This window comes from Pseudophryne corroboree, chromosome 9 (assembly GCF_028390025.1).
Source record: "Pseudophryne corroboree isolate aPseCor3 chromosome 9, aPseCor3.hap2, whole genome shotgun sequence".
NCBI classification, from domain to species: Eukaryota; Metazoa; Chordata; class Amphibia; order Anura; family Myobatrachidae; genus Pseudophryne; species Pseudophryne corroboree.
The window spans coordinates 99,311,508-99,455,686 of NC_086452.1; the positions used below are offsets into that span (position 1 = coordinate 99,311,508).

General features: G+C 44.9%; 1 protein-coding gene across 2 annotated transcripts; it reads right to left on the bottom strand.

Moving 5' to 3' along the window:
- Positions 1 to 18,895: 18,895 nt before the first annotated feature.
- On the bottom strand, positions 18,896 to 81,566 carry KIAA0040 (KIAA0040 ortholog). Of its 2 annotated transcripts, none has more exons than XM_063938719.1 (2): positions 81,421 to 81,566; positions 18,896 to 20,963 (listed from the first exon to the last, which is right to left on the bottom strand). In XM_063938719.1, exon 2 carries the CDS (start codon positions 20,818 to 20,820, stop codon positions 20,527 to 20,529), a length of 294 nt encoding a protein of 97 aa, XP_063794789.1. In that variant the 5' UTR covers positions 20,821 to 20,963; positions 81,421 to 81,566; the 3' UTR covers positions 18,896 to 20,526. The 2 variants fall into 2 exon arrangements, with proteins under 2 accessions (XP_063794789.1, XP_063794790.1); XM_063938720.1 differs by lacking the exon at positions 81,421 to 81,566 and adding an exon at positions 35,079 to 35,235.
- Positions 81,567 to 144,179: the final 62,613 nt, after the last annotated feature.

The following is a 144,179-nucleotide window of genomic DNA, read 5'->3' on the forward strand; positions in this document are numbered from 1 at the left end:
TGTTAAGTTGTACTGCCAATATCTTTGCCAGGATCTTAACGTCGGTGGGAATTAGTGATATCGGCCTATAGGAGTCTGGAGACCTAGGGTCCTTACCGGGCTTTGGAATCACTATTATAATTGCCTCTGACATAGAAGGGGGAAGTTCATTATTGGCAAATATATCTAAGTATAAGGCATGGAGCCTGGGCCCGAAAAAATCAACATGAGTTTTGTATACTTCTGAGGGAATTCCATCACACCCGGAGCCTTGCCATTAGGGGACACACCAATAGCCGCAGTCACCTCCGCGAGCGTCAAAGGCGCCTCCAGTACCTCACGGGCCTCAGAGGAGAGTGCGGGTAGCGGAATACCCCCCAGATAATAGGAGAGATCTAGAGTAGAGCATGTCAACTGTGAGCTGTAAACCTTGGTGTAATAGGATCGGAATAACTGCGCAATGTCCGGTGTGGTGTCAACAAAGGAGCCATCACTATCGGACATTTGGGTGATCACAGTCCCAGGACGATCATGATGTATCAGTCGGGCCAGGAGGCCACCCGTCCTATCAGCCTGCATATAAATATTAGTAGCCCTAAAGAGGAGGGACCGTGAGATTTTATCAGACAAGTGGGCAAGCCAAGCCGACTGAGCCACCAGCCAGCGTGCTTTCGTCGTGGGGGTACCATCCAGCAAATATTGGGACTCCAACTCTCTGGCGTCACTCTCAAGGGCCTTTTCCCTTTCCCTAGAGGATACTTTATGAGCTGCTATGCGTCCAATATATGAACCCCTCAAAAACGCCTTGAATGAATCCCATACCATCGTTCCCGGGGCAGACCCCGTATTGTCGTTAAAGTAACCCTCCCACTGAGTCTCCAGGTCACTGCAGTCACCCAGCTGAGTCAGCCAAGAAGGGTGCAACTTCCAGTAAGAGTGCCCCCTCTGACTTTCCACAGCAAGAGTCATCAACAAAGGGGAGTGGTCAGATACCCCTCGGGCCTCGTAGCGGACGTCAGTGATCACAGGGACAAGGGCGGGGGACACCAGTATCAGGTCTATTCTAGAAAAGGAGCCATATGTGCTGGAGAAACAGGAGAACTGACGGACCGAGGGTGGCGAAGCCTCCACACATCTACCCACTGCAAACTATTCAAGAAATCAGCAAACTTGGTAGAACCACTACCCACCACCGCAGCAATCGGAGACTGCCATCGGTCTAAAGACACATCTAGTATATTATTAAAGTCGCCCAGACATATCACTGGGGTGGTAGGAGAGGAAGCTATAAAAGATGCAGCTTGCTGCAAAACAGCATATGAAAAAGGAGGGAGGACATACACCGTTAAAATGTAATAGGGCTGGGAGCTCAGTTTGCATTCCAGAAATACAAATCTTCCATACGGGTCAGTTTTGACCGATATTAACTCAAATTGCACCGATTTTTTAATCAGAACAGACACACCCCTGGAGAAGGAGGAATGAGAGGCATGGTAAGCCCATCCCACCCAGGCCCGTCGTAGAGATAACAACCTATTTCCCTCTAAGTGGGTCTCGCTGAGGCATGCAATATCCGGGTCATACTTCCTAATCATATTTAGAACCAAAGAGCGTTTGATTTTGTTATTCAAACCTCGGACATTCCATGCCAGAAATTTCAGGTTAATCATGACCCCAGGTATATGCTATGTGCCACACGGATAGACATCTCACAAAATATATCTGAGAATCAGCACTATTAGCCACAGCAACATATATCTCATACAAGCCCTGCGTTGTAAGCCATAACATCCAGTATATCAAACATCCTAGTTTCAGAAAGAACATAGATATGAAAAATAACAAACTAAAGAAAGAAAACCAAAAACAACAACAAGAGAAGCCGCAACTAGCAGCTTCCCAACCATCCTTCCCCTCCCCGTACACCACCCCGAACACTGGCATACTTATATCCCAAACAACCAACCCCAACTACCAAATTCTAAGAAGGCCTAGATTCTCAGCTTAACCTAAACCTCTTTAACCAGTAGCACTTGAACGTGAAAAGTCTTGAGCCACCAATGCAAAGGGGGGGGGCTCCCCGAACTGTGGTCGTCTCCTCCGGTAGTCAAGATCCCAGCATCTTCAACGCAGGGAATCAGTCCGGAGCCAGCTGACGAGCACCCGGCGCAAATCTATCCAGCCACTGGGCCGCCTCTCTAGGAGAATTAAAGAACTTGGTCTCCCCATCCGCCACTACCCGGAGCCGAGAGGGAAACAGCATGGAGTATGAGAGGTTGAGGTCCCGCAGACGTCGTTTAATAGGCATAAACTGGGCTCGGTCCTTCTGGACGTCTGCGGAACTGTCCGGGAAGGCCGACACCCTGACTCCATTACGGACCAACGGGCCCTTCGTACGACCCAGGCGGAGAACCGAGTCACGATCCTTATAGTGCAGGAATTTGGCGATGAAGGTGCGAGGAGGGGCACCAGGAGGTAGCGGCCGAGATGGTATCCTATGTGCACGCTCCACCGTGAATTGGGCCGTAAAGGACTCAGCGCCATATATCTCTTTAAGCCAGGATTCAAGGAAGTCCTCCGGCTGCGAGCCCTCTTCTCTCTCAGGCAGACCCACAAATCGTACATTGTTTCTGCGCAGCCGACCCTCCATGTCTAGAAGCTTGGTTTGGAGGGATGAGACCTGCTGGGTCACCGCGGACACGGATTGCTTGAGGGGGCCACACACATCCTCCAAGTTGGAGACACGCGTCTCTGCCTCACCCACTCTCTCACGGATACGCTGAACATCTTGTCGGAGTAACGAGAGGTCGCACTGCACCTTTTCCATCTTATCGGAGAGACGCTGCTCACTGCCGGCTATAGCCTCCAACACCTGCTGAATAGACGGCGCCTCCGCTGCCGTTGGGGAGTTGGCAGTAGACGCAGAAGGGGAGCTTGAGTGTGTTGGAGAGGCACCCTGAGGTGGAGCCGATGACCCCCTGGGGTTGGGTTGCCTAACAAATCTCTCTAGTTTGGCCGCGGCCGCACTCTGGCCGTTCCTAACCATATTAACAAGGAGCAGTCACACACACCTCCGGGTAGGGTTGCAGTATAGAAGTGCAATTAGAAGACAGCAGGCTGTATGTTTTTAGAGCCGGGAAGCAACCGTGCCCAATCTTTGGGTCAAAATATCAATGGATAAGAAGCACAGGCTTTGTGTGAAAGTAAAAATATTATAGGTAATATTGAGGAGAGAATGTCCTGCAGCAAATTCCAGGAGGCAAAGGTAGGGTATTGGTGTGTAATACACTGTGAGATATTAGTGTAGCACAACAGTACAGTGAGTTCCAAGCTACATGCAGCTCTTGCAGGGTAGACTGGGAGAGCTGTGCAATGAGGCTGTATATGGAGCTGCACCCAAAATGGCCCCCGGGTTTATAGGCACTACTCCCCTTTCCCTGGAGTACCTTTCTTCGCTGTCCAGCCAGCAGTCCCAGGCCCCATCCAACCAGGTGCAGGAGGGTTATCAATGTCCTCTATGGTGTCACCTGCGGCCAGCCAGCGCCGCCCGCCCGTCAATGATGCCCCGGGAGTCGCGCGGCCGGGAGCGCCAAACTCGAGGTCGGGGATCCGGAGGAGTCACAGGCCGCAATGCCGGAAGTCGTCCGCCGCGGTCAGCCAGCACTCGGAGATCGCGGACGAAGGTGCCCGCCGCTGCCCGGAGGTAAGGGGGGACCAGCACTGGGGGGTAGACACTCCGGAGGGACTCAGGATGGGTTCAGGAGTTGTTGGAACGGGGAGCACCCGGGATCCGCTGCCTACTCCTTCACCGCCGTGGCCACGCCCCCCGAAAGTGTTTAGTGCAGCCGCTCACCTTGTCAGCAATCGGCGTACGAGGTTACTTCCAGAAAATGTGGAGAAGATGATGTTCATTAAAATTAATTATAATCAATTCCTCCGTGGAGACATTCACCAGCAGCAATTGCCTCCAGAAAGTGCACGGGGACCTGAGATGGTGGATTTCAGCAGTGGGGATGAATTAACAATCTGTGAGGAGGGGGATGTACACAGTGAAAGGGGTGATGAATCGGACGATGATGATGAGGTGGACATCTTGCCTCTGTAGAGCCAGTTTGTGCAAGGAGAGATTGATTGCTTCTTTTTTGGTGGGGGCCCAAACCAACCAGTCATTTCAGTCACAGTCGTGTGGCAGACCCTGTCGCTGAAATGATGGGTTTGTTAAAGTGTGCATGTCCTGTTTATACAACATAAGGGTGGGTGGGAGGGCCCAAGGACAATTCCATCTTGCACCTCTTTTTTCTTTCATTTTTCTTTGCGTCATGTGCTGTTTGGGGAGTATTTTTTTGAAGGGCCATCCTGCGTGACAATGCAGTGCCACTCCTAGATGGGCCAGGTGTTTGTGTCGGCCACTTGGGTCGCTGAGCTTAGTCACACAGCTACCTCATTGCGCCTATTTTTTTCTTTGCGTCATGTGCTGTTTGGGGAGTATTTTTTTGAAGGGCCATCCTGCGTGACACTGCAGTGCCACTCCTAGATGGGCCAGGTGTTTGTGTCGGCCACTAGGGTTGCTTAGCTTAGTCACACAGCTACCTCATTGCGCCTCTTTTTTTCTTTGCGTCATGTGCTGTTTGGGGAGTATTTTTTTTAAGGGCCATCCTGCGTGACACTGCAGTGCCACTCCTAGATGGGCCAGGTGTTTGTTTCGGCCACTAGGGTCGCTTAGCTTAGTCACACAGCTACCTCATTGCGCCTCTTTTTTTCTTTGCGTCATGTGCTGTTTGGGGAGTATTTTTTTGAAGGGCCATCCTGCGTGACACTGCAGTGCCACTCCTAGATGGGCCAGGTGTTTGTGTCGGCCACTAGGGTCGCTTAGCTTAGTCACACAGCGACCTTGGTGTGCCTCTTTTTTTCTTTGCATCATGTGCTGTTTGGGGACAATTTTTTGGAAGTGCCATCCTGCCTGACACTGCAGTGCCACTCCTAGATGGGCCAGGTGTTTGTGTCGGCCACTTGTGTCGCTTAGCTTAGCCATCCAGCGACCTCGGTGCAAATTTTAGGACTAAAAATAATATTGTGAGGTGTGAGGTGTTCAGAATAGACTGAAAATGAGTGTAAATTATGGTTATTGAGGTTAATAATACTATGGGATCAAAATGACCCCCAAATTCTACGATTTAAGCTGTTTTTTAGGGTTTTTTGAAAAAAACACCCGAATCCAAAACTAGAGATGAGCGGGTTCGGTTTCTCTGAATCCGAACCCGCCAGAACTTCATGGTTTTTTTCACGGATCCGAGCAGACTCGGATCCTCCCGCCTTGCTCGGTTAACCCGAGCGCGCCCGAACGTCATCATGACGCTGTCGGATTCTCGCGAGACTCGGATTCTATATAAGGAGCCGCGCGTCGCCGCCATTTTCACACGTGCATTGAGATTGATAGGGAGAGGACGTGGCTGGCGTCCTCTCCATTTAGATTAGGGTTGAGAGAGAGAGAGAGAGATTGACCTGAGGCTGTGATACTGTAGAAGACAGAGTGCAGAGTTTAGTGACTGACGACCACAGTGACCACCAGACAGTGCAGTTGTTTGTTTTATTTAATATATCCGTTCTCTGCCTGAAAAAAACGATACACACAGTGACTCAGTCACATACCATATCTGTGTGCACTGCTCAGCCCAGTGTGCTGCATCAATGTATATATATATATGACTGTGCTCAGCTCACACAGCTTATAATTGTGGGGGAGACTGGGGAGCACTGCAGTGCCAGTTATAGGTTATAGCAGGAGCCAGGAGTACATAATATTATATTAAAATTAAACAGTGCACAGTTTTGCTGCAGGAGTGCCACTGCCAGTGTGACTAGTGACCAGTGACCTGACCACCAGTATATATAATATTAGTAGTATACTATCTCTTTATCAACCAGTCTATATTAGCAGCAGACACAGTACAGTGCGGTAGTTCACGGCTGTGGCTACCTCTGTGTCGGCACTCGGCAGCCCGTCCATAATTGTATATACCACCTAACCGTGGTTTTTTTTTCTTTCTTTATAGTCATACTAGTTACGAGTATACTATCTCTTTATCAACCAGTCTATATTAGCAGCAGACACAGTACAGTGCGGTAGTTCACGGCTGTGGCTACCTCTGTGTCGGCACTCGGCAGCCCGTCCATAATTGTATATACCACCTAACCGTGGTTTTTTTTTCTTTCTTTATACATACATACTAGTTACGAGTATACTATCTCTTTATCAACCAGTCTATATTAGCAGCAGACACAGTACAGTGCGGTAGTTCACGGCTGTGGCTACCTCTGTGTCGGCACTCGGCAGCCCGTCCATAATTGTATATACCACCTAACCGTGGTTTTTTTTCCTTTCTTTATACATACATACTAGTTACGAGTATACTATCTCTTTATCAACCAGTCTATATATTAGCAGCAGACACAGTACAGTGCGGTAGTTCACGGCTGTGGCTACCTCTGTGTCGGCACTCGGCAGCCCGTCCATAATTGTATATACCACCTAACCGTGGTTTTTTTTTCTTTCTTTATACATACATACTAGTTACGAGTATACTATCTCTTTATCAACCAGTCTATATATTAGCAGCAGACACAGTACAGTGCGGTAGTTCACGGCTGTGGCTACCTCTGTGTCGGCACTCGGCAGCCCGTCCATAATTGTATATACCACCTAACCGTGGTTTTTTTTTCTTTCTTTATAGTCATACTAGTTACGAGTATACTATCTCTTTATCAACCAGTCTATATTAGCAGCAGACACAGTACAGTGCGGTAGTTCACGGCTGTGGCTACCTCTGTGTCGGCACTCGGCAGCCCGTCCATAATTGTATATACCACCTAACCGTGGTTTTTTTTTCTTTCTTTATACATACATACTAGTTACGAGTATACTATCTCTTTATCAACCAGTCTATATATTAGCAGCAGACACAGTACAGTGCGGTAGTTCACGGCTGTGGCTACCTCTGTGTCGGCACTCGGCAGCCCGTCCATAATTGTATATACCACCTAACCGTGGTTTTTTTTTCTTTCTTTATAGTCATACTAGTTACGAGTATACTATCTCTTTATCAACCAGTCTATATTAGCAGCAGACACAGTACAGTGCGGTAGTTCACGGCTGTGGCTACCTCTGTGTCGGCACTCGGCAGCCCGTCCATAATTGTATATACCACCTAACCGTGGTTTTTTTTTCTTTCTTTATACATACATACTAGTTACGAGTATACTATCTCTTTATCAACCAGTCTATATATTAGCAGCAGACACAGTACAGTGCGGTAGTTCACGGCTGTGGCTACCTCTGTGTCGGCACTCGGCAGCCCGTCCATAATTGTATATACCACCTAACCGTGGTTTTTTTTTCTTTCTTTATACATACATACTAGTTACGAGTATACTATCTCTTTATCAACCAGTCTATATATTAGCAGCAGACACAGTACAGTGCGGTAGTTCACGGCTGTGGCTACCTCTGTGTCGGCACTCGGCAGCCCGTCCATAATTGTATATACCACCTAACCGTGGTTTTTTTTTCTTTCTTTATACATACATACTAGTTACGAGTATACTATCTCTTTATCAACCAGTCTATATATTAGCAGCAGACACAGTACAGTGCGGTAGTTCACGGCTGTGGCTACCTCTGTGTCGGCACTCGGCAGCCCGTCCATAATTGTATATACCACCTAACCGTGTTTTTTTTTTCTTTCTTTATACATACATACTAGTTACGAGTATACTATCTCTTTATCAACCAGTCTATATATTAGCAGCAGACACAGTACAGTGCGGTAGTTCACGGCTGTGGCTACCTCTGTGTCGGCACTCGGCAGCCCGTCCATAATTGTATACTAGTATCCAATCCATCCATCTCCATTGTTTACCTGAGGTGCCTTTTAGTTGTGCCTATTAAAATATGGAGAACAAAAATGTTGAGGTTCCAAAATTAGGGAAAGATCAAGATCCACTTCCACCTCGTGCTGAAGCTGCTGCCACTAGTCATGGCCGAGACGATGAAATGCCAGCAACGTCGTCTGCCAAGGCCGATGCCCAATGTCATAGTACAGAGCATGTCAAATCCAAAACACCAAATATCAGTAAAAAAAGGACTCCAAAACCTAAAATAAAATTGTCGGAGGAGAAGCGTAAACTTGCCAATATGCCATTTACCACACGGAGTGGCAAGGAACGGCTGAGGCCCTGGCCTATGTTCATGGCTAGTGGTTCAGCTTCACATGAGGATGGAAGCACTCAGCCTCTCGCTAGAAAAATGAAAAGACTAAAGCTGGCAAAAGCAGTAGCACCGCAAAGAACTGTGCGTTCTTCGAAATCCCAAATCCACAAGGAGAGTCCGACTCCAATTGTGTCGGTTGCGATGCCTGACCTTCCCAACACTGGACGTGAAGAGCATGCGCCTTCCACCATTTGCACGCCCCCTGCAAGTGATGGAAGGAGCACCCGCAGTCCAGTTCCTGATAGTCAGATTGAAGATGTCAGTGTTGAAGTACACCAGGATGAGGAGGATATGGGTGTTGCTGGCGCTGGGGAGGAAATTGACCAGGAGGATTCTGATGGTGAGGTGGTTTGTTTAAGTCAGGCACCCGGGGAGACACCTGTTGTCCGTGGTAGGAATATGGCCGTTGACATGCCTGGTGAAAATACCAAAAAAATCAGCTCTTCGGTGTGGAAGTATTTCACCAGAAATGCGGACAACAGGTGTCAAGCCGTGTGTTCCCTTTGTCAAGCTGTAATAAGTAGGGGTAAGGACGTTAACCACCTCGGAACATCCTCCCTTATACGTCACCTGCAGCGCATTCATAATAAGTCAGTGACAAGTTCAAAAACTTTGGGTGACAGCGGAAGCAGTCCACTGACCAGTAAATCCCTTCCTCTTGTAACCAAGCTCACGCAAACCACCCCACCAACTCCCTCAGTGTCAATTTCCTCCTTCCCCAGGAATGCCAATAGTCCTGCAGGCAATGTCACTGGCAATTCTGACGAGTCCTCTCCTGCCTGGGATTCCTCCGATGCATCCTTGCGTGTAACGCCTACTGCTGCTGGCGCTGCTGTTGTTGCTGCTGGGAGTCGATGGTCATCCCAGAGGGGAAGTCGTAAGCCCACTTGTACTACTTCCAGTAAGCAATTGACTGTTCAACAGTCCTTTGCGAGGAAGATGAAATATCACAGCAGTCATCCTGCTGCAAAGCGGATAACTGAGGCCTTGACAACTATGTTGGTGTTAGACGTGCGTCCGGTATCCGCCGTTAGTTCACAGGGAACTAGACAATTTATTGAGGCAGTGTGCCCCCGTTACCAAATACCATCTAGGTTCCACTTCTCTAGGCAGGCGATACCGAGAATGTACACAGACGTCAGAAAAAGACTCACCAGTGTCCTAAAAAATGCAGTTGTACCCAATGTCCACTTAACCACGGACATGTGGACAAGTGGAGCAGGGCAGGGTCAGGACTACATGACTGTGACAGCCCACTGGGTAGATGTATGGACTCCCGCCGCAAGAACAGCAGCGGCGGCACCAGTAGCAGCATCTCGCAAACGCCAACTCTTTCCTAGGCAGGCTACGCTTTGTATCACCGCTTTCCAGAATACGCACACAGCTGAAAACCTCTTACGGCAACTGAGGAAGATCATCGCGGAATGGCTTACCCCAATTGGACTCTCCTGTGGATTTGTGGCATCGGACAACGCCAGCAATATTGTGTGTGCATTAAATATGGGCAAATTCCAGCACGTCCCATGTTTTGCACATACCTTGAATTTGGTGGTGCAGAATTTTTTAAAAAACGACAGGGGCGTGCAAGAGATGCTGTCGGTGGCCAGAAGAATTGCGGGACACTTTCGACGTACAGGCACCACGTACAGAAGACTGGAGCACCACCAAAAACTACTGAACCTGCCCTGCCATCATCTGAAGCAAGAAGTGGTAACGAGGTGGAATTCAACCCTCTATATGCTTCAGAGGTTGGAGGAGCAGCAAAAGGCCATTCAAGCCTATACAATTGAGCACGATATAGTAGGTGGAATGCACCTGTCTCAAGCGCAGTGAAGAATGATTTCAACGTTGTGCAAGGTTCTGATGCCCTTTGAACTTGCCACACGTGAAGTCAGTTCAGACACTGCCAGCCTGAGTCAGGTCATTCCCCTCATCAGGCTTTTGCAGAAGAAGCTGGAGACATTGAAGGAGGAGCTAACACGGAGCGATTCCGCTAGGCATGTGGGACTTGTGGATGGAGCCCTTAATTCGCTTAACAAGGATTCACGGGTGGTCAATCTGTTGAAATCAGAGCACTACATTTTGGCCACCGTGCTCGATCCTAGATTTAAAGCCTACCTTGGATCTCTCTTTCCGGCAGACACAAGTCTGCTGGGGTTGAAAGACCTGCTGGTGACAAAATTGTCAAGTCAAGCGGAACGCGACCTGTCAACATCTCCTCCTTCACATTCTCCCGCAACTGGGGGTGCGAGGAAAAGGCTCAGAATTCCGAGCCCACCCGCTGGCGGTGATGCAGGGCAGTCTGGAGCAACTGCTGATGCTGACATCTGGTCCGGACTGAAGGACCTGACAACGATTACGGACATGTCGTCTACTGTCACTGCATATGATTCTCTCAACATTGATAGAATGGTGGAGGATTATATGAGTGACCGCATCCAAGTAGGCACGTCACACAGTCCGTACTTATACTGGCAGGAAAAAGAGGCAATTTGGAGGCCCTTGCACAAACTGGCTTTATTCTACCTAAGTTGCCCTCCCACAAGTGTGTACTCCGAAAGAGTGTTTAGTGCCGCCGCTCACCTTGTCAGCAATCGGCGTACGAGGTTACATCCAGAAAATGTGGAGATGATGTTCATTAAAATGAATTATAATGTGGATTCCAGTGGGGACGAATTGATAATCTGTGAGGAGGGGGATGTACACGGTGATATATCGGAGGGTGATGATGAGGTGGACATCTTGCCTCTGTAGAGCCAGTTTGTGCAAGGAGAGATTAATTGATTCTTTTTTGGGGGGGGTCCAAACCAACCCGTCATATCAGTCACAGTCGTGTGGCAGACCCTGTCACTGAAATGATGGGTTGGTTAAAGTGTGCATGTCCTGTTTTGTTTATACAACATAAGGGTGGGAGGGCCCAAGGACAATTCCATCTTGCACCTCTTTTTTCTTTTCTTTTTCTTTGCGTCATGTGCTGTTTGGGGAGGGTTTTTTGGAAGGGCCATCCTGCGTGACACTGCAGTGCCACTCCTAGATGGGCCCGGTGTTTGTGTCGGCCACTAGGGTCGCTAGTCTTACTCACACAGTCAGCTACCTCATTGCGCCTCTTTTTTTCTTTGCGTCATGTGCTGTTTGGGGAGGGTTTTTTGGAAGGGACATCCTGCGTGACACTGCAGTGCCACTCCTAGATGGGCCCGGTGTTTGTGTCGGCCACTAGGGTCGCTAGTCTTACTCACACAGTCAGCTACCTCATTGCGCCTCTTTTTTTCTTTGCGTCATGTGCTGTTTGGGGAGTATTTTTTTGAAGGGCCATCCTGCGTGACACTGCAGTGCCACTCCTAGATGGGCCAGGTGTTTGTGTCGGCCACTTGGGTCGCTTATCTTAGTCACACAGCGACCTCGGTGCAAATTTTAGGACTAAAAATAATATTGTGAGGTGTGAGGTGTTCAGAATAGACTGAAAATGAGTATAAATTATGGTTATTGAGGTTAATAATACTATGGGATCAAAATGACCGCAAATTCAATGATTTAAGCTGTTTTTTAGTGTTTTTTGAAAAAAACACCCGAATCCAAAACACACCCGAATCCGACAAAAAAAATTCGGTGAGGTTTTGCCAAAACGCGGTCGAACCCAAAACACGGCCGCGGAACCGAACCCAAAACCAAAACACAAAACCCGAAAAATTTCAGGCGCTCATCTCTATCCAAAACACACCCGAATCCGACAAAAAAATTCGGTGAGGTTTTGCCAAAACGCGTTCGAACCCAAAACACGGCCGCGGAACCGAACCCAAAACCAAAACACAAAACCCGAAAAATTTCCGGTGCACATCACTAGTATAAATGGATGACACAGTATATTAGGTAAAATTATTTTAATAAAAGGAAAGAAAAATCTTGTGTAAAAAGATGCCTCCTGCAGGCTTCCGTGATCTGCTGCTGCAGCCAAAGCATTGGATCACCTGACCATCGTCCATCCGAGTAACTCTCAGGTTAATCAGGGTGGTCTGTGGTTTGATGGTCTGACCCATGTGCTTAAGGTGCACTGCGAATGGTGTCGCAGACAGAGGTCTGCACATGTGCAGCACAGATCCTTTGCATGCTCAGATCTGAAAACATTGGAGATGTACACAAACCATAGGGCCTTTCACAGGGCTGCCATCAGAAATCGAGGGGGCCCAGGACAGACACAATAATCAGGAACAATTCACAGAGGACTAGAGCACAGGGAAGGCTTGTTTTTAAGAAGTCCTCACTGAGCATCGTACCACTGTTGTTGCACAGCCTTGTGCAGCTCTCCAGGTATCTGCAGTAGGAGCCAAGGGCAGGCCCCCCAATTTCCCTGTCCGGGCTCCAGTCCCAGCAGTTACCCCCTGATGGTGGCCCTGGCCCTTTTTTTCCCACTTATCAATTGCAATGAAAAAACTAAGATTTGCAACAAACATTACTTCTCTCATAGGATCCTCCTAATACAGTTCTGAATTTTTCAGTTCAGTAAAAACCCAGATGAGATATACTGTATGAATTATCATCTGTGTAATACAGGCTGGATGCAGCAGCGCCGTGAGATTTTATGCTGCACTGCTCAATGATAATACATTCCTGATGGCTTTTTATACAAATGAATAGAGTGCAGAGTGCATGCATGTTATTGATTTTACAAATGTCATTATTATTCAGTTACTACGGGGGACGCGTAAAAGATTAATTTTAAAATGCAATTTAGTATCGTGAGCGCCCAAAGACCTTGTAATAACTTACACCTGATTAAGGCAGTATTTCAAGCCGCTTGTTAAAAAAAATAAAAATCATAATATATAATTTTTTTTCCCTCCAGAGTTAAAATTTATTCTGTTGCTCATTAAATCTAAAAATTCACCTTGAGTAGGTTATATTGCTCTCAGGAGATATGAGGTGTGAAATCAGCATACGCACTACTTGTTAAGAAAATAAATTTGCTCTAACCTTTAAAAATTGGGCATCCTGTTCTCTGCATGTGGCTTTACCTTGAACGTCTCACGCAAGCCAAAATAATCTTAAAATTAGATGCCTTGTAATAAAATATCCCGCCTCATTGAACTTGATTGCTTGGTGTTGATTAAAACCCTGTGTTTATCCGACAGAAAAATATACAGGATTACTATGCATCATAAACAATGCGTTAAAAATCAAGAAAATATGACGGCTGCTTTGGCTGGCTGGTGAGCCATGAGTTAAAATAGTATGGTGTGCTCGTTTAGTGATTGCACACTAATAATTTTTATTTTTTATTTAATTTTAATTTCTTTTTTTTCAAGAGGTGTAAAGCTCAGCAGTGATATTTTCATAGGCAGAGAAGAAGATCCAGTCATTTGCAAATTGAAAATAACTGCAACATGGGGGTGGGGGGATTTAATTGCCCGTGCTAATTCACAGCAAGCTAATTGATCCCCCTGGGCTATCCAATTATCCTTGAGAGTCAGGCAGGCAAAGCAAAACCCCCCAAAACAGCGAAAACAGGGCTATTTCTACCTAAAACACATTTTACTGAACCTGTGCGTTTTCGGGTGAAAAGGATTTTTTCGGTTTTTGCACCCGATGCATTTTCGTGGATAATTCACGAAGGGTTACTGTACGTCTAGATCAGGCATCCCCAACCACGGTCCTCAATGCACACCAACAGTGCAGATTTTAGTGATATCCAGGCTGCAGCACAGATGGTTAAATCAAAATAACTGAGCTATTAATTATGTCACCTGTGCTGAAGCCTGGATATCACTAAAACATGCACTGTTAGTGTGCCTTGAGGACCGTGGTTGGGAATGCCTGGTCCAGATAGTATATAGCCTGCAGTGATATATCTGACCAAAAACTAATTATTTACATCATATATCATAATACAGGTTTAATGCAGGTTAAGACAAAATGATGTTCCCGAAGTCTATGATTTGCTCTTGTTGTGAGATGTGTGCTTTGAAAGGCAATCTTTCAAAGTTCAAATTCGCCACTGCCGGTTCCATATCGATTCCGCTACCGTCTGTCAGGAGCCATCTGAGGAAAATGGCGACAACCGGAGAGCACAAGGCATTCTGTGTTCTTAATTTTCATACAGACAAGTCTGTCATGAGCGTTCAAAAGCATTTTCAGACAAAATTTGGGAGAGACCCACATAGCGCTAAATTAATTCGGAAGTGGAATTCACAATTTCCAGACACAAGCTGCATCTGCAAGAGATAATCGACTGGGTGTCCATCAATATGGGAAGAAGCAGTGGAGCGTGACTGAGCTAGTTTTTGCAAGGAGCCTTCAGAAATGCACCTACAGAGCACGGCGAGAACTCCATATACTGAGGAAACTGTATGGCAGGTTCTGCAAAAACATTTTCAAATAAGAACCTACCATGTGCAGGCACTGCAAGTTCTGAAAAACAGTGTCCGAGACCTGCGAGTATCTTTCTGTGACAATCTGCTTGTACTAATGGAAGAGGACGGTTTCCCTGAAAAGTTAGTGTTGAGTAACAAAACAGCATTCCACATTTTTGGGAAGGTGAACAAATATGATGTGTGAATATGGGGTACTGAAAATCCCCATGCATTCTTCCAACACAAAAGTTATCCCCCCAAAGTCAATGTCTTCTGTGCAATTTCTAATTGAAAGATTTGTGGTCAATTTTTCTAAGGTGAAGCCACTGTGACAGGAGCTACCTACCTTGACATGCTGGAACTATGGCACCTCCCGCTGCTGGAAGACTTCACCTTACAACAGGATGGTGCCCCTCCTCATTACCATAACAATGTTCGGGCCACCTCAATGACCAGTTGCTACAATGATGGGTTGCAGCTGCTATGGATCAAGAACTGTTGTGTTGGCCACCACGTTCCCCAAGATCTCACTCTTTGCAATTTCTTCTCATGGGGTTTCATCAAGGATTGTGTGTTTGTGCCACCACTTGCAATGACGCTGCTTTCATTACAGAAATTGACCTCCACATGCTGCTGTGAAAGGTTTAGGAGGAACTTGATTACCGCCTTGATGTGTGCCGTGCTACATGTGGAGTGCACATTTGTAATTTGAAAGAAACTTGATGAGTTTACTTATTAATCAGTACTTATTGTGTTTTCCTTGGTTACAATGAACTTGAGTAAACAATCATTGAAATTGGTAACATCATTTTGACTTACCCATAACTTCTGTTTGTTTATTGGAGAATAACAATCTGACTACATAAATTAACCCATTGGGTTTCTGCAAGAACATCAATGGGTTTAAAATCAGCCAATCAACGTTAGGGCAAAATAAATATTATTTGCATTCACCATTAGCGAAGTGTAAACTCATTATTGCAAAATAAAAATGAAAATCCATCTATATTGTTTTAAATCCCTTTTTTATACATAAAAAATATCTTTATGCCATTTTCTTTTTGTAAAGTTTATTTTATTAGAAAAAGCTTGCCAAGGCTTCAATAGATTGTTTTTAAAAATAGAAAATCTCTGTGTGTACACGTTCGCACTTTCATGAATGACTCTTACAGAATAATAATACGATAATATACAAAAGTTAGGTATATTTCTGAAATGAAATAAATTGAAAAGTTCAGTTGTAATTTTATATAAATTAATATATCTTGTTGGTCGTTTTCCTCACACTTGTCATAGCTGCAGACTTATGGAAATTCTAGTGCAAATATAAAACGACAAACACTATCTGACCAACCAACTCATGTTGTTATGCCTTATCGTTTTACATTTAGATTTTGTAATATATGTTCTATTTGGTTCGACAAATATCAGCCACAACATAATTCTCTGCTCAAACACCAAAGACATAGTTATGGTAATTAGTACATAACACAATTTTACATTATGTCAAACTTTTTCATACTTTAGTTCCTATGACCAGAATTAAGTAGGTGATAAGTCTTCTGGCTTCAATTTCAGTGCAAATTCAGTGCAATAACTGTGACTATTTACAATCAAATCCAAAATAAATTTAAGTTAAAAAAAGTGCTTCCTAAATTAGCCTCTGAGGGCAGTGTTGGACTGGGGCATGAAGTGCCCACCGGGGGAAATAAGGGCCCAGTCAATATTTATGGCAGCCCTATCTGGCTTCTAGGGGCTGCAGTCGATGCAGTCCCTTGAAGCCCCCAGCTGCCGCTGGACTTAAGCCCTGCCTCCCCGTGACATCAGCCATTAAACACTGGGAGGGAAGGGAGCTGGCAGATCAGCCTGAGACATGAAGCATTTAAGGAACTGCCACTGAAACCAAGCACCCATGTTTATCAGTGGTCCTGTCCACCCCTGTTCAGGGGAACAGCAAGATATCCTACTTGGAGCTGCTTTTGAAGGATTATGCCTAACAATTGTATTGTTGAGTTCCCTGGGAACTAATAGTGACTAATTTACAGCACTGATATTAAAATATAGTATAATAAATGGGTTTTACTGTTGAATAAAAATGCTTATATACACTACTGAAATTCATTCTTACACACATGATCTAATGAAGGGTGAGGACAACACGTGACTCTCCGTCTGTTCTGTAATTTCCTGCACCCCTGGGACTTGTAGTTGCACAACAGTTGGAGAGCCAAAGGTTCCCTCTTCCGCTTTCAGCACCTTGTTCTACCGGTAAAGAGCTCTGCGATCCATTATAGGGGATATTCAGAAATGTATAATACAGTACAGCGCCTGCATCTATGTACGCACCAGCTCTGCTAAAATACAGTATGCTAACGCCGCAGGAGTCGTCTTGTGTACATAGACAACTCCTGCCAGCTTCTGTGACCCGCTGCTATGTCCACAGAGGCAGCATTGGATCCCTCTGAATGATCATCAGATATTTGAGTAACCCTAAGGTAACTCAGGACATCCGGGGAAATAACACTGCTGGAGCCAGTGAAGCTGCCTGTTGAAGTCTGAAAAAGCCAGCAGCATGTCGATCATGGTCTGGCCTTTGGGGTACTGCCAGCGACATTGCATCCCTAGATCTGCATATGTGCAGTGCAGATTCTGAGCATGAGCAGGTCTACAATCATCAGAGGTGTGCTACACATCAGGTTTACTTACAGATCTGAGTCAGGCCCGTAGTGCTAAGCAAAGCACTGCAGTCATGTGATCATTTGTTTATGGGATAAACTACAGACCAGAAAACTAAATTCCTCCCGATAATAAAACTATGTATTTTGACAATGTAATACACATAAAATAAAATAATCTGTTACAGTATAAGTAAGGGGAATAGTTCTATGTAATGCGCTATTTATTTTATCACAAAGTAGAAATACTGTAAGTGTGATTACCAGTGGCGGCTGCAGAGGTGGGGCTGCTGCGAGCCGCCACTGTTGATTACCATGTCAAGAGAAACTTTAGTATCCCCAGTGGTGCAAAGGATTAGTTACATCTATATGGTGTGTTATATACTGTATACATGTTATAGATATATAAGTTGGTCTATAGATAACGTAAATAAAGTTACGCGTAGGCAGTTTCCATGAGTTACTGTTTTGTTTCATCTATATGATTTGAAGCGTTCTGCTGCAGTGACTGGTGTGTAGATACATATGAATGCTCATTACCAGGGTTCAGTGGCAGAATGTGGCAGAGTGTGCAAACAGTTGTGTTACATGGACGTGTCATCTCCGTGTTGGGGGAGTGACGAGGCCAGATCTCCATTGGAATACAGAGATTTCCTGGCCTCTTTGTTGGATCTGCGGCGACCAGCTAACGTGACACCCATGGGTCACGCACCCGGCTGATGGTGTCACAGGTGATTTGATGCTGTGCCCTAGGGCGCAGCTCAGATCAGTAATGCAACAGGAGGGGGTCTACCTATATCAGACGCCTCCTGCCGCATAACCATATTAGTGCTATCACTACTGCTTCCATGTTAGCAGCGGCGATAGCACCTCCAGCCACGTCTCAATCAGGCCTATTATGCGACCACAGCACTGTCCACCTTCAATACATTTATTAATTAAATAACTAAATTATACAATTATTACTAAATTACTAAAATTACTCAAATCTTATATCTCCATGTGTAGCAAATAAGGTGGTGTCACCATGGGGACACCGCTCTACTCCAGGTGCCTGAAGCCAAGAGCTGATTGCAGATTATCTCCTCTGCCGTGCCTCTGCCAGTAGTACTACAGCCTATTAATTGTTTGCATGAGGCACGCTGTGGACAGATAAAATCAGGTTACTTTATTAGAGGTACCAAGAAGAAAAACTTCATAAGATAAGTTTTTGGAACTAAACGCCCTCTCCTAAAGACTGTTTTGTCAGTTAATTTGGGAAATTAAAGGTTTTCACAAAGTTCCTGATTCCTGACCTGAATCATAGACCAGTGATCACAAGAGCACAGAGAGCAAATCTAAGACAAAATAAAGACGAAAGAAGAGTTTCCTTTCAATCATCTGCACACAGGCGTGCGCAGAGACTGACTGGCGGGTGCCGCTCCGGACTTCCCCCCCTCCACGGCATTATAGTGTTCTCTCACCTCCCCTGTCCTGGATATAAACTGCTCATCTGGGCGGCCCAGGTGAGCGGACCAGGTGAGCAGTCTATATCCAGGACAGGGGAGGTGAGAGAACACTATAATGCCGTGGAGGGGGGGAAGTCCAGAGCGGCACCCGTCAGTCAGTCTCTGCGCACGCCTGTGCATCTGCATAATTCAGATTGTCAAGGGCAAGACATTGGGTCTATGTACTAAGCGTTTGAGAGCGATAAAGCAGACAGCGATATAGCACCAACCAACCAGCTCCTAACTGGCATTTTTTCAAACAAAGCCTGTAACACAGCATTTAGGAGCTGATTGATTGGTACTTTATCGCCGTCCACTTGACTTCTCTCCAAGGCTCTTATTACATAGACCCCATAGAGGCTTACATCCACCACACTAAGCAGCTATTAAATGGCTAATGGTTGGCCCAACTAGGAACTTATCTGGAGTTAACTGGAGATATATTACCTGAACCAATCTGCCTTATCACCCCATTCTGTCTTATCACCCTTTGTTTCGTATTGTAGATTGCCTACAACACGAAACAAAGAGTGAGATTGTATAACAAACGATTTGTACAAAATTATGACTCCATTCGGACCCAAACGGTTACAGTAAACATGAAGTCCCCAGTTTATTTTGTTATGTAATGTGCTAATTGCTACCGGTACTTTATTAAAGTTTCAAAGGAAACTCTTCTCCATTGGTTGTGTTCTGTTTACTGATATCATTCTAGGTAGATGTCTCTTGGACTCTTTGAGAAGAACCTGAATTCTATTTTATCAAAAGACTGTTTTCTAACCACAACTTCCTCTAAGTTGTTTTAAGTGGAAATAAAAGTGGTAAAAACTGGAGGAACTTGTTTGAAAAATAATCCATTACCTATAAAGTAGTTGTATTGAACAGCAGATCTTAAGAGTAGTATTCTCAATGCATTAGGTTTTTAACTATTTCAATTGAAAATATCACTAGAGACATAATCCACATTATTTTGGCGGTTTGGCACGTTAGTGCACATCTACAGTATGTGCTGCTTTGGAGAAATCTGTACAGGGGCCGGGATTGTTTGTGGTTTTTAAGCTCCACTGTGATAATTATTCTAATTCTTAATAATTATCACAGTGGAACCGAAAACCCAAACAGGGCTCCAATGAGCATACCCCAGCCTCCTGACATGCGTAGAAGACCATAGCTGGGCCTCCAAATTAGATCCATCGCCAGCCCTGCCTTCTGCAGCTGCATTGGCTGTTACAGGAATAATTACATCTGCGGCCATAAGGAGTTTTCAAATACCTATGACCTATAAGAGGGTAGATTTACTAAAGCTTCCAAAATAGACTGTGGAGGCGTTGCCCATAGCAACCAGATTCTGTCTATCATTTTGTAGAATGCAATCAAGAAATTATAGCTAAGATCTGATTGGTTGCTATCGGCAATGCCTCTACTTTTCATTTTCAGAAGCTTTAGTAAATCTATACCTATGAGTTCTAGGTGAGAAGTCTGGACAGTTTCTATTCCTTTTTGTTCTAAGGTGCAAGGTCCTCTTTAATGGTGGGAAGGCACTGGCTTTAATTAATTTTATGGACTGATGTTTCAGCATTGTTCACTTGGTATATTAAGGTGCCATCTGTATGATCTGCTGTGTGCTAAGCTATAGATGCCGCATAATACCGTTGTATAGTCTCCAGACACATGATGACAGTGACACATCTCCGAACAACTAAGTGCTGTGCGTGCTGAGCTGTAAAAGATAAGGACATTGTGGTCCAAGTGTCTTCATATTCCAAGTCTAACAGCTATACAGAGAAGGAAGGCACCTTCTCCAACATTATGGGCTTGGCTTGTGGGCTGGGTATCCAGAAATCCTCTTCTTCATTTTTCTTCTTTTTCTTGCTAGGCTGGTGTTTGATCGTGCTACTTTTTCTGGTCCGACAACAGCAGCAATGGCAACAAATAATGCTAGCAATGAACAGGACCAGTAATGGCAGTGCCAGAAGTACTCCTAGGCAGACGGTGTTGTAAATGCCCTGCTCATGTTTATTTAGCATCATGGCATAGATGCCTTGGAAGAAAGCAGTTATTTGCTCCATGGCGAGAGCCGGAGGTCCGCTATTCCTGTGTCCCTGTACCAGCTGAGGGGTCCATGCAGTAGTAATGCCACCAAATGCAGTCACGTGAGTGCAGTCATTTCTATAGGCTACATCCAACTACTGCTGAAACTGTTGTCTTCACCCTGAGGGGTTAAAAAATATATATATTATTTTTACTGAGCATGAACAGTGGGTGTTATTAGGAGTCACATAACTATGGGTTGCATTTATAATTGGGTTCAAATCCATCTAAAAGGTGCAAATGTGCACCTGGAAATAACAATCTGTTGTAGTAAGACTGATGTTTTCACAAATGCATATTGTGAACGGACGTGTGATGGCCCCAATGCAGCAAGTATGACACACAATAATGATTGCAGATCTTTTCTTGGAGCTTCTCTAAAAACAACTCCTCAATGACCATATGATACCTTCTTGACTAGGAGCATGTGCAGGATTACCTCCCTAATGACCTGAGTATTTTATACCTTAATGCCCTGAGTAATATTAAAAAATGTTTCTCTAATGCTGAAGTGCAGGTGAAACCTAGGTTGTGTCCCCTTAATCAAACAGGGTCAGCCCTCTCTGGTGGCAGTCACAGTAACGTCACATGAAACATCTCCCGCTGTCCCTAGAAAGTCATCTATGTTGAACAGGAAATGATTCCTGCACATACTATGGAACTTTACCTGACTGCTGGGTAAGCCAGAAGATGCCTGTTGAATGGACTGGTCTTAGCTAAAAATCCCATTGCAACAAGGCTAATCACAACAGGATACAGATTTCTGGTGGGCGGAGTTCAGAAGTTCAAACTGGTCACATGACCTCAGCATGGTCTATAAGGCTCAATTAGACCAATGATCACACACAGTGTAGATTTGCAGTCAACCAGATTTACCTCCAGTCCTCACCTACCTCTGATTGACAAGACATTGATCAGACTTTTCAGTCATTAAAAAACCATGTGTGCATATAATGCATTCCCCTAAGATTAGACATATACATAGCACATGAGCTCTGTATAAATCAGTGTGTACATTTACAGTACATGTACTTTTGACTATAGCGCTCTGTAATGTAGATTGCATTGACTTGTATTGTCTTTGCACTGCAGTTTATTTATGTGATTTTCCTACCTGCTGTTTTCTCTTCTGCATTGTTCAATTATTATTATTATTTATTGTGATTATATATGTGCTATGTGTAATATACATAATATATCTGTACAAGTACATTAAAACATATATAGTGCACACGTAAAAAAACAAACCATGTAAATACAGAGAACAGCATGTTAAGTATTGGACTGTAAACTTGTAGTTAAATACAAGGTCAAATAGGTAACAGTTGCTTATCTCTTGTTTAATACAAAGCCAGCCCTTATACTTTTATTGTATAGAGTGATAAAAACATCAATTTTATCACAATTATGAAAAAAAAAGATTACCAAAGCATTATAAAAGACAAGATTGCATCCACAAACTAAACTTTTATTGCTATTTTTAGAACTGCATTACAAATGTTATTGAATCCAGGGCACACTGTAATAAGCAGCTTCCTGTGTTAGAGTGTGCGCCAGTCTCACCAGGGTCTGAGAACGCTGCACATCCTGTTTGTGTTAGCACTGGCATCTAACCACCGCTTTCAGCCTTTACGCACCAGCTGGGATGTGTCTTTGTTAAAGCCATAACTCTGCCAATTAAAGACTTTTTTTGTTTCTTTAACGGAACCAAGCCCCGTTCCAGAGAACGTTAAAGCTCCATTAAAAACAATACTCTTGATTAGTCGGGAGTACTGGTACTGTACACTGCCCTGGGAAACACTGTTCCTGCATGTGGTTCCCAGGGCTTAGGTGAAGGGAATGAGAAGCCCCTTTATGAGTTATTTGTCCATACAGATGAATGTTCAGGTGTGTAGACACGGTGAGATTTATCCTTGCAATTTTGACTATATCATCAAAATCGCAAGGAAAGTTAGTGCAAATCGCAAGGTGTTAGCCACCTTGCGATACCGATGCAATCCCGATGCGTGGTTCCGCGGGGTCGGTATCGCAAGGTTAGATTGACTGTGCAGGCAATTTTGACTATCTAATACAAAGTTTAGTCAAAATCGCACATAGCCAATACCGAAAGCACAGATAGTCAATATCGCATAGTTCATATCGCATAGTCAAAATCAAAGATAGCCCAAATCTCACCATGTGTATGCACCTTTACGCAGTGTGATTAGGAGTTATTACAGGAAATGTATGAATGCTGTGTTGTAAATGGAGGATGTCTGAGAGAGTCCTATTGCAGTAACAAGGTGTGTGCGACCGGTGCAACCATCCTTGGTTGCCACCTTCCTTGTTACCCTGAAGAGGCTCTCTGTCACCCTTTTCTACGTTATGTGTAGAAAGGTACCCCGTTATATGGATAGCCGCAAAACACCTCCTTATGATCTGCCCTTATGTCATCTTTCTGCTACCAGTACTCTCTCAACGCCTGTTATGTGACATCATAATGTCATATGCGCCATTGGCGAGGAATGCCACCAAGGGCAAGCAGGCGCCCTGTAACAGCACTTAAAAAGGTAAATCTGCGCACATATGCACACAGTGTTTTTAACTTACATAGGACCAAACATATATTCTTATATTAAGACTATATAGATAGTTTCACCCTCTGTTCTAAGAACTTGGTAATTAAATACAGTGTGTCCCCCACATACCTACAGCTCTCTGTGTACTATAGAGCCATACTGAGTGCTATGGACAGATATGCATTGGGTTAGTATTGCCTGAAGAATTGCTGCAGGGAAAATGAACACAATTTGGTTAAGCTGTTTCTTGGCTTCAGGTAAGTGGGGGTTCCCAAAGAACTAATTTTCTCAGTAACACTTACTGGCACTTTAAATTATTAAATAAGGATTCTCCTAGTTGCGTATATTTGAAAATAGAAAGTAGCTTTATTTACAGTGTTCTGTTATTTATCCTACTAAGGACAAAGTGGTGGCTTTTGACAGCTACAATGCTGTTGAATCTTCAGGCTTCTAATATTGAAGAGACGTCTGTATTCAGGCTTCTAAGATTGAGGAGACGTCTGTAGAGATTTGCTGTGAAGACAGAACTGTCAATCACAACTCAAAGGATGGAGGAGACATTTCACAACCTATTCCAGGCTCGTGCATCCATAGGCTAAATATGTAAACAATAATGATTCAAGACAAAACTCTATATTGATAGGGAATTTTTATTTACAAGATTATTTTAAATTTTTATTTTTTTTACTGTATATAGCACCTATATTTATGAAGAACTAGCTGGTGTACCCAACGTTGCCCGGGATTTTAAGAATGTCTGTTTACAAAAATAAATGTAAATATTAAACACACAGTATAAATAACATTGTAGATAGCTGAATACCCGTGCTTTGCTACAGGATGAGGATGGTAAATTAGAAGGATGGTTGTTAGTTAATTCACGTTGGTTGGAGATCTAGTATATAGGCATATCTTGCTTCCCTGATGCACTTTGTGTAGTGGCTGGACCCCTTTTTGGTCCCCCAAGGGACCCTGCTCTTCCAACTATACAACTGTCAGTCTGTGGCTTCCTGCTGCCTCCATTCCCCTCCTCACATCATGTCAGTGCCCCAGTGAAATTATCGATTTATTTACAGTTTCTTATATAGCGTGGCACATTATGTATCTCCTGATATACTCTGTGCTGCTGGGAGACCGTGCTACTTCCACTATATAACTCTCAGTGTGTGGATTTGTGCTACCTGCATTCCCCTCCTCACATTATGTCACTGTCCCTGTCACATGCAGCCCTGTGATCACTGACATATCATGCATGTCCTTATATAGTCTGTGCTGCTGGGCCACCCCTAGGGGTGCTAGGTGTGTTACCCCCACAGTGTTTGTTCCAAGAGTGTAAGTCATTTGTGTAGCAATATTGGTGTAAATTGCTCCAGGCATTATAAAGTTATGCTGTCTGCTGAAATACTCTGTGCTGCTGCCCCACCTCCTAGGGGTGCTAGGGGTGTCTTACCCCCACAGTGATTGTTCCCAGATTCCAAGTCATATGTGTACCAAGTTTGTTGTAAATTGTTCCAGGCATTCGGGAGTTATGATTTCTCCTGAAATACTCTGTGCTGCTGCCCCACCGCAAGGGGTGCTAGGGGTGTCTGACCCCCACAGAGTTTGTTCCCAGATTGTTAGTCAGATGTGTACCAAATTTGTGTAAATTGCTCCAGCCCTTCCACAGTTATGCTGTCTGCTGACCAGTGACGTCTGTGCTGCTATCCCACCCCTGGGGGTGCTAGGGGTGTCTTCCCCCACAGTGTTTGTTCCCAGAGTGTAAGGCATATGTGTACCAAGTTTGTTGGAAATTGCTGCAGGCATTCCAAAGTTATGCTGTCTGCTGAAATACTCAGTGCTGCTGCCTCACCCCTAGGGGTGCTAGTGGTGTCTTCCCCCACAGTGTTTGTTCCCAGATTGTAAGGCATTTGTGTACCAATTCATGAGTACATTGCTCCAACAATTCTGGAGTTATGCTGTCTCCTGATATACTCTGTGCTGCTGTCTCCTCCCTAGGGGTGCTAGGGATTTCTAATTTTTTAGTTGCCTCGGTGGGGTTTTAATAATACAAAGTTTTCTGAAGGATGACACTTACTGACAGAGGCTGGTTGGCAAGGGGGACAGGGTGCCATCTGCCCCCTGGGCCAGTAAAATTTAAGTGATCCAGGGCTGCCTGGCTGCGAGAGGCAAACAGAGGTCCGACTGCTCTGAGTTATAACATTTAATTTAACCCCCCCGCCTGGCTGCTGAACAGCAGAGGCTAGCAAAAAATGGCTACCTCCATAGCAGGCTATAAGAAAATGGCAACTTTGTATCTTAGTTGTCTACCCTCCCTCATTCTGCAGGAGACTCCCTGAAATAGATGCAATCTCCCTGACTCCCTGAATAGTCCAGCAATCTCCTTGATTGCACCTGACACTCATTATGTAGCTATTACATTCTTGGGGGGGAAAATAAATCAGAGACACATACTGTACATTCAAATGGGAGCATCAGTGCCATGTCCCTGCATTGGTTATAAGTAGAGATGAGCGTGTTCCGATTTACTCGGTTCTTAATGCCAGAATTATCGCAAGTTCTTTTTTTCTGGATTTTTCTTATTGGCTAACCAAAACACGTCACGTCCGTGAGCCAATAAGAAGTTCGGGTAAATTCAAGTAATTCCGAGTACAACCGAACCCGCTCATCTCTAGTTATAAGGCACAAGGGGGCAGATGTATTAAGCCTGAGATAGCATAAGGAAGTGATAAAGCGGTGATAAGTGCAAGGTGATAAACGCACCAGCCAGTCAGCTCTTAACTGTCAATTTGCATATTGGAGTTGATTGGCTGGTGCGTTTATCACCTTGCACTTATCACTGGTTTATCACTTCCTTATGCATTCTCCAGGTTAATACATCTGCCCCCTAGATCCCTACTGCCACATGCATTTTAAATAAGGTTTCTCATGGCCACTTACGGTATATGGAACCTCTTGTAAAACACAATACACAAACAAATCTTGCAAAATATCGGTGTCTTTTCTTCAACAAACTTACTAACTTTGGGGCTCATTTACATTTGGATGTAAGTCATATTTATGACACGACTCTCAGATGTAGCATTACACGTCCACGCTGATAGGTGTGACTTTCACACTCTCCCTGAAATGCTTTTTCAAAAGTAGGCAAGTATTCTTTGTATACCATGTCACTGTGCAGCCCTCCTCTGACTCCACCCCATGCACACTGGTACTATGCAGCCCCACCTGTGTCCACTGACACCGTGCAGTCCCACCTGTGCCCCCACCCTGTGTACATTGGTACTATGCAGCCCCACCTGTGTCCACTGACACTGTGCAGTCCCACCTGTGCCCCCACCCTGTGTACACTGGTACTATGCAGCCAGTCAGTGATCTGATGCTGTGTCCTAGGATGCAGGTCAGATCACTACTGCAGTAGGAGGCGTCTACTTGTAATAGACGCCTCCTGCTACATCACCACACACCGCTATCACTGCTGCTTCCAAGGAAGTGACAGCCACTCCATCTTAGGCCCAATGTGTCCTATGTTTTATATCAGTCATTAGAATAGTGTCTGTTTGTCGAACAGGGCTGGTAGGCGATGTATTGTTCTTAGACATAATGATTTGTCAGATATTTCACAACACATTTAAACTGCTTCCCCATTAGATAAACCATGCCTGCAGTTTTTTATCTGCCACATCCATTTTGCCATTCCCATATGCTGGTAGAGAAGCCGGGGCCACTTGATTTCATTGCCCCCCAGGCTAAAAGTTGCCAGCCAGCCCCTGCTCACTGAACATAGTTGAAATACCCTCAATAAGACTGCAGCAAACAGCATTCCCAAACATTTTGTACACTAAAGATTCAACAGCTGTGCCCTCATACCCTAGCGTTTATCTACAATATACCAGAAGAGGCTTGGGTGGTCATTCCGAGTTGATCGCTAGCTGCATTCGTTCGCTGTGCAGCGATGAGGCAAAAAAAGGCACTTCTGCGCATGCGGCGCACGCGCGTCGTACTTTTACAACGGCCGATGTAGTTTCACACAGGGTCTAGCGAAGTTTTTCAGTCGCACTGCTGACCGCAGAGTGATTGACATGAAGAGGGCGTTTCTGGGTGTCAACTGACCGTTTTCAGGGAGTGTTAGAAAAAACGCAGGTGTGCCAGGAAAAACGCAGGCGTGGCTGGGCGAACGCAGGGCGTGTTCATGATGTCAAAACAGGAACTGATTAGTCTGAAGTGATCGCAAGCGCTGAGTAGGTTTTGAGCTACTCTAAAACTGCACAAAAAACTTTGCTGCCGCTCTGTGATCCTTTCGTTCACACTTCTGCTAAGCTACAAATACACTCCCAGTGGGAGGCGGCATAGCGTTTGCACGGCTGCTAAAAACAGCTAGCGAGTGAACAACTCGGAATGACCACCTTGGTACGACTAAAGCTGGGTACACACTAAACAATTTGCACCCAGTGCGATATTGGTGCTGACAGATCCGGCAGGGGTGCCGGCACACCCGCTGATCTGTCGGCAGTGACGTAGCGGCGGCAGGGGGAGGAGTGAGGCCATGCTGCATTCAGCAGCAAGTCATCGCTAGGGACATTGCCAGATTGAGCTGCATGTACAGATGATGGGGAATGTCGCTAGTGACCTGCGGGAGTGCGCATTGCTAACGGTCTAGTGGGTACACACTGGACGATAATACAAATTTGTTGTAATAAATGGTCGTTATCAGCAGATTTGTTTAATAAGTCGTTTAGTGTATAGCAAGCTTTAGACGCCGAGCAACAGATAGCTAGTTTGCTAAGTTTGCATTTTTTTTTCATTTCCATAGCAATTTTTCCACACAGCAGCCGCATACCAACAAACTCGTGGTGTACTGGGAACATAGTAATTGCACTTCTTTCAGAATTGTAACAATGTTAATTTATGCGATAATGCGTGGTGGGACACATGGCACAGCTAATTCATATCAGCATCTTTTATAAGATTAGAGGGGGTCATTCCGAGTTGTTCGCTCGCAAGCTGCTTTTAGCAGCTTTGCACACGCTAAGCCGCCGCCTACTGGGAGTGAATCTTAGCTTATCAAAATTGCGAACAAAAGATTAGCAGAATTGCGAATAGACACTTCTTAGCAGTTTCTGAGTAGCTCAAGACTTACTCGGCATCTGCGATCAGTTCAGTCAGTTTCGTTCCTGGTTTGACGTCACAAACACACCCAGCGTTCGCCCAGACACTCTTCCGTTTCTCCAGCCACTCCCGCGTTTTTCCCAGAAACGGTAGCGTTTTTTCACACACACCCATAAAACGGCCTGTTTCCGCCCAGAAACACCCACTTCCTGTCAATCACATTACGATCACCAGAACGAAGAAAAAACCTTGTAATGCCGTGAGTAAAAAACCTAACTGCATAGCAAATTTACTTGGCGCAGTCGCACTGCGGACATTGCGCATGCGCATTAGCGACTAATCGCTCCGTTGCGAGAAAAAAATACAGAGCGAACAACTCGGAATGACCACCAGAGTCTTTTTCACACAGCTTTAGTGTGCAAATCCACTAGTGGTGTACAGGGTATGCGTACCTTGGGGGTCATTCCGAATTGATCGCTAGCTGCCGATGTTCGCTGCGTACCGATCATTTCAAAAAATGGCAAAACTGCGCATGCGTGTGGGGCGCAATGCGCACACACGGCGTGCGGGTACAAAGAGCATCGTTGTTTTGCACTGCTTCTAGTGACGATTCCATTCGCACAGCCGATCGCAAGGAGATTGACAGGAAGAGGGCGTTTATGGGTGTCAACTGACCGTTTTCTGGGAGTGTTTGGAAAAACGCAGGCGTGTCCATGCGTTTGCAGGACGAGTATCTGACGTCAATTCCATGACTTTAGACGCAGCAATCATCGCACAGAATAAGTAACTACAGGGCTGATCTTGTTTTGTACAAAATGTTTTTGTGCCGCTCGGCTGCACAGGCGTTTACACTCTTGCAAAGCGAAAATACACTCCCCCATGGGCGGCGACTATGCGTTTGCACGGCTGCTAAAAGTAGCTAGCGAGCGATCAACTCGGAATGAGGGCCCTTATGCGTATAACATATTAGCAATGCAAAAAAGAGGCAAATAATGAAAAATACTGAGCAGAAAAGTTACATGGCGCGGTCTAGTTGCATTTTTCATGGAGCACCTAATGGGACAATTAGATGCATTTTAAGGATAGGTACAGTATATGTGGACACATCTGTAGTTCTTATTTTAAAAAGTGTGGTTGTAGAACGTATAGGTATGATGTGACCATTTCAAATGATTATGTAGATAAGTGGCATATCGCTCTACCAAATAGTTAATCTACACCCAGATGGATTGAATAACGCTAGATTTAAACAATTTAATTTCAATATTCTCTTGTTGAATGTCCTATCGTTTGGTTGAAGCCTGTGATAATTGACTTGTTTTATATAGTTTCTTAACTAATGATAATATAATGATAATATAGGTCTCTATCTATATTTTGGAAATTAATTTGGCTGTTTTGCAGTCAGCATTTTTTGGCGCCCACAAATCATTCTGGTGGGTGAGTGATGTTCCTTTCAGGCACAAATCCCTGGTCCTATCCAGAATAGTTAACAGGGGTTCAACCCATGTTGATACACCTTTCACACCAAGGCAAGGACCTGGGAAAAAGCTATGTTGTGTGTCGGTGTGAATGGGTCACATAACTGGGTTTGAGCCAAATACACTGCAGACTGAAAGTGTGTTCCAGAGTTATGTTAAGAGGAGCTCAGAAGACATACTAAGGGGTTTGGGTCCTGGTTGGACCTACTTTTAGTATTCCCCATCCAAAACTTTGACCCGGTGAGCCTGTTCTGGGCCTTCCACTGGATGGGTTTGAATGAAAACATCACAGAGTGATAACATTGGGTTCTAGAAGACATACTAAGTAGTTGGGGTCCTGGTTGGACCTACCATTGGTATATTCCAGACATAACTTTGACACGGAGCCAGTTCTGGGGCTTCCACTGGATGGATTTGGATGAAAACTTTAATGAACTGTAATAACTGACAGAAATAACCATGATTCAAAGACCCGAAATAAATGACTGAAATAACCATAAATGAAAGAATTAAAATAACTGACAGCAATGGAGGTGGAAAGACAAAAATATTGTGTACCCAAAAGCCTTGAAATAGCACCATTGATAACAGGAGGAAAACTTTAAACCCATCTTGAAATGTAAAAGTGATTATAAAACTGAACCGAAAGGAAAGCTGGAGATCAGGGCCACTGACGAGACCCCTCCAAAAAAAACAAAACAAAAAAACGCTAGACAGTCACCTCATGGGTGTGTTGGAAGAACTGCTATGCTGCTCATTATTTTTTTAATTGTGGACAGTTACATCCAACTCATTGATAATTTAATAACCTGAAGTTTTAAACCCGGGCAACACCGGGTACTTCAGCTGTTAAGATATAATAATGTGTAATAGTAAAGTTTGGACTTTAGTAACTGCCTGCTAATATTAAAGTAAAACTGTGTGTTGCTATGACCGCAGATATGTACACATATAGACATATATTTATATTGACTATATAACAATACCAAGTAGCACTGTCTCCTTTTTCTTGTTATCCTTGTTTAATTAGTAAGGTAGCAGTAGAGAGTTGCTTTAGTTATAGGGTTAATTTTTTTTCTATTTATTTCTAGAATATGCCCAAAGATTTGCTAGGTACAGGTTGAGTATCCCTTATCCAAATATTCCGAAATACGGAATATTCCGAAATACGGACTTTTTTGAGTGAGAGTGAGATAGTGAAACCTTTGTTTTTTGATGGCTCAATGTACACAAACTTTGTTTAATACACAAAGTTATTAAAAATATTGTATTAAATGAGCTTCAGGCTGTGTGTATAAGGTGTATATGAAACATAAATGAATTGTGTGAATGTAGACACACTGTTTAATGCACAAAGTTATAAAAAATATTGGCTATAATGACCTTCAGGCTGTGTGTATAAGGTGTATATGTAACATAAATGCATTCTGTGCTTAGATTTAGGTCCCATCACCATGATATCTCATTATGGTATGCAATTATTCCAAAATACGGAAAAATCCCAAATCCAAAATACCTCTGGTCCCAAGCATTTCGGATAAGGGAGACTCAACCTGTAATAAGGTTCAAACGTTTTTGATCAATTTCCATGAAGACGGATACTGAGTGTTGGCAAGGCTGACTATAACCCAGTCAGTAATAATTGCTAATGCTATGGCTTTGTATTTTAATTGCTGTTCATTTGAAATAATCATTTAGTTGGATTAATGTAAAACAAGACAAAGTAGAGGTCCATTTATTAGAATTTATAGATCATCAGTTAAAGACAGACTGCAATTAGTGGCAGGAAAAACACACAGCACAAAACACATAATACAAACAGCATGTTTAGAAGTGGAGGTAAGGCCAGCTGTGCCATGTAAAAAATGCAACTTGCATAATAAATGCAAATCAAAGAAGACCCTTAGAGATACCCGGCCCCCTGACCTTCACACCATAACTTTTCCAGTTTTTATTCAAGTATAAGCAATTCAAGTTCAGTGTATAACCTGAAATGGCACAGCGCTAAGCAGTCAGCTGTATAGGTTTAAATAAAGGCTTAGGTTAGAAAAAACTGACAATGTAAATTGCATAGTTTTCATAAAGAAGGACAGTCTGCAGTCAACAAGTAAGGGGTTAATATCTTACAGGTTTTCTGCAGCAAAGGAAAAAAGGCTTGCATGGGCCATGATGTACCATGAGTGGACTACTGAAGACCGGACGAAGGTCTTCTAGACTGATGAATCAAAATAAATAAAAACGTTAAATCTCTGGTTCATCACATAAGGTTCTAGTTGTGTCGGGAAGGTCAAAGGAAGGCTCTTCATTGTGTGAGGTATATTTACTAAGCCACTGTTTAAGCCCAGAATGTAAAAAGCATTGCCCCTTTTACATTTCATGACTGATACACACACATATACACACACATATACAGTATATATATATATATATATATATATATATACATACATACACAGGTTGAAGTATTCTGAAAACCAAAATGAGCGCGACTAAGTCATAGGCGGGGTAAGTCATAGGCGCCAATATGGGGGGGAAAGTGTTTTCCAAAATTGCATCATCGTGGCCCCGCCCCGCTATACAATGCAATGCAAATTTTACTGGAATTGCACAGCGGGGGATGTGGCTCCGATGATGCTATCCAGAGTGAATGGCGTCGTCAGACTGCAGGCTGGCAGGAACTGGCTGGCTCCTGGAGACTTGCTAACTCTTCTGGGTGGCCGGGAGTGCCACTCAATTTTCGGGAGCCTCCCGTTACAGATGTAGCCATGCTCATCATAGCTACATCTGCGGCAAACGGGCACTCTCGGCATGGCTAGGCGCGCCCGCACCTAGCCGTGCCGAGCTGCGTATTTAGCCATTCCTATTCATGCGAATAGGGCAAATGCGCGTTTAAGGTGTGCCACCGCCATAGACGTGCTCGCGGTCGTGCCTAACAAGGGGGGTAATTCTGAGTTGATCGCAGCAGCAAGTTTGTTAGCAATTGGGCAAAACCATGTGCACTGTAGGGGGGGCAGATATAACGTTTGCAGAGAGAATTAGATTTGGGTGGGTTATATTGTTTCTGTGCAGGGTAAATACTGGCTGCTTTATTTTTACACTGCAATTTAGATTTCAGTTTGAACACACCACACCCAAATCTAACTCTCTCTGCACATGTTATATCTGTCCCCCCTGCAGTGCACATGGTTTTGCCCAACTGCTAAAATATTTGCTGCTGCGATCAACTCAGAATTAGGCCCAAGGTGCGATCCCGCTGAGATGTAGCCGCGATGAGCAAGGCTACATCTGTATGTGGAATAAAAGGAGTGCAATCTATAAAAACGGCGATTGGCATGGTAATGATACAGTGACAGGCGTATGGTTAGTATCTTTGTGTGGCGAGCACACTGTAAATGTCTGACTAATTTTACTTAGATCTCAAACTTATAAAAAAAATGTATATGCACTTCCTTATCTCTCTAGATATTAGCGCTGTCCACATTTTTCACAGGAAGGGGCATAAATATGCTATAACATGCTAGCTGTCAGGATTGTATTTCAGATATGCTGTAATGGACGGATGTACAGCTGTCCAGTGTGCCGCCTCGGGCTGTGCTCACCGGAATGTACAGTAAAAGAAGGTGAAAAAATTCCACAGTACAAAAACGGCACTGTCAGCAATCACAGCACTGACACAAATGTCCGGTCACCCCTGGGCACAGCTTGCTGTCTGAGATGGTCAACGTTGCTTTCTCTTCCCAACGTCTCCCAGGCTCTCATCAATTCCGCAACATAATGTCATCTCCTTCTTCATAAGCGTAACTGTAGCTAGCAGCATTGGCCTCCTGTGGAATTGCCACCAGGGAATATGACCACAGCAGTGGAGGCCTGGCAACACAGGTAGGAGAAGGGCCCCCTTCCCTCTTTGTCTGTCTGTTATTACCCGCTTTAGCTTATTACTGTTTTGTTCCCAATTGTAAAGTGCAATGAAATATCCTAGCAGTATATAAATAGCTGTTATTAATAAATAATGTCATGTCCTCTTGGAGTATGCCTATAACTTCAGAAGAACTGCGTAGGCAGCACACAGAACCTGTTTCTGCTAACAAGTAGAAATTGCGATGCGTTCTCAATTTCTGCTTGCTGAAGGGGGAGGGGGGGGGGTGCGTGGTAGTCAGCATGCTGGGCGGCCTTGCCCTGCGATGGGCGTCCCCCAGCATGCTGGCAAAGGGATTGCTAATTATTTGTACATTTTAATAAAGTTAAGCATTGAAAGTAAATTTTAAATTTTAAATGCATTTTTAAGTTTGTTTTTTCTGAAAGAGGGTTTAGGGGTCCTCTTAATTTGGGTTTCTCCGAGCCTCTATGAACCTCTGAAAGGGCTGCTTATACCCTCCTGGAACAAGTATGGCTACATAACACCCTTGCACCTCTTCCTACTGTACATTGGCAACAGCAGGTAATGTAAAGGAAAAGGGGACAAAATGGTAAAAAAAAATAAAAAAAATCTTGTTTCGGGGTGTGGCCAAGTCATGAAACCCCACCACCATTCACCCCCACCTCTCTACCTTCCAGACTTCTGCATTAAAAACCAGAGCCCAGGGGAAACGTACTGAAAAAGTCCTGAAAGTGATGAATACAAGAATGAATATAGTAACGCAAAAGATATTTTGCAAGTTTGTGTATGCCCATAATAATGTTAAAGTAGAAGTAATGAACCTTGCAGGCTACGGAGGTGGAATAAGGATTTCCCAACTAGTGACGACAGTCCTGTACGGAGCAGGGAAGTGAGGATTAAGGGGAAAGACTTCAGCAAACAAGACTGAAAGATGAAACTATGTCACAGCTACCACCTCAGGGAGAACATTGTGTAAGTTAGCAGCACATTCAGCTGGCTTGACAACCTCAGCCCTGCCCTGGAATGTAGCTTTTATATCTGCATTCTTTAGCCGGAGACAGCAACAATATTATCTATTACTGTCTGAGTTCAAAGGAAAGACAACAGTATAATTGTATAGTTTTACAGCTCACACATTTCCTCTGCTAGTGCATTGTCTATGGCCCTGTGTCTCCAGTGCTGGAGTATATATTAATATGGATCATACGTCATACCTCCCAACTTTTGAATGTGTCGAAGAGGGACCTGCCGTGCCGTCCTCGCAAAGGGTTGGGGCCTCAGAAAGAAGGGGTGTGGCCTCTGGAAGAGGGGGTGGGGCCTCACGGCATGACACTGGTTTTTTGTCATTTTGGGGACGTGCCCAGCACTCCCCGAGCAGCTGGGCAGCCCCCTACTTGCCTTCCCGCTGTTTTTAGATTCCGTGCGCATGTGCACGGCATCTATTCAGTGATCACCGGCTGCTTTGCAAAGCAGAGCAGCGGTGATCACTGGCTCTTCCAACCTGCCCCCCCGCCCGCGGGACACTGCGACCAGCGCGTGGGAGAGCGAGACAGTGTCCGAATAACGGGACTGTCCCGCTGGAATCGGGACAGTTGGGAGGTATACTTGACTATCCTCCCGGAACCTAAGGGAGACAGACAATAATAATAACACAGGGTATTCTGCTGTCCATTTGGAGGTGGCGGGGCCTAGTGATGCACGTTTATGATACGCGCATCATTTAGGCCCTGCCCCCTATTCAAACATGTGCGATTCTATGCATTTCACTGTGAATGAGCAGGGCCTAAATATGCGATTGTTCTGGTCCCGCCCCCATCACCGCCCACCTGCACCTCCTCTCCGGGCTTCTCCCAGAAAGGATACTAAAATACTAAAAATTTTTGCAAGTATAATGTATTGAAAAATGTCTAATTGCTACAGAGTTAAAGAGAGATGATGCCTAAGGCATACAAATTGCTTACATATAGTTGAGATGGGTGTGGTATATTTTGTCTACATTCATTATATCAACATGACAGTGTAGTAATGGTTGTAATATTGACATTGAGCATATTGACATTCATCATGTCGACACCAATGTAACTTCAACATTGTTGACATGTCAGCACTGTGCATTTAGCCTAATTCTATCTCCAAACCTAACGCTAACCCTAATACTAACCCTTACTCCAATGGTAACCCTAATGCTAATCCTTACTCTACTGGTAACCCTAATACTAGCCCTAACTCTAATGGTAACCCTAATACTAACCCTAACTGTATTGGAATCCCTAATGCTAACCCTAACTCTAATGGTAACCCTAATGCTAACCCTTCCTCCAATGGTAACCCTAATGCTAACCCTTACTATACTGGTAACTCTAATACTAACCCTAACTCTATTGGTAAAACCCTAATGCTAATCCTAGCTCTAATGTTAACCCTAATGCTAACCCTTACTCTGATGATAACCCTAATGCTAACCCTTACTCTGATGGTAACCATAATGCTAGCCCTAACTCTAATGGTAACCTTTAATGCTAACCCTTATTCCAATAGTAACTCTAATGCATTGCTAACCCTTACTCTGATGGTAACCCTAATGCTAACTCTTACTCTGATGGTAATTCTATTGCTATCTCTTACTCTCATGGTAACCCTAATGCTCTGATGGTAACCTTAATGCTAATCCTTACTTTGATGGTAACCCTAATGCTAACCCCAAATCTATTGTTGACCCTAATGCTAACACTTACTCTAATGGTAACCCTAATGCTAACCCTAACTCTACTGGTAACCCTAATGCTAACCCTTACTCTAATAGTAACCCTAATGCTATTCCTTACTCTAATGGTAACCCTAATGCTAACCCTTACTCTAATAGTAACTGTAATGTTAATCCGTACTCTAATGGTAACCCTTACTCTAATGGTAACCGTAAAGCTAATCCTTACTCTAAGAGTAACCCTAATGCTAATACTTACTCTAATAGTAACCCTAACGCTAATCCTAACACTAAGGGTTACCCTAATGGTAACCCTACTGGAAATGTCAACTTTATGAGTATAACATCATCAGTGACCATAGCATTCTGACTGCATACCGCTGGGAGGAGTTCACCTTCGATGAGCATATGTATTAACATGTTACAATGTACAGACATTCAGCAACACATAGCAGCCAACTAGACGGTAACTTTTAGTTTATAATTCTGCTGGAAAAATGTCAGTTGTACTTTGGTTGGTTACAGCTGAAGGTTACAGGCTGGCTTATCTATAATGGTGCAGGGGGAGGGGGGCCCACACCGCACACCCTGCACCCATTTATTTTTTACCTACCCCTCCGAATTCCCACGTCAGCACCAGCAGCGCTGCACGCGCAATAGCAATATTACTGGGAAAATGGCAGCTCGCTATTTCGTCAGAACCTGTGCACAAGAGCATAAGACTCTAGAACAGCACTAGGTTCTATTAGGGCCTCCCCCTCAGGGACCATTATAAAGCGTATCCCTATATTACTTCACACTAAGAAAATGTATTATGTCGTGGTAGTGAAATTGGTCACAGTAATCACTGCATGCTGCATGATTGACCTTAATGAGTAGGTACGGGTATAAGTAATGGCACAGTATGAGTATACGGCAAGAGGCTAACTCATTTTGGTAATAGCTCATTGTTCAGAAAAACCTTACAATGTATAAAGAGAAAGCCTGTAGTTACTGGTAATGCAGGTGTGGGCAGGTGGCAATCTCATTGTATCCTGAGATTTGCTATGCTTGCAATCAGCGCGCACTTACAAAAACTTGTTTAATGCATATGTTAAATTATGTGCATGTGTTTTATTGTCCATGTAAAAGGGAAACAACTGATACTTATCTTGTCTATTTAGACTGGAAGTAATTGCAGTGCTACTCACCCAGTTCTTAGCTATACCATGGAGCACTCACTTTTACAGCAGCCTTGTATGTGAACTCAACAAGATGGATATAGCAGCTTCATTTGTGTAATCAGAAATACAGACCAGAAAGAAAGAATTTTAATCGCATAGTCTAGATATACAGTTTACACATAGGACATGCCAGCTGTGATTGCTGTTCTACTTATACAACTGGGCCGGACTAATCTTAGGATTCCTAAAGCTCTACAGCAAGTGAGTTACTTTCCGAGGTACAGATGTAGCCATTCTTAACATGGCTACATCTCGGCGTAATTGCGCCACCGTGTGCACGTCTAAAGCGCGTGCACATCTTAGACGCACATGCGTCCCATTCGCAGTGAATGGGACGGCTAAATACGCAGTTCGCCATGACTAGGTGCGGGAGCACCTAGCCGCGCCATGAGTGCCTATCCGCGGCAGATGTAGCCACGATGAGCATGGCTACATCTGTATTACCAGTGGGCTGCAGCACACACCACGCTTTGCAGGGGGGAGACGGTTAGCCAGGCCCGGCCCGCCCATTAGGCAAAGTGCGCATTAAAGTATGGCGCCATGCCTGCAAGGTCGCCATCTCTTGCCGCCGGCCAGATCACAAATGGCGCTGCTGCCTCCCGGTACCCAGTGACCTGCATGAAGGTGCCGCTCCAGGGACACCCGCAGGCAAGAGGTACTCTTCGTCCGGGGACGGGGGGTGGTGGATGTGTGCGCCCCTGCCCTGGTCTCCGCCTCGCCGCTGAATATACAGATGAGGCTGGGAAGGGACCCTGCGCCGGGATCTCTGCGCTCCTCACTCTAGTCTCTTTATGGTGCGGCTGCACTGCTGGATAACAACTGCTGAGCTGTGGGGCCAATGCAGTAGTACGAGAGCCATCTCCTGCCACCAGCCGATTCACATGTGGTTCGCTGGCCCGTTTAAAGGTGGGCAGAGATAAGGGGGTGGGGATGGTGGGGTGCCCCTGTACATTGTGTGTGTGTATGTCAGTGCCCCTGGTCCCTGTGTGTGTGGGTCAGTGTGCCCCTTGTCCCTGTACATTGTGTGTTTATGTGTGTGTGTGGGTCAGCGTGCCCCTTGTCCATGTACACTATGTATGTGTGTGTGTGCCCCTGGTCCCTGTACACTGTGTGTGTGTCAGTGTGCCCCTACAGTGTGTGTGTGTGCGTGTCAGTGTGCCCCTTGTCACTGTACACTGTGTGTGTGTGTCAGTGTGCCACTTGTCCATGTACAGTGTGTGTGTGTGTGTGTGTGTGTGTGTGTGTGTGTGTGTGTGGGTCAGTGTGCCCCTTGTACATGTATACTATGTGTGTGTGTGTGTGTGTGTGTGTGTGTGTGTGTGTGTGTGTGTGTGTGTGTGTGTGCCCCTGGACCCTGTAATGGACACTAGTGTGCAGTGTAATGTGAGTAACGGACACTACTGTGCGGTGTAATGTGAGTAACGGACACTACTGTGCGGTGTAATGTGAGTAACGGACACTACTGTGCGGTGTAATGTGAGTAACGGACACTACTGTGCGCTGTAATGGGAATTGGCACTATATTCTGTGGCCACACCCCTATATATTCCACTAAGGGGCGCCAAAATGTATATTCGCTTACCAGAAAAATTTGGCTTGGGCCGGCCCTGCGGTTAGCACATATAGACCCAGATTTATCAAGCCTTGGAGAGTGACAAATTGCAAGGTGATTAATTACCAACCAATCAGCTCCTGTCATTTTTCAAACACAACCTGTAACATGCCAGTTAGGAGTTGGCTGGTTGGCACTTTATCACAGTACAATTTATCACTCTCCAAGGCTTTATAAATCTGGGCCATAATCTAAACATACATGCAGAGATGTATGTAACATATGTGCTGGATGCAAGTCCCCAGAGATCGGCAGAGTTGTGAATATCACAGCAGCCACTGCACCCAGGATGCAGCTATTGGCTTCAATCTTCTTCAAAGCCCGTCCCCAGACTCCTGTGAAACCTAGCCAATGGGAGTGTGCGGGTGGGCTTAAAAGGAATGTGATACCTAATGCTGACTTCTGGGTGCTACATGACACCTGTGATAAACACAGCGCTGCCGATCCTGGGGACTTGCAGCCAGCACGTATCATACATACATCTCTGCATGTATGCTAAGCCCCACCCCCCTGCACTATGTAGTCGGCACCATACTTGCCTACCTGACCCTCTCCGTGAGGGAGAAAATGCTCTGTTCCTGGACTTTCCTGGTAATGTATGATTGCCATCACCTGTGGGAGCTAGTTAATTGATAAGAAAGGTGTTTCACCACAGGTGATGGCAATCATACATTACCAGGAAAGTCCAGCAACAGAGCATTTTCTTCCTCATGGAGAGGGTCAGGTAGGCAAGTATGGTCGGCATGGGTATTACCTACAGATATCTGGGTACACTCGACCCCACCTATACAAAGCTATCCCATATGGGGGCAAATTTATCAATATTATTTTCACTAATTTAATGTGAAAACAGGTGTTTTCACAGCCTTTTCACATTATTTTAGTATCACCTGAATGTACTAATGAGCAATTGGAGAAGAATTCGCAAAAGTGAGCAGAGGAGACGATAGCAATCATTGCCATGGTAGTAGCTGTAAATGCTAGGTGAACCCTACACAGGAGTCTGTGGATTTTATCCTTTCAGTATCTGAAGTCAATACCACGAGTACTGACATTATTATACTCCAAGTGATGTATTTATTACTATTTGGAGGGCTAGCAAGGCTGCGCTCATTCCCTGTGATTGGTGCCCTAAGATGCAGCTACCTCTTGGTGAGCCGAGAGAAGGTCAATGTACCACAGGCACATGTGAGCAGACACACTGCTGTCTAACATCGGGGGGTAATTCAGACCTGATCACTGTTGTGTGTTTTTGCACATCGGGCAAATCAGATCCAAACTGCGCATGCGTATGCACCGCAGAAATCAGTTGCAGAAATCTCTGCACTTTTTAGATCCCACAGGTTATTAAATTTGGCTCCTTACCCCTAACTTACATATTATTTATTTATTTATTAACAGTTTCTTATATAGCGCAGCAAATTCCGTTGCGCTTTACAATTTGAAATAACAATAACAAACTGGGTGATAACAGTCATAGAGGTAGGAAGGCCCTGCTCGCAAGCTTACAATCTATAGGGAAATAGGCATATGTACACAAGGAAAGGTGCTATCTTTTGCATAGAATGAGAAGACATGTGAGGATATGTGTTGACTGTACAGAGTGGATGTAATTTGATAGGAAGGTTTATGAAAGTTATGTGGGTGGTTCAGCAATTTGATACGCTTGCCTAAAGAGGTGAGTTTTGAGGGAACGCTTGAAGGTTTGGAGACTAGAGGAGAGTCTTATTGTGCGTGGTAGGGCATTCCACAGAGTGGGTGCAGCCCGATGAAAGTCCTGCAGTCGTGAGTGGGAGTGAGTAATGAGTGTGGATGAGAGACGCAGGTCTTGTGAAGAGCGAAGAGGTCGGGTTGGGAGATATTTTGTGATAAGCGAAGTGATGTACGTTGGTGTAGTTTGGTTAATGACCTTGTGTGTGAGTAAAAGTATTTTATATTGAATGCGGTAGAGTACAGGTAACCAATGGAGGGACTGACAGAGTGGATCTGCAGACGATGAACATCTAGCGAGGAAGATAAGCCTCACCGCTGCATTCAGAATGGATTGTAGTGGTGAGAGTCTCGTTTTGGGAAGACCAGTTAGGAGACTATTGCAATAATCAATGCGGGAGATAATGAGAGCGTGGATTAGAGTTTTAGCAGTGTCTTGTGTAAGGTATGGTCGTATTTTGGATATGTTTTTTAGATGCATGTAACATGATCTTGAGACAGATTGAATGTGGGGAACAAAGGACAGATCAGAGTCAAGGATGACACCTTAGCAGCGAGCTTGTGGGGTAGGGTAGATAGTCGAGTTTTCAACAGTGATAGAGATATCAGGTTGGTACCTACTATTGGCCGGTGGAAATATAATTAACTCTGTCTTTGAAATATTAAGTTTGAGGTGGCGAGATGTCATCCAGGATGAGATGGCAGAAAGGCATTCAGTGACACGGTCCAGTACAGATAGGGACAAGTCAGGGGAGGATAGGTAGATTTGAGTATCATCTGCGTACAGATGATACTGAAAACCAAAAGAGCTGATTAGTTTACCAAGAGATGAGGTATAGATAGAGAAAAGCAGAGGACCCAAGACTGAGCCTTGCGGTACTCCAACTGAAAGAGGTAGCGAAGAGGAGGTAGATTCAGAGAAGCGAACACTGAAGGAGCGATTAGATAGGTACGATAGGAACCAAGAAAGGGCTGTGTCTTTAAGACCTAGGGATTGTAGTGTCTGTATGAGAAGAGAGTGTCAAATGCAGCAGATAGATCTAGAAGAATAAGTAGTGAGTAGTGGCCTTTAGACTTCGTAGTGACCAAATCATTAACCACTTTAGTCAGTGCTGTCTCTGTGGAATGTTGGGAACGGAAGCCTGACTGAAGTGGGTCCAACAAAGTGTATGAGTTAAGAAAGTGTGTGAGTCGAGTGTAGGCAAGTCTCTCAAGTAGCTTAGAGAGACAAGGGAGCTGAGAGATAGGGCGGTAGTTTGAGAGAGCATTAGGGTCAGAATTTTGTTTTTTTTAAATGGGAGTAATCACTGCATGCTTGAAGAGTGAAGGAAAAATACCAGTAGAGAGAGAGAGATTACAGATGTTAGTTAAGGTAGGGATGAGCACCAGAGACAGAGCTTTACTTATTTGTGAGGGTAAAGGATCAAGAGGAGAGGTAGTAGAGAAGCAGGATGAGAAGAGTGATGATACTTCATCTTCATTTGTGGGATCAAATGAAGAAAGAGTGCCAGAGGGTTCAGGTAAAGAACGGAGCAGGTCACTGGCTGCCGAAGAGCATACCATTTCATCTCGGATCTTATCAATCTTCTCCTTGAAGTAGGAAGCAAGATCCTGTGCCTTGAGAGTGGCTGGTGGGGTAGGTGCGGGAGGATTCAGAAGTGATTTAAATGTATTAAAGAGTCGTTTGGGGTTAGAGGCTTGAGCAGAGATAAGAGTTTGGAAATATGTTTATTTGGCAGTGTCCAGGGCATTTTTATAAGAATGGTAGACAGTCTTATATGTGAGGAAGTCACTTGAAATACGAGATTTACGCCACTGACGTTCAAGTTTTCGTGTGAGTTTTTGTAGTTGTCTTGTTAATTTGGAGTGCCATGGTTGACATCTAGGCCTACGTGGGGTGTGATGGGTAGCTGGAGCCACTTCATCAAGGGCTAGTTCTAGAGTCTCATTAAGGTGTGATACAGCCATCTCAGGAGAGGTGAATGCAGAAATAGGTGAAAGCAGTTGTTGGAGTGAAGTGGAAAGTTCTTGAAGATTGATTGTGTTAATATTTCTGCGGGTTTGAGGAAGATTGGAGGACTTCCGCAACACAGGGTTTGAATTAACAGAGTATAAGAGAGATCAATTTAAAGTGGTGATACGCAGTAATATAAAATGGTGGTTGCTCATTTAATTTAATGGTCCTTCACAGATGCATAAAAAAAGACTAGACAATCAAAAATGAAAAAATATTCCCTTAACACACTGGAAAAGATCAGTAATGATATTTGAATACTACAGGATAACAGAAATACAGAGATCTCTTGTTTGCATATATTTGTAAAGGTATGAGTAATTCACCAGTCTGTGGACAGTGGTGGTCATTCCGAGTTGTTCGCTCGCTGCCAATTTTCACAGTGCAGCGTTTAAGTAAAAAAAACTGCAAAAATGCGCATGCGCATGGTACGCAGCGCGCATGCGCTAAGTACTTTCACACAAAACTTTGTAGATTTATACAAGCTCGAGCGACGTTTTTTCATCACTCGAGTGATCGTAGCGTGATTGACAGGAAGTGGGTGTTTCTGGGCGGAAACTGGCCGTTTTCAGGGAGTGTGCTAAAAAAACGCAGGAGTGCCAGGTAAAAACGCAGGAGTGGCTGGAGAAATGGGGGAGTGGCTGGCCGAACACAGGGCGTGTTTGTGACGTCAAACCAGTAACTGAACGGACTGAGGTGATCGCAGTCTAGGAGTAGGTCTGGAGCTACTCAGAAACTGCAGCAAATTATTTAGTAGCAGTTCTGCTAACCTTTTGTTTGCTATTCTGCTAAACTAAGATACACTCCCAGAGGGCGGCGGCCTAGCGTTTGCAATGCTGCTAAAAGCAGCTAGCGAGCGAACAACTCGGAATGAGGGCCAGTGATAGGTAACCAGTTTGATTTGAGAGGCTGCATGGAGAACCGTCTAACATTTAAAGAGCTACAGATTACCTATAATCTCATAAATTACAGCAATACATTTAACTAAAGACAGATGGGGTCATTCACGTACAGATGCGAAGCAGCTATTGTATGCATATCATTCGATGTTTTTATACTGCGCATGCATCTGAGCCATGGGGGCTCATATGCAGTGAGTGATTCGCAGCAAGACTTTAGTTGCAAAGTGAGTGACAGGAAGTCAACATTTAGGGTGTTAATGGGGAGAGATCAGGCGAACGCAGGCATGTCATGGCTGTTTGAACAGCGTTTTCTGGGCATGAATACAATAGCAGCTGTGATCACACTTGCTACTGGAAAGGCCTGTGCGTCCTGGGAGTTCACCTCAGCCTGCACATCTACAAAGGTACTCAGGCTGTGTGTGGTAACCCGATGTGCGACGATGTAGTGCCGTATGCAAATGATGCGATGGCAGTGGGCGTTCTTTTGTACGGGTTAGCTTCTGCCCACATTAGCATATAATTGCAATTGCATGCAGCAAATCACTGCAACAGGAGTTGGAAAAACAACCACACCTGAATGACCCCCAAGAGACCTATTTCTTTATCAGCAGGTATTTTAAATAGGATTGGGATATTTTCTTGGCATTCATAATGAGAATGTTAACATGGACGATATACCAACATAAACATGCAAACATGCTTACAATTACAAAATTCGACAATGATGAAATGTTGACATGGTAGAATATCGACACTGTCTTTTTGATATGAGTGTATACCTAACCTAATGGTAACATGGACCCTTAACCCAGCGATAATCCTATCGCTAACCGCAACAGTAACACTAATCTTAAAAGTAACCCTACCAGTAACCGTAATCTTAACCCTAACGGTATCTCTAAATCTAACCCTAAAGGTAACCCTACCAATAAAGCTGGGAATACACAAAACAATTATCTGGGAGACCATCTGTCCAATCTGGCTGGTTGGAATGAAAATTTGGTAATGTATGGAAGCAAATGACAATCGACATATTTCAAGTGAAGATATCACTTGAAATGTGTCACCTCAGTCACACTACCCATTTGCTGTCACCAGTGAGGTATGAAGTGGGTGCAAGGTTTGTGGTGTGGCGACCTCTGGGTCTCATCTGCACCGCTCACCCTGCACCCTATATTGCATACCTTCCAACAATCCTGATTTGGGCGGGACAGTCCTGCTTTTCTCAGGCTTTATACTAGAGATGAGCGCCTGAAATTTTTCGGGTTTTGTGTTTTGGTTTTGGGTTCGGTTCCGCGGCCGTGTTTTGGGTTCGACCGCGTTTTGGCAAAACCTCACCGAATTTTTTTTGTCGGATTCGGGTGTGTTTTGGATTCGGGTGTTTTTTTCAAAAAACCCTAAAAAACAGCTTAAATCATAGAATTTGGGGGTCATTTTGATCCCATATTATTATTAACCTCAAAAACCATAATTTCCACTCATTTTCAGTCTATTCTGAATACCTCACACCTCACAATATTATTTTTAGTCCTAAAATTTGCACCGAGGTCGCTGGATGACTAAGCTAAGCGACCCTAGTGGCCGACACAAACACCTGGCCCATCTAGGAGTGGCACTGCAGTGTCACGCAGGATGTCCCTTCCAAAAAACCCTCCCCAAACAGCACATGACGCAAAGAAAAAAAGAGGCGCAATGAGGTAGCTGACTGTGTGAGTAAGATAAGCGACCCTAGTGGCCGACACAAACACCGGGCCCATTTAGGAGTGGCACTGCAGTGTCACGCAGGATGTCCCTTCCAAAAAACCCTCCCCAATCAGCACATGACGCAAAGAAAAAAAGAGGCGCAATGAGGTAGCTGTGTGAGTAAGATTAGCGACCCTAGTGGCCGACACAAACACCGGGCCCATTTAGGAGTGGCACTGCAGTGTCACGCAGGATGTCCCTTCCAAAAAACCCTCCCCAATCAGCACATGACGCAAAGAAAAAAAGAGGCGCAATGAGGTAGCTGTGTGAGTAAGATTAGCGACCCTAGTGGCCGACACAAACACCGGGCCCATTTAGGAGTGGCACTGCAGTGTCACGCAGGATGTCCCTTCCAAAAAACCCTCCCCAATCAGCACATATAGACATATAGCTAATATAGACTGGTTGATAAAGAGATGTCGTAGTATGTATGTATAAAGAAGAAAGAAAAAAAAACCACGGTTAGGTGGTATACAATTATGGACGGACTGCCGAGTGCCGACACAGAGGTAGCCACAGCCGTGAACTACCGTACTGTACTGTGTCTGCTGCTAATATAGACTGGTTGATAAAGAGATGTCGTAGTATGTACGTATAAAGAAGAAAGAAAAAAAAACCACGGTTAGGTGGTATACAATTATGGACGGACTGCCGAGTGCCGACACAGAGGTAGCCACAGCCGTGAACTACCGTACTGTACTGTGTCTGCTGCTAATATAGACTGGTTGATAAAGAGATGTCGTAGTATGTATGTATAAAGAAGAAAGAAAAAAAAACCACGGTTAGGTGGTATACAATTATGGACGGACTGCCGAGTGCCGACACAGAGGTAGCCACAGCCGTGAACTACCGTACTGTACTGTGTCTGCTGCTAATATAGACTGGTTGATAAAGAGATGTCGTAGTATGTACGTATAAAGAAGAAAGAAAAAAAAACCACGGTTAGGTGGTATACAATTATGGACGGACTGCCGAGTGCCGACACAGAGGTAGCCACAGCCGTGAACTACCGTACTGTACTGTGTCTGCTGCTAATATAGACTGGTTGATAAAGAGATGTCGTAGTATGTACGTATAAAGAAGAAAGAAAAAAAAACCACGGTTAGGTGGTATACAATTATGGACGGACTGCCGAGTGCCGACACAGAGGTAGCCACAGCCGTGAACTACCGTACTGTACTGTGTCTGCTGCTAATATAGACTGGTTGATAAAGAGATGTCGTAGTATGTATGTATAAAGAAGAAAGAAAAAAAAACAACGGTTAGGTGGCATACAATTATGGACGGACTGCCGAGTGCCGACACAGAGGTAGCTACAGCCGTGAACTACCGTACTGTGTCTGCTGCGACTGGATGATAAATAATGATATAAAAAATATATATATATCACTACTGCAGCCGGACAGGTATATATATTATATAATGACGGACCTGCTGGACACTGTCTGTCAGCAGAATGAGTTTTTTATAGAATAAAAAAAAAAACACCACACAAGTGAAGTCACACGACGAGTGTTTAACTTTTTCAGGCAATCACAATATAGTATACTACTAACTATACTGGTGGTCAGTGTGGTCAGGTCACTGGTCAGTCACACTGGCAGTGGCACTCCTGCAGCAAAAGTGTGCACTGTTTAATTAATTTTAATATAATATGTACTCCTGGCTCCTGCTATAACCTATAACTGGCACTGCAGTGCTCCCCAGTCTCCCCCACAATTATAAGCTGTGTGAGCTGAGCACAGTCAGATATATAATATATACATAGATGATGCAGCACACTGGGCTGAGCAGTGCACACAGATATGGTATGTGACTGTCTTGTACTCCTGGCTCCTGCTATAACCTATAACTGGCACTGCAGTGCTCCCCAGTCTCCCCCACAATTATAAGCTGTGTGAGCTGAGCACAGTCAGATATATAATATATACATAGATGATGCAGCACACTGGGCTGAGCAGTGCACACAGATATGGTATGTGACTGAGTCACTGTGTGTATCGTTTTTTTCAGGCAGAGAACGGATATATTAAATAAAACTGCACTGTCTGGTGGTCACTGTGGTCAGTCACTAGTAAACTCTGCACTCTCTTCTACAGTACTCCTAAGCTCCAGTAAATCAGGTCAATCTCTCTCTCTCTCTCTCTCTCCTAATCTAAATCACTGTACTCCCTAACAGCTGCTCCCCGTCCCCAATCCTCCCCACAATTATAACTAAGTCACTCAGTCTTTACTCTTTTCTACTATAACGGAGAGGACGCCAGCCACGTCCTCTCCCTATCAATCTCAATGCACGTGTGAAAATGGCGGCGACGCGCGGCTCCTTATATAGAATCCGAGTCTCGCGAGAATCCGACAGCGTCATGATGACGTTCGGGCGCGCTCGGGTTAACCGAGCAAGGCGGGAAGATCCGAGTCGCTCGGACCCGTGAAAAAAAACATGAAGTTCGTGCGGGTTCGGATTCAGAGAAACCGAACCCGCTCATCTCTACTTTATACCATCATCCTACCCACGGGCTGCAGAGTTCCACGGTGGTGGGGAGGTTGGGAGGTCCCCTTGCAACCGCTGCTCTTCTTAGCAGTGCAACCAATGAATATGCATGCACATGGCATTTACTTATTCAGTGGAGAGGAACTGGGGGCATGTCCATCAGCTCCTGGTATCTGGGCGTGCCCTCAGCAAAACATAAATAGGGGGCATGGCTCACAGGCACAGCATTTCCCACAAGGCCACGTCCCTTGTTGTGAGGCAAATCTCCATTTCTTAGCGTACAGTATGAGCTGGGCACCACAGCTGAAGGCTTGGCCTGGCCTGTGCGCGGTGCCCTATGGCTCTCTGCTAATCATTACTGTTTTAAATGCTTCACCATTTCTCTCCCCACAGTTCATACTAATATCAGCTATAGACTATAGTAATAGTGCAATAGAGCAGAGGTGGAGAAAGCTAGGGAGATCATCTCCTCATATCTGCAATAGGGAGTCTGAGAGATTCTGAAGGTCTCTGTACAGTTGCAAGGTCACAGTGAGTCTGTGTCTGCAGCACATTATGTCTAGGAGGGCCCGACTCCAACTAACATTATATGATGCGCTGCGTCCTAGTGGATAGTCTTGTGACCTGAGATTTGTGTTATGGAAATTTATTTGAAAAGAATATTTTCTTGTTGACTAAATCGAGATATCACTGAGGAAACAATTCAAGCAGTGTGTTGTGTGTGGGAGTGTATTTGTGCAGAGTTCTTGTGATATGATAACGATATCAGGAAGGACACTTTAACTGAATTCAACCACAGAAACAGCACACTGTGTGTGGGTGTCACATTATATTATTACCCTACTTCTGTATTCGCTACTAGCTCCTTCTGCATGTATTGCAATTCATGCTTCTATTGCACGTGATATGGTTGAATATAGTGTAACAATGTATTATATGTATGAATAATTATACATATGGGAGCTGTAGTTGAGTATATGACTGTTTGCGGAGCGCATTTTGCATATTTTTGGAATTTGCGTAAGTGGAGTATGGGCGATGCAGGCATATTATAGTAAGGCGAAAAGAGAAAGTATACCAGCCAAAGGCGCTTCAAGAGATAAGGGGGCCCTTGTGCAGGCTCCGACTGGGCCCACTCTTCTCCGATGGTGCAGTAGATTCTGGCATTGCGCCAGAGTTTACTGCGCGTGTGCAGTTCTCCGGAAACATGGCGGCTGCACCACGTTCCTAGGGACATCTCTATTGCACATGCGCGAATCACAGGATAATGGCCACGGTGGCCATTTTCCCTCTGCAGACAGTGCCCGGCCGATGGAGCGGTAAGTATAATTAATGCCTGCAAGGGTGTGACCAAGGACCCGTGTGCACCGCACATCTTGCACCCATTATAGATACACTAGTGATGCCAGAACTTTCTGTATGAGCTAAAAGATAGACGGTTTGACAAAATTATACCAATGATTTTTTTAAAAACATTTAACCACTTGTCTGGCATGGTCGCATCAGATGCGTCCACATTAGGCTGGGCTCTCCCTGACATGGTCAGATCTGATGTCCCCCGTCAGAAATGCCCACTGAAGATAATCTTCCAGCAGCTGCCAATCTCAAAGGCGCCTCCCAGTGGGATGCATTTAATTTGCCGGCTGTCTAGATCCTGGCAGTCAGGATACCAACACCGGAATCCCGCTAGCCGCCAATGCCGCAAGCCAGAATCCCTGTGCACCATGGCTATTCCCACTCGTGAGTGTGCATGACACCTATAGAGTGGGAATAGATCTGAGCCCGCAGCGTGGCGAGCATAGTGAGCCTGCAAGGGGACTCTTAGCACTTGCCCCGCTGCCAGCATTCTGGTGGGCGGGATGCTGCTGTCGGGATATTGACAGTTGGCATCACATCCGCGGGTAAAATATACTGAATCTCTCCCAGCCCCTATGCATCCATGTACCCTACCCCAGTGCCTGCCATGCAACTGATCAGACCAGGGGCTGATTGGGATGGAAAACCAGCCCAGGAAATTTATGGAGGCAGCCCTAATGGGGGTGGGGTCTGTTAAGTGGGGTGGGAGCCCTCCTCATGAAGCCTGATTGTATGCAATTTTGGCCTCCCTAGCATCATCTGCTGCAGTTGTGTCTGAGACCAGGGGTGGATTGGGAACTGAAAGTGGCCCTGTAAATTTTTTTAGAAGTGGCCCGACATGGGCAGCACAAGAGGTATAACATACTGTGTAGCCATGGCAGCATCACTGGACTGCAGAGATGGAATAACAGAATGAACGGGGGCAATGCAATGTACTGAGTGCGGTGGGCTTCCTGTCATATGGAGGGTGGGGCCACGAGACAACACACAAAACAGACCCCAAAAACACATCAGCCTACCAGGAATCTTCCTGGTGAGCCCGATGGCCAATCCGCCCCTGGATCAGACAATCCACTGGCACCCTCCAATCGGCGGCTGCAGAGAAGATAGCGGATCAGAGTGGATTTAAAAAATAATATTAGCCAGTTACTGTAAATGGTTAAAGAAATTTAAAATGTCATCACAACACTAGAATAGCACAGATGCAATCAATAGTGAAAACATACATGTAGAGTAATAGTGCCAGTGAGTTGGGCCCTGTATTATTAAAATATGCTGGATTAGGACCCTCTCCTATTAGTCCAGTGAAAGTCCACAATTAGCAGTCCCAGGGGAGGGGGGCTAAGTTTATGCACCACCAGGGAGGGTTAGGGTTAGACTGCAGGGGTGTTTAGGTTTAGGCTGTTAGAAGGGAGGGTTAGGGGGACAGTGGGGGAAGTTAAGTATACTTACCTTCCCCTGTTGGTATTCTGATCATCAGGATGCTGCAGCAGGTATTCTGACTGCTAGCATTTCAATCCCAACCCAGATAAATAACTGTGATAAAAAAGGGTACAACTCTGCATCAGTTATTCACAGCGTGCTCTCCCAAGAGGCTGCAAACAGCCCCAACTGTCAAGGAGCAGTCATGTTCTTGGCACATCCAGAGAGGCAGTGCCACCCAGGTGAGTAGGCTATGTCCCGGAGGAGGAGGGGTGGGGGTAGTCTATGGACGTTTGCTGACTCCTGTGCACACTTTGTGGTACCTTATAAATAAAAGGTATTAATAATAATGAAATAGAAAAACAAGTCTCAGGCAAGCTTTCTTTGCAATGAGCAGGCTACACTCAGAAATTGTGATTAGGTAATAACTTTGTCCCGATGATTAATAAACCTGCAGGATGTGGGCTTTTCATACCAACATTAGAATACAGAAATCACTGACAGTGCTCCAAATGAGCCCTGTGGATGAACTCTTCAACCAGATGATGATTCATTATATTACTCAGAATACTTGAGTATACAGTATTTCATTATGATATTTATTTAATTAATCTACCAACATGTTGTCTCTCCTATTAGCCATGCTGAGTAAAGCTGGGGAGTAACTACTAGTGTTTAGTTGAGTCATATACTGTATGTTAGTTGAGTCATATACTGTATGTTAAAATAATGCAGCGTAAAAATGAAGAGCACAAAGCAAATACATCTGTCTTAAAAAGGCGTCTAAGCTACAGCAACACAAAGAATTGTATGCACCTCCTTAGAGGTTAGAGGTGAAGTTATGCAAATTAGAAAACTAATTAACTGTAGCAACATCTTGATAGTGGGACATTGTTAGTAGTAGTTATTATTCAGTAGGTTTGGTTTCCCATTAACATTCAGCATTGAGTAACCTCAGCACCGTGGCTTTGCATTAATCCGTTGTATTGAAATGTGTCGTTCTACATTCCTGGGAAATCGTATTAAGTTGTGTCACTTGTGGTCCAGCATTCGCATAATGATAAAACCACATGACATCTTATGGCCTAATTACACATGATCACCGAGAAAACAGTGACCGATCTTTCTTGCCCATTTATCAGAGTCAAGTAACACAGAAGAATCTATTTGTCCAGACAAAGCAAGAAAATGCCCAGAAAAGTTAATTTCCAAGATTCACCGTAAATAACACAGTTTTATGTAGGTTTGTGTATTTTTCCTGTTATAGATGTAATATGGGATATATTTAGACAGATGGGCCTACACGAAGTAATGGAATCCATTTTTGGGGGGTATGCTAATATTTATTAGAAAACAGCTTATTCGCTAGTAATCAGGTGACATTGTTGAATTAGTATATTACAGGTTGAGTATCCCTTATCCAAAATGCTTGGGACCAGAGGTATTTTGGATATCAGATTTTTCCGTATTTTGGAATAATTAGATACCATAATGAGCTATCATGGTGATGGGACCTAAATCTAAGCACAGAATGCATTTATGTTACATATACACCTTATACACACAGCCTAAAGGTAGTTTTAGCCCATATTTTTTATAACTTTGTGCATTAAACAAAGTGTGTCTACATTCACACAATTCATTTATGTTTCATATGCACCTTACATACACAGCCTGAAGGTCATTTAATACAATATTATTAATAACTTTGTATATTAAACAAAGTTTGTGTACATTGAGCCATCAAAAAACAAAGATTTCACTATCTCATTCTCACTCAAAAAAGTCCGTATTTCGGAATATTCCGTATTTCGGAATATTTGGATACGGGATCCTCAACCTGTATAAGGGTTGGGGCTGGGTGACCGGCAGTGGGAATCCCGGAGGTCAGCATACCAACCCCGGGCTCCCAGCCACAGAATGCCGTCAGGAGGGGGGCGAGCGGAACAAAGCCCCTTGCGGCCTCGGTGGTTTGCTGCGCTCGTCACAGGTTTTATTCCCACTCTATGGGTGTCGTGGACACCCACGAGTGGGAATAATCCCTGTTAGCCAGCATGCCGACTGTAGGGCTTTTCATCGCTCAGGATACCGGCGTAGGCATGGTGACTGCCGGGATCCCGAGCACTGGTCACATGACCTGATCCCCAATATTAATGTGATTAGGTGACAGGTGCATAAATACATAAGCCCCAACTGTCCGATGGTTGGAGGGGTGGAGCTTAACAGTTAAGGGGAAGGGGTTCACTATTTACAGTAGGTGCGTGGTTTGGACAGGTTGAGAGAATGTCCGAAAATATAATTTCAAATGAGTAATTTTGGATGGCATTCAAAATATATTTCTGCTAGCCTGACCATCCAGGACATGTGTACAGCTATCACTGCCACCAATGATGGACAGGCAAAATAACCCCAGATCCAGTACAATATTGGTCAGCTTGGCCAGCACTCCTACACGTTGCCTTCTTAGAGGTATATTCAATAACTGTTGGAAGCTGCCGTCTTGTCGGGAAGACGGCAGCTTCCGACAGTTTTAGGTCGGAAGGAGTTCCGACCTATTCATTACGGCCCAATTTATTCCGACAAGTCGGGAAATCCGACTTGTCGGAATGCTGTCGGAATGCACGCTGATCGGCGGATTCAGCCGCCAATCAGCGTGCATTGTCGGAAGCGGGGCCAAACCCGACAGGTTTTAGCATCGTTTCCGACAATCTCAATCCGACTTTAAAAAAGTCGGATTGAGATAAGTGATCTGAGAGAAGGAGACGGGGGAGCAGCGGGGTGAGCAGGGACCCAGCGGCAGCGTCCACCCGGCTCCAGCAAGCGACATCCCGCTTGCTGGAGCCGGGTGGACGCTGCCGTGAGCCTCCGCTTCTGCAGCCGCTGCTCCCCCCGTCTCCTCCTCTCCTTCCCCGTCCGCTCCTTCTCCTCCGCTCCTCTCCCCCCCCCGGCTCCTCAGACATCACCTCACCTCCAGCGCCGCATCCCGCTTCCCCCTCAGCTCCGGCGCCGGAGCCCGCTCACCCCCGGCGCCGCTGACCGCTCCCCCCTCACCCTCGGCGACGTTGACAGCTCCCTCTGCCGCTGCTGTCAGCGCACCCGCAGCGCTGACAGCAGCAGCAGGTCAGGAAACAGGGAACGGCCAAATCCGACAGTCGGGTCGGATTTGGCCGCTCTTTTGAATAGGGGTTGTCGGGTCCATTCCGACAACTGCATGTCGGAATGGACCTGACTCTTATTGAATATACCCCTTAAACTTACATACATAATAGTCGATGAGTTCACCATCATGCACTATTTGGCCATTCAACGAGACCTGCAGAAGTGCGTGATTGCAGCACTTGTGCACCTACGTAATGATGCATATCTCACAGGCCCAGCACCATTAGGAATGTCACTGATTCAAATTAAAAAAAGAAAAGTAACAGTTTGGTCATAATGACGAAGCTGGAAAAGAAAGGGGATCGGTATGATTTACCGCCTGCCGGGATGCCGAATGTCAGTATCCCAACATCGGCATACTGAGCGGTAGAATGCCGGCAGGGGGGGGCGAGCGCAATAAAGCCCCTTGCGGGCTCGCTGCGCTCCCCACACTGCAGGCTCGGTGGCATGCTAAGCTCGCCACAGGTTCTATTCTCCCTCTGTGGTTGTGGTGGACACCTATAGAGGGGGAATCACCTACTTCGCCGGTATACCGGCGATGGTATGGTGCCCCTGTCAGGATCTCGGTGTCAGTATTTTGACAGCCGGGGTCCCGACAAGCAGTATGCTAACTGCATACCAAAGAAAGACACACAGAGCACACAGTGCTTGTCTACTTTTGAAAAAGCCTGTCAGGGAGATGTGAAAGTAACACCTAGAAGTGCGGCCATGTACTGCTACATCTGAGAGGTGTCATAAACATGACTTACATCCAAATGTAAATGAGCCCCAAAGCAGTTAGTAAGATCTACTTGTTGATGGAAAGACACTGATATATTACAAGGCTTGCTCATATATTGTATTTTACAAGTGGTTCCATACAAGTGGCCACAATACCACAATTACCCCTTTCACACTGCCAATGCCGGATCCTACCCGGGAATTGGAAACAGTCCTTCCTGGGAGGGATCCGGCATTGGCAACTGCTGCAGGCTTCCCCGAACCGGTAAAATGCCGGGCGGGTTGCCATAGCAGCGAGGGACGGCACGGGCGGAGTTGGAGGCGGCTCTGGGAGATGAGATCATCTCCACGCTGCCTCTCCCTGCTGTAGTAAACAGGTCCCGGGACACATCGACCCGGGAGCCCGTTTACGCAGCCACTGACCCGGTATTCAACCCGGGTATAACACTGCTTTATTCCCGGGTTGAAGTGTCGGGTCAGGTGACCCGCGATTTCGGCTAAGCCCCTTTCACAGCACACGCCGACCCGTGTCTTGCCGGGTCGATACCGGGTTATTTGTGCGGTGTGAAAGGGGTATAAATCTTATTTCAAAAACATGTAGCTATAGGGGTCACTTATCACCAATGCATGGAAATGGCACTGATGATCCCATTTGGATGTATTTATCTCTTGATTTCTTTATTTCTCAAGACAATAACAGCTACAGAATGGGGGTAAGGTGCAATCAGGGAGATTTCTAGTGTCTTAAGGGAGTCAGGGAGATTGCTATTGTTTCAGTGAGCCTCCCTGACAATCAGTAGAGTAGTCAGGTATGACACAGAACAAATCACAGAGACAGATATTACAGGAGAAGACAGTTTAACTTCCAGAAAGAAAGAGTAACACTAAATAAGGCAAATAGTAAAAAAAATAAAAAATAAACAATCAACGCAGGGGAGACATAAGGGACATTTTGAACAATGACTTATCTTGTTCCTGCTGGCGTAAATGCGGCAATGCAGGTTCTCTATTGCATATCTTCTGGTCATGCCCTACTGTCTCTGATTTATGGACTTCAGTGTTCTCCCTTATTTCTACAGTGCTGGGCTTTGAAGTGTTACCCCACTCTAAACTGGCCATGTTACATATTTATGCAGGGTTCTTAACGAACAATGACAGATACATCATGAATCATATTCTCTTAACAACTAAAATTCTCATAGCGTACCATTGGCGTACCCCCATACTCCCCACACTAGAGATTATTGAAAATGCAGTTCACTCACATTTCAAGTTTGAAACCGCTGGAGCGGCCTACTCTTCTCCTGTCTCCTGTCCACCTGACAGATGGTCCCTTGGGAGCGATTATAGAAGACACAAAGTCTCAGAAACTCACCTGTGCCAACTACAAAGCTGAACCCTCAGCCACAACCTAGTCCCCTTACCAGTGGCGGAACTAGCAAGCGGTGGGCCCAGGTGCAACAAAATGCTTTGGGCCCCCCATCCCATCCAAGTCCACCCCCTCACCCCTGGAGAGGACCTGGTGAGGGGGACCTGCTCAGGGCCAGAGAAATGGATACCTAGCAACAGTGCCGTAACTAGACATTTTAGCACTGTGTGCAAGAAACGGCATCGGAGCCCCACCCCTGCATGCAAAACAGGGGCAGTGCGCGCCGTTGGCGAGCGCAAAAATACATAGTGGCGTGGCTTCGTGGGGAAGGGGTGTGGCCACAAAATAATACCAATTCATAAAACGGTGCACAGTAGTCTCCATTATTCAAATTATGCCGCACAGTAGCACCGCTACACCAGGTAGAGACCCTTTTACAGCTTACGGCAGACAGATTCCTCTTTTTACACATTACAACAGACAGTGTCCCCTTTTTACACATTACGGCAGACAGCGTCCCCCTTTTTACACATAACGGCAGACAACGTGCCCTTTTTACACATAGCGGCAGACAGCATGCACTTTTTACACATAACGGCAGACAGCGTCCCCTTTTTACACATAACGGCAGACAGCGTGCCCTTGTTACACATAGCGGCAGACAGCGTGCCCTTGTTACACATAGCGGCAGACAGCATACACTTTTTACACATAACGGCAGACAGCGTCCCCTTTTTACACATTACGGCAGACAGTGTGCCCTTGTTACACATCATGGCAGACAGATTCCCCCTTTTTACACATTGCGGCAGGCAGATTCCACCTTTTTACACATTGCGGCAAGCAGATTCCCCCTTTTTACACATTGCGGCAGGCAGATTCCCCCTTTTTACACATTGCGGCAGGCAGATTCCCCCTTTTTACACATTGCGGCAGGCAGTCCCCCATTTTTACACATTGCGGCAGGCAGTCCCCCTTTTTGTACATGGAAAGAAAGAAAGAAAGAAAGAAAGAAAGAAAGAAAGAAAGAAAGAAAGAAAGAAGAATTATACTTACCCTCTCCGCTGGCTCAGGCTCCTCAGTGCAGCTTGACGATTCCCGGGCAGTAGAGAAGGAGGAGGAGGGAGGTGGAGGAGGGAGCCGCAGCAGCCCTGTGTTATTGGTGGAGGCGCTGCTGCTGCTGCCCCTCTGCTTCACTATAGGCTGTTCTCGGAAGACAGCCTATAGTGAAGCAGAGGGACAGCAGCAGCAGCAGCGCCTCAACCAGTAGTAAAGCGCTGCTGCGGCTCCCTCCTCCACCTCCCTCCTCCTCCTTCTCCCCCGTACCGCTGCGCTCCTCTCCTCTCTGTCCGGGCGGCTGTGTGCTGCGGGCAGCGGTTGCCCGCAGCACACAGCGGCATGTAATGAGTCAGTTTGACTCATCATTACATGCTTTGGGCCCCTGGACAGTGGCGGGCCCCAGTGCAACGCACTGGTTGCACTGGCGGTAGTTCCGCCTCTACCCCTTACCATAACTGTTCTTTTGTCCTTCTCTATTGACACCGCTCTGTTTTTCCTTATATTTTTTTGTTGAATGTTGGTGATGCTGTTTCCTGGCTTTCATTATGTGACTATGTATTACTACGGAACCTATCTGTCAATACATCGATATTACAGAACACTGTACAGTATGTACCACACTGCTGTATTTCCTTTACCCCTACCCCCTCCCATTTTTTATTATGTACCCCCATTTTTTCCTTCTCTGCCTACTATGACTGTTAAAATAAATAAAAATATATATATATTTTTTTTTTAAAGAGCACACCCTAAACCGATTAAAGAGCATGTAAAGGAAAGGCAAAGCTGTTTTCAGCAACATGCCCGCGGTGGATTCGCCACACCGGAACGCCCACTAAAATGAACAGTCCCTGCGTTGGAATATGTGCTGAGTACCTGTGCGCAGACAATCAGGAAGCATGCATGGTGTGACCCAGAAGCACGTGCAGCACTATAAGCATAGCCCACTACGCACTGCGTCCAACTCTCTATCAGGCCCTTAGTCTGCATACAAGTTACAGCACAAAGAAATGATGAGCCAGCTACTTGTAATAGCTAGATGCTGTAGCATCAGTACTCTTCTCTGAAATCCTTATTGAAAATATAATTTACTGGAATCAAACAGCAACATATCATGAAACATACTGTAGAAGAATATGGGTAACCATTGAAGCTTATGAGTGATCTGTGTTAAAACAAAAGGGATACACTTTGGATGCAATATGCACATATGTTACAGAACTGCATTAGATGGAAACTTGTAAGTGACTATCACTTAACCTGGAAGGTTTACAATGTACAAGACAGAATACAATGGGGCTGCTTTCTTGTGATCCTTATAAGCCGTTCACTTGAAAAGAGTCTTTATAATAGACACAGTCTCATGAATAATGCTTAGTATTTGCAGTAATACACATGGTTACATTAAAAAAAAAAACAATTCTTAATTTTACTAGGAATAATGTCAGGATTAATTAGCACTGTGAAGATAATAGCAAATTTGGAATATTAGGAAATTATTGAGGAGAAAAAGGACAATTACTTATTGATGCCGCTATGGATGACCCATGCTAATTATAGCAATAAGCAACAATAGGTAGTGCTAATAACTCTCTGGTCATTATAGTGTCTATATCAGTTTGGTTTCTGAGAAGCGGAGTGACAACTGGAGAAAAAGTCAGACTAATTACTAAACTGAGATTACAAACCGTTTGCCTTTAACAAATGGAAATGGAGTACACATGAAGTTGTACGTTTATATGGCAATCTTGGAATAATTCTAATACCCTGTCAGAATAATTATCATACACACACACACACACATCATTGGTGGATTGATAAATTAGGTTATCTGTAGTAGCACCCGCTGAGGTTGGAATAGACATGAAAGTAAGACTAAATTATGTATTAGGGGAGGATAAACCTGATCAATACTGACAAATAAATAATTCTAGTGCAGACAGTACATCCTTTTTCTTCGTTACAAAAAAAAGAAAATGCCCGCAAGGCTTACTTCCACAGCTTCAATGTAATTAACAGCAATAGCGGGCAAAGGAATTGGGCAATGAAATCTCCCTCTCTTCTTAATTGCTGTCTGTCAACCTACATAGTGTGGGGTGAAGTAATATTTCCTTGAAAATAGCTAATAAATCACAAGGAACTAGTTAACAAAGTCACTGCACTATTACCTCAAGTCCCGTTACTTTCTACCAACCATGTGCAGCCACTGCCCACCATCCTGCGCGCATGCCGTCATAAGTCCGAGCCCATTACGGTAGGTGGATGGGCCCGACAGCTCCAGTTCACTTCTGCACTGCTCTGAGTGTCCTAAGGACACTCAGAACAGCTGTACAGCCTACAGAGTGCATGGCCAGAATGTCTAAAGGACACGCCGGTCACCACTGCCACAGTGCAACTACCCTCCTAGCCAGGTACAGGGTCAGCAAGGGTGCTGCCCCTAGGGCACTCCGCCCTTTGCAATGTCTCTGTTTTTTGTCAGTCAACAAAATGGCTGCTTTCACTCTATGTAGACAACAGGAGCTTAAACACATAATCACCGACTATCTCATATAAGTATTTCTCCACTTTATCCTGCTCCATGCTTTGATAAACTCCTTCTTGAACAGTTCCAAGGCTGAAAAAGGAAAACTTAGCATTAGAGGTAGAGCTTTAATATTTCATGATGTTTGCAGAACGGAGACGTTGCCTAAAAATATCATGATTTCTAAATCAGTAATATCAGAAGGTGTTATAAATAAGAGGGCAAATAATCAGAATATATGGATATCTGTGCTAACAAGTTTGTCTAACCTGGAATCCCTGAGGCTGAATAGATTCTTCTTCACAGATGCATGGTTCTAGATCTTTGAGAAATGGTGACATAGTTGACATTTGTTTAATATTTTAACATGCAAAACTTAATATAGTTTTTGTCCTTGATAAAACTTATTAGTGATACATGTGCTGGCAAAATTGCCAGCGGGGGGGGGGGGGATCTTGAATTATTAGTAATGATGGGAATAAGTAAAAGCCAACAATTTACTGTAGCTGAATTTAGTACATTGAGACAACCGCGTTTAGATACTGTACAACATTGTACAGTACAGCACTGCGAGATAATCTGACCATTACAATACAGTAGCTATGGTGAGGTCATCACTGCAGACCGGCCAGAGAAATAAGCTTTTTCTGCTCTTCTGCCTTATTTGACTATCTTCCCATTTTTGTTCATTCCAGTGAAAAACGTGGCGCATTTGTGAACCTAATCTGCACTTAGCAATTTAGGTCCTGATCTGACAAACATCTCTCGCATTGCAAACCACTGGTAGATGTTACCATCTTTACCTTCTTGGCAAAGCCAACCTCCTCTGCCAAATGAGAGTGTATTTACACAAAATCAAGGTGCGTGAATGCATTTATTATGCTTTTTATAATTTTGTGAATGACCCTTATGGGCCAATACATGATCACTTATGGGACTGTTACACATGCAGAAACACTATTTTCCATTGGTTTTAAAAAATGGGCCCATTCATTATTAGATGCCCGCTGTGATCGCTCAGTATATCAACAATTTCTGATGGCTTTGGTTGCTTGAGCAATGGCAAGATCAAATCTGTCTGCCTCCTCTGGCTCTGCAATCCCAGCATCCAAGAACATAGGGGTAATTCAGAGTTGAAAAACTATGTGCACAGCAGGGGGGGGGGGGGGGGGGGGGCAGATATAACATGTTCAGAGAGAGTTAGATTTGGGTGGGGTGTGTTCACCCTGAAATCTAAGTTGCAGTGTAAAAATAAAGCAGCCAGTATTTACCCTGCACAGAAACAAAATAACCCACCCAAATCTAACTCTCTGCAAATGTTATATCTACCCCACCTGCAGTGCACATGGTTTTGCCCAACTGCTAACAAATTTGCTGCTGCGATCAACTCTGAATTGCCCCCTTAGTTCCCTTCATTTCATGGGACAAGCTATGTTATGGGACAACTTATGTTTCCCACGGTTTATGCAAGTGCTCTAACACATCTAATTTTTCTGACACAACTCATGACAAGTTGTATACTTAATTATTGGTGGCTTCCAATAATGATAAGCCCTGGGTCTTAATGGGTTTGTCTGCACACAGCAGACACCCATGAGTGGACTTCAGTTGTCTCTTCTGCTCCTTCCCTCTTATTCTCAGCCTCCACTCCTGTAAACCGACCTACTTGCACTGTGCACTGAAACAGATTGGGCATTTGCATCAGTGCTCTCAAAGCCAACACACCTCCTCTATACTCATATTATGGTATATTTTATCATCATGCCAGAACTGCTGTATGCACCCAGCCTGACTATCCAATATGACAGGGTGCCATGTCAATAGTTCATAATATATATATATATATATATATATATATATATATATATATATATATGTACTTTCCAGTAACAGAGCAACTTGCCCAAAAGTTGAGTAAAAAAAAAAAAACCGTAGACGGTGGCACAGAGAGAGCTCTATGCACAAGTTTATATAAGAATAATACATTGTGCTTACAGGGCTGGCTGGAGTTATTCCTGGCAGGGATGTGTGTGTGGGAGGTTTTGGAGGGAGAAGTCAGACTGCAGGGCAGAGGAATAGTACGTTGGCACTTTTCTGTGTAGCTCATGCAAAAATAGTCATTGTTACTGAAGGAATTAGGAATTGGCAGAGAGGACACCGCTCAGCTCAGCAGGAGTGAAATGTATGTGCTTGAGGAAGTTTATGAGCCAATGATATGTAACACTGAGCAAGGGAATGAGTGGAAGGAGTCACAAAATTGGGCAATTAGTGATTACATTAATCCGGAGAGAAAACACAAGTCTCTGTTTCCACAGTTACCACCTCTGCCTTTAGGCCAGGCCTGTAATGGCATGCTAGAGGTATGGTGCGTGCATACATTTACTTTCATTTCTATTGTTCTTACATAGTGAAATACAGTATATTAAACTTATACTAAAATCACCTGTTCTAAAATGCAGCAATCTGTGAGTCTTCATCTGTTGGAAAACTACAAGTCCAGAATACTTTACCAGACTGGAGCTGGGACTTGTAGTTCCACAACAGAGAACAGTTGCTGTCCCTGTTACATAACATTCAGAAGTTAGAGCTGTGATAATAGGTTTTGCTTGTTAATGGAGGATAATTTTTTCATGATCATGAATAATGAAACAAGGTATTTGAAGGTTTGGAGAAATGCCATGACTCCCTCTGTAACCTCACACTGCACTAGTGTGCTTCTCTTGGTATGTTCACACTGGAGTTCACTATGCAGTACTCTTCAAAGCACATTGCCATGGCCCCGCCCCTCTAAGATATTCTGCAATTCACAGCACTGCATCATCGATATGTGGGCCGTAGCTATGCAATTCTACTGCCCCCCCCCCCCCCCCACACACACACATATTGACCACCTGCATCTTACCTCCAGAAACTCCCGTACCATAGAAGAAAAAAGAAGATGGTTTCTATATTTGTTTCCTCTCCAGGTGGGTGGTGATCGGGGTAGGGTTGGGCTAGTAGTGTCTTCAGGCCTCAACCCTTCACAGGGAAACTGACATGATTGATGCATATTTGCACATGGGCGGAGCCAAAATAATGTGTTATTATCATAGAAACACTCCAGAAGGCCCCTGCGGAATTGCCTTTACTAATCTCTCCAGAGCCGGCCTTAGGCATAGGCAAACTAGGCAATTGCCTAGGGCATTTGGTATTCTTAGGGGCACCAGCAGCTTCTGCTAATTAAAATGATATGCGGCATGCCTATATTCTGTGTGTGACTGCGGCTGTATCTGCATACGAAATGCTACGTTGCAGTGTAGTCCTGGAAATCACTGTAATGTAGCATTTCATATGCAGATATAGCCGCAGTCACACACAGAATATAGGCATGCTGCATATCATTTTAATCAGCAGGAGCTGCATGTGCATCCTAGCCACAAAGTAATGCAGATAAGATGCATTTTTTCATAAACAAAAGGCGCCTGACATTAGCAGAGCTGCCAGCTGACTCACGCCAGGCATCTCCTGCATAACTAGCGGCGGTGCTAGGGGGCACCAGACAAAATCTTGCCTAGGGCATCATATTGGTTAGGGCTGGCTCTGAATCTCTCCATTCTGCCCACTTTACTAGTAATTGGGAGGGATGCGGAGGGGTGGCCAAAAAATCATGTGTCTCCTAGTGATGAGCGGGTTCGGTTTCTCGGAAACCGAACCCCCTTCGAACTTCACGCTTTTTACACGGGTCCGAGGCAGACTCGGATCTTCCCGCCTTGCTCGGCTAACCCGAGCGCGCCCGAACGTCATCATCCCGCTGTCGGATTCTCGCGAGGCTCGTATTCTATCGTGAGACTCGGATTCTATATAAGGAGCCGCGCGTCGCCGCCATTTTCACACGTGCATTGAGATTGATAGGGAGAGGACGTGGCTGGCGTCCTCTCCGTTTAGATAGAGAGTGAGACACTTGATTTACTGGAGCATTAGGAGTACTCAGAGAGTGCAGAGTTTTGCTGATATTTATACTAGTGACCACCAGTTTTATTTATTATTTAATATAATCCGTTCTCTGCCTGAAAAAAAACGATACACAGTCACATACCATATCTGTGCTCAGCCTCAGTGTGCTGCATGATAATATCATCTATGTATATTTGACTGTGCTGAGTAGTGCTCACTGCTCACACAGCTTAATTGTGGGGGAGACTGGGGAGCAGTTATAGCAGGAGTACATATTTAACAGTGCACACTTTTGCTGCCAGAGTGCCAGTGTGACTGACCAGCAGTGACCACCAGTATATTGTCTGCCTGAAAAAGTTAAACACTCGTGTGGTGTTTTTTTTTTTTATTCTATAAACGCATTCTGCTGACAGTGTCCAGCAGGTCCGTCATTCATTATATTTCTATCTTCTTCATACTAGTAGTTTAGGAGTCTGCAGTGCTGACAGTGTCAAGCAGGTCCGTCATTATACAATATATACCTGTCCTGCAGTAGTGATATATATATATTTTTTATATCATTATCATCCAGTCTATACTAGCAGACGCAGTACGGTAGTCCACGGCTGTAGCTACCTCTGTGTCGGCAGTCGCTCGTCATCCATAAGTATACTAGTATCCATCCATCTCCATTGTTTACCTGAGGTGCCTTTTAGTTGTGCCTATTAAAATATGGAGAACAAAAATGTTGAGGTTCCAAAAATAGGGAAAGATCAAGATCGACTTCCACCTCGTGCTGAAGCTGCTGCCACTAGTCATGGCCGAGACGATGAAATGCCATCAACGTCGTCTGCCAAGGCCGATGCCCAATGTCATAGTACAGAGCATGTAAAATCCAAAACACCAAATATCAGTAAAAAAGGGACTCAAAAATCTAAAATAAAATCGTCGTCGGAGAAGCGTAAACTTGCCAATATGCCATTTACCACACGGAGTGGCAAGGAACGGCTGAGGCCCTGGCCTATGTTCATGGCTAGTGGTTCAGCTTCACATGAGGATGGAAGCACTCAGCCTCTCGCTAGAAAAATGAAAAGACTTAAGCTGGCAAAAGCACAGCAAAGAACTGTGCGTTCTTCGAAATCACAAATCCACAAGGAGAGTCCAATTGTGTCGGTTGCGATGCCTGACCTTCCCAACACTGGACGTGAAGAGCATGCGCCTTCCACCATTTGCACGCCCCCTGCAAGTGCTGGAAGGAGCACCCGCAGTCCAGTTCCTGATAGTCAGATTGAAGATGTCAGTGTTGAAGTACACCAGGATGAGGAGGATATGGGTGTTGCTGGCGCTGGGGAGGAAATTGACCAGGAGGATTCTGATGGTGAGGTGGTTTGTTTAAGTCAGGCACCCGGGGAGACACCTGTTGTCCGTGGGAGGAATATGGCCATTGACATGCCTGGTGAAAATACCAAAAAAATCAGCTCTTCAGTGTGGAAGTATTTCAACAGAAATGCGGACAACATTTGTCAAGCCGTGTGTTGCCTTTGTCAAGCTGTAATAAGTAGGGGTAAGGACGTTAACCACCTCGGAACATCCTCCCTTATACGTCACCTGCAGCGCATTCATCATAAGTCAGTGACAAGTTCAAAAACTTTGGGCGACAGCGGAAGCAGTCCACTGACCAGTAAATCCCTTCCTCTTGTAACCAAGCTCACGCAAACCACCCCACCAACTCCCTCAGTGTCAATTTCCTCCTTCCCCAGGAATGCCAATAGTCCTGCAGGCCATGTCACTGGCAATTCTGACGAGTCCTCTCCTGCCTGGGATTCCTCCGATGCATCCTTGCATGTAACGCCTACTGCTGCTGGCGCTGCTGTTGTTGCTGCTGGGAGTCGATGGTCATCCCAGAGGGGAAGTCGTAAGACCACTTTTACTACTTCCACCAAGCAACTGACTGTCCAACAGTCCTTTGCGAGGAAGATGAAATATCACAGCAGTCATCCTGCTGCAAAGCGGATAACTGAGGCCTTGGCATCCTGGGCGGTGAGAAACGTGGTTCCGGTATCCATCATTACTGCAGAGCCAACTAGAAACTTGTTGGAGGTACTGTGTCCCCGGTACCAAATACCATCTAGGTTCCATTTCTCTAGGCAGGCGATACCGAAAATGTACACAGACCTCAGAAAAAGACTCACCAGTGTCCTAAAAAATGCAGTTGTACCCAATGTCCACTTAACCACGGACATGTGGACAAGTGGAGCAGGGCAGACTCAGGACTATATGACTGTGACAGCCCACTGGGTAGATGTATTGACTCCCGCCGCAAGAACAGCAGCAGCGGCACCAGTAGCAGCATCTCGCAAACGCCAACTCTTTCCTAGGCAGGCTACGCTTTGTATCACCGCTTTCCAGAATACGCACACAGCTGAAAACCTCTTACGGCAACTGAGGAAGATCATCGCAGAATGGCTTACCCCAATTGGACTCTCCTGTGGATTTGTGGCATCGGACAACGGCAGCAATATTGTGTGTGCATTAAATCTGGGCAAATTCCAGCACGTCCCATGTTTTGCACATACCTTGAATTTGGTGGTGCAGAATTATTTAAAAAACGAGAGGGGCGTGCAAGAGATGCTGTCGGTGGCCAGAAGAATTGCGGCACACTTTCGGCGTACAGGCACCACGTACAGAAGACTGGAGCACCACCAAAAACGCCTGAACCTGCCCTGCCATCATCTGAAGCAAGAAGTGGTAACGAGGTGGAATTCAACCCTCTATATGCTTCAGAGGTTGGAGGAGCAGCAAAAGGCCATTCAAGCCTATACAACTGAGCACGATATAGGAGGTGGAATGCACCTGTCTCAAGCGCAGTGGAGAATGATTTCAACGTTGTGCAAGGTTCTGCAACCTTTTGAACTTGCCACACGTGAAGTCAGTTCAGACACTGCCAGCCTGAGTCAGGTCATTCCCCTCATCAGGCTTTTGCAGAAGAAGCTGGAGACATTGAAGGAAGAGCTAACACAGAGCGATTCCGCTAGGCATGTGGGACTTGTGGATGGAGCCCTTAATTCGCTTAACAAGGATTCACGGGTGGTCAATCTGTTGAAATCAGAGCACTACATTTTGGCCACCGTGCTCGATCCTAGATTTAAAACCTACCTTGGATCTCTCTTTCCGGCAGACACAAGTCTGCTGGGGTTCAAAGAACTGCTGGTGAGAAAATTGTCAAGTCAAGCGGAACGCGACCTGTCAACATCTCCTCCTTCACATTCTCCCGCAACTGGGGGTACGAGGAAAAGGCTCAGAATTCCGAGCCCACCCGCTGGCGGTGATGCAGGGCAGTCTGGAGCGACTGCTGATGCTGACATCTGGTCCGGACTGAAGGACCTGACAACGATTACGGACATGTCGTCTACTGTCACTGCATATGATTCTCTCCCCATTGAAAGAATGGTGGAGGATTATATGAGTGACCGCATCCAAGTAGGCACGTCAGACAGTCCGTACTTATACTGGCAGGAAAAAGAGGCAATTTGGAGGCCCTTGCACAAACTGGCTTTATTCTACCTAAGTTGCCCTCCCACAAGTGTGTACTCCGAAAGAGTGTTTAGTGCCGCCGCTCACCTTGTCAGCAATCGGCGTACGAGGTTACATCCAGAAAATGTGGAGAAGATGATGTTCATTAAAATTAATTATAATCAATTCCTCCGTGGAGACATTCACCAGCAGCAATTGCCTCCACAAAGTACACAGGGAGCTGAGATGGTGGATTCCAGTGGGGACGAATTGATAATCTGTGAGGAGGGGGATGTACACGGTGATATATCGGAGGATGATGATGAGGTGGACATCTTGCCTCTGTAGAGCCAGTTTGTGCAAGGAGAGATTAATTGCTTCTTTTTTGGTGGGGGTCCAAACCAACCCGTCATTTCAGTCACAGTCGTGTGGCAGACCCTGTCACTGAAATGATGGGTTGGTTAAAGTGTGCATGTCCTGTTTATACAACATAAGGGTGGGTGGGAGGGCCCAAGGACATTTCCATCTTGCACCTCTTTTTTCTTTCATTTTTCTTTGCGTCATGTGCTGTTTGGGGAGTAGTTTTTGGAAGGGCCATCCTGCGTGACACTGCAGTGCCACTCCTAGATGGGCCAGGTGTTTGTGTCGGCCACTTGGGTCGCTTATCTTAGTCACACAGCTACCTCATTGCGCCTCTTTTTTTCTTTGCGTCATGTGCTGTTTGGGGGGTGTTTTTTGGAAGGGCCATCCTGCGTGACACTGCAGTGCCACTCCTAGATGGGCCAGGTGTTTGTGTCGGCCACTAGGGTCGCTTAGCTTACTCACACAGCTACCTCATTGCGCCTCTTTTTTTTCTTCTTTGCGTCATGTGCTGTTTGGGGGGTGTTTTTTGGAAGGGCCATCCTGCGTGACACTGCAGTGCCACTCCTAGATGGGCCAGGTGTTTGTGTCGGCCACTTGGGTCGCTGAGCTTAGTCATCCAGCGACCTCGGTGCAAATTTTAGGACTAAAAATAATATTGTGAGGTGTGAGGTGTTCAGAATAGACTGAAAATGAGTGGAAATTATGGTTATTGAGGTTAATAATACTTTGGGATCAAAATGACCCCCAAATTCTATGATTTAAGCTGTTTTTTAGGGTTTTTTGAAAAAAACACCCGAATCCAAAACACACCCGAATCCGACAAAAAAAATTCGGTGAGGTTTTGCCAAAACGCGTTCGAACCCAAAACACGGCCGCGGAACCGAACCCAAAAGCAAAACACAAAACCCGAAAAATTTCTGGTGCTCATCACTAGACTGTCTCCTGCAGGTTCTAGGAGAATAGGCAAGTATGAGGTATGAAGTAAGTATGGTGTATAGTGTATACACAGTGGAGGCAGTCATTTTGTCGGAGATGTATTAAAACACGGAGAGATGAAGTGAAGTTGCCCATAGTAACCAATAAGCATCTAACTAACATTTTCTAGACTGAGCTAGATAAATGATAGCTACAGTAGAAGCTGATTGGTCTCTAAAGACAACTTATCCATTATATCTCTCTGGAAGGTTTGATGCATGAAAATATGAGCATAGCACAAATTTAGAGGATGATCCAGTGAAGCTGTTCTACATACCTGAAGCCCCAATCCAGTCTGGCACATGCAAAGTAAAGTCCTGTTTGGGGGCCAATACATGAATTTAGAACATTTATATGACCGCTCTTAGATCCGTAAGTACAGCACAGAGAAACAATCTGACCATTACAATACAGTAGCTAAGGTGAGCTCAGCACTGTGGACCAGCAGAGAAACCAGCTTTTCTACTTCTCCTCTACCTCATTTGGCCTAATTTGTGAAACTAACACAACTCATGTTTCTGCCACAACTCGCAGCAAGTTGTATACTTACTTATTGTAGACTCCCAATAATGAATAAGCCCCTTAATGGGTTTGTGTGCACACAGCACGCACCCATGAGTGGTCATCATTGTCTCTTCTTCTCCTTTACCCTCATCCTCCTTTCCTTACCAACCTTCACTCACTCACTCACTCACTCACTCACTCACTCACTCACGGCACTGAAACAGATTGGACTTTTGCACCTGTGCTATTACAACCAACTCACCACTTCTGTTCTACTATAATATACGTTATACCACTAGCCCAGCCATGCTGCATGTACTCTCTGTACGGCAAATAATGGCTCCCAAAATGTATCCTCTCATTTTCTGTATCTTCTCAATAAACAGAAAAGGAAAGGGAAATTGTTAAAAGCTATTCAAAAATTGGTAACATAATATTAGTCCTCCTTCTCTAGACTGTACGCTTTCACCAGTAGTGCCGAGGGGGGAGTTTCGTGCCCCAATCCACCCCCCCCCCCCCCCCCGCCCCGCCGGCTGCGGCAGCCTCTCTCCCCAGCCCAGCACACACTGCTATGCGCTGGGTACCCTGAGGCTGCTTCAGCTGACAGGTAAGGGAGGACGCGGACTTGGGTAATTAGTACCTGCCACACCCCCTTGGCTCCACTAGTGTAAGCTTACAGTCTAGAGCAGTGGTTTCCAAACTCAGTCCTCAAGGACCCCCATCAGTTCAGGTTTTCCATGTCTCCAAACAAAATCACAAGTGACATAATTAGCTCCACCTGTGAATCTTTTAAAATTTGTCAATGAGTAATGAGTACACCTGTGCGGGTGTGGTATGGAAGGTAGATAGTAACTAGGTCGACAGTGTCTAGGTTGACCACTATTGGTCGACAGTAACTAGGTCGACAGGGTGTCTAGGTCGACAGGGTCTTTAAGTCGACATGGTCTGGGTCGATAGGTCAAAAAGTCGACATGAGGTTTAAAAAAAAATATTTGGTGTTGTTTTCTTCGTAGAGTGACCGGGAACCCCAATTAGTGCACTGTGTCCTCTCGCATGGCTTGCTTCGCTCGCCATGCTTTGGGCTTCAGATTATCGTTCCAATCGTAGTCCACGTGGATCGTTAAGTATGAAAAGGTTCAAAAAAAAGTGAAAAACTCATGTCGACCTTTTGACCTGTCGACCTAGAACATGTCGAACTAGAAACCTCGTCGACCTAGTTACTGTCGACCAATAGTGGTCGACCTAGATAGTGTCGACCTAGTTACTGTCGACCTAGAGATCGGATCCCACCTGTGCACCTGCTAAGTTACCTGGAAAACATGAACTGTCGGGGATCCTTGAGGACCAGGTTTGGGAACTATTGGTCTAAAGGAAAGGAGGTCCATTGTTATGTTACCAACTTCTGAATTGCTTTTAATAATCTCCCTTTCCTTTTCTGTTTATTGAGATACTGTAATAAAATAAATGAGAGGATACATTTTGGGAGCCATTTCTTGTGGTACAGAGAGTACTTGTGTGCCCTCATTTCCGGACATGCGCACTGCAAAAACACTCAATAGGTTTACCTTCAAATTAGCATTGCGCCCCTTATGTTTCATTTGTGCTCATGGAATTTATACTTATATATTTAGCAACTGCAATTCTACCTTTATGATTTACACGTGTAGTTGTACTTGTATGATTTACACGTATAGTTGTACTTGTATGATTTACACTTGTAGTTGTACTTGTATGATTTACACGTGTAGTTGTACTTGTTTGATTTACACTTGTAATTGTACTTGTATGATTTACACTTGTAATTGTACTTGTATCATGATTTCTTATTATGCTGCCTTTGTTTTTGGGTGATTTGTATGCTGATTGTCCTGCGTTGAGGAATTTGAAGTGCATTAAAAACAAACAAAGATGATGGTAAATCAAGCTTTTTGTTACATTTCAGCATTCTTACATAAGAGGCTATTGTCCCTGATATAAACATTTCAGAGATGCCTGAAGCTTTGATGTGAGTGCAGGGACAGGCAAGTAACGAGGACCCTTTATGTCGGGTTGTGAGCTTATATGGTTTGATCAAAATATGAATCAGTACTACATATTCCTATTCTGCTAAATACATGCTGGGCTACCAAAGTGTGGATAAGGTCTGACAACAACTGTCATTTTTTTTTTTTAGCATTCAAATAGGTGATTTATTTAGTAATACAGCCTTGGAAACGACAGTTATAACTGAGATTAATGCCATACTTCATCTCCATATAACATGACATGAGCGGAGCTCACCAGCAGAGTCATCATGCTTGGAAAATGTTTGCTACAACTTTCTATTTTGTCCTCCAATCGTTGCTTATTCACATGGCTGAGTGACAGTTGGACTGCAAAGATCATACTCAACACCATGAAGAATGAGGAAATCTATTACTCAGTGTGATAATATTACTTTAGGCAGTATTTCCAAATGCATGCAAGTACCATCCCTAAACATCAAATGTTCATGATTTACAGTAAGTATCCCTTCACGTCTCCTGTACGTTGAACAAGTTGTGACCTAAATAGTTTGTTGTACACCCAGAAAACATAACGTTTATCTACCTTATCCAGTGTACAAATATGACATTGACCCTCTCCCCACCGGCTGACTAGAAATGTGGCTATGCAAAATATGAAATGTGAATAGCTATATGAGCAATAAAACGTCATCATTAATAAAATCCTACTTTGTTCCTGTAATATGCCTGTCTTTGCAGTGTTACTGTGACCAAAAGATCAAAGCGCACACTTTAATCCCACAATGAGCTCAGCCTGTAGCCTCAGCACTTTGGCATTTACTCAATAGCCCTGATCCAAAGTAAGCCAATTAGTCAGCAAAGAGGTGCTGCAGCAGCTACACACAAGAAGTGTAACAAACTTCAAGTGCCAGTAAAAGAGCCTGGCAGGGGCAGCAATATTCTCTAACAACTGACACCATGTTGGTGCACGTTTGACAAAGTTTATGTGTGGGTTGTTTGACCAAAGGCTACTACAGGTAGCAGTCAGTGATGATTTCATCCTCATAATACAGAAAAAGCCCATAAAGACTGGTGGTTTGAAATGAAAGCGCAAACCCATTCCATCACTACAGTATAGAGCAAAGCAGATCTGTGTTATATTCAAAGGCTGCTGATTTTCTCTTCTGTTTCCTATGAACACTCTTATCTGCACAATTTCCTGTTTCCTGTTTATTATAAATGTTGTGTCACCTCCAGTTGTGTTGCATTTACAGTTAGCACATGAAAAGCAATATAACAGCGCTTAGAGGTCAAAAAAACAACAACCCAAAACAGAAATACACTAATGGGTGCTATAGGATATAATCAGTAAAAAAAACCATTGTACACGATAGAAGACCATCTAATGCAGGGATCGACAAATCCCAGGGGCCAGGTCAGCTTGGCCCCTAGATTTTGCTACCTGGCTACCAGATTATGCAGGGAAAGAGGAAGCAGATCTTCTTTAGCCTCAGTGGAGATTCGTGGGAAGTGTATATTGCAGCGGCCCTTTCAAGCGTTGGAGTGTATGTGTCGACTGTCCGTGCAAGCCTGTGCAGACTGTTGTGCCTGTCCTTCCCAGCCTCCGCTGTCTCCAAATTCCAGCTGCAAAGAGCTCTCCGATAAGAGGGTCCATATGTGACGGGGAATTGAGTCTTCAGAGGGGATAGTGATGTGGCCACAGGGCTGGGGGGATTGTTTGCCTGGGGGTGGCTTGCCTGGGGTTACCCACTTAGTTGTGTTGGCGTAGTTGACGGAGTTAGCCCATTAATGTGGCCATGGGAGGAAGGGGTTGTTGTTTTCCCGGGGGGTAGCTGCACAGCTGCAGATGGTTGGTTGGTTTGCTTGGGTGGTGGTGGGAAGTTGCCCAGCAACGGGGTGGTGGTGGGGGGGTGTTGGGTCACGGGATGGTCGTCTGGCTCCTACACTTTCATCACGGCTCCTACGTTTTAGAAAACATTGCCAAGCCCTGATCTAATGCCAGCATGAACTGTACATAAAAATATAGTAGTTATCGTTAAGGGTCTGATGCAATTTGTCATCAGGATATGCAGGAGAGAGCTGGTAAGAAATAGTGTAAAACAGAGATAGGGAACCTCCCAACTGCCCCCGCACACCACGGAACACTGTGTCCTACGGGTGGAACAGCCCCAAAAAACGGGACTGTCCCGCAAAAATGGGGACAGTTCGGAGGTATGCATAAAAGGGAGGGGCAGACAGACAGGGATGACACAGATGGGGTAGACATACTCAAACATCGGAGGCAAAACATATCAATAATCTGAGTCCGAGTCTATTGTGGCTAATGCAGAGTGTGTATAATATGGATGGTGGATATCACTTAGTAAACTTATTAGTGCCTCAATTCCTGTGTCGCAGAACACCTTCCTTAGTTGTAAAGTTTCCTGATCTTTTGGAGAAGCTTTCTATCTAAATTTCTAAAAAATACTGGATATTGCATTTTCAGCACTAAAGAAGAACAACACTATGCAAGCTTTACAGCTGAGCTAACCATTGTACTTTTGAACCCAGGACTTTGGTTGCAAATGACTTTGCTAACCCCCATCCGTATTATCCACAGTGTGCATTAGTTGCAGTAGACATCGGTTATTGATATAATTACATACTTTTGGCCTGAGTTGGGAGCAAAACAAAAAAAAGTAATTTTGCACCTGGACAAACCATGTTGTAGTGCAAGAAGTGTAAATACATTTATTTGCATGCAGGGTAAATACTGGCTGCTTTTGCAAATAGCCCACAAATGCTGGACAACTTTAATTTTAACCTGCAATTGAGATTTGAATTTGGACACACCCTTCCCAAATCTAAATCTCTCTGCCCATTTTATATCCAGTGCCAGAGCAGTTTTCTGTGACGCTCCGCCCCTGACCACTTGATATGACAATGCCCCGCTGAGAGGATAGGGCCGCTGGCACCAGGAAGTAGAGTTCTGCCCTGAGTGCCCTTAGATCGCTCTCGTTGGCTCTACAGGTTACATGGTGCATGACCCTGGTCAGCTGATGCACACTGAAAGCCAAAGGCAGTACAACGGGGCAGTGATGGTGTCTCCCCCAAAGCTCTGCACCCTGGGCAATGGCACCGCACGCACACCACTAGTTACGGCCCTGGTTATGTCTGCCCCACCTACAGTGCAACTCTTTTTTTTTACCAAGGTGCAAAGTTACAGTACCTGCTTTCCTGTGCTATGCTACCAAATCAGCCCCTTTGCTTCCAATGAACATAAAACTTTTATCTGCACACTTATGATTACCAGTTATCTCCTGCATATTCTGACAACAAATCAGTCTCTTAAAGTTAATTACTATATTTTTATGTATATTACATGCTGGCTTTAGATGGTCCTTTATCATGTACAAAACAATTTTTAACTATTCTAAAGATAGCATCCATAATTTATTTAATTGTTTTGTTGACCTCCCAGCGCTGCTATATTGATTGTTAATGCTTTTTATTTTAAGGGACTTTGCAGACTCCCATAACAGCAACTGGGGCTCATCAATCAATTATAGTCAGCGCCTGAGGTTCTCTTCTTCATTACAGTCAGTACATACTTTTATAATCATCATGCATCAACATACATATATTAACTAGAGATGAGCGGGTTCGGATTTACTCGGTTCTTTACGCCAGAATTATCGCCATTTCTTATTTTCTGGATTTTTCTTATTGGCTAACCAAACCCGTGACATCCGATAGCCAATAAGGACATTCGGGTAAATCCGATTAAATCCAAGTAAAACCGAACCCGCTCATCTCTAATATTAACATAACCTGCTGCACTGTACAGCAACAGATTTGGGAGTTTACAATCTAATTTGCCAACAGTATCAAATGCACAAACATAAACCAGGTCAAATTCTACCCAGACACCAATTAACTTTAGACTGTGGAAAACAGAGAACCTGGAGGAAAGTGGGAACCCATGTGAATGTTGTGGAATATACAAGATCTGGCCCTAATTCAAACTTGATCGCAAAATCTCTAATGGGCAAAACCATGTGCACTGCAAGGGGGCAGACAGGGCTGCTATCAGAAATTATGGGGCACGAGACTGGCAAAATAGTCAGGCCCCCGAAGCACGCCCCCCCCCCTTCCCCAAACACACATAAAAATAATAATAATAATAATAATAATAAAAAATTTATTATTTTTATATATATATATATATATATATATATATATATACACTGCTCAAAAAAATAAATGGAACACTAAAATAACACATCCTAGATTTGAATGAATGAAATATTCTTATTAAATACTTTGTTCTTTACATAGTTGAATGTGCTGACAACAAAATCACACAAAAATTATCAATGGAAATCAAATTTATTAACCCATGGAGGTCTGGATTTGGAGTCACACTCAAAATGAAAGTGGGAAAACACACTACTGGCTGATCCAACTTTGATGTAATGTCCTTAAAACAAGTCAAAATGAGGCTCAGTAGTGTGTGTGGCCTCCACGTGCCTGTATGACCTCCCTACAACGCCTGGGCATGCTCCTGATGAGGTGGCGGATGGTCTCCTGAGGGATCTCCTCCCAGACCTGGACTAAAGCATCCGCCAACTCCTGGACAGTCTGTGGTGCAACGTGGTGTTGGTGGATGGAGCGAGACATGATGTCCCAGATGTGCTCAATTGGATTCAGGTCTGGGGAATGGGCGGGCCAGTCCATAGCATCAATGCCTTCGTCTTGCAGGAACTGCTGACACACTCCAGCCACATGAGGTCTAGCATTGTCTTGCATTAGGAGGAACCCAGGGCCAACCGCACCAGCATATGGTCTCACAAGGGGTCTGAGGATCTCATCTCGGTACCTAATGGAAGTCAGGCTACCTCTGGCGAGCACATGGAGGGCTGTGCGGTCCCCCCAAAGAAATGCCACCCCACACCATTACTGACCCACTGCCAAACCGGTCATGCTGGAGGATGTTGCAGACTGCAGAACGTTCTCCTTGGCGTCTCCAGACTCTGTCACGTCTGTCACATGTGCTCAGTGAGAACCTGCTTTCATCTGTGAAGAGCACAGGGCACCAGTGGCGAATTTGCCAATCTTGGTGTTCTCTGGCAAATGCCAAACATCCTGCACGGTGTTGGGCTGTAAGCACAACCTCCACCTGTGGACGTCAGGCCTTCATGCCACCCTCATGGAGTCTGTTTCTGATTGTTTGAGTAGACACATGCACATTTGTGGCTTGCTGGAGGTCATTTTGTAGGGCTCTGGCAGTGTTCCTCCTGTTCCTCCTTGCACAAAGGCGGAGGTAGCGGTCCTGTTGCTGGGTTGTTGCCCTCCTACGGCCTCCTCCACGTCTCCTGATGTACTGGCCTGTCTCCTGGTAGCGCCTCCATGCTCTAGACACTATGCTGACAGACACAGCAAACCTTCTTGCCACAGCTCGCATTGATGTGCCATCCTGGATGAGCTGCACTACCTGAGCCACTTGTGTGGGTTGTAGACTCCGTCTTATGCTACCACTAGAGTGAAAGCACCACCAGCTTTCAAAAGTGACCAAAACATCAGCCAGAAAGCATAGGAGCTGAGAAGTGGTCTGTGGTCACCACCTGCAGAACAACTCCTTTATTGGGGGTGTCTTGCTAATTGCCTATAATTTCCACCTGTTGTCTGTTCCATTTGCACAACAGCATGTGAAATTGCTTCCTAAGTGGACAGTTTGATTTCACAGAAGTGTGATTGACTTGGAGTTACATTGTGTTGTATAAGTGTTCCCTTTATTTTTTTTGAGCAGTATATATATATATATATATATATATATACATAAAATTTCTTCTTCTTTTTTTAGGAAAAAAAACAAACAAGTCTCCAGACTTTTGCCCCAGCACCATATTATGCCCAACACAGTAATTCCCCACACAGTACTGCCCCAGTACCTGCACACTGGGGAGCTGCTTGTTGTCAGGGGTTCTGCTTGTCCTCCCTCCCTCCCCCTTCCCTGGAGCCACAGCAGACTGTTCAGCAGCCTGCTTTAAGTAAATCTATTGAAAATGGCCCTTCCAAAATGGCCACCACCTCGAAGGAAATAGTTTTTAAAGATACTAGAGCCTCCTCTAGTATTTTTAATAACTGTCTCCTCAGAAGCGGCGGCCATCTTGAGAGGGAAATTTTCAATAGCCTGCAGGAGTCGGGCATACAACGGGCGACACTGGCAGCAGCAGGAGGACAGACGGCGGACAGAGGACGGATGGCGGCGTGCGGGCAGCGGCATGAGCAGCTCGGGCCCTCCCCTCACTGTTAGAGAGGCCGGCCCAGGACAGCTGTGCCCGCAGCACCCCCCTGATGGCGGGCCTGGGGGCAGATATAACATGTGCAGAGAGAGTTAGATTTGGGTGTGGTGTGTTCAAACTGAAATCTAAATTGCAGTGTAAAAATAAAGCGGCCAGTATTTACCCTGCACAGAAACAATATAACCCACCCAAATCTAATCTCTTTGCACATGTTATATTTGCACCACCTGCAGTGCACATGATTTTGCCCATTAGAGAACGATTTTGCTTTTGCGATCAACCCTGAATTAGGCCCTATATGCAAAGTAGCATTGCTCACTATTGTGCTACCGTGACATCACTTATGCACTGCCTATTCTGTAAGATGCTGCTTTTTGCAATTTGCACAACTGAGGTGCTCAGGGATTCTTGTATACTTGCAGATTCATCAATGCGCCCATACCGGCTAGGATAGCCTATTATTAACCTACACTATTTTGTAATTTAATATAAATCAAAATTAATACAAATAGCAACAAAACATGTCAAGACAATTGAAATCATTTTGAATGAATGCTATATAAGGTAGACATGTTAGTACTCAAATTCCAAGCACTGAGAATACTCCTGGATGAATGTGAGTAGGTGTGCGCGCTCTTTGTTTAAGCGCAAATCTGGTACTATATCACTACTGGGCATTTACTACATAATGTTGCCGATACGGAATTGGCAGCAAATTGGGCGTACAGTGCTCCTAACAAGCGGACACAGAAGGAATGCATATAACCGCCACATTTGCATATGTAGCCTACGTGGCCGGATTTATATGGGGCCTGTTCGGTACTTTACGCATGTGCATAGTCGATAGCTGCTCACCTGCAGACTGTCAGTGATTGACAGTCTGCTGCCAGGTGGGTGCGGAGAGGGGATGTGATGACCTCCATTCCCCTCTGCCGTTTGGGGGAGCGCCGAGGCCAGGATATTTTTCAGAAGAAGTAAACTTCCTGGCCTCTTTGTACCAACTTCAGCGGTCAGCTTGCGCAACACCATGAGTCACAAAGCCGGACGATGGTGTCGCAGGTGATCCAATGCTGCGTCGCAGCACTGATCACTAATACATAACCATACTAGTGCATCGCTGCTGCTTCCAAGAAAGCAGCAGCTATGCCTCCTCCAACTACATCTGAATCAGGCCCATAATTTGGTCGGTTACCTACAAGTCATCATTAGCAGCATGCATTTTCTCCTGTCCTATACTAAGGGGTCTATTCATGAAGTAGTGAAAAGAATGGAGAAGTGAGCCAGTGGAGAAGTTGCTCATGGCAACCAATCAGCATTGAAGTAACATTTATAATTTGCATACTATACAACTGTACGAAGCAGCTGATTGGTTGCCAAGGGCAACTTCTCCACAGGCTCACTTCTCCACTCTTCACTGCTTCATGAATAGACCCTTCTTCACAGGCTCACTTCTCCACTCTTTTCACTGCTTCATGAATAGACCCCTATGTGCTAACATTAGCATCAAAAGGAGTATTTTCACTTACGCCACGGTCTGCAAGAGACCTATATGTGTGAATACGCCCTCACTGAACATTGCATACATGAGAACACCCCATCCCACCTCAATTCTGTCTGTTTGATCGCAAATATAGATGCAGTTGCCTATAACTCTGCCTGGCCTGTATTTGTGCGTGCAGGGGCGTAGCCAGAACTTTGTGGGCCCCATAGCAACATTTTGAAGGGGCCCACTGCCCAATGCTCCTAGAGAGACACTTCTCTGCAGCAGTTGTTAATTTTAAGCCCTATAATACTAACCTAGTACATTTTCTGAACCATAGTAGAGCCTTATTTAATGTTATGCCCCATAGTTGTGCCCTAGTTTCTTTTATATATCGCAGTAGTGCTTATGTTCACCCTATATCACATTTCAGAGCTGCCAGTACACATTATGCCACACAGTATCCCCAATTCACATTATGATATATAGTGCTCCCCGTTCATATTGTGCCTCAAAAGAGTGTCCCGGTTCATATTATATAACATTAAAATGCCCTAAAGTTCACTTTATACCGCACTATTATGAGCAGGTCCGGGGCATACCTAGATATATTGCAGGCCCCAAGGAAAAAGTTTGAAAGGAGCCTTACGTACCACCCAAAGGCGAAAAATTTATATAACACATGTAACTTTGACAGGGAAGTTGGGCCCCTCTTAGCTCTGGGCCCCATAGCAGCTGCACTGCCTGCACCTATGGTAGCTATGCCCTTGTGTGCGTGGCCATATTCCTGGCAGGTGCAGTGTAAATTCACACAGGTTATGTCTGTTACGCGCACCTTCTGTTCTGTATATCTGTGCAATGAAGGGTACGGTTTTTAGTGAGTTCTATATACACAGGGAGCCTTGTACTATAGCAGACAATAATTATTCACTGTCTAAGCAGGACACGCTGGTCTTTACATTAATCTTTAGTTTTCTACTCCTCCCAACGCTCAGAAGGCCACTTAAGAGTTAACTTAACACTAGGCACAAGCAACTAGTTTTATTTTCGGCTCACGCGCTCAGATTGTCCATATTTGGGACTAATGGAATTTTGAAGTTTAATGAGTGGGGGCGTTAAAGTTTTTCCTCTAAATTGTTATCACAGGGCCGTGCAAAAACCCAAGGGACAGCAAGTTCAATGCCTCCAGTGTCTGTTGTACAAGAGAGGGGAAACAGGAGTTGTTTATCATGCAAGATGTTAGTGAAACAAGCTCAGACGCCTGCTTTTCCTTCACATACCCAGGCATTGTATACAAGGAGGCGTACGGATTAGACCATACTGAGAGCGAACCTATCACGGATGCCAGGAAAAAAACATCTCAACAAGAGGGATCCTCCGCCTCCTCCGTCTTATCCATGGGAATTTCTGCTCTCATGTATACACAGCACAATGTCACCGTGTAATATGTAAATATTAACCCTGCAGCTTGATTTGCTACAGTGGCTGCTGCACATTAATGTCACTGGAATAGTGGACAATGCTACAAAAGGTGATGCAATATTAAAGACCGGCTTTAGTCTATCACAAATAAAACCATTATAGTTAGTTATTTTTCCCTGTAGTTCTGAAGAACATAATTATTATTATTTTAGGAAACTTGGGGAGTTCCCGTTACTGTTTACTGCATCAGAACCACATTAGGGGAAATGACTGATGCAGAAGTTGTTTTATTGTTATTACGTTTTAGGCACCGATTAGCCGAAGTGAAACAGGTTCACCGACAACCACCTCTAACTAATATGTAGTCTGTATTGCGATGTACCAATGACTGCAGCAAACTCAGATAAATTGTGACCCAGCAAGTCTTGTTTTTATTTGGCAGGGCATGCTGGGGCTTATAGTTCCACAGCAGATGCGGCACCACTGGTGGCTGTAGGCGAAAGACACAGTTGTGCATAACATTATAAATAACGCTCTATCACTAGTATTAGCAAATAAAAAAAAAGTATACACGTCCACACACTATGATAGTGCCCAATTAACAAAAATGTTTAATAAAGAAAATAAACCTTAAGCCTTTCCGCAATGTTATCCCACTTTTTTTACCATTAACAGGCTGACCACCTGTCTTTTGCATACACAGAGCAGTAACCACCATACTGTACACATGGATCGGTAGATTGATAGAAGACAGGTTGGGAATGATGAGAATTGCTGCTCAGGGACAGCGAGAGTTATGACATAGTAGTGGGGCAGATGTATTAACCTGGAGAAGGGGTAAAGAAGTGATAAAGCAGTGATACGTGGAAGGTTATAACGCACCAGCCAATCATTACGGATTTTAAAAATGACAGGAGTTGATTGGCTTTTGCGTTATCACCTTCCATTTATCACTGCTTTATCACTTTTTTATCCCTTCTCCAGGCTTAATACATCTGCCCCAATGATTACTGCACGAGACCTACAACAGATGTTAGTGCTGTTGTACCTCTCCCCTGTATTTAGTTCTGTAGAATAAGAGCTCGCGCTTACCTTGCCGGTGAAGATTAGATCCACACACTGCAGCTTTTGCAAAGTTAACTTTTCTTTCCCTGTAGCTCCAACCTTATAGATAAGTCAAGGAAATAGTAAGAGACTGTTTTTTTTTTCTCTGAGGCTGTCAGTTTTCTCATAGGTCTGCTCGCCTCCCCTCCCTTGCCTCTCCCCTGTACATTTCCTCCCTATATCCCCTCCCCTTGCTCACTGGTACCTGGAGGTTTATGTGAGTCACACTGCCCCGTCTGTAACTTCATTCAGCTGCCTGAGTTGTGTATTCCGCAAGCTTGTGCATGCCATTACATATCTGGTGATGGCTGCCAGCCAGGGTGTTTAAACTGATGTAACTAGGCTGAATTTACAGGGTTGGCTGGCGGAAGCCACATGGGATGTATCTACTGAGGTTTTCTAGTGGCATAGCAGCCATGCTTTGGGCTACAGAGATGATGGATGGGTAAAATTAGATTTACAGTATAGTGAAGCAAGATTTTGTTCTGAGCAACTTCACCACAATACACAGAATGTTTCCGTTATCAGGTCCCTACTTACAAGTGACAGTATTTACAATGTCCTGTACAGGCCTTAAAATCTTAGAAATGCTGGGTGGCTTTGTTTTTACACTGGAATTAAGAATTAAGCTAGGTAGGAGTGGGAGACCCCATTCGCAATTCTAAGTGCAAAGTGCAGCATGGCTTTACCAGGGTAATAATGTTTCTCCTTTTTGTTGAAAGTGGAGTGCGCTACTGCACAGAATCCATGTTGCTGCGCCTCCAGGGAAGCTTCGATCCCTGTACCAAGATGGCCACTGAAGCTACTACTGAGCATGTGCGGAGCCATCTTGGGACTGTCTTAGAGTGCCACAGTGGGAGACAGCAGTCTTCCGTTTAGCTCCACTGAGACCTGTGAATGATACCCTCGCACCAACTCTGGCATCTTTCTCCCATGCATCTGGAGAGGAAGTCATGGCCCTCATTCGTTCCTGTCCCCTCACCACCTCCCCACTTGACCCTATCCCCTCCCGCCTTCTCCGCTACCTCTCTCCTTCTGCTTGTTCCCATATTTCCCACCTTCTCAATCTCTCCCTCTCATCCGGCACTGTCCCGTCTGCCTTCAAGCATGCACTCATCTCTCCTATTCTTAAAAAGCCTACCCTTGATCCAAACACTCTCTCCAACTACCGACCCATCTCTCTCCTCCCTTTTGCCTCCAAACTCCTTGAGCGTATTGTCTACAACCGCCTTACTTCCTTTCTTTCCTCACACTCACTGCTTGACCCATTCCAGTCTGGCTTCCGTCCTCTCCACTCCACTGAAACTACCCTTACAAAAGTATGCAATGACCTCCATGCTGCTAAATCTAAGGGACACTACTCTCTACTTATTCTGCTTGATCTCTCTGCTGCATTTGACACTGTGGACCATCCTCTCCTACTGCAAATCCTTCACTCCATTGGTCTTCGTGACACTGCCCTCTCTTGGTTATCTTCCTACCTTTCTGACCGTTCATTCTGTCTCCTCTCATGACTCCACCTCCCCCTCACTTCCACTAACTGTAAGGTAAGCTCATTAGTTCTTTTGGCTTCCAATATCATCTCTATGCTGATGACACCCAAATCTATCTTTTCTCTCCAGACCTCTCCCCTGCTCTCCTCACTCGTATCTCCAACTGTCTCTCTGCTACCTCTTCCTGGATGTCACAGCGCTTTCTTAAACTTAACATGTCTAAGACCGAGCTGATCATCTTCCCTCCCTCCCACATAACCTCAGCTCCTACAATCTCATTATCTGTTGATGGCACTACTATCTCCTCTAGACCCCACGTGCGCTGTCTTGGAGTAATCCTTGACTCCTCCCTCTCCTTCAAACCACACATTCAGCACCTCTCACAAACCTGCCGTTTTCACCTAAAAAATATTTCCAGGATCAGACCCTTTCTGACCCAGGATGCTACTAAGACTCTTATCCACTCACTGGTCATCTCCAGACTGGACTACTGTAATCTCCTCCTGACTGGCATTCCTGAGAAATACATCTCTCCACTCCAATCTATCCTCAGTGCTGCTGCCCGGCTCATTTTCCTCACCAAACACACTATGTCCACCTCTCCTCTCTTACTAGACCTTCATTGGCTCCCCTTCCCTTTCAGAATCCATTTTAAGCTTCTCACACTCGCTTACAAAGCCCTCACCCACTCCTCTCCCATCTACATCTCTGACCTTATCTCCCTTTACACTCCCACCCGTCCTCTTCGCTCTGCTAATGCACGGCGACTCTCCTGACTACGGATTACTCCTCCCACTACTACCTCCAAGATTTTTCACGTGCTGCACCACTTCTCTGGAATTTCCTACCTCTCCCCCTCAGACTCTCCACCTCTCTACAAAACTTCAAATGGGCTCTCAAGATCCACTTCTTTACCAAACCCAGCCAAATCTCATCCTAACCCTCTGTTCCATGCTCTCTATGTACCCCATCTGTGTCACCCCTGTCTGTCTACCCCTTCCCTTTAGAATGTAAGCTCTCACGAGCAGGGCCCTCTTCCCTCATGTTAAGCACATTTTTCTTACTTTAATAATCTTCAACTGTACCACATCCAGCAGTCTTCTGCCACCTGATACTAATTCCAGTTTCATCTGCTGATGTAACTATGTTTATTTACCCTGTACTTGTCCTATACTGTCATCAACTGTAAGTTGCTGTTTTCCTGTTTGATTATATGTTTATGTACTCTGTAATTGGGCGCTGAGGAACCCTTGTGGTGCCATATAAATAAAGGATAATAATAATAATAATAATAATAATAACCTTCTGTTTTAGACGATGTTCCAGAATCCTAAAGCACTACCAGGTACCCAGATACACTCACTGGCTGGTGAGCTGTATGACACTCTGCTCAAGCTTTGCTCCATCTACCAGTGCGTATAACAGTGAGTACAACTGTACCTCTTCAATGAAACTACTCCACCGGCTAAGAACCTGGGTTGTTCGTAGTTGTAAGGCATTTGCTGGCTTATACAGAAACTTTGATACATCCTCAAGCCTGTACACACATATTCCCAAAACTTTGTTGCTCCTTTTATTGCTTTGCGCATATGATGCCTCTAATGCAAAACATATCATACTTTAGATTACATTCTAGAATAGTAAACATATAACATGTATTTGCATGCATGCTAATATTGCATTCTTTTATCTCTAGTATTGGCTAAAAAGAATGATCAGAATCCATTTAGATGATGCTTTCTCTTGTCCCGTCCACTGGGGAAAGATTAGGGTCCCAGGAAGCACTGATTAACACTGATCCCAATTATATGCATCTGCCCAGTGAACACTGCATACTACACTAGAGCAGTTTTGCTCCATCATTGTGAGTAGAGGCCAGGCTGCCCATTATGCAGTCTAGGCTTGCCCTAGTGCCCTGTGGGTCCTAATTTGATTTATGTGAAATATAAATAAGCCTATACCAAACATTAGAGCGTTAATTAATGAGGAGGTCCTAATGTGTTTGTAGGATGCACCTGAAAGTGACAGTTTGGAGAAGTATCTTACCTGCAGATGTGAAACGCTGACACACCCTGAGCAAGCTGATAGCACCACAACCCCGGAACGGAAAAGCAGGATTGAAAAATACAGAAGGAGAAGGGATAGTGACTAAGGCAGTGGTAGCCAACCCTGGTCCTCGAGAGCTACCTACCAACAGTTCACGTTTTCCAGCTCACCCAGCAGGTGCACTACTAACTGACACATTTTAAAAGATCCACAGTTAGGGTGTGTACACACGGTGAGATATTTTCTTTCGATATTGACTATATAGTCAAAATCGCAAGAAAAGTTAGTGCAGATCGCAAGGTGAAAGTCACCTTGCAAACCCTGATTCGATCCCGATGCGCGGTCCCGCCAGGTCGGCATCGCAAGAAAAGATAGACTGTGCAGGCAAGTCAATCCTTGCTAGATCGGTGTACTATCTAGTTCATCTCACATGTCAATGACATCTCACATAAGCCAAAATCTCACATAAGCCAAAATCGTAAGCACACATAGGCCGTATCTCAAGAAAAGTTAGTCAAAATCTGTGCTATCTGGGCTCCAGGGAGTTCAAGGGAAATCGCAAGTGAAAATCGGGCATAGCAAGGATCTCACCGTGTGTACACACCCTTAGAGCTAATTACTTCACTTGTGATTCTGTGAGGAGATCTGGAAAACATAAACTGTTGGTAGCTCTCGAGGACCAGGGTTCGCTACCCCTGGACTAAGGGGTCTATTTACTAAGACTTAGACGGCGATAAAGTGGATGGAGATAGAGTACCAGCCAATCAGCTCCTAGCTGACATTTTTCAAACCCAGCCTGGGACATGTCAGTTAGGAGCCGATCGACTGGGACTTTATCTCCGTTGACTTTATCTCCATACAAGGCTTAGTAAATAGACCCTTTTGGTCCTTAGCTGGGATAGAGAATCTGTCATCTTCAGTATGCCCTAGACAGAGAGTGCCCCCGAACAATCTCTCTATTCACCAGAGGAGAGGATGCAACTAAGAATGAATGCAACAAGTACTCACCAGAAACTGAATGGTTGCCTCTTGATTTTTGTCTGATATAACAGCAGTATCTTTACACGCAGGAATAATCAAACTCCTCTAGTAGTATGTATCACCCACTCTAGTACTAAGAACAATAATAATAACAACCAGTGTAAGGACACCACAAGGATACTTTGATGGGGCCTGAGTGACATGAGGGTACTTATGCAAATAGATTAAGGAGAAATGTCATGAAACAAATTGGCATGAAAATCCATAAAATGACTTGAGCAGCTCCATGGTGCAAAGGGGTGGTGGGACTGGATGGTCACTACCTGGTGACTGCTGGAAAGGAACACAGAGTCTGAGCACTCACACTCCCCGCTGGGCAAAGGGCCAGGAAAAAGAGCAGGGAAATCCCTCTTACCTTTGGTGCTTTGAACAGGCCTAGCCCCTATATACACTAAAGAAAGCACAGAAATGCCTCAGTACAACAGGGCACAAGCATAAATCTTGAAGGCTATGAAGAGCAAAAGACTTAGCCAGGAACCATGGGGGTCATTCCGAGTTGATTGCTCGCTAGCAGTTTTTAGCAGCCGTGCAAACGCATTGTCGCCGCCCACTGGGGAGTGTATTTTCGCTTTGCAGAAGTGCGAACGCCTATGCAGCAGAGCGCCTGCAAAAACATTTTGTGCAAAACAAGACCAGCCCTGGACTTACTCTTCGTGTGCGTTGATTCTAACGTTGGAGGGTTGGCTTTTGACGTCACACACCCGCCCAGCGTTCGCCCAGCCATGTCTGCATTTTCCCTGGCACGCCTGCGTTTTTCTAAGCACTCCCTGAAAACGGTCAGTTGACACCTAGAAACGCCCCTTTCCTGTCAATCTTCTTGCGGCCGCCAGTGCGAAAGAAAACGCTGCTAGAACCTGTGCAAAACCACAAAAGCCTTTGTACCCGTACGTTGCGCGTGCGCATTGCAGTGCATACGCATGCGCAGGAATGCAGATTTTTTACCTGATCGCTGCGCTGCGAACAACGGCAGCTAGCAATCAACTCGGAATGACCCCCTATAGTGGGCCCAATGTGGGTACAAACTTAGATGCAAATTCAAATGTAGGTGCAAAATGGTTCCCATGGACTAAAATAGCCGAGCCAAACCTATTGGGGCAAACCTTAAAAGACAGGTCTCCATTGCTGAATGGGCTTGTCTGGTGTCTGAACATGCGACAAGGGCCTAGTACCCAACAAACAGGAAAAGCCTTATCTGTTCCAGATGCTGGAACTCAGTTTGAGTGGGGAAAAGTATTAGCATGTTTGCAAGCTCTTGTGGAGCCCTGTCTGCCCTTCTTCTGGCCAGTCCTTAACTTGGCTGTGATATCTCCTACATCTTGACTCTCAGGACTTTTGGACTTGATCTGCCAGCTGCCACCGTCCTCAGTATTCTTCCGCAGTTTTCCCTTTTCCCTGGGACTTGCTTTCTACTGGCTTTGCAATCTTGGAGCAGCCAAATATATGGCCATCGCGAATAGGTGGGACATTGTTGTGGTGAGCCCCAGCAGGCTGTGATTAGCCTGCCTACAATGAGTCCTGATTGGCACCCATCAGCGTCAAACGTCCACCTCTAATAACCACAGGCATAAAAACAATAACAAACAATTTAATTGGTAAATAGTATAGTAGTAGTAACTGACACCACAAAGCCATAAAATTCAAAAGCTTATATATTGAATAAGCAGTGCAATTTAAGATGGACACACAGTGAGATTTGTGTGGCATTTGCTGTGGGCGGATGTCGCAGCCGGCTGTGGTGTGATTGCGACTGCCCTGCACATGATGCTGCTGCTGCGTTGCCTTTACTTGGGGGAGGTGGTGTGGGGGAGGGGGGTTTACCCAGTACCTCTACAGCTGGCTCCTGTGCCTCCCGGTGGCCCTGTATCTAGAGTGCCAGTCTGGGGGCCATAAACGTGCTGATACCAACATCAGGATTGTCTTCCCTCCCCATTGGGATGCCCTTCATACCTTCCCTGGGACTGTGTTTATGGGGCTCAGGAGCCTGCATCAAAGAACCTTCTTCTCTCAGACCCCCACCAGCTCCCATTGTTACAATCTGGACTCTATTATATTGGTGGACTCATTTCTTAAGGGCCCCATACACTAGAGCGATAATGCCCGATTTCATCCGATTTCGGGCATTCAGGACGATATATTGGGTGAAGTCGGGCATTTTGGAGGTGTTTCCGATCCGATCCGATGCGCGTTCCCGTGAGCATTGGATTGGATCCCCTAGATTGTGCTGCACTAACGATCATGTCCGATCCTGCAGGCATGGCTGGGATCGCATAAGATACATCGTATGCAAAAGGTGCATACGATGTATCTTATGCGATCCTGCTGCCCGGGAGGCTACTGGGGGTCGGACATGTCGCGTTAGTGTATGGGGCCCTTTACACTATTCCCACCATTGGGTTCTATCACTGCCTTTTATGCCACTATGTACTGCGAGAAAAGCGCTATACAAACAAATTTATTATTATTTTTACAAAATTGGCTGTCCATTACACTACATTTGGCACCATCCAGATGACTGTATCAGATTTGATCTGTCAGCTGGATGGATAAGACTGTAACCTTGAAAGGTACAGATTGCAATCATTTGCAGACTTTGATCTTGAAGGCAGTGCTGATTGGCCTAAAGCAGTCTGATTTGGTTGTCATATTGCAGTAATAGAATGGATGTTGATGGCGTGAGTCTTTTATCAATAACACTTTTAATTGATGTCATCCAGGTATAATGACAGCCTAGCAGGGAGGGACTGAGGCTGCTTTTCGGCCCTGACATTTATGTGCATGCAGGTCACGGGGGCGCACCGCATGGATAAGGTGGCGCGGACACTGCTCATGGGGGTGTGCCGCGAGTCAGGGGGCATGGACTCAAGGCACACTTCCAACTTTTTACAGACAAGCACGTCAGGTGAGGAGGCGGGCAAAATAGAGAGCCGGAAGTTGCGAAACGTGTGGCCATCCTGGCTCTCTGCGTGGCCGTACCTGCCCAACTAACCATCTGCCCTTCCAGCATTTGCCAGAAGTGCAAGATGGCCAGTCCGGCCCGGCAGCCGAGGATTCAAGCTCTATGGACAAATACTTATACATCCACTTAGTTTCCTTCTTTTCAAACTAACTTTATTACTGTGTCATCAATGAAGAAACTATGGGCCTAATTCAGACCTGATTGTAGATGTGCGAAAAACCGCACATCTACCATCAAAATCTTTGGCATGCTGGGGGACACCCAACACAGGGCAAGTCCGCCCCGCGTGCCGGGTCCTGTCCCCCACCCCCCCTTCCCCGCAGACATGTGAAAGCATTGCACAGCGGTGATGCTTTTGCACCTCACAAGTAGCTCTATGCGAATGCGGGCAGCTACCCGACTTGTTTAGGGTCGTAGCTGCTGCATGGTCTGCCACCGCAAATGGTCCGGACAGCACCCCCCAAGCGCCACTGCAACGCTGCCGACTTGCCCCGCATCTCACTCTGCACGCACACTTTACTGGGCTTCAGCCTGCGTACGCTGCCGCTGCAGTGACCAGGTCTGAATTAGGCCCGATGTACACAGTAGAAAAAGTATATATTATAACTTGGTTCTGCTAAAAAAAACTAATACCCCTTTTCCACCTACAAGCACGGGTCGCAGCCGGGAGCCTGACACGGGAGCTGCCCCCTGCTGCGACCCGTGCTCGGCCCCTTTCCCATCAGCAGTCACAACCCGGCATATGCCGGGTTGGTGACGCTTCTAGTGACGCGGCAGGGGCGGCGCAGGCAGATCACATGATCTCCCAGCGCCGCCCTTCCATACAGTGTAAACGGGAGCCGTGTCGCATCGACACGGCTCCCATTTACACTACATCCCAACCCGGATCATTCCCGTGTCCTACCCAAGTAGATAGCCGGGTAGGATTCGCGGGTCACTTGATCCGGGTTTACCCTTTTCCACTTGCAAAAAACACGGGTAAATGCGCGCCCCCGTGCATTTACCCATGTTTTTTGAGCTAGTGGAAAAGGGGTATAACAGAAAAGTAATTTTTCATGTAACTAGCTATATGCTTTCTGAGTTTTACCCACTCATTTTGTCCATTAATGTCATTTCCGTTAGACATGTCTGAAAGCAGAACCTTCTCACCTGTGCCTGGAGAATGAGGAACATAGAATAAGAACAGTGTAGTGTGAGGTGGGCGGATGAGGGCTGGCAATATAGGTATATTACAATACTAACTGTACAGCTAGTGGTGCAGCCACAGTTTCTTTAATATTATGGGGGTCATTCTGACCCTTCGCTCGCTGCTGTTTGCCGCAGCCGAGCGAACGGGTCTCTACTGCGCATGCCATTTTCACTCGTGCATTGGAAATGTTAGGGAGAGGACGTGGCTGGCGTCCTCTCCGTTTATTAATGTTGCTGCAAATATTTGTGCTTATTGCTTAATTGTGGGGACTGGGGAGCAGCTGTATTATATAGGAGGAGTACAGTGCAGAGTTTTGCTGTTCAGTGACCACCAGTTTTATCCGTTCTCTGCCTGAAAAACGCTCCATATCTGTGCTCAGTATGCTGCATATATCTGTGCTCACACTGCTTTATTGTGGGGACTGGGGACCAGCAGTATTATATAGGAGGAGTACAGTGCAGAGTTTTGCTGACCAGTGACCACCAGTATTATACGTTGTCTGCCTGAAAAACGCTCCATATCTGTGCTCAGTGTGCTGCATATATCTGTGCTCACACTGCTTTATTGTGGGGACTGGGGACCAGCAGTATTATATAGGAGGAGTACAGTGCAGAGTTTTGCTGACAGTGACCACCAGTATATATAGCAGTACGGTACGGAAGGCCACTGCTCTACCTACCTCTGTGTCGTCAAGTATACTATCCATCTAGATTCTATACCTGTGGTGCATTTTAGTTTTGCAGTTTGCTGACAGTGACCACCAGTATATATAGCAGTACGGTACGGAAGTCCACTGCTCTACCTACCCCTGTGTCGTCAAGTATACTATCCATCTAGATTCTATACCTGTGGTGCATTTTAGTTTTGCAGTTTGCTGACAGTGACCACCGGTATATATAGCAGTACGGTACGGAAGGCCACTGCTCTACCTACCTCTGTGTCGTCAAGTATACTATCCATCTAGATTCTATACCTGTGGTGCATTTAAGTTTTGCAGTTTGCTGACAGTGACTACCAGTATATATAGCAGTACGGTACGGAAGGCCACTGCTCTACCTACCTCTGTGTCGTCAAGTATACTATCCATCTAGATTCTATACCTGTGGTGCATTTTAGTTTTGCAGTTTGCTGACAGTGACCACCAGTATATATAGCAGTACGGTACGGAAGGCCACTGCTCTACCTACCTCTGTGTCGTCAAGTATACTATCCATCTAGATTCTATACCTGTGGTGCATTTTAGTTTTGCAGTTTGCTGACAGTGACCACCAGTATATATAGCAGTACGGTACAGAAGGCCACTGCTCTACCTACCTCTGTGTCGTCAAGTATACTATCCATCTAGATTCTATACCTGTGGCGCATTTTAGTTTTGCAGTTTGCTGACAGTGACCACCAGTATATATAGCAGTACGGTACGGAAGGCCACTGCTCTACCTACCTCTGTGTCGTCAAGTATACTATCCATCTAGATTCTATACATGTGGTGCATTTTAGTTTTGCAGTTTGCTGACAGTGACCACCAGTATATATAGCAGTACGGTACGGAAGGCCACTGCTCTACCTACCTCTGTGTCGTCAAGTATACTATCCATCTAGATTCTATACCTGTGGTGCATTTTAGTTTTGCAGTTTGCTGACAGTGACCACCAGTATATATAGCAGTACGGTACGGAAGGCCACTGCTCTACCTACCTCTGTGTCGTCAAGTATACTATCCATCTAGATTCTATACCTGTGGTGCATTTTAGTTTTGCAGTTTGCTGACAGTGACCACCAGTATATATAGCAGTACGGTACGGAAGGCCACTGCTCTACCTACCTCTGTGTCGTCAAGTATACTATCCATCTAGATTCTATACCTGTGGTGCATTTTAGTTTTGCAGTTTGCTGACAGTGACCACCAGTATATATAGCAGTACGGTACGGAAGGCCACTGCTCTAGCTACCTCTGTGTCGTCAAGTATACTATCCATGTAGATCCTATACCTGTGGTGCATTTTAGTTTTGCAGTTTGCTGACAGTGACCACCAGTATATATAGCAGTACGGTACGGAAGGCCACTGCTCTACCTACCTCTGTGTCATCAAGTATACTATCCATCTAGATTCTATACCTGTGGTGCATTTTAGTTTTGCAGTTTGCTGACAGTGACCACCAGTATATATAGCAGTACGGTACGGAAGGCTACTGCTCTACCTACCTCTGTGTCGTCAAGTATACTATCCATCCATACCTGTGGTGCATTTCAGTTGTGCGCAGTATATATAGTAGTAGGCTATTGCTATTGATACTGGCATATAATTCCACACATTAAAAAATGGAGAACAAAAATGTGGAGGTTAAAATAGAGAAAGATCAAGATCCACTTCCACCTTGTGTGTTATGAACCACAGGCAGTGGTTCATTCCTGTTTTCCGTATTTTATGTTTATAGTTGTCTTGCAGGCCAGGATTTCTCGTTGCTCTGGTTTAAGAAGACTCTTGTTTGCTGCCGGTGGTGAGTCTGTGTAATTGCAGCTTGTTCCCATGTGTTCAGCCTCACCTGTCTGTTAATTGCACCTCTCAGTTGTGCAGCAGGGCAGCTGCACGACATAATTAATTATGACTCTCTGTTATATTCTGGCTCAGTGCAATTCACAGACGCTGGTGATAGTCCCAGAGTTCTTGAGTTCTGAGCTAGTCCCTGCCAGTTCCTGAGCTCCTGTCTAGCAGTGTCTGTCTAGCTGCTTCCAGTGTCGGTTCCAGTGTCGGTTCCAGTGTCGGTTCCAGTGTCGGTTCCAGTGTCTGATCCCGTGTCCTGCCGTGAAGCGTCCCTGTCCAGAAGTCCTGTGGCTTTGTCTGTGCCTGGTCGAGTGTCTGGCTTCTTGGTGTCCACCGGTCTGTCGTTTGGGATTCTGCCTGTCCTCCGGTTCTGAGAGTCTGTGTCGGCTGCATTGGGGGTTCCTGTCCATTTGCCAGTATTTGTACCGGTTCCGTGAGTAGCGGCTTTGCCGCGTCCGTCGGCCTAGGCCGCAGTATTCTTTGGTTATATTTTGTTACTGGTGTTTTGCAGAGGGTTCTGCTTATGCTGTCACCGCCGGTACACAACAGTATTGTGTCGGCGTGTGGACAGCATTTCCTTTGTTGTTTTTCTTTGGCGGCGTGCCGCACATATATTTAGTTTTAGGGTTGTTAGTAGCCCCTAGCCTTCTGTTTGCTTTAGTTAGAGGTCCCCTTGTTATTATCCTGTCTCGGTTCACGCCTTGTCTCACTCTAAGACCTGGGGGCATCGGAGTTGGGCAGACCTAATCTGCCCTTCAAACGCGGCTGCCGTGGGCCCAAGAAACCATAGTCACTCAGGCGTGAACTGACCACACAGGTGAAAAAATGGAGGTAGGGTGCTAGGGACTATTTCCACACCACACCTTATTTCAGCGTCACGTTCTGGTGCTCTGGACTCACTACGCAACATCTCCCTTGTTCTGAGCACCAGGAACCTAACATCGTGCTGAAGCTGCTGCCACTAGTCATGGCCGAGACGATGAAATGCCATCAACGTCGTCTGCCAAGGCCGATGCCCAATGTCATAGTAGAGAGCATGTAAAATCCCAAAAACAAAAGTTCAGTTAAATGACCCAAAAATCAAAATTAAAAGCATCTGATGAGAAGCGTAAACTTGCCAATATGCCATTTACGACACGGAGAGGCAAGGAACGGCTGAGGCCTTGGCCTATGTTCATGGCTAGTGGTTCAGATTCACATGAGGATGGAAGCACTCATCCTCTCGCTAGAAAACTGCAGTGCCACTCCTAGATGGGCCAGGTGTTTGTGTCGGCCACTAGGGTCGCTTAGCTTAGTCACACAGCTACCTCATTGCACCTCTATTTTTCTTTGCATCATGTGCTGTTTGGGGACTATTTTTTAAATCTGCCATCCTGTCTGACACTGCAGTGCCACTCCTAGATGGGCCAGGTGTTTGTGTCGGCCACTTGTGTCGCTTAGCTTAGTCACACAGCGACCTTGGTGCGTCTCTTTTTTTCTTTGCATCATGTGCTGTTTGGGGACTATTTTTTTGAAGTGCCATCCTGTCTGACACTGCAGTGCCACTCCTAGATGGGCCAGGTGTTTGTGTCGGCCACTTGTGTCGCTTAGCTTAGTCACACAGCGACCTTGGTGCGCCTCTTTTTTTCTTTGCATCATGTGCTGTTTGGGGACAATTTTTTTGAAGTGCCATCCTGTCTGACACTGCAGTGCCACTCCTAGATGGGCCAGGTGTTTGTGTCGGCCACTTGTGTCGCTTAGCTTAGTCACACAGCGACCTTGGTGCGCCTCTTTTTTTCTTTGAATCATGTGCTGTTTGGGGACTATTTTTTTGAAGTGCCATCCTGCCTGACACTGCAGTGCCACTCCTAGATGGGCCAGGTGTTTGTGTCGGCAACTTGTGTCGCTTAGCTTAGCCATCCAGCGACCTCGGTGCAAATTTTAGGACTAAAAATAATATTGTGAGGTGTGAGGTGTTCAGAATAGACTGAAAATGAGTGTAAATTATGGTTATTGAGGTTACTAATACTATGGGATAAAAATGACCCCCAAATTCTATGATTTAAGCTGTTTTTGAGGGTTTTTTGTAAAAAAACACCCGAATCCAAAACACACCCGAATCCGACAAAAAAAATTCAGGGAGGTTTTGGCAAAACGCGTCCGAATCCAAAACACGGCAGCGGAACCGAATCCAAAACCAAAACACAAAACCCGAAAAATTTCCGGTGCACATCTCTAGATATAACATGTGCAGAGAGAGTTAGATTTGGGTGTGGTGTGTTCAATCTGCAATCTAATTTGCAGTGTAAAAATAAAGCAGCCAGTATTTACCCTGCACAGAAACAAAGTAACCCACCCAAATCTAACTCTTTCTGCACATGTTATATCTGCCTCCCCTGCAGTGCACATGGTTTTGCCCAATTGCTATCAAAAATCCTGCTGCGATCAACTTGGAATTACGCATTCCACACTCCCAATTGCAATATATAGGATATTATTATTATTATCCTTTATTTATATTGCGCCACAAGGGATCCGCAGCGCCCAGGTACACAGTACATAAATAAAAATCAAAACAGGACAATAGTGACTTACATAGTGACAATATAGGACAAGTAGAGGGTAAATAAACATAGCTGCATCAGCAGATGACACTGACATACTGTAAGTATTACGGTGGCAGAAACCGTGGGATTGGGTGCATTCGAGGATGTTTAAGTAAGAGAAGAATAAGCAAAGGAGGGTCCTGCTCGTGAGAGCTTACATTCTAAAGGGGAGGAGCAGACAGACAGGGGTGGCACAGATGGGGTAGATAGTGAGCGTGGAACAGAGGGGTAGCATGAGATTAGGCTGGGTTTTGTGAATGAGTGGGTCTTGAGAGCCCGTTTGAAGTTTTGTAGAGAGGTGGAGAGTCTGAGGGGTAGAGGTAGGGAATTCCAGAGAAAGGGAGCAGCACGTGAGAAATCTTGAAGGTAGGAGTGGGAGGAAGTAATCAGTCGGCAGGAGAGGTGGTGTGCATTAGCAGAGCGAAGAGGACGAGTGGGAGTGTAAAGGGAGATAAGGTCAGAGATGTAAATGGGAGAGGAGTGGGTGAGGGCTTTGTAAGTGAGTGTGAGAAGTTTGAATTGGATTCTGAAGGGGAAGGGAAGCCAGTGAAGGGCTTGTTGGAGAGGAGAGGTGGACGTAGTGCATCTGGTGAGGAAGATGAGCTTGGCTGCAGCGTTGAGGAAAGATTGGAGTGGAGAGAGGTATTTGTCAGGTATGCCAGATAGGAAGAGATTACAGTAGTCCAGTCTGGAAATGACCAGTGAGTGGATAACGGTCTTGGTGGCATCCTGGATGAAAAAGGGTCTAATCCTGGAAATGTTTTTGAGATGAAAGTGGCAGGTTTGTGAAAGGGGCTTAATGTGTGGGTTGAAGGAGAGGGAGGAGTCAAGGACAATGCACTTGGGGGCTAAAGGATATAGTAGTGTCGTCAATAGATAATGAGAAATTGGAAGGTGAGGTTATACGGGAGGGTGGAAAGATGATAAGCTCAGTCATAGACATGTTGAGTTTAAGAAAGCACTGGGCTCATCCAAGAAGAGATAGCAGAGATACAGTTGGATACACGAGTAAGGAGAGCAGGGGAGAGATCAGGGGAGGAAAGGTAGATTTGAGTGTCATCAGCATATAAATGATATTGGAAGGTAAAAAAGAGCTAATGAGTTCATCTAAAGAGGACGTTTAGAGGGAGAAAAGGAGAAGACCAAGAACAGAACCTTGGGTGACACCTACAGTTAATGGAAGTAGGGGGGTGGTGGCATCATGAGAGGAGACAGAGAAGGAAAGACCAGAAAGGTAGGAGGATAGCCAGGAGAGGACAGTATCACATAGACCAAGGAAGTGAAGGATTTGCAGAAGGAGAGGGTGGTCCACAGTGTCAAAAGTGGCAGGGAGGTCAAGGAGAATAAGCAGAAAGTAGTGGCCCTTAGATTTTGCTGCATGAAGGTCATTGCAGACTTTTGTGAGGGCAGTTTCAGTGGAGTGGAAAGAATGGAAAACAGATTGGAATGGGTCAAGCAGTGAGTTGGAGGAAAGAAAGGCAGTAAGACGGTTGTAGACAATACGCTCAAGGAGTTTGGAGGCAAAAGGGAGGAGAGAATGGGTTGGTAGTTGGAGAGGGTGTTTGGATCAAGGGTACGTTTTTTAAGAATAGGGGAGACAAGAGCATGCTTGAAGACAGAGGGGACAGTGTCTGATGAGAGGGAGAGATTGAGAAGGTGGGCAAGATTGGAACAGGCAGAAGGAAAGAGGTAATGGAGGAGGTAGGAGGGGATAGGTTCAAGTGGGGAGGTGGTGGTGGTGGTGGGGAACGGATGAGGGCCATGACTTCCTCCCCAGATACATGGGAGAAAGAAGTCAGAGTTTGTGGGAGGGTAAGGAAGGAAAGGGTGGTAAGGGTGGGAGGTGGCTGGTTGCTGACAGACTGGTGGGATGTGATGTCCTGACATATGGAGTCAGTCTTGGATGTGAAATAAGTGGCAAAGTCAAGAGCAGACAGAGAGGAGGGGAGAGGAGGTGTGAGTGGGCAGAGGAGGGAGTTGACAGTGGCAAAGAGGCACCGCAGGTTGGAAGACTGGGAGGAGATGAGAATTATGTAATACTGTAATAATTAAGTATGATTGTTTAGTGAGGGAAAGGGCAGCACTGAAGGACGAGAGCATAAGTCTGCCTTAGAGTGTGATTTCCTCCACTGTCGCTCGGCAGTATGTAAGCATCTTTGAAGATATCTGGTGCATTTGGACCAGGTTGGTTTTGCCTTGTAAACGTTTGCTGCTTTTAAAAAAACGTACAAGTTCGGCCGGAGTCTCAGAGCTCCGGCTGTCTTGCATTCCAATACATCCGGCCCATACTGTGAATGTAAATACTGGCTGCCAGCAACATTGATGCACGACTACTGAGTATTCAGGATTAGCAGGTAAGAGTACCGGGTTGAATAAATTCTATTATTTGTTAAACACAAATTAATTCATGTGCCTTATAAAATATCTCAATTGCTAAAAGCATTTTAAATAAACTAATACATGTCTATGTAAACACTTCATTTAAGCTGCAATTGATTTTTCCGTAGAGCAAGACAGAAGTCCCGCAGATAAACACGATGTGCCGTTGCAGTTTGCTTTTCTAGCTCTGACGCGCTGCAATGTACTCTCAGATTTCTACTACAATTATTTTGCTGGATGGTTGCCAAAACAGAACCAAGAATTGCTCAAGAAGGTGAATTATGCCTATGAATAGTAAAATGCTATATGGAAATATTTGTTATTCATTTATGAAGAACAACAGAAAGCAAAATACTACACAAGCTTTCATTTTTGTTTTTCTGCACTTATATATGGCCATAAGATCAAAAGTCAATGCCATTCATTATCTTCAAGCATAATGGTGGCAAACACTGCACGGTTCCTTGCTTATGGTTGCAGTACTTTAGCTTTTGGCCATGCTGTTGAAAGCCAGAAGGCCTTTTTTTGAAACAGAGGTAATCTAGTCCATTTTTCTGCCAGTGAGTTGTAAGGGGCATCCAGAATACCCTCGGGGGTAACAATGTAAAAAAGGATTAACTCTTGGGCACAAGTTGGCTAGATAAATCTATATTGAATTCCAATGTTCCTGATATTTGTCTCTCTATGTTAGGACCAATAATCAAGCTCGGTCAGTTTTATCATAAGCATGTTTCCATAGCTGAAGAAACAGCCAGCAACCCATGAAACGCGTCATTCTTTTATAACTGAAATAGAAATAAGCCTATCAGATGTTACCTGCTCATAATACCTCTATATTGGACTAAATAAATATTTTTGGAAGAATATATACTTTTGATGGACCATTCACTCTCTCTTTACCCCTATTGGACTATTGGTCCTAACATCAAGAGATACAGTAGATATTATGGACATTTCAATATAGATTCATCTATCCAACCTGCACCCAAGAGTTAATTCCTTTTTGACATCGAAAGCTAGGCCGCTATAGTCCGATATTCTGACCTACATTCATATAAAATGATCCCATTGTTTAGTCTCCTACTTATCTTAAGGAACCTTGAGCATTGATATTGGACGTTAGGGCATTAAACAATCTGCTGTTAAATAAAACTATAAATGTTTTACCAAACCTACTGCCCAGAAGTGCACACACAGCCACTCCGCACAAGGCTTCAATGGGAGCTCACGGATAACTGAATATAGCTCTAGAACTAATTATTTGTATAGTAACTTGCTATAACGCAGGCAGCGAGAAGGAAATGACAACATTACATTTTTTTATTTAACAAACAAATTGAAAAAAAATTCAATATGATAGTTTTCCTTTAACCTTATCAGTAAAATAAAAAAGCATAGAGATTTTAAACATGTGTTTATTAGTCATAACATTATACAGTACTAAATATTTGCTTTTTCTTCCAGTCTAGAACTCTCGGTCACCTGGGTAAGAGACCACCTGTGAAGTCTGTGGGTGTGATTGACAGCTGAAGCCCCCGCTGTGTTTGGCGTCTTCAGAAAGGGAGATTGAATCTAAACGTTCATAAAATAAGATAGGTAACTGTCACTTGGGACAACAATAAAGCATAATAAAATAATAACAAACAACAATAAATGAAAGCGATATCAGATTTGTCAGAAAACATAGCAGATCTATTTATGTAGATACTATTGTATTTGTATTGCTGTAATGATGTGCTTATCCACTGGGAGAAATGTCGCTGATAAACATCCGCGGTAAAATATGCACGGGATGTATGTAAAATGAATGGAAATACTGTGATTAGTGTCATGTTTTGACAATCATGGCTTCTCCTGCCCTGTTCAGCTCACACTTGGCTGCTCTGAGGCTTGAGGCTCCATTCATATCAAACTAAATGATTTTAAAGGTCTAACTAGATAACTATCAAACTAAAAAGGGTCTGTGTATAAATATCTTTGTACCAGAAATACAGTATGTAACCTTTATTTTTTGACACAAATTAAGTCTGAGAGAGCTTCAGGGCCCATCAGTCATTTATAATGAATTATATATTTTCTATTAGATGCTTCAGTGTTAACTACTAGTATTATTTTGATTAAAATATAGTTATATTAGGTGCTGGTCCAAGCTCAGTGGTTCCTTATCCTGAATCTCAGGTCACTGCAAGATGCTCCTGGTGTACAAGCTGAATCTGATTGATAGGTTAACTCATGTTTATATTGGGGGTCATGCCGACCCGTTTGCACGCAGTGGTTTGTGGCTGCGGTGCGAACGGGTCCGGAATGTGCATGTGCGGCGGCCGCACTGCGCGTGCGCGACATTGCCCGGCGACGGGGGTCGCAGAGTTACGTCCAGGAGTACGAAGAAAGCGGTTGCACAGCGACCGCAAGAAGATTGACAGAAAGAAGGCGTACCTGGGTGTCACCGGACCATTGGAGACCATTTTCGGGGAGTGCAGAAGGAAATGCAGGCGTGTCCAGCAGAACGGAGGGCGGATGTCTGACGTCAAAGCCGGCTCCAGCATCGCAGAGATCGTCGCACAGGGTAAGTATGTCCAGGGCTAGTCTTCTTTTACTTGTAATTTTTTTTAGCTTAGCAGGGCTGCACAAGCGATCTCAGCCCTGGTAAGCTAAAATACACTCCCCCATAGGCGTGTACTAGTTGATCGCAGCAGCAGCAAAAAGTTGCTGGCTGCGATCAACTCGGAATGACCACCATTGTACGCAGTATAGGTTTAACAGTGATAAATGACGGATTTATGGCCAGAGCCGGTCCTAACCAATATGATGCCCTAGGCAAGATTTTGGCTGGTGCCCCCTAGCACCACCGCTGGTTCCGCCTCTGACCTTGTACCTCTTTCCCAGCACCACCACCCCTCATCCATAGCAGTCCTTATTTTGGTGTTTGTACCCCCTATATTTTAAATAGGAACAGTTCGCACGTTTGGCGCACAGCCCAAAAAGGGGTGTGTTTTTGCTGGCAAGGGGCATGGCCACACAATAGTAACCCCAATTCCAATTACGCCACACAGTACTGCAACTTTATTCACATTTGATCATGCGATAGTGTCCATAATTCATATTATTTCCTACAGTAGTATCACTTTACCTTATAAACGTTACTCCTCACAGTCGAGCCCCTTATTCACATTACATCACTCTGAATTGCTCCTTATTCACATTACACCACACCCTATTGCTCTTTATTCACATTAGACGACACAGTAGTGCTCTTTCTATACGCAATGCCACATAGTAGAGCACCTTATACACATAATGCCACACAGTAATGCCCCTTACACACATGAGACACATTATTAATGTCCTTATAAACATAATGCGCCTTACACATTATGACAACCTTTATTAATGCCCTTTTACACATAATGTCCCTTACACATATGCTGCACATTATTAACGCCCTTATACAAATAATGACACACATAGTGCCCCCTACACATTTGCTGCACTTTATTAGTGCCCCTATACACATAATGACACACATACAGTAGTACCCTGTTGCACATATGCCGCACATTATTAATGCCCTTATACACATAATGACACACATAGTGCCCCTTACACATATGTTGCACTTTATTAAGGCATTTTTACATGACACACATAATGCTCCTTACACATATTCCGAACACTACTGCACAACCAACCCACTCACATGCACACAGCACTCACACTGCCACTACCACTGTGACCTCTGCCTCTGCTTGGATACAGATGTGTCCTCATAAATCTTGCCTCAATGCTAACGTCGGGCACATTTTTTTTAATGAAAATACATCTTATTTGCATTGCTATGTGGCTAGGATGCACAAGCAGCTTCTGCTGATTAAAATGATATGCAGCATGCCTATATACTTTGTGAGACTGTGGCTGTATCTGCATATGAAATGCTACACACAGAATATAGGCATGCCGCATATCATTTTAATCAGCAGAAGCTGCTGATGCCCCTAGGCATATCAAATGCCCTAGGCAATTGCCTAGTTTGCCTATGCCCGGCTCTGTTTATGGCCTCAACTGACACCAAAGGCTATAGTGTTCAGCACTGCAAGCCTCATAATTTTTACATATACTCAGACTGTATATGAATCAATGGATTCTACAGTCAAATATCTTGTTCCACTGTATACAGACTTCAGTGTTCTCTCCCCACATCATCGACCATAAGGTATGCCTTTTAGCTGCAGAACTTATCACACCATCTCCAAATCCAACCGCTTTACTAGCAGTCTCTTATATTGGTATAGGGCAACAGGGACCAGAGGGATACATGTGACCCTCTGAGTCTTCAGCAGTGCTTTATTAGCAGTTTTAGGTGTCTCTTCCCATGTGGAAATGTATTGTTTCAACTTATTAATGGTAATTTGCAGCTCTTTAGAAGATTAGAGGGCCACTTGTGCAGTTCCTGAAGTGTTTGAGGTTGCCCATCACTGTCCATCAGTGGCAGATTTTACCTAGGGCCTGCAACTTTCCAGTTAAAATCCGGCACTCCCAATGAAGTTAACCAGTGTCAGGGCGGCCATCGGGGGGGATTGCCGGTACTGGAGTTCCGGGCCCAGACAGAGAGGTGACCCACTCTGGCTCCCATAAGTAATATAGTGAAATAGAATTGCCTCCTGACTCACCAGACTCCGGAAGTACAAATTAAGGGTAGCAATTGATTTACCGACGGTCATAATCCCGACATGTTCAAAATGCCAACATAGTCCGAATAGCGACATTTAAATGCCGACATGTCACAATACCGACATGCATTTTTAAGGAATTTTTGCCCAAAAACAGACTTGTTTATAGTACTTTACCATCCCAGTAGACTTGGAGGGGGAATATAATAGTGCCCGAAGCATGGCGAGCGCAGAGAGCCATGCAAGGGGACACGGAACACTTAGGCGGTGTCCAGGTCGACTTATGCCAGTATTCGGACTACATCGGTATTTTTTCATGTCGGCATAACGACTGTCAGTATTTTGACTGTGTCTGTATTGTGACTGTAGGTCAATGACTGTCGGGATTATGACCGTCGGTATTGTGCCTGTCGGTAAATCATACTAAACCCACAAATTAAAACAGTGCATCTCTGATCATCTGGCAAGCAAACAGTACAGTCGGGACCACCCTCTCTGCCCCACCAATGTGAGTATGGTTCTACTGTATTCTTGTCAGGGAGCTCTCGCTCTCTTCCTTCTTTCTCTCTCCACCTTTCTCACATTCCTCCTCTCCCATCTCAGCCTATTTCTTCTCCCTCTGTCTCTCTCTCTCTCACACACACACACACACACACACACACACACACACACACACACACACACACACACACACTCTCTCTCTCTCTCTCTCTCTCTCTCTCTCTCACACTCTCTCTCATATCATCCTATTTGTCCTCTGTTTCTAAACACTCTCTCTCTCTCTTCTATGTCTCCTCTCTCATCTCCTCCTATTTCTCCTCTGTTTCTCAACACTCTCTCTCTCTTCTATGTCTCCCTCTCATCTCCTCCTCCTAGTCCTTCCTCTCTCATCTCATCCTATTCCTCCTCTCTCCCATCTCCTCTTATTTATCCTCTCCTATTCCCCCCTCTCATCTGTCCCTATTTCTTCTCTCTCTCCCTCGCCCTCATCTCCTATTAATCCTCTCTCTCTCATCTGTTGCTATTCCTCTCCCTCTTTCTCTCTACTATTTCCCTACATTCCTTCTCTCTCTCACCATACTTGCTTCTCATCTCATCCTAATTCTCTCTCTCTCCTTCTATTAATCCTCTCTCATCTCCTGCTATTCCTCTCCCTCTCTCTCTCTCCCCCATTTCCCCAGTATTCATTCTCTATCTCTCTCTTTCTCACCATTCCTCCTTTCTTATCTCAACCTATTCCTCCTCTCTCTCTCGCTCTCTCTTTCTCTCATCTCCTATTCTCCCCTTTCTCATCTCATCTTATTTCTCCTCTGTTTCTCTCTCTCGCATCTCCTCCTATTCCTACTCTTTCTCCTCCATTTCCCCCTATACATCCTCTATCTCCTGTCTCTCCTATCTCCCATCTCCCCATATTCATCCTCTCTCTCCCATTCCCCCATACACCTCCTATATCCCCCCCCCCCATCCCCGTTCCTCCTCTCTGTCCTTTGCATCCCCCATTCCTCCTCTCTCTCTCCCATTTCCCAAAATTCCTCCTCTATCTCCCATCTTCCTTATTCATTCTCTAGATTTCATTCTCCCCTTTCATACTCCCATCTCCTCATATTCATCCTCTTTCTCCCATTTTCCAGTATTCCTCTTCTCTCTTTCGCCCATCTCCCCAAATTTCATGGCTTTGTCAGTTCCGAGCCTCACAATTTCAGATGACAGTCCTGATCACTGATACTAGATACCTTCCCTGGCAGTGGCTTCCCATTGGAAGTGCTACCTGCTAGTCAAACACTAGACAGGCAGTCCCAGGGAGAGGTGTTTTCACCACCTTGGACTGCCAATCCAGACTGCTATCAGCAGAGAGAGTGCTTCCAATAGGAAGCCCCTGCCTTTCGGCTGCAGCTGATGCAGGCCCTAAAAGCCAGTGTTTGTGCACATGTACCGACCACTGCAACTGCCAGATGCTGGACCTTGCTCCAACAGGCAGTCCCCCTCACAAAATAAGGCATGAGCTGCCACTGATTCCCATCCCAATTGCCTACACTCAGCCATACTGTAGTTTGGCAAATTGGCATTTGTTAATGGTGATCTACTTTTTATATCAATAGAGGTTGTCTGAAATAATCAAGGCTGTTTTTGTATAACTAAAGACTAATGTGCAGGCTGTTATGGGCACCCTGCATGCTACACAGAGTACAGGTTCCACGGGGCAGTGACGGTTCCGTGCTTAGGCCCTTCACCCTAGCTACAGCCCTGGCTTCATACAAAAATCCATGACATGCTGCTGAGTTACCCCAATATGAGCGCATTAATAAAACATCGTCTGCAGAACATTTTCACTTCAATCTCATTAAAATTAAAATGTTGATTATTCTTTACTATATAGTTATTTTTTTTAACCAACTTTTTGTGCAGTATCATTATGCTTTGTATACCTGAAACAAGAAAACATATACCTACCGTTATACACAAAGATTTGCACAACAGCACATTGCGCCAGGCTGTAACATCAGCTGGCAGAGAACTGAATGTGTCCCCATGAGTGATATATTAGCATAGACATAGAAATGCTATAATGCAGGAAGGGAGAAAGAAATAGCAACATTCCATTATTTTTTTATTGGACAAATTAAAAAAAATGATTCCAGCGTTATAGATTTCCTTTAACTTTTTTTATAAAATAATTATGTAAAGAGCTTTCAAGTATGTATTTTTAAGAGATTTGTTCATAACATTACACTGTATATACATAATTTATAAGCTTCAGTGTTCCTAACAATCTAGAACTCTTGGTCACCTGGCTCTGATACAAAAAATGTGTTCTTTTCAAAATACAGTATAATCATCAGAACATTGAGTACTTCAACAAAATAGTGCTCAAACATAAGTAATAACTAGTGTATAGTTCGAAAATTTGCAAAATTTTTCTTTTGTTTGCATTATATTTATTTAAAATATGTCTCTTTCACAAATTCTACATTTATTTTTTTCTGTCCAATTATCGTCCTTTCTCTTCTATCATTATTTAATCATATGAACCTTCTCTGACTCTCATTGTATTGCACAGTAAAGGCAACATCCCAGCGTGCTTCCGTTCTTTGTGGTTGTGTTAAGCCAGCTGCATTTCACATTAATTCATACCCCCAACAGATTTGTTTTTGGTTAAGATCAAACTAGGAGTGGCCTATCACATTAGTACACAGTTTATGGTAAACTAATATTTGTAACCTATCATTTAACAGGTTGCATGTGTCTCTCTCTCTCCCACTTTAACTGACTACGAACTGTGAGCTGCCGCGGCAGGTTGGTGTGCCACCTAATGTGCACCAAGCACCCAGCCAGTAGCCAGGTGTTGAATGGGGCCTGGTGAGTGTGATAAAGATAAAGGCCCCCATTTATAAACAAGTTTTAAACTCGTTTTCAGTGATAATTAAGTTCTTCTTGTATTTATTATGCCTGATAGCTGCTTTCAAGCAGCGCTATCAGAGCTTCCTCCCCTCATTACAGATGCATTGACAGTGTATCAACGAGCGATATTTGTAAATTTGTCTCCTTCCTCTTGCTGTTAAAAAAGCGCAGCAGTGGTGTTTGCAGAGTGCTGACCCCCGGCTCCTGGAAGAAAGCCCCTCCCAGGCCCCTGGAGCTCGGAAACTTGGTAAGGGCCCCCACCAATTAATTTAAGAGTCCACTCTACAGGATGAACCCATCCCCAAAATGTTGGGGTTCCAGGGTCCCCTGATATTTGCTCTTTTGACAGTGGTTTTGTAGACAGGGTACTTGTGGTGCTAGGAACCCTGTTTCAACTCAGGGGTGTAGGAAACCCATTGAACTTTATGTGCCCCATTGAGGGTTTTGGGATATGGGGGCACGGGACTACCCTAAAATCAGTGTGCCCGGAAAAGTTTGATGCACAACCTCAGGACCCCCCAAGATCCACTGGACCCCAATGGCTCCCAGAAACTAGAGTATCTCTCCTACACAATGCAAGTATCTGGTGGGTTCTGCACCCCAAGTGTGGTGAGCAGTGATCATTTGATCAGATTTTTAGATTATTTGAACCAAGATTTCTCGGCTTCCTGACACCCTAAATATTTTACCCCTAGAAGCTAAGAGTCCCCTCTATCTTGGAAACCTGAAGAGCTTCAATGTGGGTTCCCCAGAACCGGCAATACAACACTCCCAGCAGACCGGACTTCTTCCATTGACTTTAGCAGGACGCTCTCACGCAGCAATTTTTGATCTTTTAACCCTAATGTCTCTTGACCCCCTGAACGCGATCTGAATTTTAATATCTATTTTGAAAGCTGTTCACTTGTTTTTTAGACCCTTCAGAACTCGAGATATCCCACTTCCAGCCAGCGGTGTCTGGTCCAGGCTCACACTCCCTGGGTAGTAGTTAGTTGACTTTGCTTGTGAATATCTCCGGTTCCTTAAGTGCTAAAATTTTGGGACCCGGATCCCCTGAAAGAGGTTCTGAGGGTTCAGGGAAGTCCATCGTCTTAAATTTAGACCACTTGGTTACGGAGATATAGGGCTTTAAAGTCATGGAACCGATCTAATAATGCAGATAGAGTCAACATCTAAATTTGCCACTTGTTGTATTATAGCAATCAATTGGGGGTGGCTCGACCCCCCCAAATTTTGGAGGGGACAACCGAGGTATCACCTGAAAGCTGAGACTGAGATAATGTAGTTTAAGTAAGTTACCCCCTCCCTCCACCAGCTCGACTGTAGGGCCCCTGGAGCCCGAAACCCAGGTACAGGGACCCACCCTGACTAGGAAAAATTAAGCTTCTTTAGAAGATGAGATGGTGCAGGAAGGGGGTCACCCTAGATATCTCCGGTTCCTGGAGTGAAAAGCTCTGACAGAACAAATAATGTTACTGCTTGCCCTGGTATTAGATCATCTTAAATAGATGAGCATGGAAAAAAAATACCACAGTGAGTGTATACGTTATTTAGCACTGCACAGCAACTTGTTTGATAAATGGGGGCCTATGTTTGGGTCATATTTCCTAGGTCTGACGTGCATGGTGCGCAGGTGCGATGACATCATTTTTTTTATCAAGCTTTAGTCTGGCATCATGGCTGTGACTTGTGCAATGTTGGCCCAGTTAGATGTTTTTCTCTTAATATGTTGGAAAGTATGCTAATATTTGCTTGTAGGCCTGTCAACCTGAAATCAGTGTAACTAACCGAACCACAAGGAAGGTGTTGATTTATTGATTATCGGAAAAGAAAACCTGCTAAGAAAAGTTTAGAAAGTTGCATAATTAAGCCATAATGCTGCAGGTTCATTGGGGATGGGTAAAGTGGTTATATACGAGCATAATGTGAGTGCAGTTCTGCTTGCAATAGATTTCTGAAGTTCCTTCATATATGGCTGTTGCCATGGAGATACACATATACAGTAGTACAGGTTCTCAATGAACAGGGTGTGGAAGTGCTACGATCTTGTCCAGGGTTTGCAGTGAGACACAAAACCCTCTGTTTCTCTAGCTGTGGGCAGGGATTACACAGCTGCAGGAGCTGGCAGCACTGACACACAGTCTGAGTCATGGAAAGTCTGCCTTGTTCAGACAGTGTTTTACATTCCCCACTTCCAGCAGCCAGGAGATTCTCAAATTTTTTTTTTTTAGTTCTGTCTTCAAGTAAATACTAAAAATAGCACTTGTCTCCCTCCCTCCTTTTCTTCTAAAGGATAACATTGAAGTGGATGAGGGAGAGACTGAAATGAATCAGAAGTAGGTCTTCAGGGCAAGATTAAGATGCAGTGGCACAGCTGTGAGACGGAGGGTTCATTATAGAAATATTACGGAAATATTAAAGGGTTCTGCAGGGAACGAGTGAGGTCTGAGGGGTGGTGTAGTAGAGGAAAATGAAAGTATTTTCCAGCATAGGGATCTGTGCGCACTGTATAATATATCATTAACTTTGGTGACCTAAACATGTACACTCGTCATCTGAGTGTATCATCTGTATGGCAACTAGTAAGACTGGTTTTTCTCTCTGTATATTAAGTTCTTTTTACTTTCACTGCATCTTTTTTTTCAGGAAATAATGGATGGAGCACTTATTTTGTTCTAGGAAGGCTGAGTGCATATGAAAATCACATAATCTGCCATTAAGCGCAATGTACATTAAAATGGGAATTATCATAACAAATGTTGCATGGTAATTATTATGTATAAGAGCACAGCCTTGGGATGTTAACTTGTTATTGTTATATTCCATTTACTTAGGCATTTTCAATCATTCCCTCAATTAGATTCACTCTCAAACACGTCTGCACATCTTCCTCTCACAGTGCCAGATTAAGGTCCTCCTGGGCCTGGAGCTGAAATTTCTGAAAGGCCTACTGCATGTGGTGTGACCAGCACCACGGGGGTATGTCTACCGATATGGGGGTGTGACCACTGCTGTATATGTATTTTTATTTATATAGAGGAGTATATGGTGCTCCTCTATTAAACTATCTGTGAGGGCACCTGGACAAGTAAGGATTTGTTGAGTGGAGTGGCTATATACTGTACATATCGCCAAAGTATATAAAACAGAAAAACAGGAGAGCAGTCGTAGTCACAGCATCTGTTGGGAGTTGTGCATCTGTGACTTTAAGCAAATGCTGCTACAAAGCCCTTCCCGTGTGTACAAATGTACATCCAGATGTGCAAGGACTGAGATGCCGACTTTTGAGCATCTATAGACACCACCATCAGTCACACCATCATAGCTTGCATCAAACCTACGGCAGATTTTCCATCTGCGTTTGGCCTCCAATGGGAATGATGACGTGTCTGAGAATGCAATCATTTTAGCCACATGCCTGCAACACTCCCATAATACACCTATGAGACAGCCCAAAGAATACACCGAAGAATCTTTGATTCTTCAGAACATTTGTGAATAGGGAAGCATCACAGCTCAAGTACAGCAGATCAGGCAGAGATTACAGCACTGTCTCGCATGCCTTTCTATTTATACCACCAGAACCTTGTGCAAAAAAAGGTGCCACATTAAATGTGGTCTAATTTGGTTTCACTTCCTATAGCTTACCTCCCAACATTGAGGGAGGTTATAGCGGGACTCTGGCACGGCAAAGCAGCTCCAGCGTCCAAAAAGGGTAAATGGTCTCTGGAAAAGGGGTGGGATGATGCATCCGCAAGCCACGCCTACCAAATTCAGCACTCTGACGGCATGGCCAGCGCTCTGTGAGCTGCTGGCATGCCCCCAGCCCCTCTGTCTCCTGTGAATAGCCGCTGCGCGCATGTGCACAGCGTCTACGGTCTATTCACCGCTGTGGGACAGTCCCCAAAAAATGGGACTGTCCCACGAAAATCGGCACAGTTGGGAGGTATGCTATAGCAACAGTATTAAGTTAACACAAGGTCCCAAAGGTTGACGTGCAACAACAAAATGTAATCGGTCAAGCAGAGATGTACAACTCTGCCGGTAGCCTCTGGGTATCACACAGACAAATTGTGTGCCCAAACTGTGGGTCTCATGCTGGAATCCAAAGCCGGATATTTGCAGCTAGCTTCTCCAGTGGAATGCAAACAAGTTCTAATGCAGCTACCAGTTAACAAGCAGCATTAGTGTACATGCATGGACCAATAGGGACGATATCGCAGCACTGATCCGAAGTTTTGAAGGACCAGCTAAATAACAGGTATAATTCATTCAATTCTGATTACCCAAACAGGAGTTAAAGGTGTGTCTCATATCAGCGTAGCTTCAACAGCAGCACATACCTAGGCATACAATGATAGCAAAATCAATGTAAGGCGTGCTTGGTAAGTATTCTAACCCTAGCCCCCTAAACCTCCCACCCGCAGCCTAACCATAACCCTCCCCACTTAGTGCCTATCCCTCCCGGCGTCTATTCCAACCCCCCAACCCCCCCTTCCTTCCCCCACGCTCAGGATGCTGACAGTCAGGATTCCTGTACCGGCATTGTGATAGATGTTGGTATTCTGGCATCGGTCTTCTGACCATTGTCGGGATTCCAGCATTGGGATTCTGACCACCGGTATCCCGAACGCTGCTATATATATATATATATATATAGGCACAAAATTAAACAGCACTCACACTCAGACTCACACTCAGACTTTAACTAGACGACTTCAAGTCGGTATCATAGTCTGATGTTTAAGTTCATTGTTAGACCTTTCTTTGAGAAGTGGAGTGCAGGCTTTGGTTCGACGTATGTATGTACATATAAATATAAATATATATATATATATATATATATATATATAAACATATATATATATATTCATCACTATATACTGTATATATATATATATATAGATATAGATAGATAGATAGATAGAGAGAGAGAGAAGGACAGCACACCTGTGTTGAAGCAAGATATATTACTGCCTTATATCTGTGGTTATTTACCGAGTGCCGCGGAGACTCCTTCTGCTATATAAATAAATATATATATATGTATATTCATACACACACACTACACTTTCTACATAAATATATAGCTATACTGTACAGGTGTGTCCTTATACAGCTTGTATGCATCGCGGGCTATAAGACGCGGAATAGTGTACTGCTGCTGGCGCCGCCACTTCACAAAGTGAAAGTAAGCACACAGGCGCTGCGGGTAGTGGGAAGTTAAGCTCCCGCTACCCACACCTAGAAGAGCAAGCAGCACTACATTAATGTGGGTGCTCCCGCTTCCTGGAGATCTCATTGCTACTGGCTATTGTAATGCGGGCGCTATGCTTCGGTATGCAGCACAAAGCTATATATGGATTGAGATTGAAATGCCAGTGGTCAGCATACCATCCGCAGCGTCCCGATGATCAGAATCCCAACAGGGGAAGCTAAGTATAGTTATCTTCCCCCAATGCCCTGTAACCCTCCCTTCTAGCAACGTAAACCTTACCCCCCTTACCGCAACACAAACCTAACCCTTCCCCGCTGCAGCCTGACCTTCCGCAGACTAACCCTCCCCCGTAGCCTAACCCTGACCCTCCATCCCCTCTGCAGACTAACCCTAACCCTCCCCGGTGGCACCTAAACCTAAGCCCCCTCCCCGCAGCCTAAACCTACCCCCCCCCCCAGCTAAACCCGGCCCCTCCGCAGCCTAAGCCGCCCCGGACGTGCCTAAACCTAACCACCCTCCCCACAGCCTAAACATAACCCCCCATTGCCGCAGCCTAAACCTAACCCCCTCCCCCACAGCCTAAACCTAACCCTCCCAACCTAACAGCCTAACCCTCCCAGGTGGTGCCTAAACCTAACCCCCCTCTTCCTGCAGCCTAAACCTAAACCCCCCAGCATGGCTTATCGTCCCAGCAGATGCTCGTTTGCCAGGATCCCGACCGGATCCCATACCCACACACACACACATTTTATATATATATATATATATATAAAAGAAGGTTGTCCATATATATATGTATATGTAAGAAGGTTGTCCATATATATATGTATATATATATATATATATTGTCAAAGTCGAAAAATATCGTTATTCTCATCGCCATGTACTAACCCCAATGCACATGCCCGCTGCTCGTGCACCCACTCCCCCGTGCGTACGCATCCACTCAGGTTGCGTAAGGGACACTCCCACGTCGCCTGCGCTTGGGGATGTGCATTTACGGTAGAGTTTGTGTGCGACTAGCGAGCGACTCGATCGCTACATATTTAACCAATATAATGTGTTTTGTAGATATTAATCCCCTTAATAATGTCTGCAAGTATGTTTAGTGTAAATGGTTCAGGGACCTGGGAATTCCTCTTTTCACGATACAAAGGGTCTGACAAAGGTTGAACAGTGGTGTCTGGTACCTAACTGAAGAGTATTTTATTAGAAACAATCCGGTGCTGGTTAGGTAGAGATTAATCGCTCCTGCGTATAGTTATGTCTATGAGTAGGTTATGGACATTTACTGTATTTGCGGTTCATTATCCATGCGGCGGGAATCTTGAGGATACCTCCCATCTGAGCAGTTTGAAATAGTCACAGCCCACCTGTTCAAATCCACCTATGACCTTTTGTCATAGTGCAGAGAGACATTCCTGTGTCCAATGAACAATGAGATTGTAGGGCCCATTGTATTGTACAGTATGTTGTGTATATAAAGACCCCCATAGCCAGACCAGCCTCACTTCTCTCCACAAGGTTTTCCCCGTGATGACTGAGAGCTGGTTTCCAGATAGCGCATGCGATTCATTCCCACGTGTGTAAGTTTTTCTCTGTGGCCATTTCGTTACTCTGTATGTATGCAATTGTTCTTTTGTAGCTAACCTATAAGTGTTTACCATTTATCCTCTTTCTGTTTATTTGTATTTGCAATCGTTTGCTAGTGTTTGTATTTCTGCTTAGTTATTGTGTTTAGGTATTTATGTCAGGTCTGTAGTGTATGAACTGTATCTGTTTTCCCCTTTTTACGTACTAAATATCGTCAGTAAAGGTGTTGGAACCTTAGCAAGGAGTGTGTGTTTCACTAGTTAGTATAAAGGTTTTTTTTTTTTAGCGTCTCAATCGCTCAAACAGCTTTCATATCATAAAGGTTAATCAGCGTTACATTGTGATAATATTACAGTACTAAGGTTTACAGTATAAGCATACCCTTATAGTGTGTTGTTACAAGGTTGTCTGTGTGTAAATCAGTGAGCGTCAGCGCCGCTCGTATCCCGCTCTCGCGGTACAGCGTCTGCTACGCTATTAGTGTAGCATTACGGTACTCGGGCCGCCTATAGCGTGCTCGATACCAAGCGTAAGCCGTGAGCAAACGTGCCGCTCGTGCGTCTCGACCACGGCCTAGCGTCTGCTACGCTAAGTGCGTACCATTACGGCACCTCGTGCGCCTATTGCGTATGTTGTCTTTAATAAGTATATTGCTTAGGTTCAAGATAAATAATTAGCTTTATCAATTGGGGGCTAGTCCGGTCCACCTCATATCCGCAGTCAGGCGAAAACACGCAGACTTTATCGATCAGCAAAGGGCGAATAGGTAGTATTTCGTAGTGCTGATCAGATGAGCGTCTGCGTCTGATTCTCTTGGTTTGTAGGGATGCTGGTGGAATCCGGAACCGGAAGGTAAGAAGGGTAAGCTATTGTATTTTAAATCTGGTTTAAATTTCTGTACTGATACAAATTGCATACTTTTCATTTGTATATTGTTCACATATCTCACTTTCCTGTTTGCCATTTATCATTGATAACGTGCTTAGAAAGATTTGTTGCTATTGGTAGTTAAAAATAAAATTAAATACTTAAAGGGAGTAATTGTAAGGCACACACATAGCCTGGCCTAATTAAAGGTTGATACAGTGGAATACTGTGTGATGTGCAGTAAGCGATTATAGTTAAATATTGTTTACATTTATAGAAGTGTGTTACTTGTGTTACTGCGGACGTATCTAGGCTGTGTACACGTGTCTCTCACCGAGTGCGAGTCAAGCGTACGCGACGCAAAGACCTACGCAAGTAGCGTGTATTACGCAACAAGCGTACGGATACACCCGCTAAACACAAATCACAAGATAACATTGTTTTAGTAAGGCGATACGGGAGCAACGCGATAATAGCACAAATTGATTTCAGTCTTCTAAAACTAGTTTAAAAAAGATCCTTCTCTTGTTGCAACTCCTCTGGTATTAGCCTGTGTTACCTGAGTGAAAGAAAAATTTTCTGTACAGAAAAGTCAGAGTATATGAGGTGAAAGATCGTGTGTATGCCAAAGTTTTTTTCTCTTTGGTGAACCTTAGAAATCGAGTCTCGTAGGTGTGTACATCCGTGGAGTGATATCACGTGGTGGCGTGGGAGGCATCTTGCGTTAAAATAAATATTCCGCGCCCAAGAAAGGGTTAGCGACGCAAAAGAGAGCAAATAGTGTTATAGCCGACCAGGAGGTCCGCTAAGGTAAAAGGTAAGAGCCATATAGGCCCGTGTTAATAAAGCTCCGGCTGAAGGTTTCGCAGCCCAAACAACCGATTCCGTTGGTCGTAAGGAGTATAAATAATAGTTATTTATACACAGTGCGACTGTACCACACGTAAGTGTGTGCATTAGTTTGTTACCTTGATACCCACTAAGATTTACTGTGGGATCATAAACGCTACTTGTACATTCTAACGTGATTTGTGTAGGTTTTTTTTATTTTAAGGGAGGTTCGCTGATCACTCAGGAATTCTCCAGCAACTGATATTTACTGGGAAGGGTAAGTGCTCTGCGGATCACACCCACACGTCCCAGTAGATAGAGGTTCAGGTTGCAGGGGCCCTGGGTTGAGTACGCCAGCGCTAAGGCAGCGTGTGGGCATATTGGTCGACGTGGGCGAGAGTGTGTGAAGGTACTCGGTAAACTTTCACCGTCGCCTTACCTCTGGGAACTTGGTTTTTATGGGGGCCAGTTGCTCAAGTAAGGGGCGATCAGCCAAGGTTCAGGTTGATAATATTCCGCGCCCAGCCGGGTCAGCGAGGTACATAATGTGTGAGAAATCACACGCAGAGGTATTATGCAATGAGTGGGAACGAATGACTGTGCATAATGGGGAAAAGTTCCCACGAGTAGGCAGTTTTAGTCCTGAGGTGTTACAAAATTTAAAGAAAAGGATATGTCTAATAACATCTGCAAAACAGAGGATTAGGCATTATGATTGTTTACAGTTATGGCAACGGGAAGGTGAGATACAAGGAGGATTAGCTTACACAGCTGACTCTCACTTTGGTAAGAAAAACATGGCAAATAGAGAACAAATGGCTGCAGAGAATGACACACTGGTATATGATAATTGTGCACTTAGCAACTGTATTATTAATGATAAGAATAATTGTAACAAATGTAACAATGATAGAAGGAAAACTGATAAATGTACAAATTCTAACCCGTGCAAGTTGCACTCCATGTTAAACTTCCCTCAGGATTACAAGCAAGAAAGTGAGCCCAGCACGATGTCGGCACCTTTTCCAGCAGCCATCATACAAGACATCCAGGTGGACGCGACCCAATCGGTAAAGGCAGTAGTCAAACCCCCTAACAGAGGGTCAGGTGAGGTCGTGTCCACAGGTAAGTACGGTGTTATATATCATGCACAGACAAATGTACCTCATATTGTAGAGCCAACACAAGATGATGTGGTTGAATTTAATCCTGTCAGGGTGATCACAGTCCTAAATGGACAGACTGACGCTCTGGGAATCACTCCCGCCAGGAACAGTGCAATGCACCGTCCCTGGTCCCGGACAGAATTAAAGACAATTATGTCTGAATTCCCTGATCCTATGAAAGATCTAGTTGCATGTCAGAGGTTTATTAAAGAACTAGGAAACTCCACAGAACCCATCAACAAAGGTTGGCGGACAGTGCTGAGGGCATGTTTGCCCTCCTATGTTGACCTTGCGAAATTTATTACTGATTGTAAGTTAAACGCAGAAGTAGCTCATACGGAGGAATACAATCAGGAAAATATTAAGCAAATTAACCTACAGTTTGGAGTATATTTCCCAGCCGTTGTCGAGTGGAACAAAATCTTCTCCATAAGACAAAGAGAAGGGGAAAGTACTTCTGATTATTTCAATCGAGCACTGCAAGAAATGGCTAGATACACTGGGATCACGGACATTGAGGAAAATGCACAGCATAGAGAGATAGTGGTTAAGGTATTAATGGATGGTTTAAAGGTAGTATTGAGAACAAGGGTACAGACCACCTATCCAAACTGGAGAAATATCTCGGTGGCTGCATTAAGAAAGTCCGCTGTTGGGCATGATCAAAACAACAGCAAGCACAGGGAGGCACAGGGAGGTAAGAAGCCTCAGATCCCTGTGGGTAAGTCAAAGGTGATAAGATGTTATAATTGCCAGAGGGAAGGTCATTTTGCACGAAATTGTAGGTTTTGAAGATACACACAAGGTAGATAAACCCCCTAGACAAAAACACGAGCAAAGTCATGACACACGAAATTGTAATCAGGAATCACCTAGGAAGAAGTTTGGGCCGCACCTGTAATGTGCAGTCAGTAAAGTTGATCATTAGTCGTGACAGTAAGCCTGAGTTAATGAAATTGGGAGGTCAGTTCCTTGTAGACACAGGAACGGCCGGGTAAACTTTGTAATTTATCTTTGAATGTTTTCTTCTCATCTGTAACTTTCATCGGCAGAACTCAAACATCACATGGCTACTTGGTCTTTTCAGAAGTCTACCTAACCCCAGTATGTCTTACCAGCATCGTTGTGTTTGGCCAGACGCAAAGGGTGGAGAGGGGAAATACTGGTGGGGGGGGAGACTATGCAGAGATACTGGTGGACATGTTGATGTGACAGCCTGTTGATGAAAATCTGATAATGTTTTTTTTCCCTTTCCAAATTGTTCTCTCTCTTTTTGTTCTTTCATGTTTTACGGATGGTATGTCACACAAAAGTTAGACAAATGGTAATGCAAGATTTATTCTCCTTACAGAAAGATCGCTGAGTTGGAAAGAATATTGCATCACCGGAATGTTCGTTTGGAAGACTGAGAGACAGCACCTTTGAGATGACATCTGAGCAAGAAGAACAACAAGACCAGAGGACAAATCATCATAACAAGTTTTTTTTTCCCCTTCAATTATTTTTCTGTACCCCCATTACAACTTTCTCTTTCTCCTCCTGTAAGATGGACTTGCCCCAAGAGACTGTGTTCCGGATTTTCCTGTTGACCCTGTTGTTGACCAGAGCAGTCTGTTTCGGTGAGAGTACCAGTGAGGTCGAGAAAGGATCTGGAATGGGATCTGATGATCAGGATGGATTCGTAGAATTCCATGAGCAACACAATCACCGAGAAAAGGCGAGTGTCAGAAAACGATCTATTAGCCATGTTATTGATAGACATTGTGAAGGATTATTAGCTGAAGAGAACTGCATCTGTCGGCATTGTGACAGTGTAGTCGAGGATGGGTGCATCAAGAAATGTCAGTCCAGTTTTAATATCCACATAGACCGGCATCCATTGAGTGACTATCACTCCTTAGTGGGTAAAGTGTTAAACCAGACAGACTGCTGGGTGTGCTCTCAAGTACCTCAAGGTCATAGCAAATCAGGACTAGTACCATTCCCTTTAACGACAGGAGAGGTACTTGAGTTAAGTGGTGGGAGGCCGGTGGACAAGAGGTTTAATATCTCTAGTCCTCCTAGTTTGAAGCTCCACCAATATCATGTAGATAGGTCCTTAGTATGCTTTAACATTTCCAATCCCCGAAAGCCGGGAAATTGGGAAGTGTCATGGAGTAATCAAACCATGACATTTTTGCATAGAGCCGATAGAATGCCCATAGATTCAGAGCTTATACGCCAGATAGCCAACAGTGGAAAATATTTCCGGTATAGGTACACTCTAGGAAGTAGGACCATGCGAGTTGGAGAAGTATCACCAGGATACTGTGCACATATCGTACAACCGGATACGCGCACTAGACAGATGGGAGAATTAGGGTTAGGAGATTTCACATGGAAAGTTTGTAACATGGTTATGTCATACTCCGTCCCATATGTTCTCCCCGATGATGCATATTTCATATGCGGGAGGAAGGCGTATAAGTGGCTCGCCCCAAACTCAGAGGGATTGTGTTACATTGGAAAGGTACTGCCTGAAGTAATGACTGTATCCCATAACAAAATGAAAGACATTCACCGCGGTGCCCAAGCTCCTTATACTCACACTCATTACGAGCACGTTGTTAAAAGGCACCTGATAGAGAGGACAGAGCATCCGGCCTCTGATCTGATCCATGAATCCACCAGGATTCAATTCCTACTCGCGTTAGATATCACTCGTACCGCCAGAGGAGTGATAAACTTTAGGTATATAAACGCACTTGCGAACCTGATAGACAATATCACCGAAATGTATGACGACACGTTCAGGTATACTGGGAGAGAGCTACAAGCCTACAAAACAGAGCTGGTTCAGCATAGGATGATTCTCAATTACCTCACAGCAATGACAGGCGGGTATTGTGTTACCCTAGCAACTCAGTATGGTGTAAAGTGCTGCACGTATATTACAAACAGCACTGAGGACCCGGCCGAGGTCATAGACCAAAAGATGGATGACATTTTGCAATTAAAGTGGGAGTTTCGAAGGAGGCATAATCTTACTCTCGCTGCTGTGGGTAATGAACTGACCAGCTGGGTGTCATGGTTGAACCCACGAAATTGGTTCTCTGGTTTAGGAGAATGGGCCCAAGGCATTATCATGGATGTAGGGAAATTTCTTTTGTGTATTCTGGGAGTCGTCATATTGATTTGTCTGATATTTAGATGCGTTCGGACTTTAATGAAGTGTAAACGTAGTACCAGAGTGATGAGTCTGAGGAGCGAGGACACTGTAATACCAATTGGTTTAATTTACGACCCAACGATAGATACAATGTTGTGATGAAAATGTGATTCCACGGTCCGTTTCTTTCACCCGTTTCTCCTTTGTTTTCCTCCAAGGTACAAGGACATCCACTTGGAAGAAGAATATGACAACCTATTTTATACAGACCATTGATGAACTATGTCACAGACACCCAATACTTTTAGTGACTTTAACTATCTACTGGAAACCCAATACTTTAGAGACTGTAATTTTATGGACACTGGAAAAGCTTTTGTTCACCACTTACAGCAAAAGCACCGCGAGACATCAGACAACACGTACATCAGACAAGACATCAACAAGACCTCAATCGGCGAATGTATACTAAAACTCACATAGTTATATGACTGCATTTATAACGCTTGTTTCTTATCTTCATCTCTACAACCTCCAGGTAGTATCCCACATAGTCGACAGGTGATTCTCACATATTAGCATCCACATACTCTCCCCCCCCCCTCATGTGTCATCAACTAATGTGCACCCCATTTGTTGCAACCAAAAGCCGAAAAGAGCTCAGTAGAGTTTGACAGCCCATCCACAGACCCTTAATTTGGGATAAGAAGGATTCAAATGTATACTTCGCAATACCTCGAAGCTTGCTTTAAAACACGTACGGCACGATGATACATGACCCCTCAGACATGGATTCATACACACATGCTTTACTATCTCACTAGGTCATATCTTTCCCACCTTCTCCTCTCCTCCCTTTACCCAATCATAAAAAGGTATTTACATGATGACATATATTTTTCTGTTTGAATTGTTTAGGAAGTGGCAGTTATTGGTGACTGCCAAAGGGTGGACTGTCAAAGTCGAAAAATATCGTTATTCTCATCGCCATGTACTAACACCAATGCACATGCCCGCTGCTCGTGCACCCACTCCCCCGTGCGTACGCATCCCCTCAGGTTGCGTAAGGGACGCTCCCACGTCGCCTGCGCGTGGGGATGTGCATTTACGGTAGAGTTTGTGTGCGACTAGCGAGCGACTCGATCGCTACATATTTAACCAATATAATGTGTTTTGTAGATATTAATCCCCTTAATAATGTCTGCAAGTATGTTTAGTGTAAATGGTTCAGGGACCTGGGAATTCCTCTTTTCACGATACAAAGGGTCTGACAAAGGTTGAACAGTGGTGTCTGGTACCTAACTGAAGAGTATTTTATTAGAAACAATCCGGTGCTGGTTAGGTAGAGATTAATCGCTCCTGCGTATAGTTATGTCTATGAGTAGGTTATGGACATTTACTGTATTTGCGGTTCATTATCCATGCGGCGGGAATCTTGAGGATACCTCCCATCTGAGCAGTTTGAAATAGTCACAGCCCACCTGTTCAAATCCACCTATGACCTTTTGTCATAGTGCAGAGAGACATTCCTGTGTCCAATGAACAATGAGATTGTAGGGCCCATTGTATTGTACAGTATGTTGTGTATATAAAGACCCCCATAGCCAGACCAGCCTCACTTCTCTCCACAAGGTTTTCCCCGTGATGACTGAGAGCTGGTTTCCAGATAGCGCATGCGATTCATTCCCACGTGTGTAAGTTTTTCTCTGTGGCCATTTCGTTACTCTGTATGTATGCAATTGTTCTTTTGTAGCTAACCTATAAGTGTTTACCATTTATCCTCTTTCTGTTTATTTGTATTTGCAATCGTTTGCTAGTGTTTGTATTTCTGCTTAGTTATTGTGTTTAGGTATTTATGTCAGGTCTGTAGTGTATGAACTGTATCTGTTTTCCCCTTTTTACGTACTAAATATCGTCAGTAAAGGTGTTGGAACCTTAGCAAGGAGTGTGTGTTTCAGTAGTTAGTATAAAGGGTTTTTTTTTTGAGCGTCTCAGTCGCTCAAACAGCTTTCATATCATAAAGGTTAATCAGCGTTACATTGTGATAATATTACAGTACTAAGGTTTACAGTATAAGCATACCCTTTGTTACGCACACCAGTGCTAACAGGAGGCGCACAACATGCTGCATAAATAACTCAGACAGGCGTCTGGCCGATGGCAACCCAACCAGTGGAACGAAATGCGCCATCTTCGAAAACCTGTCAACGACAACCCAAATGGCTGTCATCCCCGAGGATTTGGGCAAGTCCACCACAAAATCCATGGAAATGTGGGTCCATGGCTTAGACGGAATAGAGAGTGGATGTAATGGGCCGACAGGAACCCCTCTAGGAGTTTTATTTCGGGCACAAACGTCACATGCCCGAACCCACTGATCCACATCCCTAGCCACCGAGGGCCACCACACCGCCCTAGACAGCAACTCCCGAGTTCTGGCAATGCCCTGCCGACCTCTTGGCATGGAATTCCAGGAACACTCGCTGTCTTAACCTAGGAGGCACAAACAAGAGATCTACCGGAAGGTCTGGAGGAGCCTGCTCCTGTGCTCTAAGGACTAATGACAAGAGGTCCTGGGTAATGCCCACTTTAATACATGATGGGGACACAATGGGCAATGGCTCCTCGGTGGTCTCTTGTACTGGAGCAAAACTCTGCGAGAGCGCATCAGCCTTGATGTTTTTTGACCCAGGGCGATATGTTATCAAAAAATTAAAGCGAGCAAAAAACAAAGCCCATCGTGCCTGCCTGGCATTGAGCCGCTTCGCTGACTCTAAATATGCCAGATTCTTATGGTCGGTGAGAATTGAGACCACAAACTTAGCCCCCTCAAGCCAGTGTCTCCACTCCCCGAGTGCATCCTTTATAGCCAACAATTCCCGGTTACCCACATCATAATTCATCTCGGCAGACGAAAATTTACGGGAAAAGTAAGCACAGGGATGAAGGCGATTATCAGACACCCCCATCTGAGAGAGCACTGCCCCAATACCTATCTCAGAGGCATCCACTTCTACCACAAAAGGACGCTCTGGATCTGGGTGTCGCAGCACCTTGGCCGAGACAAATGCCCTTTTGAGACGGGCAAAGGCCGCTTTGGCCTCACAAGACCAGTGAGCAACATCCGCCCCTTTCTTAGTGAGTGCCACCAAGGGGGCCACTATAGACGAAAATCCAGCGATAAACCGTCTATAAAAATTCGCAAAGCCCAGAAAACGCTGAAGCGCCTTCAAACTAGTGGGCTGCACCCAATCCAGGACTGCCTGTACCTTAGAACTCTCCATTTGGAAACCTTCTGAGGAGATAATATACCCTAGAAATGCGATTTGCTGGACTTCAAACTCGCACTTCTCCAGCTTCGCCCCAAGCTGGTGGTCTCTGAGTTTCTGGAGGACTAAGCGTACATGCTTCCGATGTTCCTCCAGGGAATGAGAGAAGATTAGGATGTCATCTAGATAAACAACTAAGAATCTATCCAAATATTCCCTGAGCACATCGTTCATGAATTCCTGGAAGACTGCCGGGGCATTAGAGAGCCCAAAAGGTATCACCAAATATTCATAATGCCCTGAGTGGGTATTAAAGGCAGTCTTCCATTCATCCCCCTCTCTTATTCGGATTAGATTGTAAGCACCGCGTAGGTCAATCTTAGAAAAAATGGTGGCAGTACGAAGCTGGTCAAACAAAACCGAAATGAGAGGCAGTGGGTACGAGTTTTTAATCGTGATACGGTTCAATTCCCTGAAGTCGATGCAGGGTCGCAACGAACCGTCCTTTTTACCCACGAAAAAGAACCCCGACCCAACTGGGGACTGTGAGGGTCTGATAAATCCCTTAGCCAAGTTCTCCTGAATGTACTCTGCCATAGCCTGAGTCTCAGGACGTGACAGGGAGTACAACCTGCTCTTGGGAAGCTTAGCATCCGGCAACAAATCAATGGCACAGTCGCACAGTCATAGGGGCGATGGGGAGGTAGTACCTCCGCAACTTTTTTGGAGAACACATCCGCAAAATCTGCATAACATCCTGGCAATCCTGGCAAACTTAGCTGCGAGAGCCTGACTGGAAGGCTCAAGCAACTCCTGAAACAATCACTACCCCAACTAAGAATCTCCCCAGAGACCCAGTCAAATTGAGGGCTATGGGCCCTTAACCAGGGTAACCCCAAAACCAATGGGGCAAAAGAACAGATAGTCACATAAAAAGACAATTTTTCAGAGTGTGTGGCTCCAATAAACAAAGGAATTTGGCTGGTGCAGGAGGTAATTTTACCCTGGGACAATGGTTCCCCGTTTAACCCACAGATCTCAATCTCTGATGCCAAAGGTACTGAGGGAACAGAGTGTTCCAGGGCGAATTGACGGTCCATGAAAACCCCATCGGCCCCACTGTCAACAAAGGCCTCAGTCTTGACAGTTTGACCGAGGATCTCCAAAGTCACCGGAATGAGAAAAGTCTTTTTAGGAAATTCTGACTTCTGGCCTGACAGGATATTTCCCATCACCCTCAGGCCCTGAAGTTTTCCGGTTTTTCTGGGCATGATACTACAACATGACCTTTATTCCCACAGTACAAACACAAACCCTGCTGTTTCCTCCGCGTCTTCTCACGCGAGGAGAGGCGGGTAGCCCCAATCTGCCTAGGCTCCTCGGAATATTCCTCAGAGTCTGAGGTTCCCTTGGGAAAAAAGGAAACTGCTGTCTCCCTTTCAAGCCTACGCTTTCTCAGCCGTCTATCCACCCGGATGGATAACTGCATGAGCTGATCTAAGCTATCAGGCGAGGGATATTGTACCAGTTGGTCCTTTATCTGGTCAGAAAGGCCCCTTCGGTACTGGTTTCTCAGGGCTGGGTCATTCCACTGGGTATCATGAGCCAACCTCAGAAACTCCATACTATAAACCCCAGCTGGCCGTCGCCCTTGCTTAAGAACCGTAATCTGAGCCTCGGCTGAAGCCATCTTGTCAGGGTCATCATACAAAATGCCCAGTGCCGTAAAAAAAGCATCAACACTTTTAAACGACGGACAGTCAGGCTGTAACCCATATGCCCAGACCTGTGGGTCTCCTTGTAGCAAGGAAATCACCATGCCCACCCGCTGAATCTCCGACCCAGAAGACTGGGGCCTAAGCCTGAAATATAGCTTACAGCTCTCCTTAAAACAAAAGAACTGCGAGCGATCTCCAGAAAAACGATCCGGGAGATTTACTTTCGGCTCCTTAACCCCTGAACTTGCCGCTGCTGCTGCGGGAGCTCCGCTAGCGGCCTGCGGGGTGTTCATTTTAATGGACATCTCATTAAATTGTCGAGTCAGGACCTGCACCTGATCGACCACCTGTTGCAAAGTATTTTGAGGGGTATGCTCCATATTCCCACAAAATTTCAACAGGAGTAGGGCTGCTGAATATGTTACGCACACCAGTGCTAACAGGAGTATACCGGTGTATGAACAGAGAGGGAAGCGAAGCAAACAAACTCACAGACAGTATAACATAACATACACAGGAGGTGATGGAATAACTAATAAACACAAAGTGAACGGAGAAGCCCAAAGGCTCAGGAATTGGGTGTCTCCCTAGTGTCAGGAATGCTCAGATGGAATAGAGCGGACAATGAAGCGATGTGTAGTGATTTAACATGTGGAGCACCTGAAATGATGTTGCTAAGAGCAACAGAAAAAACCCCAAAGGGTTATCAACGGGTGTGGGAATAAACTCCTTGGTCAGAGATAGAAATATAGACACAAGGAGAGTATCCACAATCCTAACCCCCACTTGCAGGGCACAGGTTCAGCTTACTGCCACTAAACTGACACCTGGACGCCCTGCACAGTGAGGGAGGATTAAGCAAGCAGGTCTGAGAGTACAGCCGCAAACCTGCTGGGTTCACAGAATAGCAAAAGAACCCCAGCAGGTCAAACAACTGACTCCAGTCTTACTGCTAGGTCCGGATTGGCAGAATGAAGTACCGAATCCCAAGGCCTATTCGCAGTAAGCAACAAGTAAATACAAAGTCACACAGTACTAGCTAACTCTCTGGAACTGACTAACAAACAAAGATTCAGCAGCATTTGCCTAGCCTGAGAGGATGGTTTATATAGCAGGTGCTGTCCACGCCCCACTCAGACCTCACAGACTGTGAGCACAAAACCAGCCCGGATTTCCTGCCGTGCACAGAGCCTGTAACCACTACACAGTAAAAACCCGGACCGGAGTATCAGCTGCGCTCAGGTTACTTCGCTAACACTTGCCTCCCGGTTGCCATGGCGACGTGGCAGCACAGAGCAGGAGATCCTAACACCCTTATAGTGTGTTGTTACAAGGTTGTCTGTGTGTAAATCAGTGAGCGTCAGCGCCGCTCGTATCCCGCTCTCGCGGTACAGCGTCTGCTACGCTATTAGTGTAGCATTACGGTACTCGGGCCGCCTATAGCGTGCTCGATACCAAGCGTAAGCCGTGAGCGAACGTGCCGCTCGTGCGTCTCGACCACGGCCTAGCGTCTGCTACGCTAAGTGCGTACCATTACGGCACCTCGTGCGCCTATTGCGTATGTTGTCTTTAATAAGTATATTGCTTAGGTTCAAGATAAATAATTAGCTTTATCAATATATATATATATATATATATATATATATATATATGTATGTATGTATGTATGTATGTATGTAAGAAGGTTGTCTGTGGCCACTCATGGCATGAAGAAATCAGACAGCATATCCAATAGTCAACGTTTCAATGTTATTCACCAAACTTTTTCATCTGTCCTGATGAAAATGTTTGGTGAATAACATTGAAACATTGACTATTAGACATGCTAGCTGATTTCTTCATGCCATGAGTGCCACAGACAACCTTCTTACTGTACATATATTCTGTCCAGAGACCAGTGCTGAGACAATAGGGAGGGCATCGGCTATTTTTATTGAATTAATGCTATTTATAAGTGGAGTGCCGCTGACTGCCTATTGATATATATATATATATATATATATATTATATAACGTATACCCAGCTAGCGGCGGCACTCAGAGTCTGGTCTCAGCAGGTAAAGTGCATAAGTGCAAAAAAAGTGCTTTTAATGAAATCACTCCATGTTCTCCAACGTTTCGGGGCCACACCGCCACTTTTTCAAGGCCCCGAAACATTGGAGAACATGGAGTGATTTCATTAAAAGCACTGTTTTTGCACTTACCTGCTGAGACCAGACTCTGAGTGCCGCCGCTTGCTGGGTATACGTTATACATGAATTTGTTCCGGATGGCACCAGGGCATTAAACAATAGATGGAGTGAGTGCGATTAATTGGCTAGCTATATATATATATATATATATATATATATATGTAATACCCTATATTTTGCAGGGAGTTTTTTTTTCCGCATACTTTTGCGGGTAATAGAGCCCCTTTTACACTGTATGGATGCAAATGGCCCAGAGATTAGCAAGGGTTGTGTGATAGATGCCTGACAACTCTTGACATGAAAGAAAAGAAATGGGCATCTCAAACCTTCCACAAATATTCCCCCTCTCTCAGCAACAGCCAGCCCCGGGAAATGGAGCCGTCAACGATTGGACCCCCTTGCAGTTGCAGGGCAGAAGAGCCCTGAGTTTGGCGCCTTCAGCCCTCCAAAATTATCACCCCGGCCTCAGTAACAGCAAGCCCGGGAATTGGGGCCCCGTGCTGATTGGACCTCTGAAGTTGCAGGGGAAAAGGACTTTGGGGCGGGCGAGATCCAGTAAAAAGAGAGACCGTGGGTGGAGTAGAGGAAACTTTCCCCTTTAAAAGAAGCGGCTGCCAGCGGAGAAGGAGAGTGAGCCGGAGGACGGAGCTGACCGGCTGCCTGCCCGGAGAGGAAAGGAGTGAGCCCGAAAGAAGAGGATCGCTTACCCGGCCGGGTGAAGAGACAGGTCTGCTACTTGCCGAGGACCGAGTGCTGCCTGACTGACCGGAGTAGAGGAGCTGTCCCGAGTACTGCCGGATGAAGGGGAGGACCATCGCGGAAGACCAGAGCTTCGCGGAGGATCGGTGTCGGGGAGAAGCAGGCATCGCAGAGGACGACCGCCGCAGAGGACCCTGGTGATCCGTGACGCCAACCAGACGCCTGCGGAGAGGAAAGAAGACCCCCGGTGAGGCCCCATTTGGAGATCGGAAGACGTCGCCGGCTGTCGGGAGGAGGTGTACGGAGCGCAGAGCCCAGGACCAGAGTGCATTCCCCGACGCGGTCCTTTGCATCCCGGGTGGCACAGAATATTCGGGAGCCGATCGGAGGTGGCAGAAGCGCCGCAGCAGGTGGTGAGACCCTGATCACCCTTCCGCTGCCATACTCTGCCCCTGTAATGCCCTCCGCTGCAAAACTCTGCAAATGGGGAATATTTTATTTAATAAAAGGGGGTAGGCACCCCTAAGCTCCTTGGGCTCCCCTTTGATAGTCGGTACCCTCAGGTTTAATATAATTGAAGAGGGGTGTGTCTTAAGCTAATGATATAGTTGAGTTATGCTGGTATCTATAGTTCTTTCATGCAAGCTCCGCCCAGCAGTTTAATAGCCAATGTAAATGTGCTTATCTGCAATTGAGTTATGCTGGTATCTGTAGTTCTTTCATGCAAGCTCCGCCCAGTAGTTTAATAGCGAATGTAAATGTGCTTATCTGCAATTGTGTTATGCTGGTATCTATAGTTCTTTCATGCAAGCTCCGCCCAGCAGTTTAAGAGTCAATGTAAATGTGCTTATATGCAATTGAGTTATGCTGGTATCTGTAGTTCTTTCATGCAAGCTCCGCCCAGCAGCTTAAGAGTCAATGTAAATGTGCTTATCTGCAATTGAGTTATGCTGGTATCTATAGTTCTTTCATGCAAGCTCCGCCCAGCAGTTTAATAGCCAATGTAAATGTGCTTATCTGCAATTGAGTTATGCTGGTATCTATAGTTCTTTCATGCAAGCTCCGCCCAGCAGTTTAAGAGTCAATGTAAATGTGCTTATCTGCAATTGATTTATGCTGGTATCTATAGTTCTTTCATGCAAGCTCCGCCCAGCAGTTTAAAAGTTTCCTGCTTACCTGTCACTTGTATGGCTAAACGCTGGTTACCTGAGACTTTAGTTTAGACGCCATAACCAGCCTGCTTCAACTGTGCACCTGCTTACCTGTCACTTGTATTGCTAAACGCTGGTTACCTGAGACTTTAGGACAGAAGCTATAACCAGCCTGCTTCAACTGTGCACCTGCTTCCGACTTACCTGTCACTTGTATTGCTAAACACTGGTTACCTGAGACTTTAGTTTAGACGCCATAACCAGGCTGCTTCAACTGTGCACCTGCTTCCTGTTTACCTGCCACTTGTATTGCTAAACGCTGGTTATCTGAGACTTTAGTTTAGACGCCATAACCAGCCTGCTTCAACTGTGCACCTGTTTCCTGTTTACCTGCCACTTGTATGGCTAAATGCTGGTTACCTGAGATTTTAGTTTAGAAGCCATAACCAGCCTGCTTCAACTGTGCACCTGTTTCCTGCTTACCTGCCACTTGTATGGCTAAACGCTGGTTACCTGAGACTTTAGTTTAGACGCCATAACCAGCCTGCTTCAACTGTGCATCTGTTTCCTGTTTACCTGCCACTTGTATTGCCGACGCTGGTTACCTGAGACTTTAGGACAGAAGCTATAACCAGCCTGCTTCAACTGTGCACCTGTTTCCTGGTTACCTGCCACCTGTGTTGCTGACGCTGTTTACCTGAGTCGGATGTAGAAGGGCTTTAACTAACCTGCTTCCATTAGTAACTTATTGGTTTTTTTTTTTGCTCACCTGGCTCTATTGCATATCCTGTAGTAGTACTTACGCTGGGTGTAATCAACTGTTTAGTTGCAATTCTGTTAATATTGACAGAAGAAATAAAATCGTGTTGTACGCATTACATGTCAGTTTGTGTCTGCATCTCAAAGGGAACTATTAACGCTTGCCTCTCTGTCACGGGGTGCTGGTAGTAGCAAGATATCGGAGTGCCATCAGACGGGGATTAAGACCATCCAGCATACCTGCGGACTGGGGGGTTATATATATATATATATATCTCAAAGGGAAATGCTTCAGTTCTAGTTGTTATTATTATTACTAGTGCATCAGCCAGGCTGGCTGGCAGCTAGGACTAACAGTTCACCTCAACTCAGGACTACAATCAGCCGGCAGGCTCAGGCCACCTTCAGGTACTTGCCTGCTAGCTGTCACACACTGTTCCTGCTGCTTCCTTCACGCGCCGTTGGTGATGGGACAGCGCCTCTGTACACTCTGATATCGCTGCGTTTGCGGCACAGCAGGGAGGCCAGACTCCGCCACCACAAGTATACAATAGATGCCGGCGGCGGGGATCCGCCAGTGCGGCGGGAGAAGTTGAAGGGGTGTCACGCCCTGCGGGTGGCGGAAAGGGCGGAGCGGTGACTCGTATGGCTTGTGGCAGGATGCTGTAGCAAGAAAACATTTTTTCTTGTCTACGGCAACTGCTCTGTATGTGCTGTGGGCCTATTTTAATGGGGGGCCTGGAGCTGCAGCTCCATCCGCCTCATTGTTAATCCGGCCATGTCCTCTCATAAATTATTTTTGTTCCAGAGAGACACACTATTCTTCAGTCATCCACTTTGGTGGACCCATAATTTCAGAATTGCTCTCTGTGGGGCTAATACTGAGGGGCCTATTTATTTGTTAATGTTTGTAGGATAACCCCCCCCCCCCCCCAAATAAAAAAAACCCCCAAAACAAAAAAACATTTTTCAAGAGTTATGCACACATTTTAAGTGTGTCCCAACCAGGGGTGTAGCGAGGATGGCTCCAGTAGAGCACGAGCTCCGGGCGCCAAAAAAGTTATAGGGCGCAGATGGGGCCCACACTGACTCGAACTCAGAGACTAGGTGGGGAACAGGTCAGGCCAGTGGTGACCGCAGGAGACACTGACATCCAGCACATGCCATAGCTCTGCCCACCCTCTTTACATGTCTCACTGTCTGCTTGTAGCTGTGCAGCCGGGTTACTTTTGTCCTGCAGCCTTCACTGCTGCAGCACCTCTTTCTGCCCAGGCTGCTGCAGCACCTCTCTCTGAACCAGATGCTGTAGCACCTCTCTCTGCCCCGGCTGTTGCAGCACCCCTCTCTGCCCGGCTGCTACAGCATCTCTCTCTTCATTGATGCTGCAACACCTGACCATGCTGCAGCACCTTAATCTGCATTATCTATGTATTTGTTGCGTGTCTGGGGATGCACTATTTCAGTTTTATACGTTGGGAGGGGGGGGGGGGGTACTTGCCCAGGGGAAACTTTTACCCTGAGCTCTACGAGGTCTAGAACCGGCCCTGTGGCCAGTTTAGAATTTTTTAATATTTTTTAATTTCAAATATAGCATGCCACCACATGTTGGGCAGGCCCCCAATTCAGTACAGGGGTGGGGGCGCTGAAACATATCCTTGCTCCGGGCACCATTGCACCAAGCTACACCTCTGGTCCCATCTATATGTACAAGAGACCGTCACAATAACATGTTTTTGCATCACAATAGCAGCCCCCATAGGAGCCTACGGGGTCTGCTTATTTGCCAAATTTACCAAGCTCCGGAATGCGGAGCCTACAGTATAGGCTACAGATCACACAATTTCCCAAAGCGGGATCTATAGGATCACTCCCTGCCACTATCTACTCGCACGTGTGTGATCAGCAGATAGGCATGTGCAATAGTGCTCCCGGCTCCCAAAGGAGAAGTAAAGCAATCACATCAGCGATCATTTCACTTCTAACAATAACTTCTAACTCCTATTGGAGTCCTTGTTCCGGGAGGCATTTGATATGCCAACTGTCGGGATCCCAGCGCTCAGCAACCGGCGCAGGGATCCTGAAAGCAGGCATAACGACAAGTATTTTCCCTCTTGGGGAGTCCATGACACCCCTGGAGGGAGAATAAATAGCGTGCACCGTGCCCGTAGTGTGGCGAGCACAGCAAGCCCGCAAGGGGCTCTTTTGCGCTCACCCCGCTGCCAGCATGCTGGTAGTCGGGATCCCGGCACTGGGATTCCGAGCGCCAGCATAACGTAGTAGACCCCTTGTTCCTGTTTGTGATTATTAATATGTCATCTGGTCAAAATATCATCAGGAGACCAACTGTCATGATCCTGACTTATTTCTCTCATGTTCTAAGTAACTTGTCTTATGACTTACCTCTGTCACTTGTCCTGCAGGTCAGGATTCCTGCTTAGCCTTGTTTAGAAACAGATGCACAGACATCACCATCTTGGAGCATGTCAGCTGACTACATTCCTTCAGTTAGAGTGCTTCTTTCCTCAGCTGACATCAGCAACCTATCAGTGACCTGCAATTTCTATGCAAGGCCTCCCTGGCCATCAGTCCAACACTAGAGCAACAGTCTCATTCCAGAGTTATATACTTTCTCCTAGCTCCTGCTAGCAACTAGCTATATTGCAATCCCTGGCCCCAGAATACAAATTATTATCCAGCTTATTCTGGTTTGTCAAGTATCTGAATTCAGTGTCACCACAGACCTTGCTTTTGTTCAATGACTTCAGTAACCTCATGTGCAAAACTGATTACCAGACTGCAGTAGCTACAACTAGTGCAAAGTGACTGTGTCTTTGTCTGCTGAGTCTCCATTCAGACTAATCATTCACCTGAGAGGCCCACCTTTGTTACCAGCTTGCAGGTTCCTATTGCACAGTGATTTTACAGATTCATTACCCACTTGCTGGTTTAGTGCTTTCCAAATTGCTGCAGAGATTCTGAGGCTGAGCCCCGACCTGCTGTTAACCCTTAAATCCACTGCATTAGATTCAGTGAGTACATTACCTCTACTTTCAGCCAAAGTATCAGCACCGAGCAGCAGTCTACCACCAGCATCCTGTGATCGTTTTTTCCTCTCCAAGCATTTATATCCAGCCAGTATTGAGTTGCCTCCTTGTTACTAGCCGTTCCTAGCCCGGCATCTTGTTAGTAGCTGGTCCCAGCCTGGTATCCTTGTTGCTAACTGGTCCCAGCTCAGCAGCAGTGTTACTAGCCAGTCCCAGCCCAGTATCCTCATTGCTAACTGATCCCAGTCTGGTACTAGTGTTACTAGCTGGTCCCAGCCCGTTATCCTTGTTGCTAGCACGTTCCAGCCCAGCAGTCCAGTACAAGCCAGGTCCTGAGTTTGACTTCCTAGCTGTAGTGTTGGAAGCTAACACAGCAACATTAGCTGTAATTACAGCAAAGTTAATACAGTTCCAAGACTGTGTGCCCTGCAAGTCACATGCTGAGACTACTGCATTGCATACAAAATGTAAAATTTTCCGAAGATAGAAGTTCAAGTGCAACAATTGCCACAAGATAGGTCACAAGGCATTTGAGTGCAAGTAAAACAATGTGAATGCTATGCAAAGTTAGAAATGCAATGACAAAGATGTGCCAGCTCTGAATGTCTCAGACAGCCGCAGAAAAGATTGTTGGTTTATCGATTCAGGGGCAGCAAGTAATTTCAGCTGCAATGAGGAGTGATTTAACACTAACCACAAGAGCCGATTGCAATCAAAAGTATTGCCAATCAATTACGTTTATATACAAAAGTTGGAACAATTACAGCCTGCTTGATAGTTAGAACAAGGACAAAAGTCAGAGAGATCCATTATGTGCTTTATGTACTAGAAACAAATCTTATAGCCATAAGTATTCTTGAACAAATAGGCATCAGAGTTCACTTTGCTAAAAGAAAGCCTGTTGTGTGAAACAGAAAAGGGACTGTCATTGCTACAGGCACAAGTCAGCTGCTGTATGTCCTTGATACCTATCACTGTTACGCGAATTTAGCCACTAGAACTCTATCATGAAAATTTGGTCACCTTGGACACGACAGTGTTCAAAAGCTACAGAATGGGATGGTCACAGAAATGTCAGTAAACATGTATGTGAGAGCTGTATAGTAGGAAAACAAAGTCGTCAGCCATTTCCCAGATAAGCAAGTAGAGCTACAGAAGTATTTGAGATAGTACATGATGTGTGTGACCCAATGGAACTAAAATCGATAAGTAGATACAGATTCTTTGTCACGTTCATGGAAGAATTCTCAAGAACAACACACATATAGAGTACTTCATCAGAAAGAAATCTGAAGAAAATTGCAGATTACAAGAGATTTGTAGAAAATTAAACCTGTCACAGACTCAAGGCCCTGAGATCTGACAATGATGGAGAATATCTAAACAGAGAGATGGAGTTATTTTTGAGCAAATATCGAATAGCGCATCAACTGAGCATTCCCTATACTCCTGGGCAAAACAGTGCAAGTGAACGAGTGAACCATACCCTGGTGGAGAAAGCAAGATGCATGCTAAAGGACAGGTGGATTAAAGGAGAGGTGACACTAGGGCCCCCCACACATTGCTATTTGAATGGGAGCAGTCTCCCTCCGTAGGCTCAGATGGTCATTAACAGCGACTGCCGAGGAGCTCCTCCGTTTAAAGTCAATTTAGCGGGATAGTGAAGTGAAATCCCACAAGACACTTACGCTACTCTGAACCATCCGCGTCTGCTGCTCCGGCGCTGCCTAGGCTGCTCCCAGATAAGTGGGTGTCAGGGGAGGGGTTAAGAGATACAGTAGTGGGGGCCCCCCAACACCCTTAATCTGGCCCGAGTAGTTTCTTTAGAAACAAATCAGGCACCCAAGTTCATCCATGTTCCTGCTATGCCAGATAACTGGCCCTCTAATAGAGTGGCAATGTATAATTTGAATGCAAGGTCTGGAACTTGACGTTAGGGGAGGGGGTGGTGCCCTCAGACAGTGGGGGCCTACCAGGGATTTCTCCTGAACCCCTGTTGGCCAGTCAGACCTTGCCGGTGCGTCTGCAACTATTATAGATACAAGAGCAGCGGCTATGCTCTGGGGTAGTGCAGAGATACAGTATGGGCGCATTCTCAGTTCACAGAGAGAGAGGAGAAAGCTTGCGAAAGGGAGAGTGGAGGAGTAAGACATGGAATATTTTTTACATAACCATGAAACTTCTGGAACCATCAGTATGGGGTTGGGGTCGGAGAAGTTATAGCTACATGGGGCTTTGGCAATTAGGTTGGTTAGAGGGAGCCTGAGGTTATCTACTAGAGACATAAAAAATGTGACCGTACCGAGTTCAGCACAAAGATACAGTATGCACTTATGGCAACAAATGACAATCAGCAATTTGCTCCCAAACACTGGAAAACAGTTAAAAATGGTTGTTTAGAGAACTTGGATAAACTTGTCCGAACGACAGTTTATGTTCATGGGCCCTCATTCTGAGTTGTCCGCTCGCTAGCGACTTTTAGCAGCCGTGCAAACGCATTGTCACCGCCCACGGGGGAGTGTATTTCAGCTTTGCAAGTGTGCGATCGCATGTGCAGCCGAGCAGTACAAAAACATTTTGTGCAAAACAAGACCAGCCCTGTAGTTACTTATTCTGTGCGATGATTCTAGCGTCGGAGGTCCCGGAATTGACGTCAGACACCCGCCCTGCAAACGCCTGGTCACGCCTGCGTTTTCCCTACCACTCCCAGAAAAAGCGGTCAGTTGACACCCATAAACGCCCTCTCCCTGTCAATCTCCTTGCGATCGGCTGTGCGAATGGATTCGTTGCTAGAAGCATTGCACAGCAACAATGCTGTTTGTACCCATACAATGCGCATGCGCATTGTGGTGCATACGCATGCACAGTTTTGCCATTTTTTTTTTACCAGATTGATGCGCTGCGAAAATCGTCAGAGTGCGATCAACTCGGAATGACTCCCATTCTCCAGTGCTTGGGAGTAAAATTGCTAATTGTTATTTGCTCCCATACATTACCAGATTTTCATTCCAATCAACCAACTAGTTGGGTAAAGGTTGGTCTAGTATATGGCCAGCACAGTTTTCATTACAGATGGATTGTATGCAAGAGCGTTTGCCTATAAAGGACTTCAGACGCTCCCACAATGGCCAGATCGGGAGATTGGGGTCGCCTGTGCTGCACATGCTATGTAGTACCAGACCTTAAAAAGATCTAAGGGAAGTACACACTGAGAAAATAATTCTGTCGGATCAGAGCGATTATCAGATCAGCGGTATTTATCAGGGAGTGCAGTGTGTACCCAGCTTAAGGTGATGGGAATGGTGTACATCTACAGGTGGACTTTATCTGCTTTCAAGGATCACTGGTAAATACCTCATACCTGCAAATTATCGGCTTTATGCAAAAATAACCGATTAATGATGGACATCTCCAGTGACTCTGGTCCCTTTGAGTGTTACTAATTGCCAATGTGGACATACAAATAATTCAGGCATTTTGTGGCATTATTATTTTATTCATTTATTATTTATTAACCTTCACGGTTTTATACATGTGCAATAAATGTGGTATTTTTTATATAAAGCCTTTGTGATTATAGACTGTGTTTTTACACATGATCAGCCAGCGTTGGTAGTTGTTTCTTTTGTACATCTACATACAGTTTGGATGTTAAGAAAATGACAGTGTGTTCATCATATTTGTTGTTTTCCAGTTTCATCTTCTCAAATAAAATGCCAAGACCTGGACTCTACTGTGGTTTTATGTTGTTACTATTGCTGATGTTTTCCAATATGAACATTTATATGTCTTAAAGCTCTACAGCAAAAAAATCAATTTTGTACATTTCACTGTCAAGTAAAAGGTCTGTGTGTAACTATTGGATGAGTCAAAAGACCGTTTTGCACCATTCATCAGATATGTGTTTTAGTTCCAAACCATATGATTTACTACCCTGGAGGATGAACGTTTGAACAGCATCCAAAGTGTAGCAGCCTGACAACCCCCTAAACCGCAACAAACAGACCGTATACGTTACATCTGGTTTTACCTCTACCACTGTGTAAGAGCCCAATGCTCTGCATGAAACTAGTTCATTTCCTTTGAGCATGACTTCTTGGGTAGTACGGATGGTGTAATGGTTAGCATTACTGCCTCACAGCACTGAGTTCATGGGTTCAATTCCCACCATGGCCCTAACTGTGTGGAGTTTCTATATTCTCCCCGTACTTGCGTGGATTTCCTCCCACAATCCAAAAATATTCTGGTAGGTTAATTGGCTCCCCAAAAAAATAACCCTAGCATGAATATGTGTGTGTACATGTGGTAAGGAATATAGGGGGACATTTACTAAGCAGTGATAAGAGTGGAGAAGAGAGCCAGTGGAGAAGTTGCCCCATCAACCAATCAGCAGCTCTGTATAATTTTATAGTATGCAAATTATAGATGTTACTTCAGTGCTGATTAGTTGCCATGGTCAACTTCTCCACTGGCTCACTTCTCCGCTCTTATCACTGCTTAGTAAATGTCCCCCATAGATTGTAAGCTCCACTGGGGCAGGTACTGATGTGAATGGCCAATTATTCTCTATAAAGCACTGCGGAATATGTGTGCGCTATATAAATAACTCATAATAAATAATAGCCATGGAGCCAATCATAAGCAGTCTCTTATCTGTGAATGGCTGAGTGGTGTAGGAGACATCTCCTGATTGGATGTGCGGCTATTAAGTAGGCAAGTACATAGAAGCCCACAGTATTTGCTGCTGCAGCCACAAACCATGTGTGAGCATATAGAAGTGGCTAAGGTAGGTACCACATCATTTTCATAAGTTTGCTCCTGTGGGTGGATTGAATCATTTTGCAAAAACCTATCTGCCCACCAGAATCAGGACAATTGGCACAGCCCTGCTATCTCTAACCAGCACTTACAGATCTCATTACCTGCTGTCTGGACAATGGAATGCAGAGGTCTTGATTGTAAAAAGGGATAGGCATGAGTGACCTCTCTAGGCCTCCCTCTTCCAAACCTGCCCTGATGTTAAATCAACAGCACCTATGTTTAATAAATGTCTCCCTATCCATAACTAGGCCTAACATAATACATCATTCACATTTAAAGCATAAACCTAACAGCCCTAACAATAAATAGTGCTCACATTTGATATCACTATGCCACAAAGGTGGATGAAACTTGTTTCCGCCACAATAAACAGCTAACAGAGGCTAACAGTAAGCAACGGTGTTGTGTGCCCTTACCTTAGAATTCAACCATCTACTACAAGCTACAGGACAAACCACAGAGCTCTGAATGTGAGAACTCCCAGTCTGCCCTGGAAGGGATGTAGTTGATATGCTGGCGGTCAGGATCCTGGCGGTTAGGAAACCGACACCGGAATCCCTACCACTGACAATGCCGACAGCGGAATGCAGGCTAGCAGGGGCTATTCCCACTTGTTGGTTTCCACGACACCCATAGAATGGGAATAGAACCTCTGGTGAGCGCAGCGAGCCACCGAGCCTGCCACGTGGCGAGCGCAAAAGTCTTACATATCACCACAAAAGGGCTGTTTATGATTAATAGGCCCTAAATTGTCAAAGTGTAAATGAGGCCTGATAGGTTACTGGCCATTTATTCTGTAATAAAGCGGGGGAGGCTTGCTGGGACTTGTAGTTCCACAACAACAAAACAATATTCTATTTTTTACATACAAAAAGGCTATCAGCCCAGCACCCACCGCCCAGGGGTGCTTAGGACAGCCTCGGGCTTCACCCCTGGCCCTTGGGTGCCTGGAGGGGGGACCCCTTGATTTAAGGGGTCCCTACAACTCCACGGAACCCCGGCCAGGGGTGACTAGTTAGGGGGTAATGCCACGGCCGCTGGGACCAGTATAAAAGTGTCCCCCGGCTGTGGCATTATCTCTCTGGCTAGTGGAGGCCGGTGCTGGTTTTAAAAATATGGGGGACTCCTACGTCTTTTGTCCCCCATATTTTTGGAACCAGGGCCGGCCCAAGAGCCCGTTGCTGGTTGTCTAAATGCTGGGGGACCCCAGTCAATTTTTCCCCTGTATTTAAACTACCAGGACCGGCTCAAAGAGCCCAAGGCTGGTTATACATAGGAGGGGGGACCCCACGCAATTTTCTTCTCAATTTTTAACTATTTCAGACCCTTTGACACAGAGAAGCATGCACGGATCTCACTGATCCGTGCATGACTATCTGAACACGTCAGCAAAAAGCAGTTCTATTTGAAAGCTCCTTTTTTTTACGAATTCTATGCTTTCCCGGCAGTGTTTGGCTATTGTTGGCAGTGATTGAGAATACGAATTCTTAGTAAATTACCGAGTTGTATAAAATAACAGTCGTGTTTGACCAATGGTTTATCCATTCGTATTTGTGAACTCTGCCTGGAAAAACAATACGAATAGCCCCAACACTGCTGAGATTTGTGTTTAGTAAATTCCCGAGATCACACTTAGAATTAGTGATGAGCGGGTTCGGTTCCTCGGAAACCGAACCCACCCGAACTTCACCCATTTTACACAGGTCAGAGGCATACTCGGATTCTCCCGTATGGCTCGGTTAACCCGAGCGCGCCCGAACGTCATCATCCCGCTGTCGGATTCTCGCGAAATTCGGATTCTATATAAGCAGCCGCGCGTCGCCGCCATTTTCACTCGTGCATTGGAAATGTTAGGTAGAGGACGTGGCTGGCGTCCTCTCCGTTTATTGTTGAACTTGATTGTGCTTTATTGCTTAATTGTGGGGAGGACTGGGGAGCAGCTGTATAATATAGGAGGAGTACAGTGCAGAGTTTTGCTGATCAGTGACCACCAGTTTTATCCGTTCTCTGCCTGAAAAAAACGCTCCTTATCTGTGCTCAGTGTGCTGCATATACTGTATCTGTGCTCACACTGCTTAATTGTGGGGACTGGGGAGCAGCTGTATTATATAGCAGGAGTACAGTGCAGAGTTTTGCTGACAGTGACCACCAGTATACGTTGTCTGCCTGAAAAACACTCCATATCTGTGCTGCATTGTAGACAGTATATAGTAGGAGTACAGTGCATAATTTTGCTGACCACCAGTATATAATATATAGGAGTACGGTACAGAAGGCCACTGCTGTACCTACCTCTGTGTCGTCAAGTATACTATCCATCCATACCTGTGGTGCATTTCAGTTTTGCACAGTTTGCTGACCACCAATATATAATATATAGCATTACGGTACAGTAGGCCACTGCTGTACCTACCTCTGTGTCGTCAAGTATACTATCCATCCATACCTGTGGTGCATTTCATTTTTGTACAGTTTGCTGACCACCAGTATATAATATATAGCAGTACGGTACAGTAGGCCACTGCTGTACCTACCTCTGTGTCGTCAAGTATACTATCCATCAATACCTGTGGTTCATTTCAGTTTTGCACAGTTTGCTGACCACCAGTATATAATATATATAGCAGTACGGTACAGTAGGCCACTGCTGTACCTACCTCTGTGTCGTCAAGTATACTATCCATCCATACCTGTGGTGCATTTCAGTTTTGCACAGTTTGCTGACCACCAGTATATAATATATAGCAGTACGGTACAGTAGGCCACTGCTGTACCTACCTCTGTGTCGTCAAGTATACTATCCATCCATACCTGTGGTGCATTTAATTTTTGCACAGTTTGCTGACCACCAGTATACAGTATATTATATAGCAGTACGGTACAGTAGGCCACTGCTGTACCTACCTCTGTGTCGTCAAGTATACTATCCATCCATACCTGTGGTGCATTTTATTTTTGCACAGTTTGCTGACCACCAGTATATAATATTTAGCATTACGGTACAGTAGGCCACTGCTGTACCTACCTCTGTGTCGTCAAGTATACTATCCATCCATACCTGTGGTGCATTTCATTTTTGCACAGTTTGCTGACCACCAGTATATAATATATAGCATTACGGTACAGTAGGCCACTGCTGTACCTACCTATGTGTCGTCAAGTATACTATCCATCCATACCTGTGGTGCATTTCATTTTTGCACAGTTTGCTGTCCACCAGTATATAATATATAGCATTACGGTACAGTAGGCCACTGCTGTACCTACCTCTGTGTCGTCAAGTATACTATCCATCCATACCTGTGGTGCATTTCATTTTTGCACAGTTTGCTGACCACCAGTATATAATATATAGCAGTACGGTACAGTAGGCCACTGCTGTACCTACCTCTGTGTCGTCAAGTATACTATCCATCAATACCTGTGGTTCATTTCAGTTTTGCACAGTTTGCTGACCACCAGTATATAATATATATAGCAGTACGGTACAGTAGGCCACTGCTGTACCTACCTCTGTGTCGTCAAGTATACTATCCATCCATACCTGTGGTGCATTTCAGTTTTGCACAGTTTGCTGACCACCAGTATATAATATATAGCAGTACGGTACAGTAGGCCACTGCTGTACCTACCTCTGTGTCGTCAAGTATACTATCCATCCATACCTGTGGTGCATTTCATTTTTGCACAGTTTGCTGACCACCAGTATACGGTATATTATATAGCAGTACGGTACAGTAGGCCACTGCTGTACCTACCTCTGTGTCGTCCAGTATACTATCCATCCATACCTGTGGTGCATTTTATTTTTGCACAGTTTGCTGACCACCAGTATATAATATATAGCATTACGGTACAGTAGGCCACTGCTGTACCTACCTATGTGTCGTCAAGTATACTATCCATCCATACCTGTGGTGCATTTCATTTTTGCACAGTTTGCTGACCACCAGTATATAATATATAGCATTACGGTACAGTAGGCCACTGCTGTACCTACCTCTGTGTCGTCAAGTATACTATCCATCCATACCTGTGGTGCATTTCATTTTTGCACAGTTTGCTGACCACCAATGTATAATATATAGCATTACGGTACAGTAGGCCACTGCTGTACCTACCTCTGTGTCGTCAAGTATACTATCCATCCATACCTGTGGTGCATTTCATTTTTTCACAGTTTGCTGACCACCAGTATATAATATATAGCAGTACGGTACAGTAGGCCACTGCTGTACCTACCTCTGTGTCGTCAAGTATACTATCCATCCATACCTGTGGTGCATTTCAGTTTTGCACAGTTTGCTGACCACCAGTGTATAATATATAGCAGTACGGTACAGTAGGCCACTGCTGTACCTACCTCTGTGTCGTCAAGTATACTATCCATCCATACCTGTGGTGCATTTCATTCTTGCACAGTTTGCTGACCACCAGTATATAATATATAGCATTACGGTACAGTAGGCCACTGCTGTACCTACCTCTGTGTCGTCAAGTATACTATCCATCAATACCTGTGGTGCATTTCAGTTTTGCACAGTTTGCTGACCACCAGTATATAATATATAGCAGTACGGTACAGTAGGCCACTGCTGTACCTACCTCTGTGTCGTCAAGTATACTATCCATCCATACCTGTGGTGCATTTCATTTTTGCACAGTTTGCTGACCACCAGTATACGGTATATTATATAGCAGTACGGTACAGTAGGCCACTGCTGTACCTACCTCTGTGTCGTCAAGTATACTATCCATCCATATCTGTGGTGCATTTTATTTTTGCACAGTTTGCTGACCACCAGTATATAATATTTAGCATTACGGTACAGTAGGCCACTGCTGTACCTACCTCTGTGTCGTCAGGTATACTATCCATCCATACCTGTGGTGCATTTCATTTTTGCACAGTTTGCTGACCACCAGTATATAATATATAGCATTACGGTACAGTAGGCCACTGCTGTACCTACCTATGTGTCGTCAAGTATACTATCCATCCATACCTGTGGTGCATTTCATTTTTGCACAGTTTGCTGACCACCAGTATATAATATATAGCATTACGGTACAGTAGGCCACTGCTGTACCTACCTCTGTGTCGTCAAGTATACTATCCATCCATACCTGTGGTGCATTTCATTTTTGCACAGTTTGCTGACCACCAATATATAATATATAGCATTACGGTACAGTAGGCCACTGCTGTACCTACCTCTGTGTCGTCAAGTATACTATCCATCCATACCTGTGGTGCATTTCATTTTTTCACAGTTTGCTGACCACCAGTATATAATATATAGCAGTACGGTACAGTAGGCCACTGCTGTACCTACCTCTGTGTCGTCAAGTATACTATCCATCCATACCTGTGGTGCATTTCAGTTTTGCACAGTTTGCTGACCACCAGTGTATAATATATAGCAGTACGGTACAGTAGGCCACTGCTGTACCTACCTCTGTGTCGTTAAGTATACTATCCATCCATACCTGTGGTGCATTTCATTCTTGCACAGTTTGCTGACCACCAGTATACAGTATATAGCATTACGGTACAGTAGGCCACTGCTGTACCTACCTCTGTGTCGTCAAGTATACTATCAATCCATACCTGTGGTGCATTTCATTTTTGCACAGTTTGCTGACCACCAGTATATAATATATAGCATTACGGTACAGTAGGCCACTGCTGTACCTACCTCTGTGTCGTCAAGTATACTATCCATCCATACCTGTGGTGCATTTCATTTTTTCACAGTTTGCTGACCACCAGTATATAATATATAGCATTACGGTACAGTAGGCCACTGTTGTACCTACCTCTGTGTCAAGTATACTATCCATCCATACCTGTGGTGCATTTCATTTTTGCACAGTTTGCTGACCACCAGTATATAATATATAGCATTACGGTACAGTAGGCCACTGCTGTACCTACCTCTGTGTCGTCACGTATACTATCCATCAATACCTGTGGTGCATTTCAGTTTTGCAGTTTGTTGACCACCAGTATATAATATATATAGCCGTACGGTACAGTAGGCCACTGCTGTACCTACCTCTGTGTCATCAAGTATACTATCCATCCATACCTGTGGTGCATTTCAGTTTTGCACAGTTTGCTGACCACCAGTATATAATATATAGCAGTACGGTACAGTAGGCCACTGCTGTACCTACCTCTGTGTCGTCAAGTATACTATCCATCCATACCTGTGGTGCATTTCAGTTTTGCACAGTTTGCTGACCACCAGTGTATAATATATAGCAGTACGGTACAGTAGGCCACTGCTGTACCTACCTCTGTGTCGTCAAGTATACTATCCATCCATACCTGTGGTGCATTTCATTTTTGCACAGTTTGCTGACCACCAGTATACAGTATATTATATAGCAGTACGGTACAGTAGGCCACTGCTGTACCTACCTCTGTGTCGTCAAGTATACTATCCATCCATACCTGTGGTGCATTTTATTTTTGCACAGTTTGCTGACCACCAGTATATAATATTTAGCATTACGGTACAGTAGGCCACTGCTGTACCTACCTCTGTGTCGCCAAGTATACTATCCATCCATACCTGTGGTGCATTTTATTTTTGCACAGTTTGCTGACCACCAGTATATAATATATAGCATTACGGTACAGTAGGCCACTGCTGTACCTACCTCTGTGTCGTCAAGTATACTATCCATCCATACCTGTGGTGCATTTCATTTTTGCACAGTTTGCTGACCACCAGTATATAATATATAGCATTACGGTACAGTAGGCCACTGCTGTACCTACCTATGTGTCGTCAAGTATACTATCCATCCATACCTGTGGTGCATTTCAGTTTTGCACAGTTTGCTGACCACCAGTATATAATATATAGCATTACGGTACAGTAGACCACTGCTGTACCTACCTCTGTGTCGTTAAGTATACTATCCATCCATACCTATGGTGCATGTCATTTTTGCACAGTTTGCTGACCACCAATATATAATATATAGCATTACGGTATAGTAGGCCACTGCTGTACCTACCTCTGTGTCGTCAAGTATACTATCCATCCATACCTGTGGTGCATTTCAGTTTTGCACAGTTTGCTGACCACCAGTGTATAATATATAGCAGTACGGTACAGTAGGCCACTGCTGTACCTACCTCTGTGTCGTCAAGTATACAATCCATCCATACCTGTGGTGCATTTCATTTTTGCACAGTTTGCTGACCACCAGTATATAATATATAGCATTACGGTACAGTAGGCCACTGCTATACCTACCTCTATGTCGTCAAGTATACTATCCATCCATACCTGTGGTGCATTTCATTTTTGCACAGTTTGCTGACCACCAGTATATAATATATAGCATTACGGTACAGTAGGCCACTGCTTTACCTACCTCTGTGTCGTCAAGTATACTATCCATCCATACCTGTGGTGCATTTAATTTTTGCACAGTTTGCTGACCACCAGTATATAATATATAGCATTACGGTACAGTAGGCCACTGCTGTACCTACCTCTGTGTCGTCAAGTATACTATCCATCCATACCTGTGGTGCATTTCAATTTTGCACAGTTTGCTGACCACCAGTATATAATATATAGCATTACGGTACAGTAGGCCACTGCTGTACCTACCTCTGTGTCGTCAAGTATACTATCCATCCATACCTGTGGTGCATTTCATTTTTGCACAGTTTGCTGACCACCAGTATATAATATATAGCAGTACGGTACAGTAGGCCACTGCTGTACCTACCTCTGTGTCGTCAAGTATACTATCCATCCATACCTGTGGTGCATTTCAGTTGTGCGCAGTATATATAGTAGTAGGCCATTGCTATTGATACTGGCATATAATTCCACACATTAAAAAATGGAGAACAAAAATGTGGAGGTTAAAATAGGGAAAGATCAAGATCCACTTCCACCTCGTGCTGAAGCTGCTGCCACTAGTCATGGCCGAGACGATGAA

Excerpts from the sequence above, each read along its gene's own strand:
- KIAA0040 (XM_063938719.1), bottom strand. The coding sequence starts at position 20,820 with ATGGAGCAAATAACTGCTTTCTTCCAAGGCATCTATGCCATGATGCTA.